Source organism: Leptodactylus fuscus, chromosome 2 (assembly GCF_031893055.1).
Source record: "Leptodactylus fuscus isolate aLepFus1 chromosome 2, aLepFus1.hap2, whole genome shotgun sequence".
Lineage (NCBI taxonomy): Eukaryota > Metazoa > Chordata > Amphibia > Anura > Leptodactylidae > Leptodactylus > Leptodactylus fuscus.
The window spans coordinates 217,689,229-217,797,766 of record NC_134266.1 but is presented as its reverse complement, the minus strand read 5'-3'; the positions used below and the strand labels follow the sequence as shown (position 1 = coordinate 217,797,766).

The 108,538-nt window shown below is 42.8% G+C and overlaps 2 protein-coding genes across 3 annotated transcripts; both read right to left on the bottom strand.

The window, feature by feature from the left end:
• Nucleotides 1-41,152: 41,152 nt before the first annotated feature.
• TROAP (trophinin associated protein) lies at nt 41,153-65,160 on the bottom strand. Its single transcript, XM_075265561.1, has 17 exons — nt 65,036-65,160; nt 62,077-62,393; nt 60,207-60,396; nt 58,602-58,759; nt 57,198-57,291; nt 56,790-56,902; nt 56,534-56,691; nt 53,929-53,993; nt 53,687-53,835; nt 53,078-53,162; nt 50,314-50,414; nt 47,302-47,412; nt 46,897-46,980; nt 44,806-44,868; nt 43,495-43,798; nt 42,221-42,402; nt 41,153-41,512 (listed from the first exon to the last, which is right to left on the bottom strand). Exons 2-17 carry the CDS (start codon nt 62,326-62,328, stop codon nt 41,480-41,482), a joined length of 2,142 nt encoding a protein of 713 aa, XP_075121662.1. The 5' UTR covers nt 62,329-62,393; nt 65,036-65,160; the 3' UTR covers nt 41,153-41,479.
• A 20,289-nt stretch (nt 65,161-85,449) lies between these two features.
• On the bottom strand, nt 85,450-99,953 carry PRPH (peripherin). Of its 2 annotated transcripts, none has more exons than XM_075265566.1 (9): nt 99,379-99,953; nt 96,334-96,394; nt 91,947-92,042; nt 89,564-89,728; nt 88,926-89,051; nt 88,358-88,578; nt 87,303-87,352; nt 87,125-87,207; nt 85,450-86,138 (listed from the first exon to the last, which is right to left on the bottom strand). In XM_075265566.1, the coding sequence occupies exons 1-9, from the start codon at nt 99,888-99,890 to the stop codon at nt 86,088-86,090; spliced, it is 1,365 nt and encodes a 454-aa protein (XP_075121667.1). In that variant the 5' UTR covers nt 99,891-99,953; the 3' UTR covers nt 85,450-86,087. The 2 variants fall into 2 exon arrangements, with proteins under 2 accessions (XP_075121667.1, XP_075121668.1); XM_075265567.1 differs by having other exon boundaries at nt 87,125-87,204.
• Nucleotides 99,954-108,538: the final 8,585 nt, after the last annotated feature.

The window sequence follows — 108,538 nt, the reverse complement described above, 5'->3', positions numbered from 1 at the left end:
AATGTTTGTATTCATGGGAATACCCCTTTAACTTCTTTTACCCCTTTCTTAAAAAATGTTATCCTGTTAATACCTTAAATCTTCTTTGCTCATTAATGATATTAATTTTGTTTCTTATAATTAATGTTATAAATTCAGATTCAATGGAGAATATTAATCTTTTCAGCCACTATTTAACAAGCTATAATTTTCAGCTCATGTCATTTCCACCAACAATGTTTACGGTGGTCTTCTGAATTTCCTTCCAACTACAGGGTATGTCATGGATGCTATCATGTCATGGATGCTATCAAACTATTGGGGCGGGAATTGTTGTAAGAAAATAAGATTTGATATTTTGGAGAACTTGGCAGATTTCTCTGCCGCTGATAGACAAGGCTTCAATAAGAAATGTGGATCCGTTTTGGTGGAGACACTGAATAGAAGGTTGGAGGAAGACTTTAAAGTTTGGGGAACAAAATGGAAACTGGACATATTAACCCCTTCCCTCTGACCGCAGTATTAGTACGGCATATGTTGGCATATTGCAGGCATTTAACCCTTCAGACACCTCAGTCAATTTAGTATATATACTAAATAAATATCTGAGACTAATAAATAACACTTACTGCTCTTTTACATTTATGACTTCAACTGAACAAAAGATGCGAGTGGTTGAGACAGGTTGTGTCTCTCAGGAGGAAGTCATGCTACGTGACCGTAAGATGGCACAATAAAATTGGTTTTCAATCACTTTTAATCAATTTTGCTTCACTTCTCACTTACAGCTAACTAGGCATATGTACACACTCTCTATCAGACTTGTAGGATGTGCATAAGTGAGAAATCGAAGGTCTTGGTCATGTTCTGGCCTGCAGATGGGAAAGGGTTGAATTGTTTACAAGTCAGCACTCTTTAATCATCTGTAATATTTTCACCACACGCCGCATCGTCCATAAAACCCAGTGGATCAATATAGGACGGAGCGACTAAGATCAGAGTGTTTGAGGATTAGCAGGGCTGCTTCTCAATGTAACTCTCTCTCTAGTATCTGCCACTAAACAAAGACATTGTCTGCAATGTTCCCCCAGGAGAGCCATCTTAATAGGCCTATGGGTTCAATATGCTCTGTCTGTTTCATTGCTTAACTCCTTCAGTCTGTGGGTAAAAGTAAGATTGAGGGACGAAACAAGCGTTCTGAATGACTTCATTGTGTTCCGTACCAGAATAGTCAGGACTAGTGCCATAAATAATAGCTGTGCTATAACCTATAACGTAAATTGGTCTTTAACACAATATCCCAGGCTCAACCTTGTACTCACAGTTATAAATCGGCAACCACACAAGGCAATGTAGTAATATTGGGTTCCTTAACTAGATGTTTGATGCCTAACCAAATAAACATATTAATATATAAGACTGTATATTAAATATAAAAATGAAAATGAAACCCCTGAACGTATAGAAATCTCATAGGAAGCTATAAAATTGCTATATAATTGGAGTAGAGGGCAAATGCACAAGATAAAGACACATCCAAATGAATTCATGAGCTAAACAGTTAGGTTCCCATTGGAATCTTTCTCTACAAGAAGCCCAAAGTGTAGACACAAATTTTGTGAAATATGTAAATGTCTCGTAGAGAGTATGGTAATGAAGTAGCTTCATTATACAAGTCTGCAAAAATAGCCAGACAAGGGAAAAAAATAAAGAATAAAAATACAGGTGTAAAGTACAACACCAGATATAGTAGATAAGAAAAATGGTTGTAGAATCCCTAATGAAGAAACCAGCAGAATTAATAAGCATTTTGTGTGTAAACCAGGTATAGTATGTGGAGGCATCCCAAGATCCACTAAGCCTACAAAGCCTTTCTACAACAATTGACTTTTATACATTACAATCACTGTTGTCCTGTGAATCTTCCTCTATTTCCCTTTTTATTAAAGTTTAAGTTACAAGGAACAGATATAGATCAGATTATATATTCAGGGTGATGTTTCCGTTTTTGTGTTTGCATTTGTATGGCAGTCATGGTAGAGTGTACATGAAGATATCTTTCCTGTTGGCCGGCAGTGCTTGATGGTTGCATTGTACATACAGGCTGTCTCCTCCATTGTGGTCTTCCATGCCACCCCTCTCATCATGACTGTTTTTAACTTAACTATACTGAATTCATTTGGTGTCCCAAGCTCCAAGGAGAGTCTATTTTTAGTGTAGTTGTAACATTGCAGACACGCGACTTTGGAGATTCTAATTGTAGAATAAAAACTACTCGCTCCAAAAGTCTTTAGAAGGCACTGGTGTTGAAAAAGCCAATTTTTATAGATCCCCTCTATGTTTTCTGTACATGACTCAATGTTCTTCACCTAATCACCCTGTTCTACAAGGCAGCAATATAAACCAATGTGCACTGTGTATACTGTAGTTATTTGATACCAAGATGGCCGCCCTCTTGTACTTGAGCAGATGATGTCACAGTGTGAGGCTCTTGTGACTTCACTTCATGATGTCACAGTCACTGTGGATCTGTCTGAGCTGGGATTAATGAAGTAACTACTCAGATGAAGTGCAGAAGACTGAAGCCCAAACACAGGTACATACAAGTATGGGTTATTTAGTTTTAGCTGATTAATAAGAATAAAATTTTAATCAGTCATCCGGAAACCCTACTCTAGTGTAAGCTGGGTTGTATACTTTTTCCCATGGAGTATTGCCTAAACATAAGTGTTAGGGAATTGCTAGGACAGCAATTCCCCAGTAACTGTTTGAACCCTGGGACAGGACACAAGAGACAGTGAGCCCTAAGCTGAAGCCCCCAACTGACCCTTCCTATTGCCAGGCCCTATCCTATGTAATAAGCGGCAACCACGAAGACAGTCCCTTCCTGTATAGGTGAAACACAAAACGGAAACAAGACGGACAACAACAAAGAGAGGTCAGCTAGCCAAGGGTCAGTAAACAGTCGAGCGATGCAGTGCCAAATCAGAGTCCAAAGAATAGTCAGTGAGGAAAGCCAAAGGTCAAAGGTTAGAATGCAAGCAAAAATAGGGACAGTAAGGAGCAAGTATGCACAAGGGAATAGCAAGCATAGGTGTGAATGAGAGCCAAGGCTAAATAGGGAGGAAGAACCCACCCCTGGAGTTGACAGGAAGGCAGGCTGTCAATCACACGAATTAACACTTAATGAACAGAGGCAAACAAGGCCAGAAGACGGGTGTGGCGCAAATACAATCTCAAAGCTAGAGTCGTGTTCACACAGTGCGACCAAAAACTTTAAGCCAAGAACCAAACTGCACACGCCTCCTGCGCCGCAGCACGCAAGCAGAGGGTGGCGCAGTGACCTGAACAGGCAGAGATGTTACAATAAGTCTCCATATACCATAAGTCTTCAATGAAAAAATATAGTAACAGTACTACCTCCAATGCTATTTAGTGGTTCTAGCAAGATACTTTATGGCATACATTTGAACAAAAGAATCCTTTGGGTGTGACACAATGTTGTCTGCATATTTTTTGATACAGAACTATGTATTAGATATACTGGGAGTAAGTGATACCGAGGTCATATGACAATAGCCTAAAACTGGGGACAACAGCCCTATTATTATTGTGTCACAGGCAGCAAATTGCTGCCAAACCGTTTGGTTTGGAGCCACCTCTAATGGCGTTTATCCCAGCGGACTCCCTGGTTCTCACCTGTTAACCCTCAGAAAGGGATTTGATCTTTGGTGTGGGGAGTCCGCCAGGCCACATCATCCTGTTTGGCAACAGCTGACCAGGTGGATTAAACTGGGGTGCAGAGCACCATAGAAACATGATAAAAGGGAATAAAATGTGTACACAGACTAAAACCAGCACAGACAGGGACAGGGTAAATGCAAGAAATATACAGGAATAAGGATGCATATGGCAGAAAGCCCAGAGACTACAGAATATAAGATACATATTGCAGAAAGCCCAGAGACTACAGAATACAAGATACAGTACATATCACAGAAAGCCCAGAGACTACAGAATATAATATACAGTAAATATCGCAGAAAGCCCAGAGACTACAGAATATAATATACAGTAAATATCGCAGAAAGCCCAGAGACTACAGAATATAATATACAGTAAATATCGCAGAAAGCCCAGAGACTACAGAATATAAGATACAGTAAATATCGCAGAAAGCCCAGAGACTACAGAATATAAGATACCTATTGCAGAAAGCCCAGAGACTACAGAATATAAAATACATATCGCAGAATTGCAGATTCTTGTCATGTGACTGCATTGTTACTGTTTTGCCTCTAAAATATAAATTGTAATTATTATTATTTTGTACATCCCCCTTTGTAATTTGTAGTATACAAGAAAAATATTTTTCCACTAAAACAGAAACAATGCAGTTACATGACAAGAATCTGCATAACTAATCATATGCTAAATAGTTGCAAGCCAAATTTATGTATGAGATAGCCAAGAGGATTGTCTATAAAATGAAGGTGGTCTCACGTTTGAAGCTGCATGGTGAGATATGGAGCCTGAAAGTCAAAAGCTTAAAACATTATTACCCTTTTGCTCATCAGTGTATTGAGGATTATATGACAGAAAACACATAATCAACCAACAAAAAGGAACACACAGCAGCTTTGATATTCAAGAACAGTACAGTGTGAACTAGAGCCAAGCCAAAGGCAAAGTATGGTGGGAAAGCCCAAAAATGGCGCAAACTGTTACAGATTGTACTGTCCTATGGCTGCAACTCCTGGCTCTCATTAGCTTCTTTACCCACAGCAGAGATAGCGTAATATATGCCTAACCTTTGAACAAACATTGTATAAATCAATAGTACAGTGTGTGTACATGAGGAGGAATACTATATCTAGCCATTATATGGGTTATATTTTGCGATGATAAGCACTTTGCAGCGTCTAACTATAGTTTGCATTCTTCTCTGAGCCCATGGGTGAGGACTACTATGTAGCTAATAAGTCATTTATTTCAATTGGAATTTTGCTAATTGAACAGGTTTGTAGTTTGCGACACATTAGGATGCTCTGACAAACCATATACTGGGCATGGGAATAAGCAAATCCATCTGATCATATTCTACTTAGTGCAAATCTGCAATTGGTTTAACCTTCAGATCAGTAAGTGTGATTTGTGTTTGACACATTTGATGTAGTGGCCAAATGTTGTGTGGACTAAAAGCCCATATAAAGGTAGCATAGAGCAGTGGACCCAAACTGTTATAGGTTACAAGTCTCTAACAAATATGTGAAGAATCTTGTTAAACATATGGCCTGGTAATATGGCCTTTACTCTAATGTGACATGGCTTTTAGTGCCAGTTTCAAGTAACCATCTGGAATGATGGTGGAATGACATGTAGTAGTTAAAGGAGTTGTCCAAGACCATTTGCAAACGAAATATCACAGCAGCATATGCCCTTAGATATGGGAGTGATTTATTACGTGTGGTTTCATTGCAGGGGAGAGTGGAGAAGGGAGAGGTACACAGAGAGTGAGAGCAGGCAGATGTATCATAGGAAATGTAGTTTGTCCACAGATTCACTGTGCGTAAATAACAGTGATACAAGGAGCAGAAAGTAAAATAAAGCCAAACAGGGTGAGGAAGGGGACAGCGAGTTGCCAACCTCTCTTTAAAATTTAACAGTTCTTAGATTTATGACTTTCATGGTTGAATATTGAACGGAACTGTAGATAGAAATGTTGGTGGGAATGTTATATTTTTCATATAAAATTGCAATTTGTTGCTTATGACTTGTTCACAGCTTCCAGTGGTCTCTTCTTATGTATCAATGAACCAGCCCATTGTTTGGCCAGTGAATAGGTTAAACGCTATCTGTAGAATTACTATATCAATTTGTATGATTAATTATAATACAGAACCTACAGTTTTCAGGAAATTGTTCGAAAAAGTGAACTTATGTATGACCGCTCCCAGAAGTAAGAACAAAAGCACTGACATATTATTGTAATATACTAGGATTTAGAAATGTAATAACTAGCATAAACACAACACATACAAGGAGAGACAACAGTAAGTATAGCAAGAATATGAACAGATTTTCAGACTTAGGTGCCTTGGGAAAGGAAAACCACAGCAATAAAATACTTGTTAAATTAAAAGTTAACCAATATCAGTTTTGTCATCACATCCTACTTTTGACTGATATTGAGTGTTTTTAACGTTATATTTCTTTTATAATTACTGCTATATACCTATCTTAAGGGAGATTGGACATTTGCCTGAGGTGATGGAAATGGAATAATATAATAAAAGATACTGCACTTACTTGGTAAAGCCGCCACTGATCTGTCCAAGTACCACTGATCGGTTTAGTTAGTTGCAGCATCTTTGCAGTATGTGTTGGTTGCTCTGCATGCCTAGCTTTGCTGCATAGTCCCCATACATGTAATGCTATAGACAGTAGTAACAGTAATACCAGTAGATTATAGATTGTGCTGTGCCTGTCTAGGACACACAGGATAGTTGTGGCTGGCTGCAGATAGAGCCAGAGTAGTCTAGCTGACTTTGGACTGAGGTAAAGGGTTAATGTTGAAGGTCATACTGTGCATTTTGTACATGTGTCAGTTGTCTCTGCACAGTGTATTAGAACTACATGCCTAGCGTTGCTGCATAGTCCCCATACATGTAATGCTATAGACAGTAGTAACAGTAATACCAGTAGATGGTAGACTGTGCTGTGCCTGTCTAGGACACACAGGATAGTTGTGGCTGGCTGCAGATAGAGTCAGAGTAGTCTAGCTGGCTTTGGACTGAGGCAAAGGGTTAATGTTGAAGGTCATCCTGTGCATTTTGTACATGTGTCAGTTGTCTCTGCACAGTGTATTAGAACTGCATGCCCAACTTTGCTGCATAGCCCCCATACATGTAATGCTATAGACAGTAGTAATAGTAATACCAATAGATTGCAGATTGTGCTGTGCCTGTCTACGACACACAGGATAGTTGTGGCTGGCTGCAGATAGAGACAAAGTATTCTAGCTAGCTTTGGACTGAGGCAAAGGTAAAGAGTTAATGTTGAAGGTAATACTATGCATTTTGTACATGTGTCAGTTGTCTCTGCACAGTGTATTAGAACTACACGCCTAGCGTTGCTGCATAGTCCCCATACATGTAATGCTATAGACAGTAGTAACAGTAATACCAGTAGATGGTAGACTGTGCTGTTGCCTGTCTAGGACACACAGGATAGTTGTGGCTGGCTGCAGATAGAGTCAGCGTAGTCTAGCTGGCTTTGGACTGAAGAAAAGGGTTAATGTTGAAGGTAATCCTGTGCATTTTGAAAGGGGAGGGCTAACACAGAAGAGGAAAGCAGTGCTTATGAATATGACAGCGATGCCCTGTCCCCAATACTTATAATTAGAGATGAGCGAACAGTGTTCTATCGAACACATGTTCGATCGGATATCAGGGTGTTCGCCATGTTCGAATCGAATCGAACACCACGTGGTAAAGTGCGCCAAAATTCGATTCCCCTCCCACCTTCCCTGGCGCCTTTTTTGCACCAATAACAGCGCAGGGGAGGTGGGACAGGAACTACGACACTGGGGGCATTGAAAAAAATTGGAAAAAGTCATTGGCTGCCGAAATCAGGTGACCTCCATTTTAGACGAATAGTGGATTTCAAATCCGGGTCATATGAGAATGTGAACTTTGTGACTATGAGACAGGGATAGCTGTACAGGCAGGGATAGCTAGGGATAACCTTTATTTAGGGGGGAATGTTATTAAAAATAACTTTTTGGGGCTCTATCGGGTGTGTAATTGTGATTTTTGTGAGATAAACTTTTTCCCATAGGGATGCATTGGCCAGCGCTGATTGGCCGAATTCCGTACTCTGGCCAATCAGTGCTGGCCAATGCATTCTATTAGCTTGATGAAGCAGAGTGTGCACAAGGGTTCAAGCGCACCCTCGGCTCTGATGTAGGAGAGCCGAGGGTGCACTTGAACCCTTGTGCACCCTCAGCTCTGCTACATCAGAGCCGAGGGTGCGCTTGAACCCTTGTGCACACTCTGCTTCATCAAGCTAATAGAATGCATTGGCCAGCGCTGATTGGCCAATGTATTCTATTAGCCTGATGAAGTAGAGCTGAATGTGTGTGCTAAGCACACACATTCAGCTCTACTTCATCGGGCTAATAGAATGCATTGGCCAGCGCTGATTGGCCAGAGTACGGAACTCGACCAATCAGCGCTGGCTCTGCTGGAGGAGGCGGAGTCTAAGATCGCTCCACACCAGTCTCCATTCAGGTCCGACCTTAGACTCCGCCTCCTCCGGCAGAGCCAGCGCTGATTGGCCGAAGGCTGGCCAATGCATTCCTATGCGAATGCAGAGACTTAGCAGTGCTGAGTCAGTTTTGCTCAACTACACATCTGATGCACACTCGGCACTGCTACATCAGATGTAGCAATCTGATGTAGCAGAGCCGAGGGTGCACTAGAACCCCTGTGCAAACTCAGTTCACGCTAATAGAATGCATTGGCCAGCGCTGATTGGCCAATGCATTCTATTAGCCCGATGAAGTAGAGCTGAATGTGTGTGCTAAGCACACACATTCAGCACTGCTTCATCAAGCCAATACAATGCATTAGCCAGTGCTGATTGGCCAGAGTACGGAATTCGGCCAATCAGCGCTGGCTCTGCTGGAGGAGGCGGAGTCTAAGGTCGCTCCACACCAGTCTCCATTCAGGTCCGACCTTAGACTCCGCCTCCTCCGGCAGAGCCAGCGCTGATTGGCCGAAGGCTGGCCAATGCATTCCTATGCGAATGCATACTTAGCAGTGCTGAGTCAGTTTTGCTCAACTACACATCTGATGCACACTCGGCACTGCTACATCAGATGTAGCAATCTGATGTAGCAGAGCCGAGGGTGCACTAGAACCCCTGTGCAAACTCAGTTCACGCTAATAGAATGCATTGGCCAGCGCTGATTGGCCAATGCATTCTATTAGCCCGATGAAGTAGAGCTGAATGTGTGTGCTAAGCACACACATTCAGCACTGCTTCATCAAGCCAATACAATGCATTAGCCAGTGCTGATTGGCCAGAGTACGGAATTCGGCCAATCAGCGCTGGCTCTGCTGGAGGAGGCGGAGTCTAAGGTCGGACCTGAATGGAGACTGGTGTGGAGCGATCTTAGACTCCGCCTCCTCCAGCAGAGCCAGCGCTGATTGGTCGAGTTCCGTACTCTGGCCAATCAGCGCTGGCCAATGCATTCTATTAGCCCGATGAAGTAGAGCTGAATGTGTGTGCTTAGCACACACATTCAGCTCTACTTCATCAGGCTAATAGAATACATTGGCCAATCAGCGCTGGCCAATGCATTCTATTAGCTTGATGAAGCAGAGTGTGCACAAGGGTTCAAGCGCACCCTCGGCTCTGATGTAGCAGAGCTGAGGGTGCACAAGGGTTCAAGTGCACCCTCGGCTCTCCTACATCAGAGCCGAGGGTGCGCTTGAACCCTTGTGCACACTCTGCTTCATCAAGCTAATAGAATGCATTGGCCAGCACTGATTGGCCAGAGTACGGAATTCGGCCAATCAGCGCTGGCCAATGCATTCTATTAGCCCGATGAAGTAGAGCTGAATGTGTGTGCTAAGCACACACATTCAGCACTGCTTCATCACGCCAATACAATGCATTAGCCAGTGCTGATTGGCCAGAGTACGGAATTCGGCCAATCAGCGCTGGCTCTGCTGGAGGAGGCGGAGTCTAAGATCGCTCCACACCAGTCTCCATTCAGGTCCGACCTTAGACTCCGCCTCCTCCAGCAGAGCCAGCGCTGATTGGTCGAGTTCCGTACTCTGGCCAATCAGCGCTGGCCAATGCATTCTATTAGCCCGATGAAGTAGAGCTGAATGTGTGTGCTTAGCACACACATTCAGCTCTACTTCATCGGGCTAATAGAATGCATTGGCCAGCGCTGATTGGCCGAATTCCGTACTCTGGCCAATCAGCACTGGCTAATGCATTGTATTGGCTTGATGAAGCAGTGCTGAATGTGTGTGCTTAGCACACACATTCAGCTCTACTTCATCGGGCTAATAGAATGCATTGGCCAATCAGCGCTGGCCAATGCATTCTATTAGCGTGAACTGAGTTTGCACAGGGGTTCTAGTGCACCCTCGGCTCTGCTACATCAGATTGCTACATCTGATGTAGCAGTGCCGAGTGTGCATCAGATGTGTAGTTGAGCAAAACTGACTCAGCACTGCTAAGTCTGCATTCGCATAGGAATGCATTGGCCAGCCTTCGGCCAATCAGCGCTGGCTCTGCCGGAGGAGGCGGAGTCTAAGGTCGGACCTGAATGGAGACTGGTGTGGAGCGACCTTAGACTCCGCCTCCTCCAGCAGAGCCAGCGCTGATTGGCCGAATTCCGTACTCTGGCCAATCAGCACTGGCTAATGCATTGTATTGGCTTGATGAAGCAGTGCTGAATGTGTGTGCTTAGCACACACATTCAGCTCTACTTCATCGGGCTAATAGAATGCATTGGCCAGCGCTGATTGGCCGAATTCCGTACTCTGGCCAATCAGCACTGGCTAATGCATTGTATTGGCTTGATGAAGCAGTGCTGAATGTGTGTGCTTAGCACACACATTCAGCTCTACTTCATCGGGCTAATAGAATGCATTGGCCAATCAGCGCTGGCCAATGCATTCTATTAGCGTGAACTGAGTTTGCACAGGGGTTCTAGTGCACCCTCGGCTCTGCTACATCAGATTGCTACATCTGATGTAGCAGTGCCGAGTGTGCATCAGATGTGTAGTTGAGCAAAACTGACTCAGCACTGCTAAGTCTGCATTCGCATAGGAATGCATTGGCCAGCCTTCGGCCAATCAGCGCTGGCTCTGCCGGAGGAGGCGGAGTCTAAGGTCGGACCTGAATGGAGACTGGTGTGGAGCGACCTTAGACTCCGCCTCCTCCAGCAGAGCCAGCGCTGATTGGCCGAATTCCGTACTCTGGCCAATCAGCACTGGCTAATGCATTGTATTGGCTTGATGAAGCAGTGCTGAATGTGTGTGCTTAGCACACACATTCAGCTCTACTTCATCGGGCTAATAGAATGCATTGGCCAGCGCTGATTGGCCGAATTCCGTACTCTGGCCAATCAGCACTGGCTAATGCATTGTATTGGCTTGATGAAGCAGTGCTGAATGTGTGTGCTTAGCACACACATTCAGCTCTACTTCATCGGGCTAATAGAATGCATTGGCCAATCAGCGCTGGCCAATGCATTCTATTAGCGTGAACTGAGTTTGCACAGGGGTTCTAGTGCACCCTCGGCTCTGCTACATCAGATTGCTACATCTGATGTAGCAGTGCCGAGTGTGCATCAGATGTGTAGTTGAGCAAAACTGACTCAGCACTGCTAAGTCTGCATTCGCATAGGAATGCATTGGCCAGCCTTCGGCCAATCAGCGCTGGCTCTGCCGGAGGAGGCGGAGTCTAAGGTCGGACCTGAATGGAGACTGGTGTGGAGCTATCTTAGACTCCGCCTCCTCCAGCAGAGCCAGCGCTGATTGGTCGAGTTCCGTACTCTGGCCAATCAGCACTGGCCAATGCATTTCTATGGGGAAAAGTTAGCTTGCGAAAATCGCAAACTGACAGGGATTTCCATGAAATAAAGTGACTTTTATGCCCCCAGACATGCTTCCCCTGCTGTCCCAGTGTCATTCCAGGGTGTTGGTATCATTTCCTGGGGTGTCATAGTGGACTTGGTGACCCTCCAGACACGAATTTGGGTTTCCCCCTTAACGAGTTTATGTTCCCCATAGACTATAATGGGGTTCGAAACCCATTCGAACACTCGAACAGTGAGCGGCTGTTCGAATCGAATTTCGAACCTCGAACATTTTAGTGTTCGCTCATCTCTACTTATAATCGATCTGCGCACCTCTGCTGCTAGAGATGGTCTTTACATAAGAGGAGGCAGTGGACAGAACGTTAGATAAAAGACTGACACCTGGTGGCCGGAACTTTGAAACAATTTATCATCAGCACATAAACATCATTCAGGAAGATAAAATGATGTACACTTTTGCTGGTAATCATATTGGATAACATACAGTATGAGCAATAGTGAGTTGAAATGTCAGTGAGTGTCCTTTATGGCCCATATGGATTTAAAATGTTTGTCTTAAATTAAAAGTTTTGGGCCATACCTCATAACATCTTGAATTCTTTGCTGCTTTCTTCTTATTCTTCCTTGGGTGTCATCCCCTGAATCCTATATCTTTGTATCTAACACATGACAAACATGCATTTACCTATGAGAGCACATTCTGTTCATATCTAACCCCCCTTCAGCTAACTGCCTGTGAGCCATAGTGCTATTGTCTAGATTAGGGGTATTCTAAATGTAAGCACAATATACTGTAGTATAAACTATATAATATATACTATATGCTAGTAGATACTATACTATAGTATAGTAACCATGCTGGTATCAGAATTCTGGTTGGACAAAGCATCAGACTCATCGGGTGGAATTTAGTTGTACATTGTAAAGCCTGATAATCCTATAATTTAATGGATTACTGTGGGGTTGCTCGAGGAGGCTTCATGCATATGCTATGAATCATGTGTCTGTCTTATTTCTGTAGAACTGTCCCTATACCCATAGGGTATTTAAGAATTGAAAGCTCACAGACAATAAGGTGAGATCCCTGTTTGGGTTCATAAGGAAATTCTTCCACAACCACCCACTGAAAAAGACTACACATATAAGTAGACCTGTGACTATAGACAAAACACAGGTCTATTAAGTTTATAGGTGAACCTAACCTGACAACATCTGTCTATATAGATATTATGCAGTTAGCTACCCTCATTGCAAAATTCTAAATTAATTTTTTGCTCCACGGTCCCTAATTTATGTTCATAGTCCGTCACTTCTGAAAAATTACAGATCAATAAATAGTTGTACATTTGAAATATTGAGATCTGCCGAAGTGTATGAGGAATTTAAAAAACAAGCGCAAGCGAAAGCTGTATGTGAAATGAGTATCTGCTTGTTTGTTTGCTCTACTCCTGTATGAAAGTCCTTGAATTCCCAAAAGAAATCCATTGCAATATCTAATATGATGAAAAGATTCTAAAAGGCAGTGAGAGCTGTTTCTAATCTGATCAGACTGCTAGTCTGGAGACTCCTTTATTGAAACCTGCATAAGTCACACTTCTAAATCTAACCCAACTAGTTTTGGGGATTCTTGGAAAATGACCAAGATGATTATTTACAATTTCAGCAGATTTGCAAGCGTCATGTATTATTATCACCAGGAGAGTCTGGATTTAAAAGGGAATCAGTTCAATGTAAGATTGTAAGATACTGCAGAACATGTTGAAAGGTGAAATATCAAAGTAAAGTAAGTTTTAGCTCATGCATGCAGTGTATTAGCTTTAATGCCTAGTCGCGCATCCTCTTCTTACAATGAAGCAGCTAAGTGACCCCACTCTTTGTCTTGGGTCTCTTCTTTGGTAATAGAGGGAGAAGTGGGACCAAGCTGGGGTGCCCCCTCTATGATGTAGGTTTACCCTAATAGGGTAGATAGAAATATGTTGTCCACATGGGACTGTTTCTTCTATATGGATGTATTGGGGTCACGTTTCACATTGCACATGAATTCTTCCTGATTTTTTTGTTGAAATTTACTGTTATATTTTGCATGACACAATATGCTATATTTGCTTTTCATTTTTGTAGGCTATGTCTCAAAATTCAGAACCAAGAAATGCTAAATAAATAATCATATTTTCTGAGCCTCTGCTTGGAACCCATAGTCACTTATGATTTACTGCCCTGTGGCATACTGACTTTGGAGGCAAGGCACGCAACTATGTAAAGGAGTCCTGGTCCCCATTCTGGATTTTCTATTTTGTTATCCTTCTCCCCAGATATAAGGAATGTGGTGTGGCCATAAATCATAACTAGCCTGACAATTTGCCTATCTTTACATCCACGTTTGCTCATTCCAATGCATACAGGGAATGCATAGATCACAAGCAGGTACCTAACATCTCTTCTTGGAGCCATCACTTTTGTCTTCCCCTGCCTCAACAGACAGAAGCAGTGAAGTGTGTCTCTCTAAACACTGAGCATCCTCACAGGATGACAGCACCGGGTCTGCCAGGAAGACTGACAGTTCCTCAAGATACCCTGAATTATAAGGAATGTACTGTATACTAATACTAATGGGCTGTATACTATGGTGTAATATTGTCCGAACAGATGGTGTGATAGATGAAATGAACAAAGACATGTGTCCATCACACTCAATGTGGTAGGGGAAGGGTGTTACAGAGCAAAAAAATCCTTATTAACCCTGGTTGATCCAGGAGACAAAATACTCTCATACTTAATGGTCTGACTTGTCCTACACATTTGTAATAAGTGGTAAAACTGGATAGGCTTTCTTCTATCTTTACAGTGGCTGCTTTAGGATATTCATTATAATGCTGAAAATTTTAGTGAATTATTTTTAATTTTAGCATAGAGATTCACAAGACATGGGGACCCTTGATTTTGGTTGTGTGTATGTAAGGGAATTGCTAGGACAGCAATTCCCCAGTAACTGTTAAAACCCTGGGACGGGACACAAGAGACAGTGAGCCCTAAGCTGAAGCCCCCAACTTTCCCTTCCTATTGCCAGACCCTATCCTAGGTAATAGGTGACAACCACAAAGACAGTCCCTCCCTGAATATGTGAAACACAAAAAGCAGACAAGACAAACAACAACAACGGAAGGTCAGCTAGCCGAGGGTCCAGTAACAGTAGAGCGATGAAGTGCCAAATCGGAGTCAAAAGAATAGTCAATGAGGAAAGCCAAAGGTCAAGGATAATAGTATAAGCAAAACAGGGACAGTAAGAGCAAGTATGCACACGGCAATAACAAGCACTGGTGTGAATGGGAACCAAGGCTAAATATGGAGGAAGAACCCGCCCCTGGAGTTGACAGGAAGGCAGGCTGTCAATCACAGGCAAGACAAATTAACCACTTAATGGACAGAGGCAACATTGACAGAAGACGGGTGTGGTGCAAATGCAATCACAGAACTAGAGCCGAGTTCACACAGTGCGACCAAAAACTTTAATAGAAGAACCAAACTGCACCCGCCTCCTGCGCCGCAGCACGCGAGCAGAGGATGGTGCAGTGACCCGAACAGGCAGAGATGTTACAGTGTCTGAGTATTTTGTCCAAAATATAAATCAATTGCTCATGGTTATTAACTTATGTTTTGCAGGATGTACCCAGGACCTGTTATGTTGGTTGCAGGAAAATAGGATGTTGATATGTGTGGAGTATACACAGGGCTGCATCTGTCTTTAGGCAAGATGAGGAACTTGCCTGAGGCAGCACAGCAGATTGCCAAGTCCCTGAGGGGGCGGCACTGACAAAATTTGTTGTACAAACTCAACCAGTGGTTTCATTCGGACTGAACAGCCGTAGAGGCGCCGAAGAGAACAGGGAACCTCACTGAAGTCAAGGGGAGATGAGTAACATTGCTTATTATGTTTGATCACCTCCCCTAGACTTTTTTCTATGTTACTTCTGGCCAGCCCCCCCATCCCCCTTATGCCCGAGTTGCTAACGTTGGGGGGAGAAAGAGGCATTTCAATTTCTGCCTCAGGCAGCAAAAAAGCCAGAATCGACCATGGGTGTACGTACAAAGATGCTAGGCAGCCCATCTGATCTAAAAGTATCAATCTCATTCTCTATCATCTATTTTTGGGTTTGTCTTCATTCTGAACACTACTTCATTACACATCAGGTACATGCGTCTTCTTTTTCAGCGATAAGTTAATATTTTTCTTTTCAGTTAATCATCTTTGGGGTTCAAGCTTAGCGTACGCATTAAGACCCCTGTAGACCTCACAGATGTCAAAAATGTCTATCTTGTCTTGCAGTGTCACTCCCAGAAAATACTTACAACCAAGTTGCCCCATAGATTATAGCTCATTGTTGTGTGCGGCTTCAAATAATAAGTCATTGTTAAAAGCAGAGCACCCCTTTATAGAACTGTTTATATTATGGTGTTCTATGAAGGTCTACAAAGCTTTATTGAAAATATATTCTGTTTTTGATAAAACTAGTTTACCAAATATACTGACACAACATAGAGATATAAGGAAAGAAGCTGAAGAATTGCTGCTATTTCATGGGGAATACAATTGTTTACTAGAGGAGAGGAGAGGGGACAAGTCCTCTTTAAGTCCAGACAACAATCTCTTGCTTTTTTAGTTGACCTATTGGTGAATAGCCATGTACAGTGTTTTTGTACGAGCCACTTCTGTAGATTCGTACAAGTCCTCATTTCCTCTTCTTATCCTACTAATATTATAAGTGTGAAAGTTTGTGTGTTTGGATGTTTGTGAGTTTGGATGTTTGTTCCTCAATCACGCTAAAACGCCTGGACGGATTTGCGTGCAATTTTCCACAAACATAGTTTTCCCTTAGGATTGAGTCACAGGCTACTTTTGGTGCCACTAAACAACATGGCTTCCTAGCAGGAGACTCACAAAAGCAGGACTCCTAGCCCCAGCTATAGACTCACACACACTGCCTGGCATTTTCTGCCTCAACCTGCCTGCACACCCCTTACTGTCACCTCAGGAGTAGCCCTCACTCTACTCACTCACATAACACATCACATTGTCTGTATCACTACATACACAACACATCACATTGTCTGTATCACTACATACACACTCACACACACTGCCTGGCATTTGCTGCCTCAACCTGCCTGCACACTCCTTACTGTCACCTCAGGAGTAGCCCTCACTCTACTCACTCACATTTTACATATAGCTTTCCACTATATAACACATCACATTGTATGTATCACGACATACACAATACAACACATCACATTGTCTGTATAACGACATACACAATACAACACATCACATTGTCTGACACAATACAACACATCACATTGTCTGTATCACGACATACACAATACAACACATCACATCACATTTGCTAGCCCACCAAACTTTTTAAAGCACTTTTACAGTTTCACACGTCTGTGTCCGCCCAATTCTCAAATCACCGCAGACGAAGTTGCGGGTAAAAGCTAGTAACTGATAATATTTCCTCACGAATGAGGTTGTCCCTTCTCTAAATCAATATTATTGCTGTTCTTTGCACACCTCCTCTGCATCATATTATAGCTTGGTGTCGATAGAAACAAAGCTTTTATAAAACATTTATAAATACGTAAAACAATAATTGCCCTGAATGGCAGATACACCAGATATAATAGGATAGGATATAAATGATTGACCACGGCTCTCTGTGGAGGGTCCTAGCTATGAACCTAACTACACGTCACTTCTAAAGCAATACATCACAATTTGCACATTTACAGCAATGCCATAAATATGTTAAATTGTTGGTTATGTTAGCTAAAATCATCCATTTCTTTTCAAGCCACAAGTTGTTCTCTTCTCTCAGCTCTTTGACACAATTTTGCGCTCTTGGCTTTTGGATAAACTTGCCCAATAGATGGTTGTTTTTTGGGCGGCATTTTAAAAAAACAGTCCTTAGTATTGTGACTCTTTAGTATTGACCTGACACTGATAAGAGATGTAATAGGATGAATAGTAATCCAGAGCCGCCATCACACAGTACTACTATTACATCTCAGTAATGAAAACCGCCTCACAGCAGACTTGTGGAGTTGCCCATAGCAACCAATCAGAGCTCAGCTTTCACTTTACCTCAGTAGCTTCAGTGATGAAAGCTCCTGTATAGTAAGCAATAATGGCAATTTTACTATGAGGCAGTTTTCGCCTGACCAATATTGCTGCTCAATAAGGCTGCTTGCACACTACAGGATTTTTCACGGGTCTACAGGACAAAGAAGTCTATGAAACCGCCAAATTCATGTGTGATCCATGTATATATGTGCATGTACATGTGTGGTCTTTGTATATGTATGCGTGTGTGTGCGTGTATGTGTGTGCTTGTGATCCGTATGTATGCGTGTGTGCATGCACACATGTGGTCCATGTATATTTATGCGTGTATGTACGCATATGATCCATGTGTTTGTGCATGCGCAGTGCAAGTGTCCATGCATGTCATAGTTGTGTGTGAGTGCGCATGTGCTCTGTTAGTCCATGTGCATAGTGTGCATCCATCTGAGTGTGTTTGCATGTGTGTTCCGTGTGTGTGTGTGCTGTGCATGTGGTATTTGTGCGGTGGTGTTTGTGTTGTGCGTGTCTAGAGTGTTTGTGTGGTGTGTTGTGGCATTTGTGTGGCGTTGTGCTTGTGGGTTGGTGTATGTGTGCTGTGTGTGGTGGTGCGGCCCCTTTAGCAGCGACTCTTTGGCGCCTTCGCTATAATCCGTCCCTGTCAGTCACAACTGTTGTTTTCCCTCAGCACTTTCACATCTCCCCATTATATGTATAGGGCCTAAATTTAGGGGCCCAAATCTCAAGACGGGGGGGACGCTAGCAAGATTTAAAGTGCGCAGTATTCTGCTCCTGTGGGTGGAGAGGGGACATGCCAAATTTCACCCAAATCGGGCGAGAACTGTGGATTTGTATAGAGCAGACTACTACAGATTTTGAGTTTTATATATATAGCTTTTTCATTAATGCTAATATGTAGATTCAAATAAATAAAATATAGTTATTGGGTACATGTTAAAAATTGTTTGAGATCATCTTAAATTTTTACTGGGAATTAAAGATTTTACAGTGTTACTTCTATTTGGAATAAAAATGAAAAAGGAAATTCACAGTTTTTTGTGTTGGCATAGTATATATTAACACAAGTGTTTAGTGACAAAATGCTTAAAGGGATTATACCATTAAAAAACCTTTTTTTTCTCACTGACACAGAATAGCCTTAAGAAAGGCTATTCTTCTCCTATCCAAACGTTCAGAAGTAAAATTCCAGCAAAACCATAACTCCTTGAATAAAACTTATCTTTTATTGATTGTAGACAAAGTTCATAAAATCATGATGATCAGTGCGGTAAAACACACTAGATGCATGCAAACGATGGAAATTAACGTGAGTGCATTACATTAACAACTGAACTTTATTTAATCTGTGCACGAAGGGCTGTGTTTTTTCCCTTATCCTTTTCCTACATTATCTTGAACTATTCTTCTCCTACCTTTAGATGTCTTCTCCGCCCCACTGTTTGGGTAAAATCCCATTTTTCGCCGGTATGCAAATGAGTTCTTTCACAGCACTGGGGGCGGGCCCCTGCGCTCAAACAGCACTGGGGGGTCCCCAATGTTGCGAGAGAACTCTCCAGCGCCGCCTCCATCTTCTTCTGGAACAAGGTCTTCACGCGTCTTCTTCTAGGGGTTGGCTTCAAACTTCTAGGCCTCAGGCCTAGGGCAAGGACAACTGAGCATTCCCACCGGCCACAAGAAAATGGCCGCTTACATCTAAAGGTAGGAGAAGAATAGTCTTTCTTAAGGCTATTCCATCGCGTCAATGAGAAAAAAAAGGTTTTTAATGGTAGGAACTACACTACAGGCACACTTAAAACATGTCAAAATGAGGCTCAGTAGTGAGTGTGGCCTCCACGTACCTGTATGACCTCCCTACAATGCCTGGGCATGCTTCTGATGAGGTTGCGGGATGGTCTGCTGAGGGATCTTCTCCCAGACCTCGACTAAAGCATCTGCCAACTCCTGGACAGTCTGTGGTGCAATGTGACATGCTAGATGCGTGGACCAGGAGACAGGCCAGTACACCAGGAGATGTGGAGGGGGCCGTAGGAGGGCAACAACCCAGCAGCATGACCGCTACCTCTGCCTTTGTGCAAGGAGGAACAGATGGAGCACTGCCATAGCCCTGCAAAATGACCTCCAGCAGGCCACAAACGTGCATGTGTCAACACAAACGGTTAGAAACCGACTCCATGACGATGGTATGAGGGCCCGATGTCCACAAATGGGGGTTATGCTCACAGCCCAACACCATGCAGTACGCTTGGCATTTGCCACAGAACACCAGGATTGGAAACTTTTCCACTGGCGCCCTGTGCTCTTCACAGATGAAAGCAGGTTCACACTGAGCACATGTGACAAACGTGACAGAGTCTAAAGATTCCGTGGAGAGCGATCTGCTGCCTGCAACATACTTCAGCATGGCTGGTTTGGCAGTGGGTCAGTAATGGCGTGGGGTGACATTTCTTTGGAAGGCCGCGCAGCCCTCCATGTGCTTGCCAAAGGTAGCCTGACTGCCATTAGATATCGAGATGAGATCCTCAGACCCCTTGTGAGACCATATGCTGGTCTAGTTGGCCCTGGGTTCCTCCTAATGCAGGACAATGCCAGACCTCATGTGACTGGAGAGTGTCAGCAGTTCCTGCAAGATGAAGGCATTGAAGCTATGGACTGGCCCACCCACTCCCCAGACCTGAATCCGATTGAGCACATCTGGGGCATCATGTCTCACTCCATCCACCAATTTCACGTTGCACCACAGACAGTCCAGGAGTTGGCAGATGCTTTAGTCCAGGTCTGGGAGAAGATCCCTCAGGAGACCATCCACAACCTCATCAGGAGCATGCCCAAGCATTGTAGGGAGGTCATATAGGCACGTGGAGGTCACACACACTACTATGCCTCATTTTGACATGTTTTAAGGACCTTACATCAAAGTTGGATCAGCCTGTAGTGTGTTATTCCACTTTAATTTGGAGGGGGGGACTCCAAATCCAGGCCCCAATTGGTTAATAAATTTGATTTCCATTAATGATTTGTGTATGATTTTGTTGTCATCACATTCAACGTGGTACAGAACAAAGTATTCAATGAGAATACTTCATTCTTTTAGATCTAGGATGTGTTATTTGAGTGTTCCCTTTATTTTTTTAACAGTGTGTATATAGATATAGATATATTTATTTAGCTACATATATATAGTGGGGAAGTTAGCTCGGTAGCAGCAATGGTGCCGACCCAACCAGCCTGAGACAGAGTTACAATATCTCATGCAAACAGGTTTATTTGGAAAAACAGCAAAATAAATAAACCTTCACGTCAGGTACAGAACAAGTAAAATAAAATACAGCCTTAACTTCAGGCAAAAATGTCAAAGAAAACCCTGCACTTTCGAGAAATAAATAAACAGTAAAAATCTAATTATACGTGTGGCTTACTACCAACCACACAAACAAACAAAATAGCACAGTACAGTCTCACCAAACTCTCAGTGTCAGGACACAAAGTCCTGCATGTCCGACTTTGTGTCCAGTTAAAAAAACTGGTTTTGCCACGGACAAGTACCCAATGCTCACGGGCACTCACTTTTCAAACCCATTCACTTGAATGGTTTGAAAACTGACTGCTGGGTTTCCGTCCCCTGTCCAGTTTCTCGGGGCAGAAGACGGAAATCCAGCTGGATTGCCTAAAGTGCGCACGGGCGCAGGTGTGAACTCGCCCTAACGGGTTGCCATCAGTTATACTGGCCAATATTTCTGTCAGTTTTTTTTCCTTGCATGCTCAGAGTATAATAACCAACATTAACAGACACTACATGATGTCAATGTGTCCGTTTTTTCAACTGATCTATTAAAACATCATCCTTTTTGGGGGTCTTTTTTTAATGGACCTATCATAATGGACTTCAAGTGATAGGGTGAATGGCTTCTAAACTTTACACTACTTGTTTACTGGCTTCCTTTACACTAAAAAATGTGTCAATGAGTTAATAGCGCTGTCTGAAAAAACCCCACAAAATATACATATATTTGCTGTGCAAACACATCGTGTTAACCAAGTTTAGGGTGGCCTAAGCCATATGAATCACAGACGTCATATATTAATTATGTGTCATTTATTCCCCAACAATAATAATAGATAATAAGGCATGTTGACATTTCTATACAATAAAACTAAGAATCAACTATAAATGAAGCAATTGTATTAATGCAAATATTGGATCTGAAAAAAAAGTATAAAGAAAAAACAATATTTTTCTTACAATTATTTAAAATCCCGGTCATGGCAGAGGCAATTGTATTTTGGATGAAAATCTTCTTTTCTTACCAACAGTAATCTAGCCAGCAATGAAAATATCCAGGTTATTAGGACGGGTTGCAACCTGAGGATTTTCCAGACTCTTGCTCCATAGCGAAACTGTATGAGCATGCATTGCTTTATAATGCATTGATTTATAAAAATCAATGGATAATGAAGCCCCTCCCCCAATACAAGAAAGAAAATGTACAGAATAAGTCATGCCAAAGAAAAGGCATGACCTTCATTAATATTTTTAGCATAATAGGAGCGCTTAACTCTTTAGCTGCTAAAAAGGATTGAATAATTGGAGATCGGAGAGAAGGATATTCTGTAATGGGAGATGCACTGAGGTTGCTCTGCTATCTGAGACAACTAGTCTGTAGCTCAATATGCGCATGTTGATTACCGATAAGAAATGCAGGAACACTTCTCTGATCTGAGGGCTATGTCACTGCAAAGTCACAGGCCTTCAATGCAGCATGCAGAGACAGTGACGGATAAGAGTGACCACTGCACATAAAGAAAGTAAGGATGGAAAGAGAAATCTATCAGGCAAAGCTGACAGGAGAAAGATGAAGCATCCATTGTGTTACAATAGCATGGGCTTCATGGCATTTCAATATTATATGGTTCATACCAGTGGTGTCCATAGAGGATGCAAGACCCACAGCAAAGATAAAAGTAGGCAGCTTTCAAGTGCTGTATATCACACTCCTATCCACCTGGAGACCGAAGATCTTGTCCCTATCTAACATTATGGCCCCTGTGGTCACCACCTAGCTGTGTGAGTACGTAGTACCCTTTATACTGGGGCAAGAACAACTGAATGGGCCTCATGTCTAGTGTATACTTGTTCATTATATCTGAAATACTAAAATACTAAAATTCATGCTTTTTTTCATTTAGGAATGTTTGTATGGTTCAAGATAGTGATGATAATGATAATTGATCGAGACATGTATCTATTTTTGTGTCAAAGTGCAAACTAACTGCCGGAAAAAAAATCAACTCTAAGGGTGCATTCACACTGAGTAAACGCTAGCTTATTTTGTAGAGTAAAATTACACTTGTAAATTTTGCTATCCCATTGACTTCAATGACATTTTACAGGCGTATTTTTACAGGCGTATTTTTTACAGGCGTATTTTTTACAGGCGTATTTTTACACTTGTAAAAAAATATCATTGAAGTCAATGGGATAGCAAAATTTACGAGTGTAATTTTACTCTACAAAATAAGCTAGCGTTTACTCAGTGTGAATGCACCCTTAAACTGTATGTAAATGTGTTGTTTGGTGCGTTGCCACCCCTGCAGATGTCACACATCGAAACCTGTTAATCTTTATGTCATAAGGCAGCACTGGGCGATGATCACAGGACAAAACTGGTGCTCCACAAACATGGCCGTGCCCATAGTGCACCGATTCAGCTCAAGTGCATTGATAGGATTTTCTCAGGAGAACGATTGCACTTTGATACAAAGCATTATGTTCACTATGTCACTAACTGCGTCTACAACACCATATGAATGGTTCCAAAGACATTTTGGTGATAGTAGACTCCCTTTAATATGATTGTGTATGTTTAACCATATATACAGTGAAGGAAATAGTTATTTAATCCTTTGCTGGTTTTTTAAGTTTTCCCGCTAACAAAGACATGACTTAAAAAATAATGCCCCAGGTATAAATTACATGATATAAAATCATAACACCCAACACCCTATATCTTGTCTGAATATATAGGATACCAGCAAGAATCGGGGAAGGGGATTAAAGGGATTAATAATTTTAATAAAAGATTTTAATTGATGCTGAATGGATGACTATGCAATATAGGATAGAGGCCTATACGATATGATTGAACAGCTTCTTAATCCTTATAATACATCCATCTTTCTATTTAATCTAGTAATTATTTTTCCCCTAGCAACATTAGACTAAGGAACCACATTGCGGAAAAGCAGCTTTTTGTTGTTGCAGATTTTGTTGTGTTTTTTTTAGCCGAAGCCAAGTGTGGATTGAGCAGAAGGGAGACATATAAGAATTTTCTATGTACTTACCATTCCTTTTGTAGCCATTCTTGGCTTTGGTTCAAAAAAGGGCAACAAAATCTGCAACAAAAAAAAACATGTTTTCACAATGTGGAGCCTCAGCCTAAAGCTATCTTATCCAGGTATATCTTCTTATGTCCAATGGTAAATAGAGATGAGCAAATACTATTCGAAATGGCAGTTTTGAATAGCACGCTCCTATTGGAATGAATGGGAGCGGCCGGTGCACAGAGGGTTAAGCAGTCGGAGGCCGGCGCCGGCTGCGTGCTGGCTGCGTCCTTTCATTCCCATGCTATTCGAAACTGCCATTTCAAATAGTATTCACTCATCTCAAATGGTAAACTTTCAAAGCTTGTTGCAGAGATAGTGACTAGCCATTATCAACTAGCCATCAGACGAAAATACTGGATAATTGCATCAAGGAGGTGTCACGAGAGTCACAGCTGTTAAATATCTCCTTACGGCTTGTGACTCCACAATGCTAGAGTTCTGTATGTATCAGAAATTACCGAATCTCTATAAAAATACTCATCACTGAGCGTTCTTATTGCCGATACGCATGGAACTATATCACATTTGATGGTATGCAATAGCCCTATACAACTAAGCTGGTATGTAGGTATATCAAGTTTGTTCTATCCACCTTATTATTTGATGCAACCATGTAATCTCTTTAGCATCAGTAGTAGAGTCTTTGTATTCTCAATAACTATCTCCAAAGGACCCTATCTAAGTTCATTAGTATGTTGTGGTCTCAATCAGATCAATTCATTGCTGAGTCAGAGAAGAATATATGACATTGCCTAAACAAAGATATCCTGTAACAGAGTCTTGTTGTTTCTGAAGATATGCCAGTGTCACATACGCAGAATATATATCACCTACAGCTAAATCTTATCATCTCAATGCGTTTCCCCCAAAAGAGAATATAATAGGGTTCATCAGGAGACTTCTAAGCCAGCAAATGTAGATAGTTGCAGTTTTCGCCCTGATAAGTGCACGTAGTTACATAGGTAGATAAAAGGATAGATGGATAGATAGTTAGATAGATAGATAGATAGATAGATAGATAGATAGATAGATAGATAGATAGATAGCAATGAGCCATTATGTTAAAACCAGGTGGAGTGAATAATACTAATTATTTCTTGACCATAACAAGGGAACCTGTGATGTGGTGAAATACAGTATGTTAGGTTGCAAGTGAAGAATCATATCTTGATGATGTGTTGTAAGTAATGCAAGTTTAAGGATCTGAGAAACTTTACCCAAATTATGTTGCCCATGCAATTGGGGCTTTAGCAACATGGTAAAATCCACTTAAAACTGATGGATAGGTAGTAAAGATTAGCCTGTCTGGTCGTATCCCACAGAAGAGCTACTGTAGCACAACTTGCTAAAAAAGTGAATGCTGGTTATAATAGGAAGATGTGATCCATAGAAGCTCCATTTTGCAAAACACAGGGCATAAAATATTGGCTGCTAATGCCTGTTAAGTGGCGTTCATACTACTGCTGCTGTCCACCTGGGGTTTCTGTCCTAAACCCCGGGGAAACTGGACGGGAGACGGCTTGCCAGTGGTCAGCTTTAAAACCCATTCATTTGAACGGGTTTTTAAAGGTGACCACCGGTGTCTGTATGTGGAGAGACCACAAATGGACACCGGCGGTCACCTTTAAAAACCCATTCAAATGACTCGGCTCAGCAATTAAGCTTTGTACACTTGAGAAAGGGTATGTTTTAAGCCTAAAACGCGTTGTGTCAAGTACCTTTAATAAAGCCGTTTTGTTTACTTGCCTTCGGTGGAAGCGCAGTTCCTACGGTCTAGAACTCCCAATGAAGTCTAACCTTGGTCATCGATCTCTATCTGTCTACACCTAGAGGGTGTAAGGAAGTTTGCTTCTCCAACCCACACAGAGAGGGGCCCTCTGACAAATTGGTCCTACTGCTGTTCGGTAGTGTGCACCCAGCCTTAGATGATGTTACATATTTATAAGATCTTGTGAAGTCTATGTCTTGACAGATCAGAGCTATTTTGTTGCACCCTATTAGGCATTTGGTTTTAAGGGAGTTTTCCACTTTCAGACCAATACTGAGAGACAAATGTTATCGTTTGTATGATAAAAAGTTGTACAATTTTATATAATTTCTGTATCAATCTCTCACAATTTTCTAGATCTCTGCTTGTTGTCATTCATTCTACTTACCTCTAGTGGATGAAACGGTGACCATGGTCATGTGATTTACGGTCCATGGTCATGTGATTTACGGTCCATGGTCATGTGATGAGTACACAGGTGCCGCTCATTAGTCACAGCACAATAATCAGACATCTGCCTGGTAATCAGCCGTGCACCTGTGTGCTCATCACATGACCATGGACCGTAAATCACATGACCATGGTCAGACTTTTATCCTCTAGAAGTAACAGAATGAATGACAGCAAGAAGATCTAGAAAACCGTGATGAATTGATACAGAAAGTATATTGGAAAATTGTATATCTTTTAATAGTACAAACAATAACGTTTGTTTCTTAATATTGGTCTATTGGCCAACCCCTTTAACATTCTGGCCGATTGGTATATGTAATGCTGATATTACAATGATTTGCAACCACTTCCAGAGTTTCTGCTCTTATAGCAGGCTTAGTTAGCTGCCAGTCCCCAATTCACAACACAGAAAAAAATGCAAGTTTTTTCTACCACAGTTATATCCGAAGTTTTACAAGATTATCAGTGTGACAACATATGTGATAACACAGCAAAAGAGAACGTGATAATGATAAAAAAGAGATGTGTGAAAATAATGTGCATGTATTACTTTGAGTATGGCATACATTAAGCTGCCTAAAGATCCTCTGTCAGACAGAATTCAGTTCTATGCTAGTCTAGGAATTAGGTCCGGGAGGGGCTGGAGACTAGCACAAAAAGCACATAGGGAAATGAATTAAATCATTAGTTAGAGGAGAAAGGCGTTTGTTCCCGGACAGGACCTCTCACCTTGGCTCCCTTCACTGCTTATTAGAGATCCCCAGCACTACCAATTAGCAGCACTTCCCTCTGCCTGGCAGGTGACAGGAGGAGGAGCAGAGGAGGGTCATTAGGAAAATACAAGAGCAATTAGCTTTTGTTGGTGGGGGGATTGTAAAATCCAAGCAAAGCATCGAACCTATCTCCGGAGTAATCGATTTTCAGCAGGAAAAAAATCCTGTAATAGAATACATTCATTCTTCAATGTCACCTATGAGTGAAAATAAAATGCAGATTATTTGATTTAGTGAATGCAAAAATGGAATTTGCCAGTGTACGACTGATTGTTGTGCTATGGACAGCCTATCCCACCTCTTCTGTAGATCTCTGCAGTTCATCCAGAGTGATCATGGGCCTCTTGGCTGCATCTCTGATCAGTCTTCTCCTTGTTTGAGAAGGTTTAGAGGGACGGCCGGGTCTTGGTAGATTTGTAGTGGTCTAATAATCTTTCCGTTTCAATATCATTGCTTGCACAGTGCTCCTTGGGATGTTTAAAGCTTGAGAAATCTTTTTGTATCCAAATCTGGCTTTAAACTTCTCCACAACAGTATCTCAGACCTGCCTGGTGTGTTCCTTGGTCTTCATGATACTCTCTGCGCTTTAAACAGAACCCTGAGCCTATCACAGAGCAGGTGCATTTATACGGAGACTTTATTACACACCGGCGGATTCAATTTATCATCAGTCATTTAGGACAACATTGGATCATTCAGAGATCCTCACTGAACTGAACGGAGTGAGTTTGCTGCACTGAAAGTAAAGGGGCCGAATAATTTTGCACGCCCCACTTTTCAGTTTTTTCTTTGTTAAAAAAGTTTAAAATATCCAATAAACTTCATTCTACTTCACAATTATGTCCCACTTGCTGTTGATTTCTCCCCCCAAAATTAAAATTTATTAACTTTGTGTTTGAAGCCTGAAATATGACAAAAGGTTGAAAAGTTCAAGGAGGCCAAATACTTTCGCAAGGCACTGTATCTCAGTTCATTCTCATTATAATAACTGTGATCTCTTTGCTATGTATAGAATCTCACATTCAGTATATCTACATACTATTTATTAACATTTGTCATACAGGAGATGCCATGCCGAAGCCTTAAAAACACTTAAAGATTTTGTGTGAATTTTCTGAAATGCAGACATTTGGTAAAAGAGTCAACAAAACGTGTCAATGTTGTCCTTAGCGTAGTTACATTAACCTCTTCTTGTCTACATTTTCTTATTTGTGCTTGTATATATAATAAATAGAGATGAGCGAGTACTGTTCAGATGAGCCGATCCGAACAGCACGCTCGCATAAAAATGAATGGACGTAGCCGGCACGCGGGGGGTTAAGCGGCCGGCGTCAAAGCGGAAGTACCAAGTGCATCCATTCATTTCTATGAAGCGTGCTGTTCGGATCGGCTGATCCGAACAGTACTCGCTCATCTCTAATAATAAACCGTGAGAGCTTAAGATGCTCATAAAGGGAACGATTTCCCCCATTCCCATAACATCCCTATGTAATCTTTACATGATCTATATATATATCACAGCTATCCATTGGAGCACTTACAGAAACAATATTAGATAATGCATTTATGATGGATTATGGTTTATACTATTGGTTGTATAACTATAGCAGTGCAGTGAGAGAAGTTGCTATCAAACGTCCTTCTGCTACATTAAATATACCACTATTGGCAAAAAAGTAGTTAGGGGCCCATTACAGATTTTATATTAGGGCCCAGGAGCTTAAAGTAATGGCTACTACTACTCTAATAGATTTATCTCATCTAGTGAAACCAACTATTGCTGAAGTGCTGGGGCAGGTGCATATCTAGAAGAATGGTGGGGCATGTGCTGGATACTGGATGCATTTCGGGAGTATCTACAAGCCATTCTTCCTTAGCCTGATATTTAGATATGGGGCTAAGGCAATAAGCTTTATCTTTTCTTTAGTTGAAGGAAAGACTTCTAAGAGTAAGTTCACACAGAGATTTTTGGTAAGGATTTTGAGGCTGTATCCACAGTGGTGAACCTAGCCTCTCTGCTGCCTGAGGCGGGCGATCGAAAGACGCACCCCCCCTTCCCCGGACGGGGGGTGATGTTCATCTTTTGATCGTCAGCCAAAGACAGCACGGGGGGGGGGGGGGGACATTACAATAAATACAATTCATTAATACTCACAGGAGACGTCTCCCCACATTTCCAGTCTCTTCCCTTTGGCCCGCCATGACCACTTCTTTCAGCTGTGACTTGACACTGCAAAGTTTGAAACATAGACATCTTTGACTCCTCAATTCTCCACGCACCCAACCCCTATATATGTATATGTACATATATATATATATATATATATATATATATATATATATATATATATATATATCCCACAGCGGCCCCTGTAGCCTATATTATGCCCCACTGTGGCACAATAGAGATTGCAGGGGGGCTGCTGTGGGGCATAATAGAGGTTACAGGGGCCACAGTGGAACCTTCAAGCTCTATTATGCCCCACAGTTGCACACCCATGAACTATTATTATACTCAGGGGTCTTTTCAGACCCCCGAGTATAATAATCAGAGCCTCAGGGGAGATGAGGGAGCATAATAAACACTGTTACTCACCTCTCTGGGACCCGATGTTAAAGAGGACCTTTCATGGGTTTGGGCACAGGCAGTTCTATATACTGCTAAATTCAGCGCACTGTTGGCTTTCCCGATCTGTGCCCCAGGTGAAGAGCTATTGATGCCGGTACCGTAACTCTTCACAGTCAGAAGGGTGTTCCTGACAGTCTGTCAGGAACGTCCTTCTTCCCAGCAGCGCCTATAGTGCTGTGCTGTGTGAGCCCCCTCCCTCTGCTCACAGTACTCGTCTATAGAAGAGCAATATCAGGAGGGGAGGGAGCGTTCCTCCCCGCTCACACAGTACAGCGCTGCTGGGAAGAAGGACATTCCTGACAGACTGCCCTTCTGACTGTGAAGAGTTACAGTACCGGCATCAATAGCTCTTCACCCGGCGCACAGATCGGGAAAGCCGACAGTGCGCTGAATTCAGCGCACTGTCAGCTTTCCAGCGGTATATAAAACTGCCTGTGCCCAAACTCATGAAAGGTCCTCTTTAATGCTGGCAGGCTTCGGGCCTATATGGTAATGCCTAGACATCACGTGGTCTGGGATATTACCATATAGGCCCAAAGCCTGCCCTAGCAGTACCATATAGGCCCGAAGTCTGTGCTAGTAGTAATAGCCTGTAACTGCTAACACAGGCTTTGGCCTGTATGGTACTGCTAGGGCAGGCTTTGGGCCTATATGGTAATATTCCAGACCACGTGATGTCTGGGCATTACCATATAGGCCCGAAGCCTGCTAGGAGTAACATCGGATCCCGGAGAGGTAAATAACATTGTTTATTATGTTCCCTCACCTCCCCTGGGGCTCCGATTATTATACTCGGAGGTCTGAAAAGACCCCCGGGTATAATAATGGCGGTAGTGGGATCGCGGCCTGCCCGGGCCTACTCACTGCCGGCCTCCGCGGCCTATCGTACAAGGGGAAGCGGGGGCGGCAGTGAGCAGGTCTGGGGAGGTAGGTAAATAGGCTGCTACCTTCTGGAGATAATCCAGCAGGTAGCGGCCTATTATAAAACAAAAAAAGAAGTTTTATACTTACCGATCTTGTTGTTGCTCCCGCCGCCTCCGCGATCCTCTTCTCCTACAGGCTGACGTCTGCTTAGGCAGCGTCACTAGGCCACCTACGCACGCTGATACGTACTCAAACGTCTAGGTATCAGCGAGCGTCATCACGTCACGTGACGTGGCCTAGTGACGCCGCCTACGCAGACGTCTGAACCAGCGCAGAGAGAAGCAGCTCTCCTGCGCTGGTTCAAAGTAAAAAAAAAAAAAAAAAGTAATAAAAGAAAAAAAAAAGTCGCCCATGCGCCGCCCCCCTCCCGTGTGCCGCCCGAAGCGGCCGCCTCACGTCGCCTCATTAGAGGTGCGGCACTGCGTATCCACCTCAAAATCCTGACCAAAAAGACGCTCAGGGGTTTTTCGGGGAGCCGTTTCTTCCGGCTCCCGAAAAAAGAAGCGAGGCGCTCATTCTTCAGGCCCATTTTGCCTCGCGATTCGGCCTGAAGACACTCCCTCCTTCCGACTAGGCCCATTCATTGGGCCTAATCCGGAGCGAGTGCGCGGCTGGAGGCCGGTGCAGTGCACCGGATTTCAGTCGCGGCTACCCGGTTTTTGACCGGAACCTGAGGCAGCCTCCACCTCAGGTTCTGGTCCAAAAACCCCCATCTGAACCTACCCTTACATCAGGTGACAGTTGTTGGATCTGCAGATAGCTGCATATGCTATTATATTCACTGGTTAATACTGAAGCTGAAACTTTTAGTACACATCGGGGGAAATTTCCTAAGCAAAATGCGCCAGAATTTTATTTTATTTCAATTTATCTTATTTTATCCTATTTTGCTTTATTTTATAGCTCATCCAATATTCTTTTTTTCCCGTATGTCTCATATCTCCTATATATACTCTTATACTCTATATATCTCTAACCATTTGTACGGTATTCTTTTATTTTGCCGGAAAGGAAACTTTTTGAAAAATGGTCTTTAAACTGACGTTCTTAGGATTATCCCCCCACACACACACACACACACTTTATACTTGATTATACCTTTAGGTATCCATGTCATACCTACTGTTTTTTACTTATATTGCACTTTCACCTATATTGTGCATTATTATTTCCTTTTGTTGTTTGCTACACCATAAAATAAAAATTTTATATTAAAAAAATGCACCAGAATTCAGTGGCAATCTACAGCACCGCCTACTGGATCCACATTACACCAAGCGGCACCTGGTTTTACCTACTCCTTCTAGCATCTCCCAAATAGACATGGGTACAAGTACTAGATATGGTTGGCTACATTAGCAAGAGCAAATTTTGACTCTACTTCAATGACTTCTATGCTTTGTATAGCTAAAAAAAAAAAAAAAAATCTGTAGTGTTGCCTTAAAGAAGTCTGTTGATTAAGATACGGCACAGTCTCAGCTTACTGCACCTTCCTCTTTATATATTTTAAGGAACAGATGCAGACATTAAACACCACTTTTCTTCACTTTTCAGTAAAACAAAATTCTTTTTTGAAAAAACGGCCTGGTCCATTAAGACCAGGAAATAACAAAAGCAAACCCATTCGGTAGTTGTTGTATATAATATGTGGCAGTGTGCTGTCTTGAAGGCAGGATAACATTACACTTGAAGTGAGAGAGCCTCAGGACTTGCTTGAGGCTCTCTTTGTGCAATGGGCATTGTGAGCTCCGAGTGCCGGAGGCTAAGCCTAGAGGTAGGTGAGTATTCAATCTTCATTGGCAACAAAGGGACACATTTTGTTATATATAATAATTATATTGTTATGGTAAATGCTTCAGTGTGACAGATCAAAAAAATATGGAAATATCCAGTATCAGCTCATGGTCTCCCAGGCACTAACTTACAAAAACAGAAAGATTGCACAGAAAAAGTACAAATTGAGTTTTTCTTGTATAATAATTTACAAATGCCGATTATTTTACTAGTAACAAAGCCACTGTATTGTCCCGAATATTCAGTCAGGAATAGAATTAACCATTGACATTACAGCAACCATCAGGTACAGCAGAGATGTGGTGCCATATGTGTTAAACACTAAAATATCACATTTTTTAACCCACACAGTGAATGCTGTACAAAAAATGCACAAATGCCAGAATTACTGGTTTTTCATCACCTTTTCTCTCCAAAAAATTTAAAAAGTGAAAAATTGAACGTCGATGAATAAACAGGAAATTGCATTTTATTTTATTTCCATCCCAAAAAGTTTATGAAAACATTATATTGAAGATTAAATGGTGCCATCAAAAATACAACTTGTCACACAAAAAACAGTCTCTCATACGGTATATGTCAATGGGAAGATGTTGTGACAAGTTACATTAATAATTATAGTACATTTCCCTTTATATACCATTTACACATGTGTTACAACCCATTTTACAATTATATTATAGGTGTGAGGGAATTACTAGTTGAGCAATTCCCCAGTAGTGCTGCTGAAACCTGGGAGGAAAACTGTAGCGGTTGCTTTAGGTACTGCAGAGCTGCCCCATTGAAGTCTATAGAACAGGGGAAGGGAACCTTCGGCTCTCCAGCTGCTGTGAAACTACAACTCCCATCATGCTCCATTCACTTCCATCGGATTTCCATAAACAGCAGAGCAAGTATGCATACTGGAAGTTGTAGTTTTGTAACAGCTGGAGAGCCAAGATTCCCTGCCCCTGCTATAGGACAAAGCTGTAGTCCCTATATCCTCTGTTACCTCTGTTACCATTGTATGGCGAGTGAGGATATACAGTAAATATTCCCAGGGGCAGCACTGTTCCTGCAGATGATCTACACCGTCTACCAATAAGTATTTGGACACCTGGGGTAGAATAGAAAAACAACATTTATTCCTATTCAATAGTTGGTAGAACCCAGCAGATGCTTCCTTACGGATGGTATTGATCAACACAATATTCCTGGATGCCTCCTGGTGTATGTGAGCCATCAACTGGATGCGGTTTCTCTGGCCAACACTCTTTGGTCTCTATCTCCCAGTTTCGGGGGTCTGCTGACTCAGGGCACATTCCAACAATCACTGTTCACCTTCCACTTTGTAATCACATAGGCCACTGCCGATTTGGGCTAATTCCGTTCGCTTGTTATGTCCCTTAAGGATCGACCATTTCTGTGGTACCCCACAATTACCCCTTTCTCAAAATTGGACTACTCTGCACTTTGTGGCATCTCGAATGCGACTAATGCCAATGCTGTTTCCTATTTAACGGTTGGAAGGCGTGACGTACATCTGACCGCAGATATCTTCATTTGCATAGGTGTCCAAATACTTATTGGTAGACAGTGTACAGGGATCCCAGTAGTTGGGTCCTTGCAGATCTAATATTGATGGCCTATCCCATGAATAGGTCATCAATATTAGAAATTGGATAACTCCTTTACATAATGTGCTCCCCAGAGCACTGGCCTCCTCTCTGGTCTCCTGATACAGTGTTTCCTGTTTCAAACAGGGGGTTAAATTGACAATGTAGAACTATGGGAGTCAGAATTGGGATCTAATAGGTTGGCACTCTGACTTTGAATTCTTGTTTATACTGAGGAAGTCAGTGCTCCAGAAGGGAGCACATAATTTCCCATTAAAACATTGATTAACATTACATTACACGCGGGGAGGAAGGACGGCAAAAATATATTGGCGTGTTTCTTTAAAACTAGGAAATCCATAGCAGTGGTCACAGCGTATGAGACTGCATTGTGACTATGTCCAACTGGTGAATTTTATTTCACTGCTAATATATGAAAATACTATATGTACAATATGTCTGAACCTTATCGCAGGAAACAGTATATACAGAGGTGGTCTGGTCATCAGACTGTTATTTGTTCCTTCATTCCAGACATAGAGGTGACTCTCTTCGTGTCTCTGCATATTTTTCAACCTTGCTGTATTCTCCCCCCCCCCCCATCCTTTTTTTTTCTCACATCATTGCTCAGGTAGAAGTAAAAAAAAAAAAAAAAAAAACCCTCGACATTCAGTCAGGTTCAGAGCCCTCCCTTCATCTCCCTGGGGAATTGTCTGAACAAAAAGAAAGGCCGGACCTCTCTGTTAACACCTTATAGCCAAAGAGGGCAAAGCACATGCTAAATATGGCCCCAGAATACTAGGCTTATATAACTAACACAAAAAGGTGGAGATTATATATATATATATATATATATATATATATATATATATATATATATTACACAAGGTGTAGTATATCTTACACTTTACAGATGGCTTAGGGTGTGCCCATTACGTACGTCATATTTGTAAGTTATATTGTGTGTGGTATAACATAAACATCTAATAGTCTGTATGTTTGTATAGAATGAATGTCTGCTAAGTTACCATTAACTATGCCTGCCTCTTTGCTCTAAAGGCAGCTGCCCATGTCCTAGCCCTTTGCATGGAGTAATGAAGGAGGTTTTATCCTGGGAGCTTATTAAAGTATTGCGCACACACACGCGCGCGCCATGGCTAACACAACGCCAGCTCAGTGAGTGATGCTGAAGGCACTGGGCGCTGTCAGCTCCTCACACCATTCCTAAAGTGAGCCAGACATAGGGCGGGGAATGAGGGGGAAGCATCCTCTGCCTGGATCTTCTCCCTGAGGAGTCCCAGCAATCCCCTCCATAAATCCAGGGCTCTGCTCTTATCCTTCCATCCAGAGCATTGATCTGAAAGTGTACAGAGTGAGGATTAAATTGAAACAGGGAAGGGAGGGTCAGACCAGACCCGAAGAGACCCCAAGAGAATGAGGCTTTAGATACTGAATATGCTGCCAACAGCGTGTGATATCTGTGTACAACTATAGAAGGAGTGGCTGGAAGGGCTGCAAAACTGCTTGAATTTAACGTAAGACCACCATGGGATGACTGGCTCTCTGGTGTTCAGAAAGACCAGCTCATGAGAAAATGGCCAAAAGCAACATTAGCAACTATTGTGAAATATTAGGTTTATTACTGAAATATATTCTATTGTGACATAAGAAAACCTTCACCCCTTTGCAGATACTGGTAGACACTTTCTATAGACCTCTAGTTTTATCCCATTTTATTTCCAAAGTAAGTAATCATTTGCAAAACTAAAACCAAAAGGTAAAAGAGAACCACATCTGTGACCAGGGTAAGCAGTGGAGATGTCACCGTGAATAATACTTAGGGCGGGTTCACATCTGCGCCCAGTCTCCAGTTTAGCCAATCTGGCCTGTTTCCGTCTTCTGCCCTGCGAAACTGGACAGGAAACGGAAACCGGGCAGTCAGCTTTCAAACCCATTCACTTGAATGGGTTTGCAAAGGTGACTGCCCGTGTGCATATTCTGCCTGTCTGGGGGGAACCGTTTCCGTCTCCTGTCCAGTCTCACGGGGCAGAAGACGGAAACCGGACAGATTGGCTAAACCGGAGACTGGGCGTAGATGTGAACCTGCCCTTACACTAATAAGTGGGTGATCCTGTGTAGGTGAAGACCACACACTGCGAAATATAGCTAAAAACACATCAGAAAAAGAAACCGGTCCCAAAAGTGTAAGAGGCCATTCACATGTAGGAACTTGGAGGTGGAGTCCGACCCTAAATCCGTGACAGATTCCTCCCAGATTCTGCATCCCATCGTTTTCAATAAGAATCCTGCTCTATCTTACCATGGAGTCCACGGCTCGAGACTTCCCATTCATCTAGGCCTAATGAGCAGCAGAAAGCCGCGACTGAATGCCGATGTCCTGCACCAGTACCCCATCACAGGCGGCAGCAGACAATAAAGAATTCCTCTTCATTGTCTGCTGTATAAACAGTCCCTTAACGGTTTTCTTCAATATTTTGCATTTTTGTCACCCCTCGTAATCTTATAGGGAAAACAGTTTTTTGCCTCACCGCTTTTCTGAAAGTGGATGGGGTCTCAGCCCTACGTCAGCCCTGGGTGTGATTGCCCCGGGCACCGTACCCTAATTCACAATGAAGTGCAGGTTTATCATGAATTAAGTGCTTCTTACACTGGAGCAGAGTTTTGATAAATCTCCCACCCCTTCCCCTGCTGCGTTTTCTGCAATGTTTTTGACCACACTGTAGGGATGAGACTAAGGTTTCCATTCCACATTGCGCTTGAAGTCGGGCGGAAATCAAGCAGTTACCCAACAGACCCTATTGTAGCCTATGGGGTCTGCAGGTTTCTGTAGGTAACCACTTTTTAAGCGGATTGGATTTCCGTTTTTCAGGTCCCCAAGCAGATTCAAAGAACGGAAACTGCAGATGTGAACCTAGTGTAAATAGAATCTTATTGACTTTGCGGGAAATCTATAGCAGTTATTTTTTTAAAGTTGTGTTATCACAACATATGGCTTCAACATCACTTCTTTCTGCCCTGTACCCGCCCACACTCTCCTAAGCCACAAGCCCCGCCTTGTTCCTAGGTCTGTAACACTAACCTGGGAGGTGAGAAGAGGACCGAGAACAGCGGGGACCTTACCAGCGATCTGTACAGGTAAGTGGACAGCAGGGAGGACTAAGTAGCCAGAGGATTTTTTTTTTTAATCACTACACAGCGTGGATTCTAACAATTAAAGCGTTCAATTTTTAGACTCCATGCTGTGTAGTGAATAGGATCATTTTTAAAATCCGATCTCCGATTATTAAAAAAATCCCATTGACTTGCATTGGGATCGGGTTCAAATGGAAAATGATCGAAAATCGGATTTTAAAAACGATCCTGAAATCTCAAGATCGGCTCAACCCTAATGACTGTGAATTACACATGCAGTGTACACAATATGGAACAGGTCTTATTCCTGTTCAACTGTGCGGCAGCTCGGTTTCCGTGGCTCCTATTTATTGAATGACAGGGGCTGCAGAAGCAATGTTGGTGAACAAGCGGCACACGGATGTCATTCCGCCCGTGCCAATCATTCACAGCAGCCAGTTAGTACATGGACGTGTGCAACCAGCTTACGTTTTAATTTCCAGCACAGGGACTGGTCAGACGTGCCGCTGTGCAAGAATAATATTGCAGTAACTGTGCCCAACAATTGGCGCTGGCATTTGGATCTCCATTAATAAGTGGTGGCAAAATTTACGGTCATGAGAATATCACTATATACAACATGAAAAGTGCCACAAAGAAAAATGCCGGCGCCTCTAAAGCTATGCATTGCCCCGAAATGATTTATGGCTCTAAAGCTCATAATCAATCAGGTTACACTCCTATAAAAAATACATTTTATTTTATACCGCTTTCCAATTCTTCCCAGGGGATGACTATATACTGCAAGACAATAAAATTATATATCAACGTGTGTCCTGGTTATAGTTTTCACTGGGTTTTCATGATTTAGGTCTGTATTTACTCATTAAACTGTGTTGATCAAATTTTATTATATCATGAAATAACAGCTTTTTTTCCCCCACATGGAGACGAAATGTTTTGTTTTTTTTTCCACTGGTATGACAGGCTGGTATTGAAATTCTAATCCGCATTTTGAGCTAGCTTAATAATAGATAGTGCCACCATAGACACCCAGATCTCTTGCTCAGCACAATGAGTGTCACCTAATTCTGCCGAGATCCATTCCCATTTATAGAATCAATTAGTTGAACCCTAAAGCGCATGTTAATAGTAAGCAGAAGCATTGCCGATCTTAGATGATTATTTTAATATATAATTATATGCAAATAACTATTAAGCAAAGTGATTGCATCTATACAGATAGTAGGTGCTTATTGATCATTGTTAGAAACAAAGGGCTGGTTTATAACAGAATGGGCCAGATAGAAAGATGGGTCCAATTTGCCCCCTGCTGTTAAAGGGCCTGTTGTCAGGAATGTTTCACAAACAAATGGAAACCAGGGGGCACCACATATGAGATGATCATACCAGGAGTAAATTGGAAACATGTCAGAGGTCTCACCCATGCAGTGCTGCACAGTGGGAATGTGCACATTTGTATAGATGATAATTAAAATGGATTACTATTGTAGAAAACCAGATGATCCAGTGTGGCGCTCACCTGGAGATGGCCTGGAGTTTCCAGTTGCTTGTGTGGTGATGACTAAAGTTTTTCTGCACCATATGGAGTTGTGGACTTCGGGAGCTCGTATCACTATTTTTTTTTTTTTTCACATTTACTAAGACAGTGTACACTTAGTCTAGAAATGTACCAGATTTATCAAAGTGACTGACTCTGGAAGCCCTTGTCAGAGAATTTGGAAACCCCCTTTTAGCTGGGGCCCACACAATGAAGATCCAACAAACTTTCTATTAGGAAGAGAATCTTTTCCTCAATGCCGCAAATTCCCTGCAGCTTACAAAATTTGAATTGCAAAGATTTAAAGGGAGTCTGTCAACACGAAATAGAGATATAAACTAATCACAGTACCCATTCTGAAGCCAGCTACCTTCACTTTCTTTTTCCAGTTTATCATCATCGGACACGGACAGTACATGGTGCGCAGAGCTGAGCAGTCAGCAGCAGCAGATAGTGAAGCTCCTTGATGGAAAGAAACGCCACTAAAGCTCTTTCTGTGAAACAGATGACCTCCAACTGGTAGAACGGGAGAGGTTTGCTGCACAGATTAGACAACTCTTGGCCAAAATGTGTTGGGGCACACAGTTTGAAAAAATGGAGAACAAAATATTTAAATTTGTGGTTTAAAGACGCGAAATTTTATTTTTTATTTAGAGTAAAAGGAATTTAAAAAAAAAAAAAATTTGACAATACAACATGAAATATAATTTTTTTTTTCAAGGAGTCTTCAATAGTTGATACCTTTTTTAATGGGTAACTAAAAATGATGACATATTGCGAGCTTTCGGGATAACTAAAATGGTCCCTTCATCAGGCTGGTATAATGCAATAGCCAATTCTGATAATCCATCACTTGTCTGTCTCCTAAACAGAGGATAAAAAAAAAAAAAAGCAACCGCAGACACATCTACTTATACTAGAGTTCAGTACACGACATTGGCGTCTTTTCATATTTGGCTTCTACAACACTTCCCAACGTATTTCGCCACTCCGCCTCAGCCGATGATAGCTTGTTATAACTTATTAGCTGATAGTATTAGGTGACTGCGCATTGGCTGCTCTAACACCACTAAACTATGGTGAAGTCTGCAACTGACTCGCTTACGGTTATATTACAGACCTCCAGTCTGGCTCGTTTTGATGTCACCAATACACAACTGCCCCCTGCTGGTCTTATGCAGACCAGAAGTATAATTTTCACAATATCTATGAACTATCTGTTTGAGGTTTGTTTGTTTTTTTTCTATTATTTTTATCTTCAGCCTCATTCCCTGTTTTTAATAAAGGATGAAAAAAAAAAAACTTTGCTTGAGATTCTACAGCTAAGATTAACATGCTGGTTGTTTCAAAAATATGCACTTTTTTAAAAGCATTTCTCCCCATTAATGTATGGGTTAGATTAACCAAAATCTCATTCAATTTACTAGTACTGTAAAATTAAGAGTTTCTGCAGCAGACAAAAGCATTGTCCCCACATATGTACCCGCAACATACGGCCTTAGCCTTAAACTGGATTACTAGTTACTTCTAATCCAGCATTTGTGAGGTTAAGGGGGGGCCACACAGACTGCTTGCCCATTTTTCATGGACTTTGTTAGTATTCATTGAGTATAGATGCACAAATTTATGTAAAATAGAACAGAAACTTAACACAATATTAAAATATAAATAGTGTTTTATTTGCTTTTATATTACTACAAAATAAAAAGAAAAAAGTCTCATATATATATATATATATATATATATATATATATATATATATATACACACACATATATATATATATATATATATGTTCATATTATGCCCTATGGTAAAACAGATGGAATCAGATTGGAAACGCATCCTTGGCAGTATTCATGTGAGAGCAAGGTAGGACCTCCACTGCCCCAAGAGAATATTAACAACCTTCACTTCACTTATTCCTATAGACTACTAGCAGAGCAAGGTGGACAGTATATCAGTTTAATACCTGCACTCCAATCCGATGAATAGAGTAAACCTAACATCAAGAACCAAGTCTGAGAGCACCATATGCAGCAAACTAGTAACTAGATGTACAGGCATACTTTAATGGTAGTCTATCAGCACAAAATTGAGATACAAACGAATCACAGTAACTTGTACAGCTGTCAAGACAGGTTACAATGATGTATTTCTTAATTCAGAAGCACTTCTCTATTCTTTTAAAAATCATGCTTTTATCCCTATGCAAACAAGCAGAAAAGGGCTTTAAGAGCATTGCTTTCCATCAATGGTCTTCAGTATCTGCTGCTCAGCCCCGTCCACTATCTGTACTGTACATGTCTGATCATGACACACTGAACCTAGAAGTGAAGGAAGCTGACTTCAGATGAAGTGGATTCAGGCAGCTTCCTTACTTCCAGGAAAAGCGAATCATCATCACACGTGCACAGGGTGGTAAGAGATCGTAAAGCCCATTGACGGAAAGCAACACCCCTAAAGCCCTTTTCTGCTCATTTGTATAAAAGCTTTTTACAAGAAGTGAGCAGCAGTACTGAATAAGAAATACATCATTGTCAACAGCCCTACAAGATACTGTGATTAGTTTATATCTCAATTTTGTGCTGACAGACTCCCTTTAACATGGCACATAAACCAATGATGCATACAATGGAAGCCATTGCTTGCTCTGGGGAAAGTGATGTGCAGGAAGCAGGATGCAAAGACAAACAAACTTTCTATAAAAGGCAGCTTCAAGCATTCAGGATTCTTCAGGAATAATCGGAGTAAAGTGCTGAAAGAGAAAAGAAACAGGATATCAAGCACTGTATACTCTATGGTGAAATAATTGTGTATTTTACATAAAAAGGCAGCAATATAACATTTTAAATATGTAAAAAAAAAATATTACAGCTTCAGATAAAAAGGCACAATACAATCAGCTTCTCAGTTAAGTTCAATTAGGTGCGCGTGTGTGCGTGCGCATGTGTGAGTGTGTGTGGGGGGGGGGGGGAGATGAAAATGTAGAAACTGTATTTATTTATTTATTTTATATCCTAAGGCCAGGGCAACACTGCGACTTTGTAGTGTTACTAAACAATTTTAAACTACTTAGCTACAGTCCATATGAATGTAGTCTTGTAGACTGCAGCTGTCACTCAATAGTCAAACTCTAATAGTAGCAATACAAAAAGTCGCAGTGTAGTATCAGCATTATTTTCCTAAGTCTCTATAATAAATGTTTATTTCAATTACAGTGTAATAAAATAATGGCTGCAATGATTTTTAACCATACATATTCTTACTATAAAACCAGAAATATTTAACTCCATCTTATCTGCAGCGCATGCCCGAACACTACAGTAACTTCAAAGAGCTGACTGGTAGGGTGCTGGGTGTCTGATCCCCAACAATCTGATTTATCCTAAGGTCATCAATATCTTTGATTTAATAAAACTGAATCAGCTCTTAATACATTTTTAAAACAATGTGTTACACTCACCAGGTCTTCCTGCCTGTCCAGGAAACTGGATACAGGATCAGTGCAACTCCTGTAAGAGCTGACAGCCGCTCGAGATGTATAGAAGGCACATTCCTCATCCAGACAGGTCTCCCAAAACCTTTGTTTTGCCGACACAGCAGCTTGTATTCTTAATCGTGCAATTTCAGGTAAAGAGTAAGAACCTGAAGAAAGTTGTAGGTTGTAATTACCGAGCAGTTTTTTACAATCTGTCACATAACAGCTAAATTCAGAGTGTGTGCACCCCACCGTACAGTTTGGAGGATTTTCTGTGCTCCAGAGATAAATAATGACCCTCATGACATTACCTGGCACCTTAGATAGGTGTACTCATATTTGGTGGTTCTGTGCACCATGCAATAACTTTTTACAAGTTTTCACAGGTGAGACATTTAAGATATTTTTAGACTTAAAATTTGTAAGGCACACTGCCTTTATGTGTTCAGGCCCCCTAAGGTAAACCCTTAAAGGGGTCTTCTCTGTTAATATCATGGTTCCCTGCTGAAGGTGGACAGTTGGCCAAAAAATGACAAACCTAATAAGACAACATAGCAAACCTAGGGCAACACAGTAACTTTAGAGGTAACACAAGTCGCCCAGTCAGAATTGCATCTAATAAATGTAAATGTGGTCACATCGCAAGCTCAACTGTCACAATATTTTGTGGATTTTTGTGACCTTGTTTCAGCAAGTCACAATGCTACATTTACTTTCTTTTTCTGTGGTGCAGAAAGGACAACACTGAAATTTCTGGATGCAGTTTTTTTTGTAGCCGTAGTCTAAAGGACAACGTAAGTGCCATGAGAACAAACAAAGAAACTGACCACCAGTCCTCAAACTGGAGACACAGAATGTCTGTCATGTGACACAGCTGAGGACCAGAAAGTAGAGATAACTGCAGACACCATCATTGCAGAGAATAAAAACTTGGGGGAAAAAAAACCAAAACAAAACCTTGTGTCGAGTTTGTTTATTCAGATTTTGCAGCCAAAACGAGGAGTGAATCATAAAGGGAGTGGAAGTATAAAGGACAAGTGGTACTATTTTTTTTTCCTTAATCCTCTTCCAGTTTTGGATTTAAAAACTGAATTAAAAAAAAAAAAAAAAAAACACAACCCTGAAAGTGTTCACACTCTTGAAAGGCTAAATAAGACACTACTGAGAGCAGTCATTTTATATTAGTCTGCCTTTGTCATGCCTTCCTATTTAGTGTAGTAGTGAACCATTTAATATACAAATATATAAATGCATCTTACCCAAAGTGTGCGACTGCAGAGCTTGTACAGCTGGATGGGAGAGAAATGAGAGTGGCAACGGTGGCTTCATAGAAGTCACAATACTGGTATACTGCACATGAGGTTCAGCAATGTTAGGCTGGGATAAAGTTGAAGGAGGGTGCATGTTTGTATGTACTGGCAAGTCCTGTGATGCCCCCTCAGATGCTGCTCCACCAGCATTGTTATTAGCGTTTCCGGGTTGAGTAGCCTCTATTGTCTTTTGTATGGCCGCTGGCTGTTGGTTTTCAGATTCTTTCAAACAATCAGATTTTGTAGTCGGCTCCTGCTCAGAAAAACATGAACTGATTAAATGTACATTATAATACAGATATACTACTAAGAACTCTGGTTAACCCCTTTAAGGATTGTACATGATAAAACAAGAATCGTATGCCTTCTCCTCCGTCCCCCAAACATATTATACTTAGAAAAAAATAAAATAAACTCCTTTCCCCCTTAACTGTAAAACATAGACCCAATATAGTCTTAATGCCAAGGGCAAGGACTAGTATTAGCAGCCAGAGGACAATGCAGTTTTAGACCTGGAGTCACAGAGCTGCTGACCACAGCCAGAACTGATAAAGTATGTTGCAACATTCTGCATTATATGGGCAGCAAGAAAACAGGAAAAGACTGAATCATCTCAAATAGATTGTTCTGTAATCCAAAGAACATTTTTGCCAATAGATTGGTATAAAAAAAAATGTCCCGTTACATAGGTTAATAATCGGTAGGAAGCATTTGTAGATACTGGCCCATATAAGTGGCCTCCAGATCAAACGACAAAAAAGCAAAACTATTCTCTATCGGCTAATTCATCTTTTATGTAGCTCAATTGTTGGTGGCACGTCGTCCTGTGTAAACTGGGACGTGCTGCCACCAGATAATGATCTGCAATAGCAATCGTTCTACCCTCATATAGTTGGCATCATATTGTGTAAAAGTGCAAATGACTGCTGATCTACGTTTCTATATTGTTGATCACTGCTAGTCCACTTGACTGGGTAGTGAACATAGACTCTTAGTCTGTGAGTAGTCTGCAACTGATAATCATTAGAGATGAGCGAGTACTGTTCGGATCAGCCAATCCGAACAGCACGTTCGCATAGAAATGAATGGACGTAGCCGGCACGCGGGAGGTTAAGCGGCCGGCCGCCGTCAAAGCGGAAGTACCAGGTGCATCCATTCATTTCTATGGAGCGTGCTGTTCGGATCAACTGATCCGAACAGTACTCGCTCATCTCTAATAATCATATGAACACCCAGATGGAAGGGTTTGGGGAGTCTCACCTTTTTCTTTTCAGTTTCTCCTGGACATTCAACATCTAAAAACAACCGCACTGCTACTTGTTCCTATAGCAAAAGTAAGAAAGATTTAAAGGAACCAAACTTGCAACTTTGTCTCTATTGTAATGCCTTAGGCCTCTTGCACATGACAGTGTGCTAGTTCAGTGTGTAGTGTTTTTCCCCAGATAGCACACTGACCCATTTACTGAATGAATGGAACATGCGGAAGCACGGCTAGTGTGCATCAACCAGGCCATTCAATCACGACTGATGGCTCGCAAACAATAGTGTGCAAGGGGCCTAGACCTTTTTAGAATCTTTAAGGGACATCAAAATATTCAGCACTGACTGAAAAACCTCAGAGTTTGGAGGCAAACATCATTTTGTTTTAAAATCTTGGCAATGTGAACCACCATCAACAGAAAATGGCCCAGATAGTTATACAACACAGTTTATCATACTTATCAATACTGTTGTACTTTGCACTGTATAAAACTACAAATGCCATATTATTATAGATTTATAAATCTGTCATATAGGCCTTAATAAATCTGTCTCTCTTTCCAACAGGCCAAAATTCATTGTCATTTGTCATTTTATCTATTGCAAAAAAAAAAAAAAAAAAATCATGACAAAAACAGTCTTCATCTGAGTTTACACCATTTTAAAATTTATGAATGTGGTGCTGTTTTTTGCACACTTTTCTGTCCAGTGTGTTACTGTGAATTCTTTAGAACGAGCCATTCTTTCACGTTTGCTAGAACAGACTGCATTTTATATACCTGTGGCAATGGGTCTGAATGGAAAGTGATGTCATTCAATGATCAGCATGTATCCCAATACTTTCCTCCATTAAATGGGCTCTATCATTGGGAAAAATCATTTTTAACTAAGCACATACATGCATAGGCTTTAGAAAGGTTATTCCACACCTACCTTTAGTATGTAAATCCCCTCAGTGGTTTTTGAATGAGCCCGTTTTTATTCATATGCTAATAAGCCTCTTGGTGCACCCGGAAGTCTCATCGTGCACCCTCTGCCTATTCTTTCCTATGTGTGTGTACAGCACAGGCTGCTGATGACTTCCTGCTTCCTGTTTGCACACACAGATAGGAGAGAATAGCAGAGAGGAGGCTGCTGGGAACTTCCTGTGCTGGCTGGAAGCTAATTAGCATATGAATAAAAATGGGCTCATTCAAAAACCACTGAGGCAATTTACGTACAAGAGGTAGTTGTGGAATAGACTTTCTAAAGGTTATGCATGTATGTGCTTAGTTAAAAATGACTTTTCCCAGGGATAGAGCCCCTTTAAGTGTAGGTACCATAAGGTTACGCTAGGTTCACACCTGCGTTCACGGTCTCCGTTCTATGGTTTCCGTCTTCTGCATGCCAGAAGACGGAAACCATAGACCGGGTCCGGGCCGTGAGCGGCGGTGAGCGTTTTATGCTCTCCGCTGCGAAACCGGATTTTGTTTATCCGGACACAGAGTACTGCATGTCCGACTCTGTGTCCGGATTATAAAACCCGGTTTCGCGGCGGAGAGCGCAAAACGCTCACCGCCGCTCACGGCCGGACATCTCTCTCACCCATTCAAATGAATGGGTGAGAGAGACTCCTGCAGGTTTCCGTCTCCTGCCTCTGTTTTAGGCAGGAAACGGAAACCTGCAGTACGGAGAGGGCGACGCAGATGTGAACGAGCCCTTACTGTTATACATTTGCTTTTATTCTCAGACCAAATACATTGTTGGAAGCAAGTTTTGCATTTTTGATCAGTGCCAGTCATTGTTGGTGTAGAAAACGTCAGTGTGCTAAGGCAGCAGACATGGCCAATTCTACAGAGCCTGACTGAAGAGATCTTTGCAACTGGATTTATTTGTGAGCCTCTGGATCAGGGATAGGGAACCTTTGGTTCTCCAGCTGCTGTGAAACTACAACTCCCATCATGCTCCATTCACTTCCATGGGAGTTCCAAGAACAGCAGAGTAAGTATGCATGCTGGGAATTGTAGTTTTGCAACATCTGGAGAGCCGTACGTTCCCTACCCCTGCTCTGGATGGTGACAAACACACTTAAAATGCCATATGTACACTCACAATGTTGGACTCGTTTTTACAAAGAATCTCAGGCGTAGAAGGGGAGAGCTCATCAGCCCACTTCACAGTCGACCTTGCTGAAGGCTACAGAACAGAAAAAAAAAAAAAACAAGATATTTCAAAGACAAGAACAGACCCTTGCATACAATGTTATAAAAAGAAAACTATAATAAATGCTTAAATTCAGTCAATTGAAATGCTAATTAGAGATGAGCGAACACTGTTCGGATCAGCCAATCCGAACAGCACGCACCCATAGAAATGAATGGAAGCACCTGTGACGCTGAGTTTGCCGGCGGCCGGCCGGCGTCACAGGTGCTTCCATTCATTTCTATGGGTGCGTGCTGTTCGGATCGGCTGATCCGAACCGTGTTCGCTCATCTCTAATGCTAATCTTTAACTTACTCGGGTATCGGAAAGTTCAGTCTCTAGTTTCTTATTTGCCATTTCTAGTGCCAAGGCACGTGGAGTTTTTGGAAAGAATGGCTGTTTTGAAGTGGATCGATGGGAGAACTTCTGCAAAGTAAAAATAAAATAAATCTGTAATCCAGAACTTCTGGTAGCAAATTCATGGAGAAACATTACAAGGCTATGTTCACATCTGCATTATGGTTTCCACTAGTAAAGGAGACCACGACCCATTGCCAGATCAAAAGAGGTGCATAAGTCAGAGAGAGTCATCAAGTGCTGCCACCATTAATTTGGCAATATTTGACAGTGTATAGTATAGTATAGGCAAGGACAATTTCCAGATGTATACCTTACATATATAACATACAGATGGTTTTTAAACAAAAATGGCATAGTGACTAAACACAAACTATTGAAACAGAATGTGACCCTCCTTTCATCTTCACTAGTAGTAAAGAGGGGTATACTATTGTCTCTTACCAGGGGTTGTGCTGTTATGGACACTTATTCCATATCCACAGGACAGGAAATAAGGGTCCATTCGCTAAAGAGGATGGGGGACCTACACTCCTCATAAAGCCTCTTTGTGAATGAAGCACCAGTGCCCTTGCAAGACCAGAGAGCCATTCACTTCTATGGAGCAATCAGGACTCTAATCTCCGCCTTGCAACCCCATAAAAGTGAATGGAGCACTGCGAATAGGGGGAGAAGTGTCTATATTGACACAACCCCTAAGATTTAGAGGCACATCTGCCAGGTGCCTCAGAGGAGTCCAGAACACATTTTCAGAAAATTAATAATGATAAAATGCATTAATAGAGGAGATGGGATTATCATTACTAGGTTTGGGGTCCTAAAACCCAGCAGCATAAAAGGACATACTGTTGGTTGAGGAGCCCCAAGCCTGGTAATAAGAAGGTTAATCAATGAGAACATTCCATTCATTACAATGGGCTCATCACACAAATAAGTTACTAATAATATGATAAGAAAGCAAAACAGTGATACTTTAGTTAGAGTACTGCCAAGCCTTGTTGCCAAGCCTGTGTCTGTAGCTGACATGAATATGGTTGGCAAAACTTTATATATAAAAGCCTAAAAGAAATCATCATCTAAACCGTGCCAGTCCAGCCTTTCATTTTGCAGCTTGGCATTGGTAACACTACACCATCCTAAAACCACAGCCTGAACTATTACTCAGGTTTAAGAGCAAATGTAGACAACAAATGCTAGAAGTGTCATCCTCAAAGTTGGATGAATAAGATGAACAGTGCACCTTTACGAGAGGTCTTTGGTAAAAACCCACTAACCCTTTTACCAGCTTAAAGTGCTGAGTAAGTTTGTCTTTGAAGAGGACAATGATGCCAAGCACACAGCAGTTGCCTGCCAGCAGTGGCGTCACAGAAGAAAATATAGAAGATGACCTTGAGGCCCCGTCAGAGGATTAACTTCATATTGATCAAAGGTGAGGAATAATTATTTACTGATGAGCTTTCAATTCGTCTTTAGAAGAACTCGGAAAATTAATGTATGACTCACAATCCAAAACCTTCATTGGAAACTTAGGAAAAGGGCAAAGAAGCTGTAAACTTCCTTAGCCTTAATGTTTTATATGGCAGCATTAACCCTTTACATTCAATCTGGTAACAAATACTAATCATGATAGATCCAATTAATTCCCATAGGGCAGTTTAAACTCAAATACCGCTGTCCTGGGGTGATCTGTGCTTCTGCCTTGTCCTTCAATCCTTACAAGGGTGTTACAGTGTTCCAAGGCTAGGTTCACATCTTCGTCAGTCTCTGTAGAAGACTCCGTCGCAGATTCCGACAAAAATCAGTGGAAAGAAAAGTCCTGCACGGAGCAGAACTAGAATATGCCCACTTATTCTTAGATATAGTCTATTACAAACACTTTCCTCCTGAACCTTATTTAAAGGTTCTGATCATGATCACCTGTTCCTTCTATACTATACAGATTAAATAGGTTTTTGGGAACAATATTGATGACCAATCCATAGAATACAGAGAACAGAGCTGGAAGCAGGTAACGCCCTGTAGTGGCTGTACTGAGGTACTGCAGCTCAGCTCTAGTTCACTTGTACAGGAGCACAGCTGCAGTAACTGAGCAGAGCTCTATACAAGTCAGCAAGCTGCTTGTCCGATAGCTCCTTCTCTCCTCAAAGTTCTTATAAGCTGATGTACGACTAGATCAAAGCTGAAATGTAATCTTGTCATATCAACATAGGACATTTTGAAGAGTAGAGAAGTAGCTGCTGGTCAATGGCTCTGGCAAATTAGAAAAGAAATTCTACAGCTTGTACCGCAGTGCTCATACATACGGCTGAAGACAAAACAAATAAAAAGTTATAATTAAAGGGGTTGTCCCATCACAAGGATCTATCTATACTGCTAGTTTATGTGGATTTAAGAGTTTTCCTAAATACACTGCTTTATCAAAACTGCTTTGTTTGGCCGCTAACTTAATTTATTCTCTTCATGGTTTACACTCCGTTTCTATGGCCCTTAGGATTATCTGCTCATTTGTCAAGTGATGTAGCTGCCTGCTCTCAGGGGGGAGGTAGGGGCTGGGAGCAGCTCTGAGCTGTTTGTGTCTTTTAAGTAGCGGAGCTTCTCAGATAGGGGAGGTGAGAGCTCCGGGATTTCTGAGCTCTTATCAGTCGGTTTAATTAAATTTGGCTTATAAGGGCTAAGATAGGGAATCCGTTACGTCTGTATGTAATGCAAACTGACTCAAATCCAGCTCTGCTACATCAGCTTCACACTGTGGTAATTCATTTACAACCAATCCAGTGCAAGTGAAACCCCGCCCACCTATGTGCCAAGAGAAGCAGGAAGTGAAGAGAGCACAACAGACTGCAGGTTAGTGAACAAGCGTCATGGGAATACCCCTTTAAACCTAATAAAAATAATCTTGATCCTAAAGTACACATGACATTAGGGGGAAAAAAAAGGGCATAAAATAAACAGAAAATGACAGACACAAACCATAGCAGAGGAATTTAATTGATGGACCCTCTGAGCCGATCCACTAGAGGAGTTGTCAGTCATCACCGTCTTAGGAACTCGACAAGGGCTGAATGCTAAATCTGAGGAGTAACAAAATAAAACCCCAAAAGATTAAATAATATTCTTCTACATCTGACACCTTCAACAACAACTCTTAATTCAAAGGGAGTCTACCAAAACTAAAATTGCTACTTAACCATTTAAATGCTGCTGTACGGGCTGTAAGAGACGGTGAGTAGAGATGAGCGAGTACTGTTTGGATCAGCCGATCCGAACAGCACGCACGCATTGAAATGAATGGACGTAGCCGTCACGCGGGGGGTTAAGCGGCCGGCCGGCGTCAAAGCGGAAGTACCAGGTGCTTCCATTCAATTCAATGCGTGCGTTTCGGATCGGCTGATCCGAACAGTACTCGCTCATCTCTAACGGTGAACAAACCTTTTTCCAATGAACGAGAGTCTTGGTGACAAGTAAACAAACTATTAATCTGTATCCAAAAGAGCCATTCAGTGCACCAGGCATGTGGCTGTATTTGCCAGATCGTCCATTTTTGCAAGCACTGCAAAATTGGGACTGGTCATCTTTTATGTTAGGGAATAATGAGGCTCTGGCAGAGGCACTGACATTAATGCTGAAGCCCTACCCTGTGAAAACGCTGCATTTTTTTGCCACAGTGGAAAAACGTTGTTTTACAGTACCTGAAAAGTGAATGAGATTCTGGCGAATACCATCCACACATTGCAGAAGAAGAAGAAAAATCTGCAGCGGGAAAATTGCTGGTGTTTTCCTTATAGGAACAATTAGGGCAGAAAGTCTGCAGAGAAAAACCTCAGCGAAAATGCAATGAAAAATGCTTCGGAAAAATAACGCGATGAGTTTCCGCTAAGTTTTATACTGCAGCGTTTCACTCAGCATCAAAATTGTACATTGATTTATAAAAGGCATGTTCACTAGGTCACTAGACAACAGCCCCTATAATAGAATATAAGTGGTTTAGAAGAGTTTCTGGTGGTGGTGGTAGACTCTCTATCAGACAGCAATAACCATGATGCACAAATTTACAGTACACGTGCAGAAACTGGTGGAAAAAGAAAAGAAGCGGTATAGTCCAAATCCACCAAGATCACTTCCTTCATTTTTTTAAGTTAAAGGGATTCTACCACTAAACCAACATATTTTCTAATTACCACATCGGAATAGCCTGCAGAAAGGATATTCGTCCCTGGCCCGCCGTTCTGTAGAAATACCGTTTTTTACTGGTATGCAAATGAGTTTTCGCAGCAATGGGGGTGTCCCCATTGCTGCCAGAGAACTGTCTCCAGCGACGTCAAAATCTTCAGCTGCAACTGCCTCTTCTGTCTTCTGTTTTCCGTCTGGGTTAAACTGCGACGCCTGCGCAGTTGGCTCTGCCAGTGAGACACCAACAGAGCCGAGTGCACATGCCGGCCATTTTTGGGAGGCCACTCCTGTATTGAACTACAAGAACAAGAGCGGGCTCCCAAAAATGTCCGCTGGCCGGCATGCACAGTTGGCTCTACTTGTGACTCACTGGCAGAGCCGACTGCGCAAGCGTCGGAGTTGACCCAGACGGAAGACGAAGAGAGAAGGGGAGGATGCAGCTGAAGATAGAGGCGTCGCTGGAGACAGTTCACTGACAGCAATGGGGACGCCCCCATTGCCGTTTGAGCACTGGGGCCCGGCCCCATTGCTGCGAGAGAACTCATTTGCATACCGGTAAAAAAAACGGTATTTCTATGGAATGGCGGGCCGGAGGCAACTGAGTAAGGTAGGAGACGAATAGCTTTTCTTAAGGCTATTCCGACCTGGTAATTAGAAAAAATGTTGGTTTAGTAGTAGAATCCCTTTAAGCCAGTGAAAGCACGCTGGAAATGGTTACCATTATTACACTGCCACTTTCCCTTGGCACCAGTGTTAAAATCTTCTCCATTATGTTGTATCATTAAAGTATAGCACTCTGGTGCTGCTTCAATGGATAACAAACATTATTTATGTGTGGTACCAAGGGAGACCGAGGAACCTCAGTTATAGCATCATTAAAGACAAAGCAAAGCAGGCAGGAAGACGTTCCACCAAAGTGTGTAAGAGAAAACAGTATGCAAAGAGATTAAATAACAGGGAATATCCAAGCAGATAACTTTTTTTTTTTTTTTTTTACATGCAGGTGAGTAACAGAAAAGTTACTAAGCCCTACATAATAGGTGCTGGTGGTGACCATATTAGCAGGCCCCATTCCAGTCTGTGCAGCCAAACAATTTGTAAGGTCACCTCTTACAATAAACCTGCCGGGATTTTATAGCAGACTTCCATACTCTGCAGTGCAAAACAGGGAGCATATCAAGTCTATAACCAAGGTACACATGGTCATTTGGAGAACTCTTAAGACCATCAGAGTTGATTCTTTCAGTAGGATACAAGGACCACACTTTTGCTATAGTTCCCATCACCAATAGAAGGGACTTTAAGATGGAAAGTTAACTATGCACACGGATTTTAACACTAGTGCTTCAGAGAGTTAGCCAGCCCTCACAGCAGCTTGTGCTCCTACCTCTATAATTATCTCCTCTGTACAATCCAGGCAACTTAACTTGTTAGCAATATAATATACATGCACTCTATGCTTTACACCCTTAAGAGTTTGCAAATAGAAAAAAACAACCCACCCCAACTCTTAACTAATGCATTGAAGGAAGGGGGGAAAAAAAAAACAAAAAAAAAAACTTACCTTTAATTGGCACTGCCATGGTAGACATACGTCCAAAGCAAGGCTTTGGTGTTGTAGCCTGAATTGCAACAGAGCTTGATGAGGTCTGAAAATATATGAAAAATGACTTATAAATAGTCCAGATGACATAAGGTGGTTGTGCCATCAATACAGATGACAATAAAGTAAACTGAATATGTATTTTAGAGTTACATTTTGTAAAGCGTTATTTAAAAAAAATAAAAGTTTTTCCTACAGAAATAAACGCTTGTATGTGTGTCTGTACGTGTCAGTAGCGAGGCTTTGTTAACTTGACCAGTAGAATACAGTACAGCCTCTGAGTATCTTCACTGAAGTAGGGATATCATTTAGGCCAGAGAGAGGATTTCTTTCCGCTTCTTTGAAAAATGACATGTAAGCGAATCATGGCAAATGGGAACATCCAAAAGACCCTGAGGCGAATAAACTCAGGCTAGCTACATGGCATGTACCACACATATTCTGCCATTAGCCATACACACACACGCACTTATACATACACACACACACACACACATATAGCATTTACTAAAACAGACATATCAGAAGATGGGACAGGTTCTGGTTTAACTTTTCTCTTTTACAGCTTACCATGTTACTCTTTACAGAAACATTTCTGCTCTGCAGAGGGACTCTCTGTGCCAAGCTCAGTTTTCCACAATTCCCAATGGCAACTCCAGTGTTAGAAAGTATACTGGCTAATGCCTGTGAATCAGCAACAAATTCTACAGAAGCTGAACCTAAAAGGAAGATAGAAGACTACAAATCAGGAAAAAAAACAAAACACACAACCCAAAGAAAAGAAAAAGGCTCAGAGAAATGTTGTTGCTTACCTGCCTTCTTTGTAAGATCTCGTTCCCCTACACAAGACTCCATTTCTGACATATTCTTTTCACACCTGAAAATACACTAGAACTATAACTATTAGCTGCAAACATAGATTCATTAACACCTGTCATCATCCATCCATCCATCCACTGCACAAGCACATAAAACCTACCTGGTACTAAAGGTAAAATACTTTGTGTATGTCATTAGGCCACAGAAGAACTTCAATTGTACAATAATGTGTTTGGGATATTTATATTGTATTATGCAAGCAGTAATACAGCTTGGTAATCATACAGTTATTATTAGGGCTAGTTCAAAATCCGCCCCTTTACAATGGTGGTCTATGTAGACCACCGGGCTTTTTTTTTCCGCTAGCGGCGGGCTGCCGCTAGCGGAGAAAAGAAAGGACATGCCCTTTCCTCAGGCGGAAGCCGCGCGGGCTCAGCCGCGCGGGCTCAGCCGCGCGGCTTCCGCCCCCGGCAGCTCCCTCCTATGTCGGTTCATTCATTTGAGCCGACAGTGGAGGGGAAAGCCGCTCACCGCGTCTCTCTCCGTGTCAAAACCCGCGCGGGCAGTTCTCGTGTGAACTGACCCTTAGCTTTAACTGTCCAGTGTCATTTTTCACATTTTAAAGGGAGTGTTGCCAGGCTCAAAACATTTATTGTATCATATAGGTACATTTCTGCTTCTATTTAAAGGCCCCTATGTGGCCACAGACCAATGAAACAATGCAGATATGCTACTAAAAGGGTTAAACAGGTTCTATCATTGATGGCCTATCCTTAAAGGGATTCTATCATTCAGCGAAGACTTCGAGGAACGTACTGCGCATGCGCAAAATTGCGTTGTCGGCACTATGTAGGCAGTACGTTTGGCGAGGTTCGCCAAACAGAGCGTACTGCGCAGGCGTCGTACATCAAGCTGAAGAAGGAAGGGGAGGATACAGAAGAACATAGAGGCAGCGCTGCAGTCGGTTTTCGAACAGTAATGGGAACGCCCCCATCGCATCTCCTGCGCTGGGGGACGCCCCCATCGCTGAGAGAGAACTAATTAGCATACCGGTACAAACCGGTATTTCGAACGAATGGCGCGGCGGAGAGTACTTCCAAAGGTAGGAAACGAATAGCCTTTCTAAAGGCTATTCCGACGTGTTACCTAGAAAAAAAAATTAGTTTTTTTAATGGTAGAATCCCTTTAAGATACGTCATCTATATTAGAGCCACGGTTTGCAATATTGGTTACATACCAAGAGCCGCGCTGCTCATTTGCCATCGCATAGATTTCAATTATATCAATGTTAGAAACTGGATGACCCCTTTAATATTACTACTATACCATGTAGATCTTTGGTTAGTTTTACACACAGTGCCCCTGCATATGATGTCAATCTATGCCAGCTATTTATTTGCTATGTATTGCAGTTCACATTGAAATGTGAGCAATCGTCCTTTGGGTAAATATGAGGGATATTCTATAAGTAAGCACTATGAGGGGGAATTCACACGGAGTAAAGTGGCGCGCAATCTGGCACGTATACGCGTGTGAGAAGTTTGTGCACTCAATGGGAGTTACGATCATATACGGTGCGTAATTTTGCGGCCGCAAAATTACGCACCGTATACGATCGTAACTCCCATTGAAATCAATGGGATCTTTTTGAGCACTCAAACCTCTGACGCGCATAGGTGCCAGATTGCGCGGCACTTTACTCCGTGTGAATTCCCCCTAAAGGTTAATGTATGCACAGCTGATATGTTATCACTATTCTGTCTGTCACTGATGTCACTTAGTTTGAACTGAAAAACCTGATACTATAAATAAACAGATCACTACGGGGTCAATTTAGAAACTTCACACGCACGCCAGGCATCATGAGAGGCTGACTTTCATCACAGCTGAATTATACCTACCCCGAGGGGTACTTTAATAATTGAATGCTCACAGACAAGGAGTTGGGATCATAACGAAATTCTACAATACAGATTTAAAGAGGACCTTCCATCAGTTGGGGCACATGCGGTTTTATATACCACTAGAAAGTCAACAGTGCACTGAATTCAGTCCACTGTCTGCTTAGACGATCTGTGCCCCAGGTGAAGAGCTATTGGTACCGGGACTGACAGCTCTTCACCTGGGGCACACATTGTGAAAGTCGACAGTGCGCTGAATTCAGCGCGCTGTTGGCTTTCTAGCGGTATATAAAACCGCATGTACCCCAAGTGATGAAAGGTCCTCTTTAATCATCTTTCTCTGGATATGCAAGTCAGTCCACAAGTGCTTCAGGGGCAGAACCTGAATTACCAGATTTGCCTATACACAATTGCAAAGACATTACATTACATTTAATTCGCAAATTGTCAACCTTTCTAGTTTATATATGACAGTAAAGTACTCAAAACCAAGGACATCAAAAATAAGCAGTGATTAGAAGTAAATACAACCATGACACCACTCTAACCTTGCAATTTTATCGTATAGGCCTTAGAACAATTGAATGCTACATCACAACTCGCTCCAGATACAGCAGAAGCTCGAGGCCTTTTCTGGAATCCATACAGTATTCACTTCAATAAACTGTAAGTTACTTGTAAACCAAAACACACATACTTCTCTTCTGGTAATACCGAGCTGTCTTCATCTTCAGTGACTGGAGGAAGTGGTGGAGACTTTCCTGTCGCGACCTCCTGACTCTTGAGGGGTAATGAAGTCACACCTGACGCTTGTGCATAGCCAGTCTGGTTCATCTGCTGCAACACTGGATTCTCCTATAGAAGCAGCATAAGACACTAAGAAGCTGCACATTTCATATTTCTGTTAAATTAAAAGTTTTAAACAACTTTATGGTGGTAGAATTACTCCTAACCTGCGACTGCTGCGGATCACCAAGTTTAGAGGCTACAGGTTCCTTTAAACTATTGTTAGAGACATGGCTCTTCGAAAGCAGATTCTGCTTTAACTCAAGTTTTTGATCAGTCACTAAAGAAGAAAAAAAAGTTAGAAAATAAACAGATCTTATACATGGTCCAGATAAGCGGCGATAGCAAATGGTTATTCTCATTAGATAGATGCTGCAGAAACTGCATAACACAACTGAGATACATTGAGCGTCCATTCACTTCTACTGAGATTAAAACAGCATAGAGCAGCGGTGGCACCCCAAAAACAAACAACCCATACTCTCCTTTCATCAGTGCCTGCAGCACAGTCCGGTCCTGCTGCTCCAACATGACCGCTGAAAACCATTTGAAATCAACAGGCACTTTCCACATACCTTTAGTTTGCATCTTGGAGAAGCAAGACATCCTGTCTAAATTGGAGGATGACGACTGGCTTCTTAGTACAGCATACATTGAACTTCTAACCATCTACAAATAAATCATGAAAAGAAACACAACAATAGATGAAAATGAAAATAATGTATAAGAAACTGAACTAAAATTATGTATGAATAAAGTTTAATGGATTTTTCAAGGAAAATTAGTTTTTTGTTTTTTAAACTGATGACCTATCCATAGTATACACTAAACATATTTAGTGGGCGCCACTGAACAAATATGGAGGTGCATCAAGGCCAGGCTCAACATTAGAATGAGAATCAAAGAAAAAAGTTGCAAGCCATAAAAAGGCGCTCAATCCTCAGAATAGAATAAATATAACTAAGCTTTATTTAACACACAGTTAAAAAAACAACCTAAAAAGGGGGCTTCAGGAAGGAAGGAAGGACGGAAGGAAGGACGGAAGGAAGGAAGGAAGGAAGGAAGGAAGGAAGGAAGGAAGGAAGGACGGAAGGACGGAAGGAAGGAAGGAAGGAAGGAAGGAAGGAAGGATGGACGGATGGACGGATGGACGGATGGATGAAGTCCAAGGGTCTAAAATAAAGCAGTAATAGAAATGTGCAAAGCCCTGAGGAACATAAATTAAGATTTATACCACTCTCCCTAAAGTGCTGTCCCTAAGATATATATATATATATATATATATATATTAAAAAAAAAAAAGTATTGAACTATATGTTCTGTGAAAAGAGGGAAAAAAAACTAACAGCAATTATATATGTGATAGATAAATAAAATGTATCATATGACTCATAATAAATATGTTTTTATACCGCAATAATGAACCATTCATAATGTGCATAAGTATTATCCAAAGTTCAGCAATAAAGGTAAAGTGGTAATGTGTGCAATGTGACCCAAATCATAACTAATACCGCTGAAATGAAACCCAGAGTTGCCATGGAGGATGGCATATGCTGGTTTTCTAGATTATAGAACATGCACTTGACTGAAAAGTTTAAAAAACAAATAAATGTAAACCCATGCATAGCTGCTACCTGTGGTCAGCTCCCCTCTCCTGGCCCCACACGTATCACCCTCATAAGGAATTCCTCCTCAGGAAGCCCCCTTTTTTTTACTCACTACTGCTCCGTTAATAATATAGCTGCTGATCTTTCTCAGCAGCAATACTGAGACTATAGAGCAGTGCTGCAAAGCCTAATTACCAATGATGGCTTGCGACCCTCCCTGGCAGTCTTCACACAACCCCCCCAGTTTGTAAACCACTACTTTAAAGGGATAGAACATGCAATAGACTAAGAAGAAGAAGAAAATGAGGTTAAATAAAAAGCATTCCCAAGAGGGTACAAGAATACGCAGAATTATCAGTTCACTTTTACCGTGTTCTTGCCAATGTTGGATGACTGAGCAATTGATGAAACCCTCATAGGCACTCTCTGAGCCAAGCTAAGTTTACCAGTTGCAGCAATGGGCACCCCAACATTAGACAAAATACTAGCTAGTGCTGCTGGATCGGCTTTAAACTCTTCGGATACACCTACAAATAAATAAGTTTGTTTAAGCTTTCACAAAACAATACATGGATGTCAGCAATTCAGTACCCTCAGCAACCTGCCTCTACCCTAATCTGAAATGGGGAAATCTCAGGAGACACTGCCCCTTAATGGGAACCTGTCAAGCACATTTGGTACACAACACCACTAGCAGGCCCAGTGGTTTAGCGCCCTAAGTATCCCTTATAGTAGGTCTGTCTGTGCCTAAGTGTTTAAAAAGCCTATACATACCTAGCACTAAAATTAAGCTGGAGTGGAATACTTCAGCTTCATTGAGTGCACTGGACATTGGGGTAAACTGATCGTGCCAGAAGCACCGGAGAAGTTCGGACAACTTAGTCTAACCTCTCAAGTTTCTGCCACTAGGAGTCTTCCACTTCAATGGGACTGCACGGAGTGAAAGAAGCAGCCCATTCATTTCTATGGGGAGCGCTCGTATCCCCGCTCCCATAGAAATGAATGGAGCTGCTTTAGACGCCGCTTATTCTGAACGTGTTTTACGTTCAGAATAAGCTAGCGTTTACTCAGTGTGAATGCACCCTTACACACATCTGTAAACTGTAAGGACTGAATATTCTGTAAATCTCACAGCTTATAATGTAAGAAAAAGTCTATGTACTTCCGTTTGACTAATATTCCATATGTAACCACACACAGACATCAAGCAGCTTTACAGACTGTGCTTATAGATTGCTATTTTCCTGTATCATGCCTACATGGTAAATGATATAATGGAATGGATACCTGCATATATCGGATGTATATTTGCAGTTCAGAGTTTTTGGATCTTTATGCTCACTTAGATTTTTCTCAGCTATTTGTTTGCTCTTTTACAATTACAACTGGCAGAATTACATGCAAACAAACCAAACTAGTTATAATGGAGAAGGGAGTGAGCAGACTGTTCCTTAACCCTTTCCCGACATTTGCCGTACTATTATGGCCATTATGGCCGCTCGGGAGCTGGCCAGCCCCCAGGCGTCTGCTGTTTTATACAGCAGATACCCAGCGCTAATGTCCACAATCGGTGCCTGATTGTGGCACCATTTTAGCAGCAGCGCGTTGACGCCACCTCCGGCACCCAGAGCATGCTTCAGGGCCGGCGTCACATTGCCATGACAGCCAGGAGCCTTGTGAAGGCTCCAAGGCCTGTCTGCAATGATTTTCTTTTGCAGGCTACATTATGTAGCCTGCAAAAGAAATGGCAATTTTTTTTGCAATGCATTAGCATTGTAATTTATTGTATTAGTGATCAGAAACCCTGGGGTTCAAGACCCCCAGGGAGTCTAATAAATGCAAAAAATGAATAGATAACATAAAAAATTCAAATCATCCCCTTTCCCTAGAATACACAAAAAAAAAAAATTCCACAAAGGAGTGACCTGCTATTCTGAAAACAGTGGGAGTGTCACAGATGTCGCTTCTTATTACCTTTCACATCAGCATGCCTGGACTCTAGATTTTTCTGACCAAGAGTAACTTCTGCTAATGGTTCCCTTCTTCTGTGACTTTGAAGATTCACAGACTGACCTGCATCTGTAGTTACTAGAGATCGATCACTCTTTTGAGAAAAGTTAAAAGGTTGAGGACGAGTGCAAGATTTTTTTTTCACGGCTTTTCCCTAGAGAGAAAAAAAAAAAAAAAAAAAACACACACAATAGGAGTTAAGTTAAAGAAAATGTAGACTTAAAGGAAAGAGTTTACATAATTACTAGAGATGAGCGAGTACTGTTCGAAACAGCAGTTTCGAATAGCACGCACCCATAGGAATGAATGGACGCAGCCGGCACGCAGGGGGTTAAGCGACAGGATGCCGGCCCCGTCTGCGCAGCCGGCTCCATTCATTCCTATGGGTGTGTGCTATTCGAAACTGCCGTTTCGAACAGTACTCACTCATCTCTAATAATTACATTTTACGTTACTGGATATATGACACCTCCCTCACACGTCATAATGTGTCATATTTACACAAGCTACTGGAAAAAAATGGAAGACATGTATAAAAGACATCTGCAGGTCCATTAAGCAACAGAAGCCCTGTACCTTTGGCCTTACCATGTACATTATCAGTTTCTCCTACCAGCCTCAGTAACAAAAGCAGATATACGCAAGATCACACTAAATACAGCCAGACTATTGTTATACATTGTTTTAGGATTGCTTAAGACCTAGTGCCAGTAGTGCTTGGCAACATGCTAAGTGTACAGTCTGTGTTCACTTTTAGGGCTCTTTCACATAAACAACTTTTTTTTTTCCCTTCTGTGTGGTGTCTTAAAAAAAAACAAATAAAAAAAAACCACAGAGCCATTATTTGGGCTAGTTCATACGCGTGTGCATATTTTGTTGCGGCTTCCGCAAGGGGATGCTGGTGCAGTGCACGGCATCCCGTCTCGGCCTTCCGCTCCGGATTAGGCCCAAATCAACGGGCCTAGTCCGGAGGGTGCTGCCGCGATACCCAACTAAAGCTTGTTTCTTTTTTCCGCTAGCAGCATGATGCCGCAAGCGGAAAAAAGAACACTAGCGGTCTCCATAGACCACCATGTGTGCCCCATGTGAACGGGGCCTTATAATGAATGGAGTCATTTACGCTTCTCTTTTTTTCCTCACTAAGTACGATTGAGAAGAGGGATTGTACACAGATACCATCAAAATTTTTCACAGATTTATTGGCTAGCTGATGCTCGAAAATAAAGATAGAATCTTTTCAACCCTTTCCTGCTCAGCAATGCACTAATACGTTAAATATATGCCTAGAGTAACGCAAATTATACAACAGAGAACCAGGACTAGCCATTGGAGTCAGTAAATACTCAGACGCTGTGTATAACTCCTCAGATGCCGTGATCAATAGCAAACATGTCATCAGGGTGGTTTGAGGGCACAACTGTCCCCCTGGCCCCTTGGATCCACCATGAGATTTCGGGATCTGAGGGATGTGCCGCAATATACGGACACAAGGACCACCTAAAAAAAATTTACTAAAAAGGTAATCAAACCATTATGCCAAATAAAAGTACAACTCTTCACACAAAGAATAAGCCCTCACATAGCTATGGTCGTCAGAAAAAACCCTGAATTTTGGAAGGCTGAGAAGGAAAAAGTAAGAGCATTAACCTCCAAACTATCCTGCATCCTTAAGGGTTAATTTTTACTGAAGAAGTTATGGATAGCATTCAGATTGGACATTGATAGTCTAGAATGAATGTTTGAGGGTTTTTTGTTTTATTATAGCCTTAAAAAACATGGCAGGGCAGGGCAAAGCAATGTAAAAGACCTAAATTTCATTGTTGTCCTTTCGCACCTTCTGAAATTGGTTCTGCCAGGACTGATGCAGTTTCTGGAAATCTGGGGGTTGCTTAGCTTTTGAGAGAATTGGTAGTTTGCTTTTCGGAGGGTCTTGTGCTGCAAGCTTCTCCACTGTTGGTTTTGGCATACCAGGCTGACGGCATGTTGGAGAATTCAACCCATTTTCCTTCCCTTTCATACAGATGTTCTTCTGAGCAATGGAAGACTTCCAGTCAAACTCTGATGTATATTCATTGTAAGTTTGCATTTCCAGCAAGAGGACACCTTAGGCACTTTTCACGTAAAGGTTCAGGCAACCTCAAAAATATCCCCCTACAAATAAATTAAAAAAAAAAGGTTCAGAAACTGCAGAAAAGGTTGTATGAATAAAATCAACTAGCATAAGAACAGTGTCACATCTCAAAGCATAGGTTCATCATATATGTCACACACAATATATACAGTCAATACATTGCATGACTTATTCTAGACTGTTTTGCTTCAAGGCTGTGTTCAGATTTCTCATGGTTGTGCTTAGAAACTGTCAACAAGCTTGCTGACAGATACAGCCCTAATAGTTTAGCAAAGTTCCCATCATGGATGAGACAGCTGTTTCTACATCATATTACTGTACAATATCTGGTGTAAAGACAAATCACCAAAGTAAGCCTTCTGCAGATAGCAGGGGGAGTGAGCTTGCGAACAAAACATCACAGCATCATATGATCTCAGATGTAAATAGAAGTGATAAAAGGAGTCTCAAGTAAAATAAATCCAAGACAAAGCAGCACAAGGTAAAGTGAGTGAATATTTAGTACTGTTGTGGATGTATTTGCAGATAACTTTGGAAGCTGGATAACCCTTTTAGGCTAAAGCCCCACGTTGCGGAACCGCAGCTTTTTTATGTGGCAAATTTTGTTGTGGTTTTTTTTTTTTGGAGCCAAAGGCAAGAATGACTACAAAAGTAATGGGAAGTATAGAGGAAACTCTTATACTTCTACCTTTTGCTCAAACCAGTCCTGACTTTGGCCCAAAAAAAACGCAGCAAAATCTACAACAACGAAAAAAAAAAGCTGCGTTTCCACAACGTGTGGCCTCGGCCTTAGAGGAGGAGTTGTCTGGTGGATCACTTTACTGATCCCCCCCAACATTCTTCTTCTGACACTTTCCTTTTCATCTCTGGTCTCTGTTTCATGGTCCCTCTTAAAGAGGACCTTTCACCACTTTTGGGCACAGGCAGTTCTATATACTGCCAGAAAGCTGACAGTGCGCTGAATTCAGCGCACTGTCGGCTTTCCCGATCTGTGCCCGGTGTGAAGAGCTTACGGTGCCGGTACCGTAGCTCTTCTATGGTCAGAAGGGCGTTTCTGACCATTAGCCAGGAACGTCCTTCTGCCTCGCGGCGCCTATCGCGCTGTGCTGTGGAGCGGGGAGGAACGCCCCCTCCCTCTGCTCACACTGCTTGTCCGTAGACGAGCATTATCAGGAGAGGGAGGGGGCGTTCCTCCCCGCTCCACAGCACAGCGAGATAGGCGCCGCGAGGCAGAAGGACGTTCCTGGCTAATGGTCAGAAACGCCCTTCTGACTGTAAAGCGCTACGGTACCGGGACTGATAGCGCTTTACACCGGGCACGGATCGGGAAAGCCGACAGTGCGCTGAATTCAGCGCACTGTCAGCTTTCTGGCAGTATATAACACTGCCTGTGCCCAGATATGGTGAAAGGTCCTCTTTAACACATATGAAATGCCTGTTTAACCAAGCCCTGGCCTCAGCAGTGACCTGGAAATAGCCCCACATATACCTTTATAGTAAACATCAGATGTATGCATCTATATAAGTCTTCAGTAGGTGATACCTTTTTTAATGGCTAACTCATAATGATGACAGAATATGACGTTTCGAAGCTTCCTCTGAGCTTCTTCTTCAGATATAACTAAAACTAGTTTTTAGTTATATCTGAAGAAGAAGCTCAGAGGAAGCTTCGAAACGTCATATTCTGTCATCATTATGAGTTAGCCATTAAAAAAGGTATCACCTACTGAAGACTTGCAAAGTTTTTTTTGTTTTTTATATTTTATAACCACTGGCTAACACGGTACCAAAACAAACATTTGCATCTATATAGGCATAAATTATTCATAGGATCCACAATCCTCTTTATTGAGTAGTAGAGTTGACAACACCAATCAATTCATAGGATAGGTCATCAATTTAAGGTCAGCAGGGATCCCGTTGTATGAAGAAATGAAGCACTCTGATGAATGCTGCAGACTCTTCACAGAAAACCAACTACAGCATGATAGATTGTTTAGTGGTTGTGCTTGGCATCACAGTTGTCCACTGAGTAGAGCAGGGTGACCCTAGGTTCACACTAGCGTGTGGCTCTGTGCGGGGACACGAAAGTCGGGGAGCCTGTAAATTAAAAAAGCAGTTCACGTTCAGAGTGAGCGGAGTAAAACAGAATCCCATTGACTTCAATGAGTTCTGTCTTACGCACGCTACCCATTGAAATCAATGGGAGGCTTTTTAACCCATTGATTTCAATGTGATACACGCGTATATCATGAGTGCACATTATAAATGCTGAGTGAATAGAGTCTAAGCCAAGTCCCCCTATACATGCGAAATCTATTAATGCACCCCAATATCATGCTCCTATGTCTAGCACCTAGAGATGTGCCAGGTCCCCCTGGGGTACACACAGGACACGTTGAGAAGTAAAGCTCTAGGTCAATCATTTGAGAAGTTTTAGACTTTTACCACTCTCAGGAACAGGTGAAGGTCCGAACATCAGATCAGCTGATTGAGGGAGCTAATGCATTGCAGGACATGGCCCTACTATATCACACTGCTGTGCCCAGTAAAGCTATGCTGCCCTACAGACACACGGTACAAGTATTCTTCCCCATACACCCACAGACAGAAGTGTTATTGTAGTGTCAGGGCGGTAGAGAAACCAGAACACGAGACAAACCTGATCCAACCGCCTGTCCTGTGCACTCAGCGCGGCGCCATACAGGTAGCACACCGGTTCTAGCATCGGTTCCGGCCCGTACACAGAGTCTCAGAACTCAGCTCCTAACACCGGCCCAGCTCCAGCCTCACAATTCGTAAAAAGCTGCACTCCCTCATTGGCTGAAAGACGACACAAAAACTTACGTGATCACGTCCCTTGCAGCCAATCGGCTTCCAGAAAAAGCAGTGACGCTAATCGCTCTAACAATCACGTGACTATATGCTTATGGATAAAAGCGATCACCCTGGACACCGTTGGTTTGCACACGGCGAGCTGTGTATAGAGCAGGGCGTGTCACAGGAGGGCGTGTCACACAGGCGCAGTGTAACGTTTGAAGCCGAGGAAACGCCATGATTGTACTCCCAGCAGAGAGGAAAGCTTTAGTGTTGTACTTGTTGTTTTCTCCACGTGGTTTTCAATAAAGTTTAGTTCTCAGCTGTAGAGGAGAGGTTTCCAACAGCTCATTTTTTGAGGACCTAGTAACAGGACACGGCTGTAATAACAAAGCACCCCTGTCAGCAGGGCCGGCTCCAGGTTTTTATGGGCCCTTGGGCGACAGAGCCTCAGTGGGCCCTCTTGTAAAGGAGGTGGGGGAGTCGAGACACTGTACGTTGCAGATGAAGCGAGTAACGTCATGCAGGAGTGTGACGTCACCAACGCCATACCTCCCAATCTTTTAAAGAGTAGAAAGAGGGGCAAAATGTGCGGCGCGCTCTGCGCGCCGCGGCAAATTTAGTTCCACCCACTTTTATGTTGATTCCACCCATTCTCATTCATTTATTATGTGCTCCCACACAGTATAATCCTCCTACAGTCACCCGTAAATTATATGCCCCCCCTCCATCTCTCCCCCAGTTTCATATACACCCTTCCTCTGCCCCCAGTTTCATGTCCCCCCTCCATCTCTGTCCCCAGTTTCATCACGTTCTCCCCCTTCATCTGCCCACAGTTTAATGTCCCCCGTCTCTGCCCCAGTGTCATGCCGTCCTCCCCCCCTTCATTTGCCCCCTCAGTTTCATTGGGCCCCCTCCATCTCTGTCCCCAGTTCCATGCCGTTCTCTCCCCACCCCCTCCATCTGCCCCAGTGTCATGCTGTTCTCCCCCCCTCCATCTGCCCTAGTGTCATGCTGTTCTCCCCCCTCCATCTGCCCCAGTGTCATGCTGTTCCCCCCTCCCCTTCATTTGCCCCCCAGTTTCTTTGGGCCCCCTCCATCTCTGTCCCCAGTTTCATGCCGTTCTCTCCCCATCCCATTCATCTTCCCCAGTGTCATGCCGTTCCCCCCCTCCCCTTCATTTGCCCCCTAGTTTCATGGGCCCCCTTCATTATGTTTCACCTTAATATGTAATGTAATACAAAACAAACACTTACATCACTCACCTTCTATCACTCACCTTCCCTCGTTCCCCCGATGCTCCTCTCTAGTCACATACGCGATGCAGGAGCTGTGAGATCAGCTCCTGCTTAGCTCCGGACCGGCTTGCGTGTGTAGGCGTGATGCGATGACGTCATCGCGCCTACACACGCAAGCCGGGGCCGGAGCTTTAAAGCAGGAGCTGATCTCACAGCTCCTGCATCGCGTATGTATTTCAGCTCATCGGCGGACGGACGCCGATGAGCTGAAATTGTGACAGGCAAGTGCCGGGGGGCCCCCAGAGGCTCTGTGGGCCCCGGCACTTGCCCGACTATGCCGTGCGCTGACGCCGGCCCTGCCTGTCAGTGACTACAGTGTAACTAGTGAAGAGACCATGGAGCAGGTGTGAGGGCTGCACCAGCACCCCCTTTAAATAACTGATCTGGGTTTCAGACCCCCTCAGATCTCTTATTGTCCTCAATTTTTTTTTTTTAAAAAAAATGTAGTTGGGCAAACACCTAAGGCAGGGTTCACACTAGTGCTTACAAATCCCATACCTCCCAACTTTTGAACAACAGAAAGAGGGAGAAAATGTGTGGCGTGCATAGCATGTTGCGGCAAATTTAGCCCCACCCACTTTTATGTTAACTCCACCCATTCTCTTTCATTTTTCATGTCCGCCGCCACAGTATAATCCTCCTACAGTCACTCACACGTTATATGTCTCCACATTGTAATGTCCCCCTTCCAACTGCCCCACAGTATTAAGTCCCTCTCCTGGTGCCCCAGTTTAAACATGAAACCTGATCAGCTGGAGGGGGGCATTAGCAATGGGGGTAGTTGGAGGGGGCAATAAATAAATGGCAGATGAAGTGCGACATTAAACGGTGGACAACTAGAAGCAGACATTAAACCGTAGGGGTAGCTGGAGGGTGTCATTAAACTGGGGGCAACTAGAGGCAGACAGGTTCCCCTCCAGCTTCTCCCACGTTTTAATGCCCTCTCCAGTTGTTCCCCAGTAAAATGACAAACAGACAGACAGACACTCTCTCCATCCTGCATCTCAGATCCCCCTTCCCCCTCCCTTCTCAGTACCTTACACGGATCTCTTCTCTCTTCACTGCATGAGACACTGACACACCCACCTAGTCACATGACCGTGTGATGTCACACAAGGGCCTTGAACCATAGTAAAGCGCTTCTCCGATAACCGCGGCCCAGTGGCGTAACTACCGCCATAGCAGCAGAGGCAGCAGAGGCAGCTGACAGCCGCTACCGCTGCAGGTTTTTTTTTTTTTTTTAATAGGCCGTTACGAGCCCTATTTACTTACCGATCCGGGCTGGGATCGGTAAATGACACTGCGGGCCCGCAAACACTATCATTATACTCGGGGGTCTTTGTAGACCCCCGAGTATAATGATCGGAGACCCGGGAGAGGTAGGAAACATAAAAAACACTGTTGCTTACCTCTCCACGATCCTGCCTGGCCTCCTTCCTAGTTATCTGACGTCTCTGACGTCACATGAACCTGGCCTGCGTCCCGGGTCATGTGATGTCCGACGTCATTGAAGAAGGACGGCAGCAGAGGCCGACAGCGTAGGAAACGGGCGAAAGGTAAGAAACAGTAGTTTTTTATGTTTTTATACCCATTGGTATAATAAGGGCAGAAAGTCCACAGAGGGAAACTCTGTGAAAACACAATGAAAAACGCTGTGGAAAAAAAAATGCAATGCGGTCATTGGTCATTGGATTTTCCTGTACAGTAGATAACGCTGAATCATTACACCCGGAAAAGAAAGAAACAACTGTCCTTTTTTTTTTTTTTTTTTTTTTGCACAATATATCTGTGTAGGTCACTTTATTGACAAAATAAATGTATATGTTGCTTATAAGGAAAATGTTTGTTCTCGTACTGTGTTAGCCAGTGGGTAGGAAATATAACCATGGTTTTAAATTTACTTGAGAAAGGAGCCGAGAGTTCTGAAACGTTGTAATCTGTCATCATTATTAGTTAGCCATTAAAAAGGTATCAACTACTGAAGACTATCAAGTTTTTTGTTTTTTTATATGTTGCTTATGGCGGCCAGTCATCACGACTGACAGGGCAGTCTATGCTGCCATAGGCATTTGTATTTTCTTCCATAATTTCTGATGAGCTGGCAACAAACTAGCAGAAACACGTTAGCTCGAGGGGGTACTGTAATTATTATATGGGGAGGAGGATGGAACGTAAGGTGTGTGAGTGGCAGGTTCTTTGAGGGTGTTGTTTTAAAACGAATATAGCTACCCCTTGTGCTGCTACTTACATGGGACTGGTGAGCTGTAACTTGAGGGCTTAAAAGTTTGTTCTCTAGGTGAGGCTTTGAGCAGTAACTAGCCTTTTTACTCTGTGGACATCTACATGGAGAGTTTGACTTCTAATAATATAACTTCCATGAGAGTATTAGTGAAGCTGTGGCTTTGACTACTGTTCCACCTACCCAATTTAAGGGATTTAACACTGATGGTCTCATTGGTTGACATGTGCGGAGGTCAGCTATCACATACCCCAACACTTGTGAACCAGAGTACTTGATATTATCATTATGGCAGCCCATATATAGAACCAGCAAAAACCTGATGATGCTGGATCTAAAATGTTGTATATATAACTATAAACGCATTTCTTTGCCCATAAGATATTTGCTAGATGTGATGCATATATACACCATACCTCCCACCTAGTTTGGCATCACTGAGTGGTCTAATTGATGACTTTAGGTTTGCAAATTTTAGTTTTATTTTGAATAAAACTTATATTTTAGTGTACTATTATACTTATTTAAAGTAACAATTGGCCAGTTCTTTGCCCAAAATATTTATGTATTTTATTGACTTCTAAAATAAATGTATATGTTGCTTTTGTTTTGCTAAATGTATGTATTGCCTTTTTTAAAGCTTTATACATGTGAAGAGTTTCCCAGCCATGTGGTGACCATAATCCATGAAAAAATAAGACACTCTTTATATTTTCATAGATCAGTCAGTGGAAATAAACAGGTCTCACATGGGATGCAGAACAGCAGTGAAAAACACAGCCGAAAATCAGCTCGATCATTTGAACAGAGATACCTCCAACTTTTGGTAGCATGACTGTCACGGGATGGTTAGAGTCTATACTATAGGCCATGTGTAATATACAGTCCTATGAAAAAGTTTGGGCACCCCTATTAATCTTAATCATTTTTAGTTCTAAATATTTTGGTGTTTGCAACAGCCATTTCAGTTTGATATATCTAATAACTGATGGACACAGTAATATTTCAGGATTGAAATGAGATTTATTGTACTAACAGAAAATGCGCAATATGCATTAAACCAAAATTTGACCGGTGCAAAAGTATGGGCACCCTTATCATTTTATTGATTTGAATACTCCTAACTACTTTTTACTGACTTACTGAAGCACAAAATTGGTTTTGTAACCTCACTGAGCTTTGAACTTCATAGCCAGGTGTATCCAATCATGAGAAAAGGTATTTAAGGTGGCCAATTGCAAGTTGTTCTACTATTTGAATCTCCTCTGAAGAGTGGCATCATGGGCTACTCAAAACAACTCTCAAATGATCTGAAAACAAAGATTGTTCAACATAGTTGTTCAGCGGAAGGATACAAAAAGCTGTCTCAGAGATTTAACCTGTCAGTTTCCACTGTGAGGAACATAGTAAGGAAATGGAAGACCACAGGGACAGTTCTTGTTAAGCCCAGAAGTGGCAGGCCAAGAAAAATATCAGAAAGGCAGAGAAGAAGAATGGTGAGAACAGTCAAGGACAATCCACAGACCACCTCCAAAGAGCTGCAGCATCATCTTGCTGCAGATGGTGTCACTGTGCATCGGTCAACTATACAGCGCACTTTGCACAAATAGAAGCTGTATGGGAGAGTGATGAGAAAGAAGCCGTTTCTGCACGTACGCCACAAATAGAGTTGCCTGAGGTATGAAAAAGCACATTTGGACAAGGCAGCTTCATTTTGGGAACAAAAATTGAGTTGTTTGGTTATAAAAAAAAAGGCGTTATGCATGGCGTCCAAAAAGAAACAGCATTCCAAGAAAAACACATGCTACCCACTGTAAAATTTGGTGGAGGTTCCATCATGCTTTGGGGCTGTGTGGCCAATGCCGGCATCGGGAATCTTGTTAAAGTTGAGGGTCGCATGGATTCCACTCAGTATCAGCAGATTCTTGAGAATAATGTTCAAGAATCAGTGACGAAGTTGAAGTTACGCCGGGGATGGATATTTCAGCAAGACAATGATCCAAAACACAGCTCCAAATCCTCAGGCATTCATGCAGAGGAACAATTACAATGTTCTGGAATGGCCATCCCAGTCCCCAGACCTGAATATCACTGAACATTAGAGATGAGCGAACACTAAAATGTTCGAGGTTCGAAATTCGATTCGAACAGCCGCTCAATGTTCGTGTGTTCGAACGGGTTTCGAACCCCATTATAGTCTATGGGGAACAGATACTCGTTAAGGGGGAAACCCAAATCCGTGTCTGGAGGGTCACCAAGTCCACTATGACACCCCAGGAAATGATGCCAACACCTCTGGAATGACACTGGGACAGCAGGGGAAGCATGTCTGGGGGCATCTAACACACCAAAGACCCTCTATTACCCCAACATCACTGCCTAACAACTACACACTTTCCACATTCAAAAAAACCTCTATCAAAGTGGGAAAATACCTGGAAACCTTCTTTACTCCCCAAATGGATGGACACAAACCCCAATTTAAGCTCAACAAACAGTAACAACCACCCCTTTAAATCACGTTCCCCATGACAACCACAAATGGAATAGGCAATGGGAATTCCAAAAGCCCTCACCCTTAACTGTCATTTTGAGTGTGTGTGTGTGTGTGATGTGGTAAGACCTTCCAAAATTCACTTTTCTAGCCCTTAACATGAGCCCTTCCAAACAAAGTTACATGACCTTAAGCTGAGCTACCAGCAGAGATTGAGGCCCTTGGCATGAGTAGAGCCTTGCACCAGCAGTGTTTTTGGCACTTAGGGTGAGTTGAGCCTTGTACCAGCGTGTGTCCCTTAACATCAGGCGGGCCCTAAGTTCTGCGCTTTGCACAAAAGTTCCACATTAACTAGGCTGAATGGTACAAAGATTAGTAGGCCCGAGAACCAGGAACAGGTCTTGCAATGGCTGTCGGATAACGCTTAAAGCACATTGTCCACCAGCCAGTCAGCCTCTACCTCCTCTTACCCAACAGTCTTGTCCTCCTTCCACCCAAAATTCCCAATCTTCCCAGAACAATAACCCCAACTGTCCCTGCTCCCCAGAGCTGTTCTCCCTTCCTTTGACTGTACCGCAACCTGCCCCTCCATTTCGCGATTCCACGGACCTAACAGACGAGTATCTGTGTCCAGATGCTCAAACACTAGAGTCTCCTCCATTCCATCTCTGGTCGATTTGGTGGCAGATGACCAGCAACCCACCCTCATCGACGACGATGAGACGCAGTTGCTGTCAGGGCAGCCAGTTGACATGCGCATTGTGCAGGAGGAGGAGGCGAGACAGGAGTTGGAAGAGGAGGTGGTGGACGACGAGGACACCGACCCCACCTGGACAAGGCAGATGTCAAGCTGGGAAAGTAGTGTGGATGTTGAGGCAGGTGCAGCACCAAAAAGGGTAGCTAGAGGCAGAGACATGTCCAGAGGCAGAGGTCAGCTGCTTTGCCGAAGCCAGGCCAGACCCGGAATGTCCGAAGATGTTCCCTTTTGTACCCAGCCCAGAAAAACTCCCCCATCGAGGGCACGTTTCTTGAAGGTGTAGAGTTTTTTCAAGGAATGCGCCGAGGACAGATATAGTGTCGTCTACACAATTTGCCTCTCGAAATCGAGTAGGGGCCCTGAGAAGAGCAACCTGTCCACCACTTCAATGCACCGTCATTTGGAATCCAAGCAATGGAATCAGTGGCAGGCAGCAACGGCAGGACAAACGTCGCCCGCCGTTCATGCCACTGCCTCTGCTCACAGTGCTGGCGATGCACTCCAGAGGACGAGCCAGGACATCACTTCATCTGCCTCCGCCACTTTGTTGACTTCTCCCTCATCCTCCCCTGTTTCTGTCTTATCTCCTTCTCCTGCACCATCAAAGGCACCATCAGGCGCTTCTTTACAACAACCCACCATCTCTCAGACATTGGAGCGCCGGCAGAAATACACCGCTAACCACCCACCCACGCAAGCCTAGAACGCCAACATCGCTAAACTGCTGGCCCAGGAGAGGTTGGCGTTCCGGCTTGTTGAAACTCCCGCCTTCCCGGACCTGATGGCAACTGTGGCACCTCACTATGCCGTCCCTAGCCGTCTCAACTTCTCCCGGTGTGGCGTCCCCGCCTTGCACCAGCACGTGTCACTCAACATCAGGTGGGCCCTTAGTTCCGCGCTTTGCTGCAAGGTCCACTTGACCACCGACACTTGGACAAGCGCCTGTGGTCAGGGATGCTGCAGTGCTTATCTTTAATGACAGGCAGGGTGAATGTGGTGGAGTCTGTTCCCCGGGTGCAAACTGGGGTGGCCTATCTCCTCTCCCAGGCCAAAATTCATGGCAGGAGTAGACTGAAACCCTACGACGCTGCAACCTCCACCACAGCTACTAGCGGCAAACGCTAAAACACTGGTGTGGGGAGACGTCAGCAGGCGGTGCTGAAGCTCATCAGCTTGGGGGACAGACAGCACAGTGCCTCCGAGGTCAGGGATGCCATCCTGGCTGAGATGGCATTTTTTTTCCCCTGCTACACCTGGGGCCTGGCATTTTTACGCCTGTGATAATGGCTGGAACCTGGTAGCGGCTCTGGAGCTTGCCAGCCTCCAACACGTTCCATGTTTGGCCCACGTCTAACCTAGTGGTGCAAAGTTTTTTAAAAACATACCCAAATGTACCGAAGCTACTGTTGAAAATGCGGCGCTTGTGTGCCCACTTTTGCAAGTGCACAGGAGTCGCTGCTAGCCTAAAAACACTCTAGCAAGGCCTACATCTGTCCAAACACAGGCTGTTGTCCGTCATTCACACACGCTGAAACCCTACAATACCATATCTTGAGCAGGGTGTGTGAGCTGCACAGACCTTTGATGGAGTTCCATCTACAAAACCCAAGGGTTCCTCAAAGTCAGCAACCAAAGTTTCTGCACCATGAGTTTCCAGGGGTGGCAGAGTTATGGCTAGGGGAAGAGGCATGGATAGGGATGATGTCTAGGGGCAAAAGCAGTGTGGATGTGGAGGCAAGCTAAGCAGGAAAAACTGGGGGTACAAGCTAAGGCATGGACTGGGGTGATGTCTAGGGGCAAAAGCAGTGTGGATGTGGAGGCAAGCTAAGCAGGAAAAACTGGGGGTACAAGCTAAGGCATGGACTGGGGTGATGTCTAGGGGCAAAAGCAGTGTGGATGTGGAGGCAAGCTAAGCAGGAAAAACTGGGGGTACAAGCTAAGGCATGGACTGGGGTGATGTCTAGGGGCAAAAGCAGTGTGGATGTGGAGGCAAGCAAAGCAGGGAAAATGGTGGCTAGAGGCAAAGGGATGTCCATAGGCAGCAAGGGCAAAGATGCAAAACTCTCCCATTTCAAGAATTTTCCTGACTTGTTTCCCCACAAAACATTCCTGGGAGGAGGGCTGAAACACCACCCTCCTCCTCCTCCGCTGTTAGATTGACCCCAGCTACGAGCTGAAAACGCTGCAACACTGGTGTGGGGAGACGTCAGTAGGCTGGGCTGAAGCTCATCAGCTTGGGAGACGGACAGCACACTGCCTCTGAGGTCAGGGATGCCATCCTGGATGAGATGGCAATTTGTTTATCCCCGCTGCCCCTGGGGCCAGGTTTTTTAGCTTGTTGGAGGGCTCTGGAGCTTGCCAGCCTCCAACACGTTCCATGCCTGGCCCACATGTTCAATGTAGTGGTGCAATGATTTTTAAAAACATACCCCAAATTAGCTGAGCTAAGGGTGAAAGTGCGGCACTTGGACACCCACTTTCCCAAGTCTACAGTACCTGGAGCTAGCCGCAATACACTCCAGCAAGGCCTACATCTGCCTGAAGCACCTACTGTTGTGCGAGGTCACCACACCGTATGTTCAGCAGGGTGTGTGAGCAGCAGAGACCTTTGATGGAGTACCAGCTACAAAACCCAAGGGTTCCTCAGAGTCAGCTCCCTCACTTTCTGCACCATGAGTTTCCATGGGTGGCAGACTTATGGCTAGAGGCACAGGCATGGATAGGGGTGATGTGTAGGGGCAAAAGCAGTGTGGATGTGGAGGCAAGCTAAGCAGCAAAAACTGGGGGTACAAGCAGCCGGTGACATCATCACTGACAAGCACAGCTGTCTGTCAGCTGACAGGCTGACTTTCACCAAAATGAACAGACAATGGATAGACTCATCATATACATGTCAGTTACATGACAAATTTAGTGCAATTTGCAAGTCCAAGATGGTTTGGAGATCTGCGGAGAGGAATCTCACCACCTCTTGCGGGTGCCATCATTTGGAAGGCAAGCCCTGGGCTCAGTGGGTGAGAGCAAGCGCAGGATAATCGTCGTTTGGCCTGGCGGCCACTGCCTCTTCCACTGTTGACAGGGCTGGCGCTGCAGTCCAGACCAGGAGCCAGGACACCTCCACATCTGCCTCTGACACTTTGGGGAGTTCACCCTTATCCTCACCTTTTCCTGCCATTTCTCCTTTTGCCCGCGCCATCATGCGCCTCTTCCCAGCAACTCCCCATCTCCCAAGCCTTTCATTTCATGCTAAAGTACAGCGCAACCCACCCACATGCCCAAGGCTTCAACGGCCTCATCTCAAGAAATCTGGCCCAGGAGATGTTGGAATCCCGGCTGGGGGACACTCTGCCCTTTTTGGGCAGAGTGTCTACTGCGCCACCGCACTGTGCCGTCCACACCAGCACTTTCCCCCAAACATGAGGCGGTCCCTAAATTCAGCGCTTAGCCCTAAAGTTCCATGTGACCAGTTACGAATGGACAAGTGCATGCGGACAGGGACGCTACCTTTCAATTTGGGCACAGTGGTTGAATGTAGTTGAGGCGTGGACCGGGTCGCAAAATGTGGTGGCCTGACTTGTCTCCCCACACAACATTCCTGGGAGGAGGGCTGAAACACCACCCTCCTCCGCTGTTAAATTGACCCCAGCTACGAGCTGGAAACGCTGCAACACTGGTGTGGGGAGACGTCAGCGGGCCGTGCTGAAGCTCATCAGCTTGGGGGCCAGACAGCACACTGCCTACAAAGTGAGTCATGCCATCCTCGATGAGACGGCAATGTGGTTTTTGCCACTGCACCTGGGCCCAGGCATGTTGTCATGTGTGATAATGGCCGTAACCTGGGATTGGCTCTGTAGCTTGGCAGCCTGCAACATATTCCATGCCTGGGCCACGTTTTTAACTCATTGCTGCTAATCTTTTGAAAAAGGTACCCCAATGTTCCTGAGCTACTGGTGAAAGTGTGGCGCTTGTGCGGATAGTTTTTAAAGTGTATAGTTGCCGCTGCTAGCCTCTATGCACTCCTACAACGCCTGTACCTGCTGGAACAACGGCTGTTGTGCGACGTCTCCACACTGCTGGCACTAAACATATCATGTGTTGAGCAGAGTGTGTGAGCAGCACAGACCTTTGATGTAGTTCCAACTCCAAAACCCTCGGGTTCGTCAAAGTCAACTCCCTCAGTTGCTCAACCATGAGTGGCCATGGGTGGCAGACTTATGTGAAATCCCATCCCATCCATTGCACTGGACACGAAACATTAGCATGCGCTCAGCACAACTTCGGATATGGCAGATGCGTTAAGCAGGGTGCAGGGTACAACACAGACCAGGCCCGAGCACCAGGAACAGGTGTTAGAAATACTGCAGCATCTGCCATTTCCTTCCAATTTTGGGGTTTTGGACCCGCCACCGACTTGTTTGGACCTAAGTGGGGATCATGAGACACAGTTGCCATCAAGGCAAGCTGTGGTCATGTGCGGTTTGCAGTAAGGGGGCAGTGCGCAATTGGAAGAGGAGTTGGTGGATGACGAGGCCACCGACCCCACATGGACAGGGGTGATGTCTAGGGGCTAAAGCAGTGTAGATGTAGAGGGAAGCTAAATCAACAAAAAACCTGGGTAGAAGCAAAGGCATAAACTGGGGTGATGTTTAGGGGTGAAAGCAGAGTAGATGTGGAGGGAAGCTAAGCAGCAAAAACAGTGGGTAGAAGCAAAGGCATGCAAAACTCTACCCTGTTGGAAGACTTATTCCTAGGTCTGGAACACGTTAATGGCCCCCCTGGACAAATTACTGCCACTCAGGGGCCTAGTGTCACCAGGAGGGACAAGTATAGGCGCATGTTGTGGGAATACCTGGCCGACACCAGCTCTGTCCTCTCCGATCCCTCTGTGCTCTACAGCCTAAACTTATTTTCTCATCTTTTTTTCTGAACTGCACATCTCTTGCCTGCTTCCTTTGGGATCTTAGAAATGGTGGTCCACTTCCACAGATGGTAACTTCAATAGACAGTGTAACGGGAGTAGCTGAGGGATCGCTGTCTTAACCACTTTTTGGCACAAAATTAACTTCCAAAGCCAAATATGGTGCAAGTATATGATGCAAGGACACCTACACACCTATCTCTGACACATTGGGGAGTTCACCCTCATGCGCCCTTTTGGCCTGCACCATCATGCGCCTCTTCCCAGCCACTCCACATTTCCCAAGCTTTTCATTGCAGGCAGAAGTACAATACAACCCACCCCCATGCCCAAGCCTGTAACAGCCTCATCGATAAACTGCTGGCCCTGGAGATGTTGGTGTTTGTTTATGCTTCTGGAGACCCAGGCCTTCCGTCAGCAGATGGCAGCTGGGGCACCTCCCTATGCTGGGCCTAGCCGTTACTACTTCTCTTGGTGTGCTGTCTCTGCCTTGCGCCTGCATGTGTCCCATAACATCAGTCGGGCCCAGAGCTCTGCGCTTTGCTGCAAGGTCCACTTGACCACCGACACATGGACAAGCGCCTGTGGTCAGGGATGCTGCAGTGCTTATCTTTAATGACAGGCAGGGTGAATGTGGTGGAGTCTGTTCCCCGGGTGCAAACTGGGGTGGCCTATCTCCTCTCCCAGGCCAAAATTCATGGCAGGAGTAGACTGAAACCCTACGAAGCTGCAACCTCCACCCCAGCTACTAGCGGAAAACACTGTAACACTGGCATGGGGAGATGTCAGCAGGCCGTGCTGAAACTGATCAGCTTGGGGGACAGACAGCACAGTGCCTCCGAGGTCAGGGATGCCATCCTGGCTGAGATGGCATTTTTTTTTTCCCTGCTACACCTGGGGCCTGGCATTTTTGCGCCTGTGATAATGGCTGGAACCTGGTAGCAGATCTGGAGCTTGCCAGACTCAAACACGGTCCACGCATGGCCCACGTTTTCCAACTTGTTGGTGCCATGTTTCTTTGAAACCTACACCATTGTGCCTGATATACAGGTCAAAGTGGGGCCATTTTCGTAAGTGAGAACTAGCCTCTGCTAGGCAGAAAACATTCAGAGCACACTCCTCTCATCTTCGCACCGTTGGCTGGCGGAGGAAGACGAGGGGGTTGGAGTGGCATCTGATGTCCCTATCCCACACGAGGCTAGAGGGTGCACTTCAGTGCATCCCATTGCTTCACCACAAATGGTGTGAAGGGGAGTGGAAAATGGAGGAAATGGAGAGTGACCCTTACAGTTGGGGCCAGCAAAGGCATGCCAAGTAACACACTGGCACACATGGCTGACTTCATCTTGGGTTGCTTTTCAACACATATTTCACATCATGAAGAACAAATAATACTGGATTTTTTCAAGCCTCGAACCACGGTCTAGGTCTGTTCCTTTCTTATATTAGGGGAGAGGGAAAAAAAATTACTTCAGTGATACGTTTAGCGTACATAGACTGACTATTAATGTGTATCCCACTTAGTGTTGTTAGGGTTACACACCGTCACAACCTGGCTAAAGCTTCTATAGCTGTTAATAAAGTCAACATAACTTTACGGTATCCAAAAAGACAGCTGGTACCGACAGAGAGCAAGACAAATGTCACCCAAAGCTGTGAGCTCTGAACACCCACAGTGACTTTGGCGTCATCATCATTATAAGGGAGCGGGTGGTAATAAATAACTTGGCAGTGCCTAAAACCCAAAAAGCTTATACAACTATATTTACATTAAGATACACAAATGAAACTTTTCAGTAGCATGTCATGAGACAAGCTGATAAGCTCTTCCTTTGTGCAGTGCTATTTGAAAGTTAAACGCTGCCTTTATTTTAATTCTGGAGAAGGTGCAGACATTAGATTTAGAACATGTTGTCTTCATTGTCCAAATCCTCTATATAGGTAACGTGTTTTTCGGGACGAGCTGTCTGGGAACGAGCTGGTGCAGCACTGACAACCTGGGTGAATATGGCAAGAGCCTGAGATGTAGGGTGAATGAATCCCCAAATTATTTGTGGAATTCCCAGTGAGACAATGGCACTGTATACCAGTATTAAAAATTGTGGGTGCACATAACCCCCATATATTCTTTGAATTCCCAGTCAGACAATGGCACTGTATACCAGTAGTAAAAATTGTGGGTGCACGTAACCCCCATATATTCTTTGAATTCCCAGTCAGACAATGGCACTATATACCAGTAGTAAAAATTGTGGGTGCACATAACCCCAATATATTCTTTGAATTCCCAGTCAGACAATGGCACTGTATACCAGTATTAAAAATTGTGGGTGCACATAACCCCCATATATTCTTTGAATTCCCAGTGAGACAATGGCACTGTATACCAGTAGTAAAAATTGTGGGTGCACATAACCCCCATATATTCTTTGAATTCCCAGTGAGACAATGGAACTGTATAGCAGTAGCAAAAATTGTGGGTGCACGTAACCCCCATATATTCTTTGAATTCCCAGTCAGACAATGGCACTGTATACCAGTAGTAAAAATTGTGGGTGCACATAACCCCCATATATTCTTTGAATTCCCAGTGAGACAATGGAACTGTATAGCAGTAGCAAAAATTGTGGGTGCACGTAACCCCCATATATTCTTTGAATTCCCAGTCAGACAATGGAACTGTATACCAGTAGTAAAAATTGTGGGTGCACATAACCCCAATATATTCTTTGAATTCCCAGTGAGACAATGGCACTGTATACCAGTAGTAAAAATTGTGGGTGCACATAACCCCCATATATTCTTTGAATTCCCAGTCAGACAATGGCACTGTATACCAGTAGTAAAAATTGTGGGTGCACATAACCCCAATATATTCTTTGAATTCCCAGTCAGACAATGGCACTGTATAGCAGTAGCAAAAATTGTGGGTGCACGTAACCCCCATATATTCTTTGAATTCCCAGTCAGACAATGGCACTATATACCAGTAGTAAAAATTGTGGGTGCACATAACCCCCATATATTCTTTGAATTCCCAGTGAGACAATGGAACTGTATAGCAGTAGCAAAAATTGTGGGTGCACGTAACCCCCATATATTCTTTGAATTCCCAGTCAGACAATGGCACTGTATACCAGTAGTAAAAATTGTGGGTGCACATAACCCCAATATATTCTTTGAATTCCCAGTGAGACAATGGCACTGTATAGCAGTAGCAAAAATTGTGGGTGCACATAACCCCCATATATTCTTTGAATTCCCAGTCAGACAATGGCACTGTATACCAGTAGTAAAAATTGTGGGTGCACGTAACCCCAATATATTCTTTGAATTCCCAGTCAGACAATGGTACTGTATACCAGTATTAAAAATTGTGGGTGCACATAACCCCCATATATTCTTTGAATTCCCAGTCAGACAATGGCACTATATACCAGTAGTAAAAATTGTGGGTGCACATAACCCCCATATATTCTTTGAATTCCCAGTCAGACAATGGCACTATATACCAGTAGTAAAAATTGTGGGTGCACATAACCCCCATATATTCTTTGAATTCCCAGTCAGACAATGGCACTATATACCAGTAGTAAAAATTGTGGGTGCACATAACCCCCATATATTCTTTGAATTCCCAGTCAGACAATGGCACTGTATACCAGTAGTAAAAATTGTGGGTGCACATAACCCCAATATATTCTTTGAATTCCCAGTGAGACAATGGCACTGTATAGCAGTAGCAAAAATTGTGGGTGCACATAACCCCCATATATTCTTTGAATTCCCAGTCAGACAATGGCACTGTATACCAGTATTAAAAATAGTGGGTGCACATAACCCCAATATATTCTTTGAATTCCCAGTCAGACAATGGCACTGTATAGCAGTAGCAAAAATTGTGGGTGCACGTAACCCCCATATATTCTTTGAATTCCCAGTCAGACAATGGCACTATATACCAGTAGTAAAAATTGTGGGTGCACATAACCCCAATATATTCTTTGAATTCCCAGTGAGACAATGGCACTGTATAGCAGTAGCAAAAATTGTGGGTGCACGTAACCCCCATATATTCTTTGAATTCCCAGTCAGACAATGGCACTGTATACCAGTAGTAAAAATTGTGGGTGCACATAACCCCCATATATTCTTTGAATTCCCAGTCAGACAATGGCACTGTATACCAGTAGTAAAAATTGTGGGTGCACATAACCCCAATATATTCTTTGAATTCCCAGTCAGACAATGGCACTGTATACCAGTATTAAAAATTGTGGGTGCACATAACCCCCATATATTCTTTGAATTCCCAGTCAGACAATGGCACTATATACCAGTAGTAAAAATTGTGGGTGCACATAACCCCCATATATTCTTTGAATTCCCAGTGAGACAATGGAACTGTATAGCAGTAGCAAAAATTGTGGGTGCACGTAACCCCCATATATTCTTTGAATTCCCAGTCAGACAATGGCACTATATACCAGTAGTAAAAATTGTGGGTGCACATAACCCCAATATATTCTTTGAATTCCCAGTGAGACAATGGCACTGTATAGCAGTAGCAAAAATTGTGGGTGCACGTAACCCCAATATATTCTTTGAATTCCCAGTCAGACAATGGCACTATATACCAGTAGCAAAAATTGTGGGTGTATATAGCCCCAATTCTATTGCTAGGGGACTTGCAGGGTATTTCTGAGGTGAAGGTGGGGGGGCACACCGTTGGAACGGGGATTTGGGGTGTATATATGGGGTATACGGGAATACACTGTCAGTGTGTTCCATTCAGGATCCTGGGAAAGCTGGGTTGCGGCGATTGAGCCCGTCAGTGCCACGTTACACTGACAAGCTTCTCCCTGGAATTGAAGTTATATGTAAGCCCAATATATTCTTTGAATTCCCAGTGAGACAATGGCACCATATGGCAGTAGCAAAAATAGTGGGTGTATATAGCCCCAATCCTATTGCTAGGGGACTTGCAGGGTATTTCTGGGGTGAAGGTGGGGGGGCACACCGTTGGAACGGGTATCGGGGGTATATATCGGGTATACGGGAATACACTGACAGTGTATTCCATTCAGGAATACACTGGGAAAGCTGGGTTGCGGCGATTGAGCCCGTCAGTGCCACGTTACACTGACAAGCTTCTCCCTGGAATTTAGCTCTTACAAGAGCTGTTGTGGTTGTCTTCTCCTTCCTATCTAGCCTGTCCCTGCCTACCCAGAATCTAACCCCTAGCTAACTGGACGGAAACCTCCGTCCCCGGTGAATTGCAAGCTCAGAATGACGCGAAGCTGGGCGTCGCTGTTCTTTTAAATTAGAGGTCACATGTTTTCGGCAGCCAATGGGTTTTGCCTACTTTTTTCAACGTCACCGGTGTCGTAGTTCCTGTCCCACCTACCCTGCGCTGTTATTGGAGCAAAAAAGGCGCCAGGGAAGGTGGGAGGGGAATCGAGTAATGGCGCACTTTACCACGCGGTGTTCGATTCGATTCGAACATGCCGAACAGCCTAATATCCGATCGAACATGAGTTCGATAGAACACTGTTCGCTCATCTCTACTGAACATCTGTGGGATGATTTGAAGCGGGCTGTCCATGCTCGGCGACCATCTAACTTAACTGAACTTGAATTGTTTGTTCAAAATACCTTTATCCAGGATCCAGGAACTGATTAAAAGCTACAGGAAGCGACTAGAGGCTGTTATCTTTGCAAAAGGAGGATCTACTAAATATTAATGTCACTTTTCTGTTGAGGTGCCCATACTTTTGCACCGGTCAAATTTTGGTTTAATGCATATTGCGCATTTTCTGTTAGTACAATAAACCTCATTTCAATCCTGAAATATTACTGTGTCCATCAGTTATTAGATATATCAAACTGAAATGGCTGTTGCAAATACCAAAATATTTAGAACTAAAAATGATTAAGATTAATAGGGGTGCCCAAACTTTTTCATAGGACTGTATATTTCATGTGGAATGTATTCTCTAACCTGTTGTATACATCAATGTGTAGTTGGCTGATTAGGGTCTAGTGTGTTAGCACATTGTATGCAAATACCTCTAACTAGTGAGGACAATGGGTGGAGATAATCTGATCGGTGTCCCCAAGAAGATGTTGGATGGTGCATTGTCCATAGTAGACAGGGAGTCTGCTCTGTTTGGCATAGGTGAGGGGGGAAGGATCTGTGACTCAGCCCTTCCCCCCACAGATATAGGATGTAACAGTCTTAGTATATAGTCTGTAGCTAGCAGTTAGTATGGGTTAGCCGGCCTGTGCACAGCTCTGCAGAGAGCCAGGATTTAGTTACAGGACCAAAGAACCAAAGCTATCATTGGATTGTGACTTCTGTGGACTTATTGTTATTACGGTTGATGTGACCGCTGCCGGCTACTAACTTTGTGGATTACAATAAATTGCTGTTGTCTCCCGACCTCTTGCGTCCGTGTTGATTCAAGATATCCTCCGGAGGAAGACGTATACCTTTGCTCCGTGACAATGACATTTTTAGTTTTAAAGGGATCCTATCATTCAAACACAATTTTTTCTAGGTACCACGTTGGAATAGCCTTAAGAAAGGCTATTCTTCTCCTACCTTTCGTTGTCTTCTCTGCGCCGCCATTCGTTATACCGTTTCTTGTTTTTTTTTCAAATTTTTTATTGAAGATTCAAAATTTGTACAATGAATAATAGTACAAGAGAAAATAAGAACAATGTAAATTGGCTGATCGATAATAAGGAGCTAATACACATTGAAAGAAAGGCCGTGGCCTAGCAATAACATAACATCGAATAGGTTAGAACAAGTGAGAAAAACATATAGATGTTCATTTAATGTGTAGGCAAGCTACAGGACTGTAGAGAATATTGAGCATAATCACTGGAGCGGTCTGGTGGTAGAGAGAAGGATAGGTTAGGTGGGATAGACAAGATAGAGAAAGGGTGAATGTCGCGATAGAAAAGCAGGTAATATATATAAGCGAGAGTGAGGGATAAGGCTGGAGGGGGCGAGAAGATTGGGGAAGAGAGGAGGAAAAGATATTGTCAAGGGATAGAGATTAGAGTATAGGTATAGTGTAAAAAGAAAGAGGGGCGAAGGGTAGAGGAGACAGAAAGCAAGTGATTCTGGTAGGCTGTCAAATTCATGACTTTGTAACTCCTGTTGAGCATAATCAGTGAAATAGATTTCTCCAAGGGGACCATATTTTGACAAATTTATCATGGGTGCAAGTTTTCCAACTTGATATTTCCTCAAAGCGGGCTATCTGGTTAACCTTACTTATCCAGTCCAATTTTGACGGGGGTTCAGGGTTTAGCCATTTGATAGGGATTAAAGAGTTTGCTGCGGATAGTAAGAACGAGATCAGATTAGTTTTGGAAGGTTGATAGTCCGGAGAGCCAAGAGATAACAGAACCATTTGTGGGGTGAGTGTGAATGAGGGAGTGGTTAGTGTTCTAATTGTCGACTGCACCTCTTGCCAGAAAGCTGCGATAGCCGGGCAAGTCCACCAAATGTGAGAGATAGAGCCTATGTCTGCGTTGCATCTCCAACATAATTCCGTAGGGGCGAGTTTCATTCTGTGTAACCATTGTGGTGTTCTATACCATCGTGTCAACAGCTTATAGTGAGTTTCTTGGAGACGGACACAGCGTGAAAACCCTTGGGAGTGTGATAAGATCTGAGTCAATTGGTCATCGGAGAAGGAGCAGTGTAATTCTATTTCCCAGGACGTGATAAATGTGGGTTTGCACGGTTTAGGTGGGTTTACAAATGTGGGTAGTACGTATGAGGTTTTACGGAGTAGTTTCGTTATACCGTTTTTTGTCTCTATGCAAATGAGTTCTCTCGCAGCACTGGGCACGGGCCCCAGCTCTCAAACAGTACTGGGGGCGTCCCCAATGCTGCGAGAGAACTCTCCAGCGACGCCTCCATCTTCTTCAGGAACCCTCCTCTCTGTGCGTCTTCTTCCGTCCTGGGTTTTCAAATTTCTAGGCCTCAGGCAGAGCCAACTGCACATGCCCGGGCCACAAGAAAATGGCCGCTTACACAGCTTACAGGCCAAAGGCCTAGAAATTTGAAAACCCAGGACGGAAGAAGACGCACAGAGAGGCGGGTTCCTGAAAAAGATGGAGGCGTCGCTAGAGAGTTCTCTCGCAGCATTGGGGACGCCCTCAGTACTGTTTGAGCGCTGGGGCCTGCCCCCAGTGCTGCATGTGAACTCATTTGCATACCGACAAAAACTGGGATTACAAGCGAACAGCGGCGCGGAGAAGACAATGAAAGGTAGGACAAGAATAGCCTTTCTTAAGGCTATTCCGACGTGGTACCTAGAAAAAATTGCGTTTGAATGATAGGATCCCTTTAAAGCACATACTAGATGGGGAAATTTCTTCTTTACTTTTTCATTAACGTCTGTTCTTCCATGTTTAGAAAAACTCCTGAATCTCTTATGACCTATATAAACATATGATACACATTCAGGACAACATACACACATCCATAATAATATATTGATCCGACTCCTTGCACATAGTTACTGCAAATATTTTATTAGCTGGTTAAGCAGACATGGCACATGTACAATACATTGCTACGATGATAAAGGGTAGTGTCCCATTCAATACAGACAGGAAATATATAGCACCAAAGTCGCTTTACAGCTACAGTATCTTGTATTTAAGCATTTCTTCTTTTGGGCAGCAGCCAGAGCCCAAAATCAACCAGCGAGCTTACATGTTTGTGGACAAAGTGGAGAGAAAGGCAGAGAGGCCATACTGCTATACCTGTGATATTTATGAGGTGTGTCGAGAAAAATGTTCACCTTTTTTTCTTCTAGTATACTCTAATGTAGTATGTTCTATATTTGTGTTCATGGTACACCCTTATATCAAATAAAGCAGTTACATTACAATCTTGGTGAAATGTTCTCAGAAGGTGATAAAGTAAATGAAAAAATACATCACATATAATAATAGTCTGATAAATCATTAGAATAGAAAAGACATAACACAGTCTGGGACATAGGCACTTAAAAGATGTTTTACCATGACAAAGTGGATGTGATAACACCAGAATGCCACATACATGACACAGACAATGAAAGGTCACTCATTTAGTATAGCACAGGCTGCTCCACGCTCTTTAGGAGTGTTACAGGTTTCCTAGATCATAAAATATCATTTTACTTCTCCCCATCAGAAGCCTGCTCCTTCCTGGACTCAGTCACAACCTGCTGTAAGTAAAGGAAGACAAAAGTAGTGTTATATACTGTATATGCCATACTGAAAAGATACAGTACATACAGGAAAACTATGAATTATAATATAGTGCATTGCTAGGCTACCATTATTTTCTAAAGTGATTGTTCCACTTGTTAATACATATGGACCCCAACAACACCCTACCCTATATCCATGCGGCAGAATGGAAAAGCTGAAAAGAAAACCCCTGTTGTAGTGGACTCAGTGCAGCTATATGTGAGGATGACCTATACATATTTGATTTCGGACAGCTGTCATGTGACCATCTGATCAATGGGGATCATCTGTACAAAAAAAATCCCACCATCAACATTAATAAATAAAATGCCCAACCAGGGGGCAGACTACTAGTTTTTTAAAAAAAATATAATTCACAAGTTGCGACGTCCGATCATGCCAAACATTGATATATTTGAGAAAAATCATAATCAATCCGCAGATTTCCATTTAGGCCAACAAAAATCTAATGTGTATTCTCAGCATGGTTTTCTATTAATTTCAAAGGTTGTTGTGTAATACTACATTTCCCCTGCAGTGGGCGATGCAGCATCCCTGGCAATGAAAGTAGATTGTTGGAGGTTAGAGAATCAAGACCTGGGGTGACCAGTTAAGTGACAGTAATGTTCATCCCAGCAGCAACTAGTGCACATGGGTCAACACCTTTAAAATGCAATAAGGCCCTGGAACGTTATTAAAGGGGTTGTCCAGGAGCACATTGTGAGGCAGCCGGGAGAGCTGTAAAGTGTCCATTTAGTCTTATGCCACGTTCTCAGAAGCCAGAACTAGACGGACACCTTCATTGGCTGCTCCATGACATGCTCTACTTCCTGAAAACCCCTTTAAAGGATAGAATTTTTGACTTCTAAAGCTTTTCATAAAAGGCAATGAGTTCTGTTATAGTAATGTAGATTAGGCAGGGGCATTGCATTGGCATGGATATATAGACTGTAGAGCTCACCTCTCCATCCCGAGTCTCAATAGTTTTAATCACAACAGTCTTCCTGGTGTGAACTTCAGAGCTGTGATCTACTTCAGGAGCTGCTAAAATATAAGGTAAAAGTATCACTAAGGACTTTTTCACCACGAAGGACATTTTTTTTTAGATTTATGAAATATAATGGAGGAAAATCACCTACCTGGGGTTTTAATACTGAGAGAAGTCATAGAATGAATCGGTACAACAATCCTGAAAAAGAGCAACAAGTGAATGAGAAGTCATAATTTATGGAAATATGGCTATGGGTATTAGAGTTGACGTGTCTGCTGGGCATATACAGGATTCCCAAGTGTCCGCTGCATCACCAGTAACGCTCATCATTGGGTAGCATGGATGACGTCTCTTGAATCAACCACAGGCTTTCCACACATAGCAGGGAATTCACAATGTGCTAGTGCTAGTTTACTGAGTTACAGTGCAAACACACTGTGTTTTCCTGGCTGTGAGCAGTGGGCATTCACATTGTGCATGCACCATACTACATAGTAAGCATCATCCATGACTATGAACCAAAGATGGGTCATGGTACCTCTGATACATCTAAACCCTTAGAGTCCTATTTATGCCCAGTGGACAGTTCAGATCTAGTTGCCATATGCCATGGAAAGTTTTATTTAAACTTTGTTTTCTAAAATATGTTGCTGTTCTCTTGATGCATCGCCAGAGTTTAGAAAGGGAACTACGCTTGCTAAAGTGAGGTGGGACCACTTTATTTACAGTTATAATGTATCCTACAGTACTGGTCTCCTCATATTGGGAAAAGACACCTTATTGACATCCAGATTTCCTGGGTACAAGTGCGACTGCATAGCTTGCACCCCCTCAAGTTACTCCCCTGCCTGCATTTTGTGACATGGTTGGTTATGACGTATACTGTGAATAAGATCTGGTGTGCTTTGGGCATATAAATTCTAGAATTAAGTAAAAGTGAAAATTAAATTGTCTGTGGATACAGGATAAAATAATCCTAACACCATTTTATTAAAATATTGTAAACATGAAGATAAGAAATGACCCTTAGTTATAAGATGCTGCTACCGGTATGTTTCTTGCACTCTGACCAAACAATATTTATAGCTTTTCCTATAAGTATATAGACATACATACAGTATGCATCTATAAATTGTTATCTAATGCTACATTGTCAAACTTCCCATAACCCTGACTACCGTGCACCTATTTATCAGTCTTTACCTGCTTTCTTCTCCTTCCAGGAGTTTTCTGTAAGTTGCAATCTCAATATCTAATGCCATTTTGACGTTGAGAAGGTCTTGGTACTCCCTCAAGTGACGTGCCATTTCCTCTTTCATATGTTGGACTTCCTGTTCCAGACGCGCAATTGCATCCTGATAATTTCCTGCTTCTAATCCAAACTGTTCCTCCATGTCCTTCATCTGACGGAGCAGAGCTTCATTCTGTACAGTAGAATACAATTACATTATATTCACATATATATATAGAAATACAGTGACTACAAATGACAAATAATACTGGAGCCCTAGGAGATATCAATACAATTCTCGGCCTAGAAAGTATGAACATTGAAAGGACTGAAGGAAAAACCTTCCCATTTACTATACATGTGTGTAACTAAGACAGTAATATGGTTTTATGTTACAAAGAACTGGTAGCTTTTTACACTAGAACAAGTTTTACATCAGGACAAGTGTTAGCTTTTTGCTTAAAGCTCTGGAATGGAACAATGGTAGGTCTATAGATATATACAGTAAAAAAGCTAGATTCATGAAAAGGAAATACTCACTGTTCCTTTAAGTCCATCAATCTCACAGGTCAGGCTGTGGATCTGTCGTCTGGATTCGTTCATCTCCTGCTTGGCTTGGCGCAATGCCTCATTATTCCGGTTTGCAGCGTCAGACAAGTCAGCAAACTGTATAGGAAGTAATAGGATAAATTCTATTTGTATATGTAATGCCTACTGATATCTTACTTCTCTACCATATATTACAATATAAGTAATACAGTAGAATGATTAAGACAATTAAAAATTAAAGAAGCTGTCCAAGGCCGGAAACTCATGGCCTATCCTCAGGATAAGTCAGCGATATCAAAGAGGTGGAAGTCCAATACCAAAAACTCCCACTATTCAGCTGATACATGCATGTTGTAGACGGATCCATCCATGTATAGTAGCTGTACTGTGCTATCATGGCATTAAACTAAATGCGTGGTGAACTACAATATTGCAGCAAGCCCACTATACAGTTTAGAACATCAGTATCTAGTCTTGGACAACCTCTATAAAAGCCATTGTTATTAAAGACATTAACATGAATGGTTCCATTATATGTTTAAAAAAAAAATATTATAGGGCTGTTGAATTTACTATTTTATCCTAGATAACACCATCCATGCTGTGGCTTGCCCACATTTTCCATTTACCTTAGATTTATACCACTCCTCAGACTCTTGCAGATTCTTGGCAGCAATGGTCTCATATTGACTGCGAATATCCCGAAGTGCAGAGGTCAAGTCGGGCTGCTTTGTAGCTTCAATCTCCATATGAATTGGTTGTATCTGTACAGAGACTTGCACATCTTGGAGTTCCTGTATAGGGAAGACAGACAATAATAACTTTAGTATACTTATACACAAGCCATCTCTTCTTACAACATTCTTAAAGGGGATTTCTTGGACTTATATATTGATGACGTATCTTTAGGATGGATCATAAACATGTGTGGGTCCAACACCTGGTACTGAAGCTGAAACTCTGAGGCCTTTTCACTGAGGGGGGTCATCATGGCGGATTTGCTTGGTATTCCAGCTCAGCTCTATTCACTTGAATAAGACTGAGCTGCTGCTTTACCATGTGACCGATGACATCATCAGCACAGAGAAAAGGCCACAGTGATTGTTCGTGCCACAGAGTCTTCAAACAGTTCAGAAGAAGTTCCGGGTCTTTGGTCCCCACCATTGACATATTGATGACCTATCCTAAGGATAAGGTATCAATATACTGTACAGTATAAGTTTAGGAAGACTGCTTTAAAGAGGACCTTTCACCATGTCCGGGCACAGGCAGTTCTATATACTGCCAGAAAGCTGACAGTGCGCTGAATTCAGCGCACTGTCGGCTTTCCCGATCTGTGCCCGGTGTGAAGAGCTTACGGCCCGGTACCGTAACTCTTCTATGGTCAGAAGGGCGTTTCTGACCATTAGCCAGAAACGTCCTTCTGCCTCGCGGCGCCAATCGCGCTGTGCTGTGGAGCCGGGAGGAACGCCCCCTCCCTCTGCTCACACAGCTTGTCCATAGACTAGCATTATCAGGAGAGGGAGGGGGGAGTTCCTCCCCGCTCCACAGCACAGCGCGATAGGCGCCGCGAGGCAGAAGGACGTCTCTGGCTAATGGTCAGAAACGCCCTTCTGACTGTAAAGCGCTACGGTACCAGGACCGATAGCGCTTTACACCGGGCACGGATCGGGAAAGCCGACAGTGCGCTGAATTCAGCGCACTGTCAGCTTTCTGGCAGTATATAACACTGCCTGTGCATAGATATGGTGAAAGGTCCTCTTTAAATTGTCATCAGTACGTAAAAATTTTGCCTGTATGTATCATTTTTACTATTTGTATTTTATTACTTTGTTTTAAAAGAAATAGCCATTAAAACTAACAAGATTTTAGAAAAAAAAGTCTAAAATTAATTTAGTGTTTGAACATCTCACCCAGGCAAAATTCTGCACATATCAAATATTATTGCATAAAATGAGATGGAAATACATCTGGAAAGAAATTCTATATTTTTACTGTATTTTGACATATAGTTTCACATCCACAAGTGTCTCTCAAAATCGACATTTGTAGCAAGACTTTTAATCAGATTGAGGCTAAGGTCCTACGTAGCGGGCCGCAGCAAAAAAGTGATGCGGGAAAAACTGCAATGCATTGCCGGCGCAATGTTTTTCCCGCATCGCTTTTTACACAATGTCCACAGAGGAAAAATTTCTGCTTCCATTATACCTATAGGGAAACCACCGGCATTTCCGTAGGTATAATTGACATGCTGTGATTTACAATGGTTTTGGAAATTGCAATGTGTCCACTGCGCATATATTTTTGCAATGTGCGGATGGGATACGCTAGAATCCCATCTACTTTGCAGTGACTGTGAAACTCTGCGGTTTATTCCACGGCATTTCCGCCAAAGCCAAACCTCGGCGTTTATGCCACATAGGGCCCCGGCCTAAAGGTGTATTTAGTGATACACAGTGTAAAATATATTTATTGCCCAATATCATAGTAATATATTTAACACATTTTTAAAGCCATGGTCAATAGGGGATCATTTTAAAATGAATCCCCTGTTTCTCTGCTCCAGTAGTGCCTGCCAGTCTTTGTGTATTGTGCTGACGCAATGACGTGCTTTAACAGTTGAATTTTGCTAATATTTTAGAATAGTCCCTGCTGATTTTTACATTCTCAAAAAAACACTTTAAGTTAAAGTAAATCTGAACAGTGGCTAACAGCTGTCTCATATATGTATGTACACAGTAGGCTGCCAATCACTATGGGTGGGAAGGTAAGCAGGACTCTCGCTGTCTCTCCTAGGAGTCCCATCAGGATTTACACTCATTTTTTGTCATAAAGCCTGCTTTTACTCCTATAAACCAATAATCATTGATTATAAAGGTGGAGACACCTTGCCTGTTATTCCCCACCATATTACTATGGTAATGAGGAGTTAGCAGTGATCAAATATCTACAAGGTGGCTCCATTTAAACTGTACGAGGTTACATATATTTCTATGAGTGGTACAGACTTACCTCTTCATGAAGCTTCTTTAAAAATTCTATTTCATCCATCAGAGATTCAATCTTCCTTTCAAGCTCCAAGCGGGAGAGGGTTGCATCATCTACATCCTATCAGAGAATAGGATTATTAGTTATATACTTTATGGACATGCCTTTACAGACTTGTAACATTTTCTCTTAAACCCATTCCAAAATGACTCAATTATTCTATTTAAAGCATATGTGTAAGGGGCTGTCCATACTAAAGAGAACAAGAAGAATTACTAGCCACCCAAAATGTCAATGGATGTCCATTGATTTCTATAGTTGTTGTTGGTCCTGTAAATAAGGGGTTGTTGATCAGACAAGTATTGTAAGCAAACCATTTGCTAAAAGTCAAGACTATACAGCAGACATTGAGCTGCCAGATTGCTCTTGAGTTACATCACTGACATATCAATACTTGTCCGTGTAAGATATATGATGTTACGATTTGTTATTAAACGGAGTCTACCACTCCCGCCCCCCTCCCTATTCAACTGCTATAACCACATTGCAGAGCAAATTACTGTGATATACAACATACCTACATACAGTATATGTTATGTCTGTCACTTTTATAGATTTTGAGAAAATCGACTTGAAAGTCTTAGGCAAATGAGTCAGTGTTCTGATAGAGTCTCTGGAAAAGTATCCGAAATTGCAGGAACTGGCTGACAACTGAGAGCAGTAGAACTAGCTGTTAACTTCCTATACAGTACTGAGAGATAGATCCAAGACACCCAAACGTCTTCACCAGCGCCAGCCATGAAGCCAGATGGACTTGTGTTGAATTTGGGGCTCAAGTTATCACTACATAAACTGGTACAAGAATTAAACACTGCGCAAACTGAAGTCAAATCAGAACTCAAGAGGCAGATCAGAACCAGGAGGATAAATCAGAAGTGTGAATGGCCAAGCCAAAAGTCAGTCCGAGAGGTAATGTCAGAGTCAAAATCAGGAGACAAGCAAAAGAGGAGTAAGACGGTAACTTTAAAGCAATAGCAGCTGAGATTCTTGACAATCAGTGCACTGGGGGTGAGACTTCAGCCCTGAGAGAGTTGCCCTTGCTGCTCAAGTAGGATGGGTGTTGTCTTAGCAGTGAAAGAATCTACTCCAACTGCACAGGGTGGCGCGAACAGAAGAAGGTAAGAATCTCACTGCCAAGAAGGGTGCTTCACGAATACCCAAGGACAATGATGGGTTGTCTCATGATCTAAGCTACAATATCAGTAATAATGTAGTATGCTTCAGACATGCTGCACTGAACAAGTCATGCTCACATAAAGAACTAAAAAATTACATACAGTAATTATGTACATATAGGTGTGATTATACATACTCACACAGGCTTACTATATGAAGTGAAGTGAACATAACAGGGATATAAAATAACTAATATCCAAAAAGTGTAAAATAGCACGAAACAAAGGACCTGCTAAATATTCTTTCAAACATGCAAATGTGCCGATTTATGCTAATTTATGCAAATTAAATGCTTAATTAATGGGTTAGAGAGAGCCTCAGGGATGGGGAAGGGAAGTGGAATCAGTATACTTTATGTGGAAACATACATGGATTCAGAAAAAGTGAAATTTGTAATATCTGACTATTTCCAGAAAGATCCAAGTTTCTTAACTAGATCACAGCTATTTTCTGAAAATTAAGAAAGAATAAACCTAGAGGTCACAGAAAGAAAATGTGCCAGATTTGTGTTACATTTCTCTTGACGAGAGTGGTTTCCTAGGCTTCAACTGGGGTGAAAGGGTCTATGGGACCTCCTAGTTTCCACCCCTCTAACCCCTAAGAACATATGGACTACAGGGGGAACCCAAGGTCACAGCCCCAGAACAATTAAATGGATTGTCTAGGATATACAGTTTTTACAAGAAGGCCGAAGAAGGTGTCAAAAAAAAGAAAAGGGTGTCTCCCACTGTGGTCTGGTCCTGCTGCTCTATATGACTGGTGAGGCCAATCGGTGCTGCTGGACTGGACAGAGGTGCCGGACACTGGAGCGATGGGAACAGGTGAGTGTAAAACTGTATATCTTGGACAACCCCTTTAACCAGACCCAGACAGAAGACAGACACAGAGAAATGGAACTTGGACTTAGAACAGAGATCAAACAGGACCAAAAAATGAAGCCTAGGCTTGTGTAAAGGAGAGTTGTTCAGGATTTGTTAAGTTAGGGGCACACAAATTCATCATTTTAGATCAGTGGTGCCCAATACGTCAATCGCGATCTACCGGTCGATCGCAAAGGAAGTATGGGTCGATCGCGTGACATTTTTTATTTTTAATTTAAAAAAAACATTTTTTTGTTTGAACCAGCGCAGGAGAGCTCTCCTTGCGCTGGTTCAGACGTCTACGTTTGAGCATAGGCAGCGTCATCACGCCGTCTACGCTGATACACAGACGTCTGCCAGAAGAAAAAGATGCGGGAGCAGCAGCAGCATCAAGGTCAGTAAGTATGAGAACTTTATGTTTGTTTGTTTTATGTTAGGCCCCTACCTGCTGGAGTATTCCCAGCAGGTCGCGGCCTATTTACCAACCTCCCCGGACCTGTTCACTGCTGCCCCCGCTTCCCCTTGTACTATAGGCCGCAGCGGGCGGTAGTGAGTAGGCCCGGGCCAGGCCGTGATCCCACTACCGCTATTATTATATTCAGGGGTCTTTTCAGACCCCCAAGTATAATAATGGGAGCCCCAGGGGAGGTGAGAGAATATAATAAATAATGTTACTTACCTCTCCGGGATCCGATGTCAATCTGACAATGCTGCGGCCCAGGCCCTGCCCACAAGCCCCGCCCACAGGCCCCGCCCACAAGAAGTGGGTAGTAGATCTTTTGACTTGGTCATTTTATAAGTAGCTCGCATGCGGAAAAAGTGTGAGCGCCCCTGTTTTAGATCATCTCAGATGGTCTGTGCACCAGAAATTGAAATGTACAACGGCACAGATTTCTGCCATTATTTACGCTGGTATGTATGTGAGTGTGTGAAGCCCTTCCTTCTCTCTGCTGACTTCCCACACACTTTTAAGAAAAGTGGTAAGTTTGGTATACTCAAGGAAAAAATACACCAAAAACATGCCGTGTAACAAAAAATTGTGATTTTTGACATATAAACTGGTACAGAAGGCATGGGACGCTCCCCGGGCTCCTTTCCAATAGATGCCAGCTCAGGGGAAGTGACTGAAAATAACAGCGGCACTGGGGGGTTGCTCTTGGGAGCATATAGTACTGTGTGGGGGCCACTGTGAAGCATATAATACTGTGTGGGGGGCCATTGTGGAGAATATAATACTATGTGGGGGGCACTGTGGAGCATATAATACTGTGTGGGGGACACTGTGGAGCATATGATACTTTGTGGGGACCACTGTGGAGCATATAATACTGTGTGGGAGTCACTGTGGAGAATATAATGCTGTATGGAAGCCACTGTGGAACATATAATACTGTGTGGGGGCCACTGTGGAGCATATGATACTGTGTGGGGGCCACTATGGAGCATATAATACTGTATGATGGCCACTGTGGAGAATATAATGCTGTGTGGGGCCACTATGAAGCATATGATACTGTATGGGGGTTACTGTGCACATATGATACTGTATGAGGGCCACAGTGGAGCATATGATACTTTGTGGGGGCTACTGTGGAGCATATAATACTGTGTGAGAGCCACTGTGGAGAATATAATGCTGTGTGTATGCCACTGTGGAGAATATGATATTGTCTGGGGGCCACTGTGGAGCATATAATACTATGTGAGGGCCACTGTGGAGCATATAATACTGTGTGGAGGCCACTGTGGAGCATATAATACCGTGTTGAGACCAGGCCACTATGGAGCATATAATACTGTGTTGAGGCCACTGTGGAGAGTATTATACTGTCCCAGTATTGTTTACATGCTGGGCACTGTGCTGCTCACTCACCATATTCTTGATAACTGCAGTTGTGGGTACTAAAGATGTATCCCTTTCAAGTATCTGAGATATCACTGCAACATCCATAACTGTCACTATCAAGAATTTGCTCTATGGTGGAGGTAGGGGGCCCTGGACCAAAGTTTGCACTGGGTCCCACAATACTATAGTCATGCCACTACCCCTACAGCATTAAAAAGGTCAAGGCAGGTGTGCAGTCAGAAGCCAAGTTTCAGGTAGTACTACAAATACCAGGAACAAAGTCTTGGAACAGATTTCAAACATGGCAACTTGAGACATCATCCGCAGAAACAACAGGCTGATGGAACAGGAGTGGTGGGTAATTTAATTTCTGACAATTTATTAGTCACACACTGTGTGATGGATTTAGCGCATCTTTATAGACACATTAAGGCTGGGCCCCAAGTAAAAAGAATTGAGAGTCACTTACCTTTCTGAAGATAACTAAATTATTTTCAGCATCTTCTCTCTTGTGAACTTCTTCATCCAGCCTACAGAAAAATGAAACAAATGCGAAATGAGCAATGAGAAAAGATCCTTCTCTGATCTATCCACCTCTAGATATTTCTATCGATAGATAGATAGATAGATAGATAGATAGATAGATAGATAGATAGATAGATAGATAGATAATATAGATAGACTTTTTGTTCTAATATGCTAATGCTCTTCTGTTATGTCTAACACAGACAGTCTGTCTGGACATCTGCCAGATCTTCATAGAGAAAGTCTGCCACACCCAGAAAGTGATCAATAATGGTCCATCTACACACAGACAGACAGACTGTAGCTGTGAATGACCACTGGTGCCGGTATAAGTTTCATATTTTACTGATCACTATGGCCAAAAGTTTATACAATTGATTATAATCATTTCACTAATGTTAGTTGGGACAAAGTACAATGCATACCAATACTGTGCAAATGTTTTAGGCAGGTGTGAACAAATGCTTTCAAAAATGGAACTGCAAATAATTTATTTTTGTCAATTAACAAAATACAAAGTGAATGAACAGAAGATAAAGACAGTAGGATTTGAAAGAGACAGAAGGATTTGACCAAGCCTACATTCACAGAAGGTCTGTGGTTCGCTCTCCAAGATGTTTGGAACAACCTCCCTGACAAGAAGAATTGATGCTTAGGTTGGGTTCCCATCTGCGTTGGAGACTTCGTCAAAGGAACCACAGATGAGAAAAGCCCTGAACAGAGGACTTTTTTCTCTGCCACATTCAGTTTTAAAATGGCGGACATCTGGATGACTCCATTATAGTCAGTGGGTTCCACCAGTGTCTGTGCGTAAGTGCTGTTTTAGCAGTCCAGCTCTCCGTCATTCGGGTCACACTGGTGGACCCAAACAACGGTGACCACGGCACTAGTGTGCACCTAGTGTTGTTTTGAAGGCAAAGGGTGTCATCCCAAATATTGATGTGATTTAGACTTATTCTTTTCATTCACTTGATTTTCTTAATTGGCTAAATAAACTATTAACACTTCTGTTTTTAAAAGTATTCTTACCCTGCAGCATTTGACTAAAACTTTTGCTCAGTACTGTAGATTTGCTCTATAATTTACACCAATCTCTAGCGATACGCCATGTTGCGGGAGACCACACCCCTCCTGCTATGCCCTACCGAAATTAGCCATTTTGGCTGACAAATATTTAATGTTTATGACCAGCTTCAGATTTTCCATGTTATAATGTCCCAAGAATTCAAGAACACACTTGGTAACAGTATTCAGTGTCTCATTCAGAATAAGGCTGGGTTCACACCTGCGCCCTTTCTCCTTTTTGGGATTCAGTCCTCGAAACCGCTTGAAAAATGCCAAAAGAAAAGTCCTGTAAGCAGAACTTTTCTCTCTGCATTTTTTGGGTGGAAACTGGGCAGGCATCCAGCAGAACTCATTAGGGATCTGCGGATTTCCGTGGGTAACTGCTTTTTAAGCGGATTGGATTTCCGTTTTTCGGGTCCCCGAGGAACGGAAACCTGAACGCAGGTGTGAACATAGTGTAACAGGTGGCATAATTTTAGACTGTCATGTGCAGTGAGTTCTACAACCTCCTACTGTCTCGCCACCATTGTGATTAGGTGACATCTTGTTAGTAAGGTTTGGCTTTCTTCTGACTTCTGTACTATAAATTATAATGAGGCACAGTAACTATTTATTTTTTTACCAGCGATATATGCATCACGTAAGTAACAGCCAAAGTACAGCATTGCGGATAAATATTTTCTGTGGCATAAACCATTAACATTCATCTACACCATAAATAGAGAAAAAAGTTGACTAAGGGCTCAGTCACATTGCGTCTTTAAGACTAAATATTATAAATTAATTTTATTACATTTCATTCACCTATTAAGACCTTATTCACACAACCATGATGCAAATAAGTCATGGAAGAGTGGCAAGGCCGATAGGAATGTTATTAGGCTGTTATGTGTGAATAGAGCCTAAGAAATATGCCAATCTTAGTAGACTCAGCAATGGCAGATCTACCGCCATACATTGTCACTAGCTGAGCTTTTAGTGCACACTAAGCATGTCCCTTTCTTTACAGTGACCTTGTGAGTGACATGATCCGTGGGAAATTTAAGAGAACAAAAGCACAAATGCCTGCTTTATGTTATGGTGCTGTGCCACAAGTGTCCCCAAGTAGACATGACAACACAAGTGATCTATCGATCTACAGACACTGTCTCTTGTGTTCTATCATTTAGAATTTTCTATGTAAATGAATAATACTCAGGGATAAATTCAGAGAACTTTAGATGGAAGGAAAACTAAGCTCTCAAAAAAGTGATCTGAATACCGAATGTCTTCCTCAAAAACATCAATCTCACATCTTAACTTCAAAAATAGCTGTGATGCATGTTACTTAAAGAATCAGGAATGTTTACACTATAGAAGGAGGTTATAGAAAGGTATAATGTGAACTATCCAGCCATAGAGAACCACACCCTATCTGTTCTGGCGATGGTCACCTGTTGGAGGCGCTTATTCCTCCATAGTACATTACATATTACAAGGTCTATTAGAAGAATGGTTTTGCTGGTGTCAATAGTTCAACTGGATTTGTATCTAAAAATGACAAATTTGAAAAAAAAAATTCTGCCACATTGTGAAACATGAATGTTTAGTACAACGTATGAAGACCATGTGACATGTTAGAGCGTTTATGAGAGATAACATATGTCACTGCCACAAACACAGAACTTTAACTCCTTTATTATTATTAGCATATGTATGTATTATGTTGTATCAAGTAATACAGTCAAATATTTTGCATTGGTTACTCTTATTACTGTACTTGTCTACCCCTAACATAACTGCAAATTGTAACAGCACCAGTTACCAGTTTTAAGTCACAACACATGTTCCTCTTCATAACTCTATTAAAGATCACTAATTTTATATCATGCAATTTATGGTACATCCCTTTAAGACTTTTGCCACCTCAAGCCCAGCATCTCACCTCTGTTTGAGAAAATTGAGATCCTCTGCCAAGTTGTCCCTTTCTACCTGGATACGGTCCCTGTCCTTGCCCAGGGCGTCCAGCTGTCTTCTCAGCTCTCTTAACTCATGTTGGCACAGGTCTGCAGCCCTTGTGGGCTCCTTAGACCTGGCTTGGTTGATCTCAGTCACCAGCACAGCATTTTGCTGCTCCAAGTAGCGGACTTTTTCTATAAAACTAGCAAATCGATCATTAAGTTCTTGTAGTTCTGCCTTTTCATTGCTGCGTGTGGTCAGGAACTCCTGGTTGAGAGCTTCAGCCACTGAGAAGTCCACCCTGTCCGAGACCCGGACTGGGGTGCTGGACCTCACCCTGTAGGCTGATGAGGAACGAGTGGAGGGTCCTGGAGAGGGGCTCCCCAAGTGCCTTGAGGTTGAAAATCTAGATGAGGAGTAGGATACTGGGGATAACATAGGAGCCCCAAAAGTGCGTCTGTAAGAAGTGGAAGTGGTCCTTAGTCCTGAGTGGCTCATGATGAGGGAGATATTGCTGCTTCAAGTTGCCTTTTACAGAAATACTCTGCACTACGTCTTCTGAGAAGCTGAGAAGAAAGTCTGTGTCTCAAGCAGGCTGCTTTATAAGACTGCATGGAGCATCATTGTGCCCCTCCCTATGGGACCACATTGATCTGTTATCCTAGCCTCATGGAGGAGGAGGCCTGCATCTCCATCCCACCACACCCACATTGTCAGCTGCTGGCCTCTGTGCACATTGTGTTTGCCAATGCTGCTGAGATGGAAGATTGGGACTTTGTTCAAGTCATTTTACAGGAAAGTGACCGATGATATAGCAAATTTCTGCACCTTGATATAACATCCTGCAATAAAAGAAGTCAGCCATTTTAGAGTACCAGCACATCTCTAAATATTAATTGTTAGCGGCCAGATGTACCGCAGTAATAAAAATATCAAGAACAGTTTATAGTTTGAGGTCAGATACAGTGAGTCTTCAGTAGCTGATAATATACTTGATCACATCGAAAGAAACTTTGTTTCAGTTGTTCCTATTTACTCACATAAAAATGTACTTTCTAGGCTGCATGAACATGAACGTGTGCTTTGTCATTGTGGTAAAAACGGGTAACAAATCACATTCTGACCCATTATTTTCTTATAATTCCACACAACAGGTCCATGTGCGCAGAAAATCTCAGGACAGGTCCTATTCCTGTCCATTTTGAGGTCCAGGCTCATTATTGAAATGTAAGGGTCCGTTGAGGGTTTGGACACAACACATGAATTTCATCCATGTGCCATCCATGCCGTTTTCTCACGGACCCATACATGTGAAATTTCATGTACATGTAACCTATGGACACTTGTGCTTTGTAAGCTCAGTGAGGAGACTCTATTACAGATTCTGGTAATGCTGCGCTATTATTCCTGGTAAAATAACGCATAACATTATGGAATACAAATGGACCTAATTGTGGTCAGTGGGGTTCATTGAATACCGTTACATCATGTGATATATCCAACTTTGTTTTATGTTCACATAAAACAGTAGAAAAATGGAAATATAATAACCTTAGAAGGGCCAAAGTGAAGAAGTCCAAATCTAAATCTTGATAGAAGGAGGTGACACCAGTTTCATGTGTCTGCCCACTTTGTCACACTTTAGCCCACGGCTACACTGTAACGTTTTGTAGTGCTAATAATTGGTTTTAACTATTGAGCTACAACTGCAATCTAAGTGAATACATTAGGTTGTATGGTTGTGTCTCATACATTGCCGCTGTCACTTAATACTTGAAATCAATATTTGTGCCTTATAAGTTACATATGTGTTTTTTCTTTTTTCATGGCCAGCCAGCATTGTGGTAAATGCAGACTAAGGATGGGTTCACATCTGCGTCTGGTATCCATCCGTTTTTAAGAGAAAAACGGATTGCACCGCCGTCGACCTTTGGGTTTCCATCCTAATCCCAGGAGAAACTGCATAGGGGATGGCTTCCCGGCGGTCAGTTTAAAAACCCATTCATTTGAATGGGTTTTTATAGAGGACCTTTCACCAGTTGGGGCACATGTGATTTTATATACTGCTAGAAAGCCGACAGTGCACTGAATTCAGCGCAATATCGGCTTTCCCATTCTGTGCCCCCAGTGAAGAGCTATCGGTGCCGGTACCGTAGCTCTTCACTGTCAGAAGGCGTTTCTGACTGTCAGTCAGGAATGCCTTTCCTCACAGCAGCGTCCATTGGGCTCTACTGTGAGGTGAAACGCCCTCTTTAAAGCAAATCACTGGTGTCTTTATGCAGCCTCTCTGCAGTGAAGCCAGTTTTTATGCACAGACACAAATTCGGAAATGCAAAACGTGCAAAAAAAACCTGTTTTCTCTGTGGAGAGGCTTTATATGGGCACCGGTGATTTGCTTTACCTCCTGGGGCACATGCGGTGTAATACACTGCTAGAAAGTTGACAGTGCGCTGAATTCACAGTGCCCCTCCTCACAGTAGCATCTATTGCACTGTATTGTGAGAAGGGGCGTTGCTTACCGCCCAGCGGTGTGTTTAAGTGGGAGTGGTGCAGCCTCCAAAGGGCAGCTTTATTATCATTTACACTAGAAGCCTCCTAGCTAGTGTAGGTTTTGTGTCACATAAAGGGCCGGCGATAAACTTAAGTTATTGTGAGGGATATGCCACCTCTTATTAAATCAGGCACATTTCTTTGTCAGCATACAGCATATCAAGACTAGAGTATGAAGCACCAGTCTTGAGAAATTCCCCCCTACGTGGGCCTCTTCTAGTGACTGCAACTTATACGGTTGTGTGCCCTGAGTATGTTCAGTTGAATTCAGTTTATTTTTGTACTGGTTTGTTTCTTTATGGTCTGTTTTTGTCTTCTGTTCAATGAGGACCCATTTCAGAGCAAACCCCTTTTACCAGCCAGCCTCCACCAGCATCGAGGTAGATACATCCGGACATAATATAATGCTAGAAACACAGTAAAATTTATTAAATACATATTGGTAAATAGCCCCAGCAAATTCCAGCATATCTCGGCGCATATCTCGGCGTAAAATTGGGGTTTGGTTTCCAAGAATCCAGTCCAGGGCTGGGATTTAAACATCCCCATTTTGCCAACTCCACAGTTGGTAAGTATACAGATGGCTTTAAAACAGATGTTAGCAGCCTTTCAGGACTTTTGGTATGAAAAGATTCAAGCGGTGATACTATGAAGAGCCTGTCTCATAAGGACTACCCCTTGTGAAAAACAGGATCCTCTGATTTCTTTCATCGCTGCCTATCAGACAGAACCTCTTCTATGCTGTCCATATGCTCTAACAGTACATGGACAAGGGTTGGCATCGTAAAATAATCCATTTACCTTATGTGATCTTTTTTTCATTTATCTGTGTCCGGTTACCAAAGTGCAGTGCATTATGGGAGCTCAGTTTCTATTTCCTCTCTCACCAGGTAAATGTTGCCCACAATGCACTACATATTAGTAACAAATGAATCAAAAAGATCAGATAATGTAATTGGGTTATTTTACGATAACAACCCTTGTTATACACTATAGTGGAGTATAACTAGCGCCACCCTTGTCATACACTATAGTGGAGTATAGCTAGCACCACCCTTGTCATACACTATGGTGGAGTATAGCTAGCACCACCCTTGTCATACACTATAGTGGAGTATAGCTAGCACCACCCTTGTCATACACTATAGTGGAGTATAACTAGCACCACCCTTGTCATACACTATGGTGGAGTATAACTAGCGCCACCCTTGTCATACACTATAGTGGAGTATAACTAGCACCACCCTTGTCATACACTATGGTGGAGTATAGCTAGCACCACCCTTGTCATACACTATAGTGGAGTATAGCTAGCACCACCCTTGTCATACACTATGGTGAAGTATAACTAGCACCACCCTTGTCATACACTATAGTGGAGTATAACTAGCACCACCCTTGTCATACACTATAGTGGAGTATAGCTAGCACCACCCTTGTCATACACTATAGTGGAGTATAACTAGCGCCACCCTTGTCATACACTATAGTGGAGTATAGCTAGCACCACCCTTGTCATACACTATAGTGGAGTATAACTAGTGCCACCCTTGTCATACACTATAGTGGAGTATAACTAGCGCCACCCTTGTCAAACACTATAGTGGAGTATAGCTAGCACCACCCTTGTCATACACTATAGTGGAGTATAACTAGCGCCACCCTTGTCATACACTATAGTGGAGTATAGCTAGTACCACCCTTGTCATACACTATAGTGGAGTATAACTAGCGCCACCCTTGTCATACACTATAGTGGAGTATAGCTAGCACCACCCTTGTCATACACTATAGTGGAGTATAGCTAGCACCACCCTTGTCATACACTATAGTGGAGTATAACTAACGCCACCCTTGTCATACACTATAGTGGAGTATAACTAGTGCCACCCATGTCATACACTATGGTGAAGTATAGCTAGCACCACCCTTGTCATACACTATAATGGAGTATAACTAGCACCACCCTTGTCATACACTATAGTGGAGTATAACTAGTGCCACCCTTGTCATACACTATAGTGAAGTATAGCTAGCACCACCCTTGTCATACACTATGGTGGAGTATAGCTAGCACCACCCTTGTCATACACTATAGTGGAGTATAGCTAGCACCACCCTTGTCATACACTATAGTGGAGTATAACTAGTGCCACCCTTGTCATACACTATAGTGGAGTATAACTAGTGCCACCCTTGTCATACACTATAGTGGAGTATAGCTAGCACCACCCTTGTCATACACTATAGTGGAGTATAACTAGTGCCACCCTTGTCATACACTATAGTGGAGTATAACTAGCGCCACCCTTGTCAAACACTATGGTTGAGTATAGCTAGTGCCACCCTTGTCATACACTAGAGTGAAGTATCGCTAGCACCACCCTTGTCATAGACTATAGTGGAGTATAACTAGCACCACCCTTGTCATACACTATGGTGGAGTATAGCTAGCGCCACCCTTGTCATACACTATAGTGGAGTATCGCTAGTGCCACCCGTGTCATACACTATAGTGAAGTATAGCTAGCACCACCCTTGTCATACACTATAGTGGAGTATAGCTAGTGCCACCCTTGTCATACACTATAGTGGAGTATAACTAGCACCACCTTTGTCATACACTATAGTGGAGTATCGCTAGCACCACCCTTGTCATACACTATAATGGAGTATAACTAGCACCACCCTTGTCATACACTATGGTGGAGTATAGCTAGCGCCACCCTTGTCATACACTATAGTGGAGTATCGCTAGCACCATCCTTGTCATACACTATAGAGGAGTATCGCTAGTGCCACCCTTGTCATATACTAAAGTAGAGTATACCTAGTGCCACCCTTGTCATACACTATGGTGAAGTATAACTAGCACTACCCTTGTCATACACTATAGTGGAGTATAGCTAGCACCACCCTTGTCATACACTATAGAGGAGTATCGCTAGCACCATCCTTGTCATATACTAAAGTGGAGTATATCTAGTGCCACCCTTGTCATACACTATGGTGAAGTATAACTAGCACTACCCTTGTCATACACAATAGTGGAGTATAACTAGCACTACCCTTGTCATACACTATAGTGGAGTATAGCTAGCACCACTCTTGTCATACACTATAGTGGAGTATAGCTAGCACCACCCTTGACATACACTATGGTGAAGTATAACTAGCACTACCCTTGTCATACACTATAGTGGTGTATCGCTAGCACCACCCTTGTCATACACTATAGTGGAGTATAGCTAGCACCACCCTTGTCATAGACTATAGTAGAGTATAACTAGCACCACCCTTGTCATACACTATGGTGGAGTATAGCTAGCGCCACCCTTGTCATACACTATAGTGGAGTATAGCTAGTGCCACCCTTGTCATACACTATAGTGGAGTATAACTAGCACCACCTTTGTCATACACTATAGTGGAGTATCGCTAGTGCCACCCTTGTCATACACTATAGTGAAGTATAGCTAGCACCACCCTTGTCATACACTATAGTGGAGTATAGCTAGTGCCACCCTTGTCATACACTATAGTGGAGTATAACTAGCACCACCTTTGTCATACACTATAGTGGAGTATCGCTAGCACCACCCTTGTCATACACTATAATGGAGTATAACTAGCACCACCCTTGTCATACACTATGGTGGAGTATAGCTAGCGCCACCCTTGTCATACACTATAGTGGAGTATAGCTAGTGCCACCCTTGTCATACACTATAGTGGAGTATAACTAGCACCACCTTTGTCATACACTATAGTGGAGTATCGCTAGCACCACCCTTGTCATACACTATAATGGAGTATAACTAGCACCACCCTTGTTATACACTATGGTGGAGTATAGCTAGCGCCACCCTTGTCATACACTATAGTGGAGTATCGCTAGCACCATCCTTGTCATACACTATAGAGGAGTATCGCTAGTGCCACCCTTGTCATATACTAAAGTGGAGTATATCTAGTGCCACCCTTGCCATACACTATGGTGAAGTATAACTAGCACTACCCTTGTCATACACTATAGTGGAGTATAGCTAGCACCACCCTTGTCATACACTATAGAGGAGTATCGCTAGCACCATCCTTGTTATATACTAAAGTGGAGTATATCTAGTGCCACCCTTGTCATACACTATGGTGAAGTATAACTAGCACTACCCTTGTCATACACTATAGTGGAGCATAGCTAGCACCACCCTTGTCATACACTATAGTGGAGTATCGCTAGCACCACCCTTGTCATACACTATAATGGAGTATAACTAGCACCACCCTTGTTATACACTATGGTGGAGTATAGCTAGCGCCACCCTTGTCATACACTATAGTGGAGTATCGCTAGCACCATCCTTGTCATACACTATAGAGGAGTATCGCTAGTGCCACCCTTGTCATATACTAAAGTGGAGTATATCTAGTGCCACCCTTGTCATACACTATGGTGAAGTATAACTAGCACTACCCTTGTCATACACTATAGTGGAGTATAGCTAGCACCACCCTTGTCATACACTATAGTGGAGTATAACTAGCACTACCCTTGTCATACACTATAGTGGAGTACAGCTAGCACCACTCTTGTCATACACTATAGTGGAGTATATCTAGTGCCACCCTTGACATACACTATGGTGAAGTATAGCTAGCACCACCCTTGTCATACACTATAGTGGAGTATAGCTAGCACCACCCTTGTCATACACTATAGTGGAGTATAGCTAGCACCACCCTTGTCATACACTATAGTGGTGTATCGCTAGCACCACCCTTGTCATACACTATAGTGGAGTATAGCTAGTGCCACCCTTGTCATACACTATAGTGGAGTATATCTAGTGCCACCCTTGACATACACTATGGTGAAGTATAGCTAGCACCACCCTTGTCATACACTATAGTGGAGTATAGCTAGCGCCACCCTTGCTCACGATAGCAGCCACCACTCTCCAGCAGTGTCTGTGCACAGTTTTGATATGATTATTCATTATGATGTCATTTCTATAAGGTAATACATATCAGTATTGCAGAGACAGCTGGGGTCAGAGAGAAGAATAAGAGCAGATAAAAAATGGCTAAAGTGATGCCAAGATAAATGCATTACATCCTCCTGGGGGAACATCCAGGCCAGACCATTGCAATTACCAGCTAATGGAGAGGTACAGACAGCTGCTGCTTACTGTTAATGGCCCATACCCCTTCCTGTTACAATCTGCTATTTATACCATCCTCCCAAATTGATCTTTGAACCAATCACAATACGTCCAATTTTACACATCATAAAACATCTAATCTTCCAGCAACCGGCAAGAAATGCCAGTGACTAAAATCCAGCATCTCCTTATTAACGTACGTGGATTGTATATGTGCTAAACTAACATATTCATGTTTCTACCATTTTCAGCACCAGGATATGACACAACAAATATCTTTGCAAAGAGATAGGTAAGTGACCAGCGCACCACAGACCATGAAAGTCCCTTAAATCTCTTGACATTAGTACCTGGCATTAACTAGGTGAAGTGTTGCGATGTGCGTTATAGTAATATTATTCATGACACACATGATGAATAGACCAAAGTCTTTCTAAAATTTAGCTGAGAGCACATAGTAAAAGAATATTGCTATATATCCCTAGGACGTCTAAGGAAGGCATGGAAGGCGCTACTTTTAAATATGGAACCAAACCGACAGCTGAGACTCCCTTTGGCCATGAGAACTGGTCTCCTTGTACCTTATCTGAATAGAGGCCTCACTCACCACTTAGAATACTATTCATCCTATCTAACTGGCTGTATTTTCAGACTATCTATCCAGATTTTAGCTAAATATGCTATAGTGGATATCAGGATGTGTGCCAAAAGTTTCTGGATGTCAGCGGACCAATCTTATGTATTTGTCTGGTGTTGCAGCTCGGCCCTCTTTATTGAAAAAGTATCTGTCACTAACTTATCTGTTATACTAAATATTTTCATTCCCCATGAAATAAGAATGAGATATTACTCTGTTGTTCCTCCTGGCAATAAATTACCAAGTGGGAGTTATCATTCCCCATGTCAGTAGCAGTGTTTTAGGATACTGTGAGCAAACTCTGAACTAAACTTGTCATTTACAGTGAGGCTTTGGGAAAGAACCTTCTAAAAGAAGAGATAGTCCCTTTTATGTCACTGAATGAGATGTGGATATCAATGGCTTTCTTTACATAGAGATACTTGCCTGATGCCTATATAATTCACTGTGTATATGTACCAGTTCTTTACACCAAACATTGTGCTTATCCTTAAATAATCAGAGTAGAATTGTGTCCCATACGGGTAATCTATATGTAAAGATCTTACATTGATTTTTGTGCACCGATGACTCTGTTATTAACATGCCTCAACCTATGACTATTCGGTGTCATTGGATTTGTTTGTCTTCATTTCTACAAGCTCCAAAAATTAGTAGATCTGGGATAAGTAACACAACTAAAAGGTCATGACAGGGTTAAAGTTTTCCCATAGACTTTTATATTCTTTAGGACTTAATACGCTGAAGACCATTTAATACTTTGCATTGTTCTTTTTGCATATTCACAAAGCAAATAT

Bases quoted from the DNA above. Each gene is read 5' to 3' on its own strand.
- PRPH (XM_075265566.1), bottom strand. From the start codon at position 99,890: ATGAGCCACTCAGGACTAAGGACCACTTCCACTTCTTACAGACGCACT. The intron at 89,052-89,563 runs GTAAATGGAAAA...CTTCCTATACAG, and splicing joins AGGAGTGGTATAAATCTAAG to TTTGCTGACTTGTCTGACGC. The intron at 88,579-88,925 runs GTGAGTATTTCC...TCTACTGTACAG, and splicing joins TTGATGGACTTAAAGGAACA to AATGAAGCTCTGCTCCGTCA.
- TROAP (XM_075265561.1), bottom strand. From the start codon at position 62,328: ATGCAAACTTACAATGAATATACATCAGAGTTTGACTGGAAGTCTTCC. The intron at 56,903-57,197 runs GTATGTGGAAAG...TTTCTTCTTTAG, and splicing joins CTCCAAGATGCAAACTAAAG to TGACTGATCAAAAACTTGAG. The intron at 43,799-44,805 runs GTGAGACTCCCC...TTTTCTGAGCAG, and splicing joins GAGAAACTGAAAAGAAAAAG to GAGCCGACTACAAAATCTGA.